General features: G+C 49.5%; 3 protein-coding genes and 1 long non-coding RNA gene across 13 annotated transcripts; 2 read left to right on the top strand and 2 right to left on the bottom strand.

Annotated features, from left to right (window-relative positions):
• The first annotated feature begins 38,093 nt into the window (after window positions 1-38,093).
• On the top strand, window positions 38,094-61,260 carry ALDH3A2 (aldehyde dehydrogenase 3 family member A2). Of its 5 annotated transcripts, none has more exons than XM_045487538.1 (12): window positions 38,094-38,206; window positions 38,333-38,494; window positions 40,843-41,074; window positions 42,610-42,695; window positions 44,546-44,754; window positions 46,349-46,466; window positions 48,302-48,443; window positions 50,431-50,597; window positions 52,289-52,388; window positions 55,973-56,208; window positions 57,334-57,408; window positions 59,425-61,260. In XM_045487538.1, the coding sequence occupies exons 2-12, from the start codon at window positions 38,342-38,344 to the stop codon at window positions 59,437-59,439; spliced, it is 1,533 nt and encodes a 510-aa protein (XP_045343494.1). In that variant the 5' UTR covers window positions 38,094-38,206; window positions 38,333-38,341; the 3' UTR covers window positions 59,440-61,260. The 5 variants fall into 5 exon arrangements, with proteins under 5 accessions (XP_045343494.1, XP_045343496.1, XP_045343498.1 ...); XM_045487540.1 differs by having other exon boundaries at window positions 57,285-57,408; XM_045487539.1 differs by having other exon boundaries at window positions 38,117-38,197.
• Window positions 61,261-61,374: 114 nt separating this feature from the next.
• Window positions 61,375-104,725, top strand: LOC123603086. Its single transcript, XR_006714734.1, has 6 exons — window positions 61,375-61,385; window positions 72,047-72,050; window positions 73,416-73,426; window positions 87,459-87,543; window positions 95,378-95,387; window positions 104,714-104,725. It is a non-coding gene; the product is annotated as an uncharacterized LOC123603086 (long non-coding RNA).
• LOC123603083 (multidrug and toxin extrusion protein 2-like) lies at window positions 62,468-83,617 on the bottom strand. Of its 6 annotated transcripts, none has more exons than XM_045487536.1 (18): window positions 83,496-83,617; window positions 83,199-83,311; window positions 80,811-80,912; window positions 80,480-80,548; window positions 79,570-79,718; window positions 78,592-78,634; window positions 75,379-75,423; window positions 75,033-75,130; window positions 74,504-74,601; window positions 73,405-73,536; window positions 72,609-72,676; window positions 71,251-71,359; window positions 70,274-70,349; window positions 69,772-69,841; window positions 64,900-65,032; window positions 64,733-64,827; window positions 63,975-64,077; window positions 62,468-63,004 (listed from the first exon to the last, which is right to left on the bottom strand). In XM_045487536.1, exons 3-18 carry the CDS (start codon window positions 80,886-80,888, stop codon window positions 62,784-62,786), a joined length of 1,587 nt encoding a protein of 528 aa, XP_045343492.1. In that variant the 5' UTR covers window positions 80,889-80,912; window positions 83,199-83,311; window positions 83,496-83,617; the 3' UTR covers window positions 62,468-62,783. The 6 variants fall into 6 exon arrangements, 4 of the variants coding, with proteins under 4 accessions (XP_045343492.1, XP_045343489.1, XP_045343490.1 ...); XR_006714733.1 differs by lacking the exons at window positions 83,199-83,311; window positions 83,496-83,617 and adding exons at window positions 63,748-63,847; window positions 82,105-82,761 and having other exon boundaries at window positions 62,899-63,004; XM_045487533.1 differs by lacking the exons at window positions 83,199-83,311; window positions 83,496-83,617 and adding an exon at window positions 82,105-82,756.
• On the bottom strand, window positions 104,334-113,232 carry ALDH3A1 (aldehyde dehydrogenase 3 family member A1). Its single transcript, XM_045487543.1, has 11 exons — window positions 113,118-113,232; window positions 110,624-110,790; window positions 108,974-109,205; window positions 108,364-108,449; window positions 107,936-108,144; window positions 107,236-107,353; window positions 106,384-106,525; window positions 105,613-105,779; window positions 105,219-105,318; window positions 104,651-104,781; window positions 104,334-104,548 (listed from the first exon to the last, which is right to left on the bottom strand). Exons 2-11 carry the CDS (start codon window positions 110,783-110,785, stop codon window positions 104,534-104,536), a joined length of 1,362 nt encoding a protein of 453 aa, XP_045343499.1. The 5' UTR covers window positions 110,786-110,790; window positions 113,118-113,232; the 3' UTR covers window positions 104,334-104,533.
• Between the last annotated feature and the right edge of the window lie 14,286 nt (window positions 113,233-127,518).

The following is a 127,518-nucleotide window of genomic DNA, read 5'->3' as shown; positions in this document are numbered from 1 at the left end:
TCATGACGTGAGCCCGAAATCAAAAGTCAGATGCTTAACCAACTGAGCCACCCAGGCAACGCCCCCGCCCCCACCTCCACCTTTGCCCGTTTTTATTTTTTTTTTTTAATTTTATTTTTTTTTTTTTCAACGTTTATTTATTCTTGGGACAGAGAGAGACAGAGCATGAACAGGGGAGGGGCAGAGAGAGAGGGAGACACAGAATCGGAAGCAGGCTCCAGGCTCTGAGCCATCAGCCCAGAGCCCGACGCGGGGCTCGAACTCACGGACCGCGAGATCGTGACCTGGCTGAAGTCGGACGCTTAACCGACTGAGCCACCCAGGCGCCCCACCTTTGCCCGTTTTTAAATTGAGTGGTCTTTCTAGTGTTGAGTTAAGAGTTTCACATATGTGCATTCTGGATACTAGACCCTTGTCAGATGTAAGATCCGTGAGTATTTTCTCCCATTCAGTAGGTTGTATTTTCACTTCCTTGACGGTGTCCTCTGTTTCACAGAAAAGTTTTCATTTTGATGAAGCCCAGTGTGTCCTTTTTTTTTTTTTTTTTGGTTGCTTTTATCATATCTAAGAGTCCATTGCCACATGATAGGAAAAAAATTTAAGTGTTCTTGGAATCTAAAAATATTCTAGCAGAAATCAAAACCTAAATAGAAGACTGTTTCCTTCTAGGTGACATGTAAGGAGTTTGGAGGTCATCACCCCTGTCCTCGACGAAGAACACTAGAACGTATTTCTGCTTTGTCACCTCTGACACCAAATGTGTGGGTTTTTCTATACCAACAACCCATTCTCCAAACCACCCAGCACCAACTGAGATGTCCGGTGATTCCATTTAATTCTGACACGAAGTACCCAGAGTCAGTGTCAGACCCCCTGGTTAAGGGCTCAGACCCACAAGACTGACCCAGACTTCAGAAGCCAACTGCAAGGCCGGGTCGACCAGACTCCTCCCGACCGACCAACCGTCAGTTGGAGGTTTTTATGACCCACTTCTTGGATTTGGTAATTTGCTAGAACAGCTCACAGGACTCAGGAGAATGCTTTACGTAGGACTCCTGGTTTGTTACAAAGGATACAACTCAGGAACAGATAAATGGCAAAGATGCATAGGGGAAGGTGCAGGGGTCATCGATGGTGCTCAGAGGTTTCAGGCCCTCTTGGCATGTCCCCTTCTCGGCACCTCGATGTGTTCAGCAGTCCCGAAGTTCTACAAATCCTGTTCAGGGGTTCTTACGAAGGTTCCATTACACACACACACACACACACACACACACACACACACACACGTGTGATTGATTAAATCACTGGCCATTGGTGATTGGACTCCTCTCCAGCCCCGCTCCCCTTTCTGTCTTATTGTAGATCTTTCTATTGTCCATTGCTCTGAAGCCATCAAGGGCCCCCCCCTCCCCAGCAGTAATTTTATTAGCATAAGCTCAGGTGGGGTTGAAAGAGGCTTATCACGAATAACAAAAGATGCTCCTCTCACCCCCGCCCCCATCACTTAGCAAATTCCAAGGAATTTAGAAGCTGTTGTATCAGAAACTGCGGACAGACGTGGCTATCCCAATATCAAAGAGAACGCCTGAACAGACTGAATATCCACCATTCTTGTTAGATCCGTCAAAGGATTGAGGTCACAAGGATAACTGCTGCCCCCCAAATTGAAAAGACCGGAAGAGACAGCTTCCCACAGCAGAGGCAGCTGGAGCCAGGAATGGGAAAACTTCAGCTATGATTGACAAATTGCTGGAGACTTCCGTGTGGACAAGCTTAAGAGTTAAAAATCTCCCGGGGATCTTGTCATCGGTGGGTCCCGCACTTCTGTGAATTTTATCTTCGGGGCCCCATTCAGTTCTCAGGGTGTAGATCAGAGAAGAATTCTTTGTTAATGTTTCTACAGGAGGTAAGAGAAATGGAACCATTTAAAAATAGGCCCAGAGCATTCTGTGCTGTTTAACCAAAGCCCACCCTCAAGGGAAACTTTTACCAGAGGCCAGCTACCTAAGGGTTTTATCAGAACCTAAAGTGGTCGAAGGAAATCCCAGACTCCAGTTCCACCAGCCTTCCACAAGGAGGCCGTGAAATACCCAACTCCACTCCCTCTACCATCCCAGGGGAAGGAGTGACACTGAGAAGCATTCAGTAAAGATACGAAGGGAATAGTCCAGAGACAGTCTCTTTAAAAGACTGAGACCATGGGGCTCCTGGGTGGCTCAGTTGGTTAAGCCTCCGACTTCGGCTCAGGTCATGATCTCATGGTTCACGGGTTCAAGTCTTGTGTTGGGCTCTGTGCTGACAGCTCAGAGCCTGGAAACTACTCCGATTCTGTGTCTCCATCTCTCTCTGCCCTTCCCCCACTTGTGCGCACGTGCGCGCTCTCTCTCTCAAAAATAAACATTAAAAAAATTTAAAAAAAAAAATTTTTTTTTTTCAACGTTTATTTATTTTTGGGACAGAGAGAGACAGAGCATGAACGGGGGAGGGGCAGAGAGAGAGGGAGACACAGAATTGGAAACAGGCTCCAGGCTCTGAGCCATCAGCCCAGAGCCTGACGCGGGGCTCGAACCCACGGACCGCGAGATCGTGACCTGGCTGAAGTCGGACGCTTAACCGACTGCGCCACCCAGGCACCCCTAAAAATTTTTTTTAAAGAGGAATTAGATTAGTTGTAAATGTATATTGCAAACTCCAGGGTAACCACTAAAAACGTTTAAAGAAAGAATATAATCGATATGCTGGGAGAGGAGAGAAAATAGAATCCTCTAAAATGATAGGTTAAAACCGTGGAAGGCAGAAAGAAAGTGAAAGAGAAAAAAAGAACAAGAACTGCAAGCAGAAAAAGTAACACAATAAATAATCCCACTATATCAGTATTTCCACTCTCCTTTAAAAAAAAACAAAACAAAACTGGGTGCCTGGGTGGCTCAGTCTGTTAAACATCCAACTCTTTCGATTTCGGCTCAGGTCATGATCTCATGGTTTGTAAGACTGAGCCTCGCGTGGGGCTCTGCGCTCACAGTACAGAGCCTGTTTGGGATTCTCTGTCTCCCTCTCTCTGCCCCTCCCTGGCCTTGCATGTGTGCTCTCTCTCTCTCTCTCTCTCTCAAAAATGAGACAAAACAAAACTAGGAGTAGAAAGGAGCACCCTCAATGTGATAAAAGCCATATATGAAAAATGTGCAACCAAACTCAAGAGTGGAAGAGAAAGCTTTTCCCTTAAAATCAAGGATAGGACAAGGATGCATACTTGTACTAATTCTACTCAGCATAGTACTGCAAGTACCCAGAGTGTTAGGCAAAGGAAAGAGAGAGAGGAAAGGGAAGGAAGGAAGGAAGGGAAGAGGAAGGAGGAAAGAAAAGAAAAAAAAAAAAAGAGAGGGAAGGAAGGAAAGGAACTAAAAGGCACCCAAACTGCAGAAGAAGTAAAATTACCTATATTCAGGGCGCCTGGGTGGCTCAGTCGGTTAAGCGTCCGACTTCAGCTCAGGTCACGATCTCGCGGTCCGTGAGTTCGAGCCCCGCGTCGGGCTCTGGGCTGATGGCTCAGAGCCTGGAGCCTGTTTCCGATTCTGTGTCTCCCTCTCTCTCTGCCCCTCCCCCGTTCATGCTCTGTCTCTCTCTGTCTCAAAAATAGATAAAAAACATTTAAAAAAATGAAAAAAAATAATAATTAAAATTACCTATATTCATAAATGGCATGATATTATATGTAGTAAACCTTAGAGATTCTGTGAAACCGTTAGGCCTAATGAACACGTTCAGCAAAGTTGCAGGATATAAATAAACGCACAAAATGAGTTGTATCTCTGTCTAGACACTAGCAATGAGCAATCCAAAAAGGAAAGTTGGAAAACAATCCCATTTTATGGTCGCATGAAAAGAATAAAATATCTAGGAGTAAATTGACCAAGGAGACAAAAAAATAAATAAAAATTCTATGCTGAAAACTATAAAACATGGCTGAAAGATTATTAAAGACAAATAGAAGAGACATCCTGTGTTCACGGATTAGAAAAGCTAATATTGTTAAGATAATAATATCACCCAAAGTGATCTACAGATACAAGGTAGTCCCTATCAAAATCCCAAAGACATGTTGCAGAAATAGAAAAACCCATTCTAAAATTCAAATGGAATCTCGGGGGACCCAAACAGCCAAAACTTCTTGAAAAAGAACAAAGTTGGAGGTCTCATACTTCCTGATTTCAAAACATATTACAAAGCTACATAACCAAACCATGTGGTATTGGCATAAGATGGACAGATAGACCAATGGACAGAATTGAGACCCCAAATAAACCTTTGCATATAGGGTCAAATGATTTTCAGCAAGACTGCCAAGACCAGTCAATGGGGAAAGGACAGTCTTTTCACTAAATGGTGCTGGAAAAATCAGTAATCTGCATGAAAAAGAATGAAGTTGGACTTTTACCTAACACCATACAGAAAATTAATTCAAAATGTGTAAAAAACCTAATTACAAGAGCTAAAACTGTAAAACACACACACACACACACACACACAGGGGGAAATCTTTAAGACACTGGATTTGGCAGTGATTTCTTGGATGTGATACCAAATGAATAAGCAAAAAAGAAAAGATAGATCGTTTGGGTTTCATCAAAATTAAAAAACTCCTGTGCATCAGAAGATACTTTTCAAGAGTGTGAAAAGGCAACACAATGAATGGATGGAAATATTTGCAAATCCTTTATATGAAGGGGATTGATGTCTAGTGTCTAGAATATGTAAAGAACTTCTACAGATCAATAACAAAAAAACAAACAGCCCAATTCAAAAATGGTCAAAGGACTTGAATAGACATTTCTCCATGAAAAATGAACAAATGGCCAGTCAACACAAGAAAACATTCTTTACGTACGTCACTCACTGGTCATTAGGAAGAGGCCAATTCATAACACCACGAGACTTCCCTTCACACCAATTCCAATGGCCATTATAACAAGATAATGGAAAATGACAAGTGTTGGCAAGGATGTAGACTGAATGGAAATTGTGCGTTGCTGATAGGAATGTAAAATGGTGTAGCCGCTGTGACAGTATGTGTGATGTTTATCAATTAAATGTAAATTACCATATGAGGCAACAATTCCACTTCTAGTTATATGCCCAAAGGAATTGAAAGCCGGGGAATCAAATACTTGTATGGCACTGTTCACAGCAGCATTTTTCACAATAGCCAAGGTGGAAGCAACCCAAAGGTCGAGCAACAGGTAAATGGATAAACAAAATATTGTATATACATACAGTGGAATATTATTCAGCCAATAAGGAATGAAATTTGGATACATGCTATAACTTGGGTGAATCTGGATACCATGATTCTAAGGGAAATAAGTCATATGTAAAAAGGACCATTTTCTTATACCATAGACAAAAATAAAGCCAAAATGTATTAAAGACCAAATGTGAGACCTGAAACCATAAAAATCCTAGAAGAAAACATAGGCAGTAATCTCCTTGACACTTAGCAATGTGTTTATGGATGTGTCTCTCTGCGCAATGGAAACAAAAGCGAAAATAAACTGTTGGGACTGCACCAAAATAAAAAGCTTTTGTACAGCAAAGGAAATGATCAACAACAGAAAAAGAGAGCCTACTGAATGGGAGAAGATATTTGCAAATGACATATCCAATAAGGGGTTAAAGTATATGAAGAACTTAATATAACACCACCAAAGCATCAAAAATGGGCAGAGGACCTGAATAGACATTTTTCCAAAGAAGACCTACAGATGGCCGACAGACACATGAAAAGATGCTCAACATCACTCATCATCAAGGAAATGCAAATCAAAACCACAGTGAGGGGCGCCCGGGTAGCTCATTTGGTTAAGCGTCTGACTTCAGCTCAGGTCATGATCTCGCAGTTCAGAGTTCGAGCCCTGACTCAGGCTCTGTGCTGACAGCTCAGATCCTGGAGCCTGCTTCAGATTCTGGATCCCTCTCTCTCTGCCCCTCCCCTGCCTTCTCTCTCTCTCTCTCTCTCTTAAAAATAAATAAACATTAAAAAAAAAAATTTTTTTTTAATTTGACCCCTTCCTTGCACTAAGAGAACATAGTAGAAGTCCATGAAATATTGAAGAACTTTTCAAGGCAGAAATTGTAATAGACAAAAGAAGAAAAGAAATTGTAACAGAAACACGAATTTAGGCAAACACAAAGATTATACCAAGGACCTCTATCTTCTGTTGATGCCCCAACAAAGGTTTCATTCACAGCTTGATGAAGATTCCCTGACCCTTTGAAAGCTAGTGTGGGGGCGCCTGGGTGGCGCAGTCGGTTAAGCGTCCGACTTCAGCCAGGTCACGATCTCACGGTCCGTGAGTTCGAGCCCCGCGTCGGGCTCTGGGCTGATGGCTCAGAGCCTGGAGCCTGTTTCCGATTCTGTGTCTCCCTCTCTCTCTGCCCCTCCCCCGTTCATGCTCTGTCTCTCTCTGTCCCAAAAATAAATAAACGTTGAAAAAAAAAAAAAAAATGAAAGCTAGTGTGTCACAGCGTGCTCCTAGGTCTTTCTCTTTAAGCGTATGTGACCGGGGTTCCCAAGCTTTTTTTGGCTCCTGGTACCCTTAGTATTTCAGTCCTTTTTTTCATGGCACCGCTAGTCCAAAAGAAATACCTAGTAGTTCTTACCAATTAGGTCTAAGCAGCTTCATAATCACTTACCTCCTAACAAGTTCGTAGCTATTTAAAGAAAATAATACAAATTGAAAAAAATTAGGATTTTTTTTGTTTCATTATTTAAAAAGGCACTGTTCCTTACTAATGGGATATTTGTACCTGCTGGGCACTGCACGACTTCCCAAACATTGAAGTCAGGCTAGATACTGTCACCCTCGTTATCTATTTCACACTGATTTCCAGCCAGGAACATTGCAACTGCTGAAAACCCAGTTTTGCAAGAATGTGACATTGTCGAGAAAGTATACAGTGCAATCTAATGCTGGAATTGTGAAGCGCCTTCAGCTAATAGCTTGCTTGGAGTCTGACAGATGTCAAACATCATTGTTTCCCCTGAAAATTGAAAGTCTCTTACCACACCTAGGAATTCACTGCCGCTTCCCCAGGCACCTTGGGGAATTTAAGAACCACGAGTACATACGGAGAAAAAAGTCTGGAAGAAGATACCACGTTAACAGTGGATGCTTCTAAGTGCTGGTATTACAGATAGTTTTTACTTCTCTATACTTTTCTGTATTTGCTGAAAAAAAATTACAGTGAATTTGCATTACTTTTATAGTCAGGAGAAGCGAACGATGAGGCAGATTCCCAAAAATTAAGAATTCAAGGAATAGCAAGTGTTGTCAAGGATTTGAAATAACAGGAACTCCTACACTACTGGTGAGAACGTTAACTTGTACAACCATTTTGGAAAACAGTTTGTGTTATCTAGTAAAATTGAAAGTAAAGAAAGAAAGTCTAGGGTGCCTGGGTGGCTCAGTCGGTTAAGCATCCAACTCTTGATCTCAGCTCACGTTTTGATCTCAGGGTCATGTATTCAAGGCCTGCGTTGGGCTCCATGCTGAGCATGAATCCTACTTAAAATTTTTTTTAAGTGATTATAATAAAACCTATGATTCACTATTTCCATTATTAGTTACAAACTCTAAGTAGTCCCCATATATGCCATGGTACCTGCACAAGAGTATTCACTGCAACATTGTAATAGCCCCAAATAGAAATAACCCAAATGCTTGCCTATGGAATAGATAATTGTGCATATTATGCATTCAATGAGCTACTCCTCGGATGAGAAAATAATTGGAATACGCATTCATTACTAATGTAAAGCTAAGCTAAAGAAAGGAACAAAAGAACGCGTAAGAATGCCTCCATTTAGAAGAGACTAGAGAACATGAGAAACCAAAATACAGAATAGTTTATGGAAACTAAGTAAAACAAAGCATGAGGTGGGTTGATTCAGGGAAGGAGAGGAAGTCAAGGAACGTGGGATCCATTCATCTTCAACTTTGCAAGGGAATGTGGTTGTGGGAATCTGGAAACTGCCAGCTTTCTCAGGGAAGTAGGAAGCGAGGTCCTAGCTGAGGGTAAGATGATGAAGGGGGGTTGGAGGAAGTTTGAGGTCAGAGGAGAAGGCGTGAAACTGTGGAGAAGAGGAGTAGGGGTGTTAATGGATTGGGAAATACAGTGTGATTACCAGGTGGCATTAAGGGCCATTTGAGGTTCGAAGTCATGAACTTTAAATGAAAACAGCAGAGTTCGGGGTTTTTCTCCTGGATGCAGACTGACTCATATAAACAGTCGCCACAGGGGCGCCTGGGTGGCGCAGTCGGTTGAGCGTCCGACTTCAGCCAGGTCACGATCTCGCGGTCCGTGAGTTCGAGCCCCGCGTCAGGCTCTGGGCTGATGGCTCAGAGCCTGGAGCCTGTTTCCGATTCTGTGTCTCCCTCTCTCTCTGCCCCTCCCCCGTTCATTCTCTGTCTCTCTCTGTCCCAAAAATAAATAAACGTTGAAAAAAAAAATTAAAAAAAAAAAAAAAAACAGTCGCCACAAAAAAAATAAGGTTTTAGGGCAATTCCACTACTAAGTGTTCACCCAAAGAATACATAAATCCTAATTTGAAGGGATACATGCACCCTGATGTTAATAGCAGCATTATCAACACTAGCCAAATTATGGAAACAGCCCAAGTGTCTATTGACTGATGAATGGATAAAGAAGATGTGGTATATACATACCACGGAATATCACTGAGCCATCAAAAAGAATGAAAGCGTGCCATTGGCAACGATGTGGAGGGAGCTAGTGTGTATTATGCCAACCAGAAGAGAAAAACACCATATGATTTCACTCGAGTGGAATTTCAGAAACAAAACAAATGGTCATATGGGTAAAAAAAAAAAAGAGAGGAAAACCAAGAAACAGACTCTTAGCTCTAGAGAACAGACTGATGGTTACCAGAGGGGAGGTGGGCGAGAGGACGGGTGAGAGAGGTGATGGGGATTAAGGAGGGTCCTTGGGGTGATGAGCACTGGGTGATGTGCAGAAGTGCTGAATCACTATATTGTACACCTGCAACCTGTAATACACTGTATGTCAACTAACTGCAATTTAAATAAAAACTTAAAAAAAAATAAGGTTTTATATTTTGTTTTGAGAAAAGCAAGCCTATACGAATAGCTGAACGTCGCTAAATCAGGCTTCCGCTCAGTCACCACATGGCATCCTTACCCCCGACCACACTTGCCCATAGGAAACCTTCACTAGTTTTCTCTGCGGCCTTCCAATTTTTTCTTCATGCAACAATAAGGAAATATGAATATATTTTTATCCCCACCATTTCTTACACAATTGGTAGCATACACCATGTATCATCTTGCTTTTTTTTTTTTTTTTTCACTTAATGGTATATTCTAGAGGTATTTCCATTTCTACTCTGAAAGCTTTCTTCTTTTCTTCTTTCCTTTTTTTTTAAATTTTAGAGTCACATGATATTCCACTGTGTGGCTGTTCTGTAGGGTTTATTTAACCAGCACCCTAGAGGTAAACCCTTAGATTATTTCTAGTCTTTTGCTGTTATAGACAGTGCTGACATTATATATGTGCTTATGTGTTTATCGTTTGTCTCATTAAAATTACCCTTCAGGGTGAGATCCTGGTCTTAGTCACTGTTAACAACTCTAAAGCCTAGAACAGCCTGACATACAGTAAGTGCATAATAACTATTTGCTGTGTGCATGCATAAGGGAATGAGCGGCACCCTCCTGTAGTCTACAGCCAGTATCCCTGTGTTACCTACTTTTCTGGTTTTCTCCACTGCTTGTGATTCGAGTCACGTTAGAAGTATTTATGGCACTATCCTTGATGAAGCAAAGAATAGGCAAGTCTTACAAATGTCTCTGTTTCTTATGTATAAACAGTGTCACACATTTCGTTTCCTGTGTGGTATTTCACATGTGGGCACCCATATCTTCAGGGATATAATTCTCATAACAAGACATGCTGGGTCAAATTGAATTGGTAATTTTCATAATATAACCCAAATACCCTTTTACACTCCATGAGCAGCATACAAGAATCACTATCTTCCCATAGCCTTGCCAACAGAGTATGTTGAGAAACTTCTGGATTTTAGCTGACTTTGATAGGAAGAGGCCACATCTCAGGGTGCTTTTAAGTTGCATGTGTCTTACTAGGAGTGACGTTGAGCCTCATTTTATACATTCAAGGGCCATTTGATTTTTTTTTCTAAAAACTGTTCATGTCCTTCGCCCATTTTTTTTCTATTAGGGTGTGGTCTTCCCCCCCCCCCCCCCTTAATTTTCAGAAGCTCTTAATCCGCTAATAAATATGGCTTCATCAGGGCCCTGGAATCCAGCCCGCTTCAGATGAACAATGATTCCTGTTGGTGAGGAGCTACATGAAAAGGTGGAAGAAGAGTGGGAGCTTTTGCTTCCTCTCATGTCTCAGATACGGTTCCAATAACATGTGCTGTGTTCAAGAAACAATCGAAGAAGAAAGGTTAAAACATCAGTGGCAGAGAAGGTTAGATTAAAGTGTAGACTAGGGGCACCTAGGTGGCTCAGTCGGTTAAGCATCCAACTTCGGCTCAGGTCATGATCTCACGGTTCGTGGGTTCGAGCCCCGCATCGGGCTCTCTGCTTTCAGTACAGAGCCCGCTTCAGATCCTCTGCCCGCCTCTGTCTCTGCCCCTCCCCTGCTTGTGCTCTCCTTATCTTTCTCAAGAATAAATAAACTTAAAAAAAAAATGAATGAATAAAAATGGAGACTAGAAACGTATATCACTCTTCTTCCTGCTCCAAATCCCATTGAAATGGTAGGTGTTTTTGTTTTAAGTAGCCTTCATGTCCAGCAAGGAGCCCAACGCAGGGTTTGAACTCAGGACCCTGAGATAAGACCTGAGCTGAGATCAAGAGTCAGACGCTTAACAACGGAGCGACCCAGACACCCCCTGAAACGGTAAAAATACCATTTCTAAACTAGACATCTGGGGGAACTCCTAGGTGATAAAAAACTGATGAGATCATGGGGCGCCTGGGTGGCGCAGTCGGTTAAGCGTCCGACTTCAGCCAGGTCACGATCTCGCGGTCCGTGAGTTCGAGCCCCACGTCGGGCGCTGGGCTGATGGCTCAGAGCCTGGAGCCTGTTTCCGATTCTGTGTCTCTCTCTCTCTGCCCCTCCCCCGTTCATGCTCTGTCTCTCTCTGTCCCAAAAATAAAAAATAAAACTTAAAAAAAAAAAAAAAAACTGATGAGATCAGATTGACAGAGAATTAGAGTAAGAGAAAATGTGGTCCAAATCATAAGTAGGAGAGTACTAGAATAGCAGTTTCCAACAAAATGCCAGAGAATCAACAAGCTTTGAGTTAAAAAAAAATTTTTTTTTTAAACGTTTATTTATTTTTGAGAGGAGAGAGACACAGCATGAACGGGGGAGGGGCAGAGAGAGAGGGAGACACAGAATCCGAAACAGCCTCCAGGCTCTGAGCTGTCAGCAGAGAGCCCGACGCGGGGCTTGAACTCACGGACTGTGAGATCGTGACCTGAGCCGAAGTCGGACGCTCAACCGACTGAGCCACCCAGGCGCCCCAACAAGCTTTGAGTTAAATGCAGAGAACAGCAGGGGGGCTCTGGGCATCATCAGGGTAATTCAAACAACTTTTTTAAAAAAAGATTATTTATGAGAGAGAGAGAGTGAGAGTGTGAGTAAGTGGGGGAGGGGCAAAGAGAGAATCCCAAGCGTGCTCCGTGTTTCAGCACAGAGCCCGATGTGGGGATCGAACTCACAGATTGTGAGATCACGACCTGAGCCAAAATCAAGAGTCAGATGCTTAATCACCTGAGCCACCCAGGCGCCCCAGGGTAACTCCACTATGCTCTCTGGAGAACTGGGGACAAACAGTCCCTCTCCCTCAATATGCTAAGTTGCTGGTGGCAGCCACATTTGCCCTGGGGCAAAGCCCTGAAAACTACTTCCTGGATAAACACTCCACCCAAGGAGAGCTCACAGAGTACGTGCTGGGACTGGAAATGGCAGCAGAGCAAAGCTCATGGTAACTGCAAATACAAGAAAGCCTGCTGGAACTCAAGCTCTTCAACCCAACCGGGGCAATAAGACAGGTACAACAGGTGAGATGCAAATGTGGAAAGAAATAGACAAAGAGTGCAGTTAATTGTATGGGATAAGATCACCCATCTAGAAAATACAAAAGAGCTGAAAAATTATTAGTCTTAGAAAACTTGTAAGATACGAGGTCAGCTTTCAAAAGCCAAAAGCTTTCCACATCATCAGTTATCAATTAGAAATTTTAATTAAGGGGCACCTGGGTGGCTCAGTCGATTAAGCGTCCAACTTCGGCTCAGGTCATGATCTCACAGCTCGTGAGTTCAAGACCAGTGTCAGGCTCTGTGCTGACAGCTCAGAGCCTGGAGCCTGCTCTGGATTCTGTGTCTCCCTCTATGCCCCTCCTCTGATCATCTTCTGTCTGTCTGTCTCAATAAACATTTAAGAAAAAAAAAGGTAAAAGATGATAAAAAGATAAATTATGTTCTCTCTGCTTAAGTAGCTTCTATTTACTGGTGCACATTTCATATGATTTATTTAATTTTTTGATATCTGCATTAATCTGTGCTTGAAGCATAGGATTAGCATGAATCCTGGGAAGGAACACACAGCATCTACGGTGAAACAGGGTAATCCTGGGGTAGAATGGGCAAAATGCACATTCACACTCCCCAGAGCTCAGTCAGGTATTTATGCAGATGAGTAACCTGAACTCTTCAGTTTTGCAAAAGAGTAAAGACGTTCCCAGACAATGGGAGACACATCTGTCAACCCTGTCAGTAGTCTGTGGCCTCACCCCATCCCATACCCACCTGCATTCCATTCCTAGGTGTTTACACGAGAGAGATGGGAGAATATGTCCACAAAACGGCCTCTGTGTGAATGTTCATGGAAGGTTTATTGGTAATAACCCCAAACTTAACAAGTCAGATGTGCATCAGCAATGGATAAACACATTGTGGTATGTCCATACAAAGCAATACTACTCAGCAATAAAAAAGGAAAGGACTATTGATGCATGCAACAACGTGAGTAAATGCCGAGTAAGCTGGGTGAAAATGACTATATATTGTATAATTCCATTTATATAAAATTCCAGAAGTGATCAACTAAATGATAGACATAGAAAGCAGCTCACTGGTTGCATTTGGGTGAGAACAGTGAGGGAAAAATTCTAAAGGAGGACACAGAAATATTTGGGGTAAATGTTCGTTACGATTGTGATGATGGTTTCATCAATGTGTACATAGGTCAAAACTTACCGAATTGTACCCTTACTCAATATATGTGCAGTTCTGTGACAAGAGGGCCTCAATAAAGCTGTAAAAAAAAAAGGTCCAAGAGGAGAAAATGACAAAATTGTGCCAATACAAAGGAAAATCAAAATGGGAAATCCTGGGCGTGTGGGTGGCTCAGTGTGCAAAGTGTCTGACTCTTGGTTTCAGCTGACTTTGAGAAAACAGAGTACTCTCCATAATGTGAGTACTCTCCAAAACTTCAACTCTTTCCTGGCTTTCCAGCCTGACAGTGCCTTAAATCTCTCTGTCTCTCTGTGTCCCTGAAAAGCCCTAATAAAGGCTAGAACTTCCGGCACGATGTTAAACAGAAGTAGCAAAAGCAGGCATCCATGTCTTATTTGTGACCTTCCGGTGAGAGCTTTCAGTCTTTCAACACCGAGAATGATGGTACCTTTAGGGTTAAATAGAAGCCCTTTACCAGGTTGAGGAAGCTCCCTTCTATTCCTAGTTTGTTGAGTGTTTGTATCATAACAGAGTATTGGGTTTTGCCAAATGCATTTTCTGCATCGGTTGAGATGGTCATGTGGTTTTTTTTTTCCCTTTGTTCAATTAGTGTGTATTTAAAAAAAATTTTTTTTAATGTTTATTTATTTTTGAGCGAGAGAGACAGAGCGTGAGCATGGGAAGGGCAGAGAGAGAAGCAGACACAGAATCTGAAGCAGGCTGCAGGCTCTGAGCTGTCAGCACAGAGCCCGACGAAGGGCTCGAACTCACAAACCATGAAATCATGACTTGAGCCAAAGTTGGACATTTAATTGACTGAGCTACCCAGGCACCCCCCCCTTTTTTTTTTTAAGTTTTTAATGTTTATTTATTTTTGAGAGTGTGGTGTATTGTTTTAATTGATTTTTTAATATTGCATTTCTGGGATAAATCTCACTTGGTAATGGTGTATATACGTCCCACATGCTACTGGATTTGGTTTGCTAGTATTTTGTTGAGAACTTTTGTGTCAATATTCATAAGGAATATTGGTCTGTAGTTTTCTTGTGATGTCTTTGGTTTTGATACTAGGGTAAGGCTGGCCTCAGAGAGTGAGTTAGGAAGGGTTCCATCCTCTTCTATTCCTTTGAATGACGTTGAGAAGGATTGATGCCAATTCTTTAAACGTTTGATAGAATTTGCCAGTGAAGCCATCTAGTCCTGCTTTTTTTCCCTCCAGATGCGAGGTTTGTTTCATTGCTGATTTCATCTCTTCAATTGTGATAGGTCTCTTAAGGTCTTCTATTCTTCTTGAGTCTGTTTTGGTACTCGCTCTGTTTCTAAAAATTTTTCTAATTCATCTAAGTGATAATTATTTGTTGGCATATGTTCATAGTATTCTCTTATATTTCTGTAAAGTCAGTAGTGATGTCTCCTTGTTTATATCTGATTTATTAATTTGTGTCTTTTCTCTTTTTTCCATTGTCAGTCGACCTAAAGGTTTGTCAGTTTCCTTGATCTTTTCAAAGAACCAACTTTGGGTTTTGTTGACTCTCTACCATTTTTTCTATTCTCTGTTTGTCTATCTTGGCTCCAGTCTTTATTATAATTTCCTTCCTGCTTCTGGCTTTGGGTTTAGTTTGATTTTCTTTTTCTGATTCCTTAAGGCGTAAAGTTAGGTTGTTGATTTGAGGTCTGGTTTTTTTTCTTATATAGATACTTAAGTTACAAGCTTCCCTCTCAGAACTGCTTCCACTGCATGTCAGAAGTTTGGGTATGTTGTTTAATCTGTCTCAAACTGTTTTCTGAGTTCCCTTGTGATTTACGTGTTTAAGATGGTTTTGTGTAATTTCCCCATCTTTGTGAATTTTCAAATTTTCCTTCTTCTTTAAAAAATGTTTATTTATTTTTGAGAGAGGAAAAGAGAGCATATGTACATGAGCGGATGGGGGAACAGCAGAGAGAGAGAGAATCCCAAGCACTGTCAGCGTGGAGCCCGAATCGGGGCTCAGTCCCACAAACCATGAGATCGTGACCTGTGCTGAAATCAAGAGCTGGACACTTAATCAACTGAGCCAACCAGGCACCCCCAGATTTTCCTTCTGTTATTGATTTCCTTCTGTTAATTTCATTGTGGTCAGAGAATATACTTTCTATGATTTCAAATTCATTTGCATTTATTAAGAATGGCTTTGTGGTCTATCTATGTAAACCTAAAGAGTGTATATTGTGCTACTCTTAGGTGGAGTGTTCAGTATACGTATGTGAGATTTATAGCAATGTTCAAAATCTCTATTTCCTTATTGATCTTTCATTTAGTTCTAATCATTACAGGAAGTGGAGTATTGCAGTCTCCAACTAGTATTGTGGAACTGTCTATTTCTGTCTGCAGTTGTATCTGTTTTGATTACTACATATTGGGTTTTTGTTGTTAGGTGAGTGTGTGTTCATAATCATTATATCTTCTTGATGGATTGACCGTTTTTTGATATGTAATGTCCTTCATTGACTCTTGTAACAATTTGACTATTTGTCTATTTTGTAGTATATTGTAATGTACTGATGTTAGCATAGCCACTCCAGTCTCTCTTGGTTACAATCTGTATGAAATATTCTGTCCTTTCACTTTCCATCTCTGTATATAAAGTGAGTTTCTAATAGGCTGTATATAATTGGATCATGTTTTCTTTATCCATTCTGCCAGTATTGGCTTTAAATTGGAGAATTTAACCCATTTACATTTAAAGTAGTTACTGATAATGAAGGACTTTTGCTATTTGTTTTCCCTGTTCAATATGTTTTTGTCTCTCAGTTCATCTATTACTGCCTTCTTTTGTATTGATTTTTTTTTTCTAGTAAAGTTTGATTCCCAATCCATTGCCTTTTTCTGCAGATTTTTTAGTTTTTTCTTAATGGTTACATTGGGGCTTATGATTAACATCTTAAACTTCCAGCAATATAGTTTGAATTAATAACAACTTAGCTTTAATAGTATACAAGAACTCTACTCCTAAATAGATCTGAGTCCCTCTTTATGATATTGTCACAAATTATACCTGTATTATTATTTTATTATTTTTTTTTTAATTTTTTTTTCAACGTTTATTTATGTTTGGGACAGAGGGAGACAGAGCATGAACGGGGGAGGGGCAGAGAGAGAGGGAGACACAGAATTGGAAACAGGCTCCAGGCTCTGAGCCATCAGGCCAGAGCCTGACGCGGGGCTCGAACTCACTGACCACGAGATCGTGACCTGGCTGAAGTCGGACGCTTAACCGACTGCGCCATCCAGGCGCCCCCTGTATTATTATTTTAAATGTTTATCTATTTTAAGAGAGAGAGAATCCCAGACAGACATAGTGCCAAACCCAAATGCAGGGCTTGATCTCATGAAACATGAGATCATGACCTGAGCCAAAATTAAGAGTTGGACACTTAACCGACTGAGCCACCCTGGTGCCCCACAAATTGCAACTTCATACACAGTGTACCCATTAACATACATTTATAAATGATAGTTGTATGCATTTGTCTTATAAATTATACAGGAAAAAAAGAGGCATTACAAACCAAAGATATAATAATATTGACTTGTATAATTAGCTACATAGTTACCTTTACCAGTGTTTTTCATTTTTTCGTATTGTTTTTGCATTTTTCTCTAGTGTCCTTTCATTTCAACCTAAAGATTCCTCTTAGCATTTCTTATAGGGCAGGTCTATTAGTAACACATTTTTTTCAGCTTTATCCGGAAATACTTTAGGCAAGAATATTCCTGCCATCTGGATAGGTCCTCTGAATATGGAATTCTTGGCTGCCAATTTTTTTCTTTCAGCACTTTAAATATGTCGTCTATCTTCTGTCCTCCATGGTGTCTGATGGGAAATCGGTTGTCAGTCTTATTGAGGATTCCCTTCTACATGATGAGTCATTTCTGTCTTGATACTTTCAAAATTCTTTTTGTCTTTGAACAGTATGATCATAATATGCCTCATTGTCTTTGAATTTCACTTGCTTTGGGTTCACCGAGGTTCTTGGATGTGTAAATGTATTTCATCAAGTTTGGGAAGTTTTTGACCTTTCTTCAAATATTACTTCTGTCCCTTTCATCTCCTTCTGGAACTCTCATTTGAATACATTGCTATGCTTGATGGTGTCTAATAGGTCCTAGGCTCTGCTTATTATTTTCTTCATCTTTTTTTTTCAATGTTAATTTTTGAGAGAGAGAGAGCACAAGCAGGGGAAGGGCAGAGAGAGGGAGACAGAATCTGAAGCAGGCTTCAGGCTCCAAGCTGTCAGTGCAGATCCCAACGCGGGGCTTGACCCCACAAACCACGAGATCGTGACCTGAGCTGAAGTTGGATGCTTAACTGATTGAGCCACCCAAGCACCACTTCAATCTTTTTTTTCCTTTCTGCTACTCATACTGGATAAGCTCAACTGACCTATTTTTATATAATAAAGAAGATATCTGGACTTTGTCCCCAGTTCCTGGCACAGAGCTTTAAAAACCTTTGGGATGTCTTGAGTGATAATAATGTCTGAACCATGGGGCCCCAGTTAGCTTCGAGATGGGGGCTGGTCACCAGGAAAACCAACCACATATTTAGAGGGTTGGAAATTTCAGCCTTGGCTAGAACTGAGTTCAAACATGTTGCCAAATGATGTGATCAACCATGCCTATGTAATGAAACCCAATATAAAAACGCTTGGGTATAAAACTCAGGGGAGCTTCCTGGTTGGTGAACACTGGATGTGCTGGGAGGGTAATGGGTCCAGATTCCAAAAGGAGAGAGCCCGGAAGCTCTGCATCATCTTTTGACCCCCCGTCTTTGCCTTATGTATCTGCTTCATCTGGTAATTCCTGAGTTGTATCCCTTATAAAAATTGTAAGATAAGTATAAAATTTTCAGTGAGCTCTGGGCCATGTTCTAGTAAATTATAAAATGGAAGCAAACTCCACACAGTTGTGGAAAACTCCAAATTTATAGTTGGCTGGGCAGGGATACGGGTATCCTGGGGATCCCACCTGTGGCTGGCGCCTGAAGAAAGTGCAGTCTGTCGAGGACCTTGTCCTTTGGCCTGTGGAATCGGATGCTAACTCCAGGTACTTGGTGTCAGAATTAGGTTGAATTGAATTGTACAACACGCAGCTGTTGTCAGATGATCGTTATCACAGTAGTCCTGTCTTCAGGTTCGTTGACTCTTTCTTCTGCATGCTCCAGTCTGCTGCTAAACCTTTCTGGTGAAATTTTCATTTGTTATCGTATTATTTGGCTCTAGGATTTCTATTTGGTTCCTGTGCTTTCTATTTCTTTATTGGTATTCTTTATTCGTTGAGGCGCCATGCTCTTGGTCTCCTTTAATTCTTTGTCAATGGTTTCTTTAGCACTTTGAGCATATTTAAGACCACCAATTTAAATTCTTTCCCAGATAGGTACATTACCTGGGCTTCTACAGAGACAGTATCTATTAATCTTTTCTTCCCATAAATGGGACTTACTTACATTCTTGATTCTTGCATGCCTAGTGATTTTGTATTGAAAATTAGGGGGTTTTATCATTATAATCTGGCAACTCTGGAAGTCAGATTCTTTGCATTCGTGCTGCTTGAGAAGGATTTTAGTGTGTTTTGTTACTTTCTTGAAATATTTTTGTTAAAAAATATTCTTAAAAAATTTTTTCTTAATGTTTATTTATTTTTGAGAGAAAGTGAGAGAGACAGAGTGTGAGCAGAGGAGGGACAGAGAGAGAGAGAGGGAGACACAAAATCCGAAGCAGGCTCCGAGCTGTCAGCACGGAGCCCGACGCGGGGCTCGAACTCAGGAACTGCAAGATCATGACTTGAGCCAAAGTCGGTTGCTTAACTGACTGAGCCACCCAAGTGCCCCAAAACAATCTTCTTTATTGTGTGTAGCCACTGAGTCCCAGTTCCATTACCTCGGCGGTCATCCAGTGATTAGACAGAGATTTCCTTAAACAGGTTTGGGCTAGTGAAGCTGGGGACATTCATGTAGAAGTTTCTGCGTGGGCATACATCTTCAATTCTCTTGGGTATATACCCAGGAATACAATTGCTGGGTCAAATGAAACTTTATATTCAACTGTCTGAGGAACTGCAAAATTGTGTTCCACAGGACTCCACCATTTCTCCACACCTACACCTACATCTGTGAGTTTCATTATTGCCACCTAGTACATGTCGTATCACCTGTGTTTTCGTTTGCATGAGTCTAACGTCTAAGATGTTGAGCGCCTTAGTGGGCTCATTGTCCACTTTTATATTATCTTTGGAGGAACGCTGATGCAGATAGATCCTTTGCCCATTTTAAAAATAGACTTTAGGGGCGCCTGGGTGGCGCAGTCGGTTAAGCGTCCGACTTCAGCCAGGTCACGATCTCGCGGTCCGTGAGTTCGAGCCCTGCGTCGGGCTCTGGGCTGATGGCTCAGAGCCTGGAGCCTATTTCCGATTCTGTGTCTCCCTCTCTCGCTGCCCCTCCCCCGTTCATGCTCTGTCTCTCTCTGTCCCAAAAATAAATAAACGTTGAAAAAAAAAATAAAAAATAAATAAATAAAAATAGACTTTATTTTTCAGAGCAGTTTTAGGTTTACAGAGAAGTTTCACAGAACGTATAGTGTTCCCATAAATGCTGCCACCCACCCATAGCCCTACGCAGTTACTCCCATTATTAACATTGTGCATTAGAGTAATAAATTTGTTATAATTGATGAATGAACATTGATACCTTATTATTAATGAAAGTCTGTAGTTTAGATTGGGGTTGACTCTTTGTATCATCCAGTTCTATGGGTTTTGGCAAATGTGCAATGTCATGTATCTACTCTATCTATCAGGCAGAGTAGCTTAACTGCCCTAAAAATGCCCTTTGCTCTATGTATTCATCTCTCCCACACCCAAACCCCTGGCAGCCACCGATCTTTATAAAGTCTCTATGGTTTTGCCTACTCCAGAATGTCCTATAACTGCAATCCTAGAATACGTAATTTTTGCACACTGGCTTCGTTCACTTAGTAATGCATACTTAAGGTTTCTGCATGTTTTTTCAGAGCTTGATAGCTCATTTCGTCTTACCACCGAATAAGACTCCATTGTATAGATTTGGTACGGTTTGCTTATCTACTCGCTGGTTGAAGGACATCTTGGTTTGGGCATCCAAGTTTGGGCAATTATGAATACAGCTGCCATTAACATTGTGCGCAAGTTATTTTGTGTGGACATAAGTTTTCGACTCATTTGGGTAGAGACATGCACCATGAGTATTCGATCACGTGGTAAGCCTGTGCTTCGCTTTGTAGGCAGCGGCCAAACTCTTTCAAAGTGGCTACACTGCTTTGGTTCCTCCCAATGATGTGTGAGAGTTCCTGTTGTTCCATATCCTCAACAGCATTTGGTGTTTTCATCATTCCGAATGTTGGCCGTTCTAACAGGTGCAGAGTGGTATCTCACTGTTGTGAACTGCAATTCAGTGATGACTTACCTGCTTATTTGTCATGTGTACATATTCTGTGGTGAGGTCTTTTTTAGAGCTTTCACTCATTTCTTTAATTGGATTGTTTTGCTGTTGTTGAATTTTAAGTGGTTTGTGTTTGGTTTGGTTGGTTTGGGTATATTTTGTTTGGGTTTAGTCCTTTTTCAGGATGTTCTTACAAAGGTTTTCTCCTAGTCCTTGGCTTTTCCTTTCATTTTATCAACAGGGTTCTTTGCAGAGCAAAAGAACTATCAATCTGGTGATGTCCTTATGGCCTACATACTCAGAAATAATCCCGATTCTTTTCATTTTTTTAATGTTTATTTTTTTGAGAAAGATAGAGTGCAAGTGGGGGAGGTGCAGAGAGAGAGGGAGACATAGAATCTGAAGCAGGCTTCAGGCTCCGAGCTGTCAGCGCAGAGCCCGACGTGGTGCTCGAACTCACGAATCACGAGATCATGACCTGAGCTGAAGTCGTACGCTTAACCGACTGAGCCACCCCGGCGTTAATGAATTGACCTATTCTCAAACTAATGTCAGGCTGACAGCACGGAGTCTGCGTGGGATTCTCTCTCTCCCTCTGCCTCTCTCTGTCTAAAAAATAAATAAACTTGGAAGGAAGGAAGGAAGGAAGGAAGGAAGGAAGGAAGAAAGAAATTAATTACAAGAATATTTTAGGGGCGCCTGGGTGGCGCAGTCGGTTAAGCGTCCGACTTCAGCCAGGTCACGATCTCGCGGTCCGTGAGTTCGAGCCCCGCGTCGGGCTCTGGGCTGATGGCTCGGAGCCTGGAGCCTGTTTCCGATTCTGTGTCTCCCTCTCTCTCTGCCCCTCCCCCGTTCATGCTCTGTCTCTCTCTGTCCCAAAAATAAATCAACGTTGAAAAAAAAAAATTAAAAAAAAAAAGAAGAATATTTTAATCTCTGGCTTTCATCCCAAAAAGAGGACATAAAAACTCACATGTGAAAAAAAAAAAAAAAAAACTCGCATTCGAAAGAAGCCCTCCCTATACCAGAGGAGAAGAAACATTCTTTGATGGGGAGTCAAAGCTGAGAGAATTCTATACAGACCTTGTCAATCCTTATCTTCCTTCAGCCTCTCCACACGGTTTACTTACTTTTTTTTTTTTTTTTTTTTAATTTTTGAGAGAGGGCACACATAAATGCACACGCAAGCAAGGGAGGGGCAGACCGAGGGAGTGAGGGAGTGTGAATCCCAAGCAGTCTCTGCACTCACAGCACAGAGCCCGATGTGGGGCTCGAGCCCACGAACCGTGAGATCATGACCTGAGCCGAAACCAAGAGGCAGACGCTCAACCGACTGAGCCCCCCAGGCGCCCCGGTGTAGTTACTTTCACACGATTGCCTGTCTTTGTTCAACCTTCTGTAACAGCATGTAGGTTTCGCTGCTTCTTTACATCTTCATTTCCTTATGAGAGCTCCTGAGTCCCATGAAATTTCTGCAGATTTGTATATTTTTCTCCTGTCCGTTGGTCTTCCTATCAGTTTAATTCTCAGGCCCAACTGAAAAACCTACCCTAAGAGGGTAGGGGTAAAATTTCGCCTCCCCAGATAGGACACCAAAAGCACGGGCAACAACAACAAAATAAATAAACTGGACTTCATCAAAAACAATTAAAAACTTTTGTGCCAATACTCAATAGCAAAAAACAATTAAAAATAGGCAGAGGGGCGCTTGCGTGGCTCAGTCGGTTGAGCGTCTGACTTCCGCTCAGGTCATGATCTCACGGCTCATGAGTTCGAACCCCACGCAAGGCTCTGTGCTGACAACCCAGAGCCTGGAGCCTGCTTTGGATTCTGTGTCTCCCTCTCTCTCTGCCCCTCCCCTGCGCACACTCTGTCTCTTTCTCTCAAAAATAATAAACATTTAAAAAAAAATAGGCAGAGGATCCGTATAGACATTTTCCCCAAAGACGTAGAGATGGCCAAAGGCACCTGAAAAGGTGCTCAAAATCGCTATAATCCGTAAGTGAGGGGATATAATATACAGCATGAGACCTATATTTGAAAACTAAGAGAGTAAATCTTGAAAGTTTTTGTCATAAGAAAAAAAATTTTTGCAACCATCCATGGTGATGTATGTTAACTAGACTACTTATGATGATCATTTTACAATATATACAAATATAAAATCATTATGTTGTGCGCCTGAAATGAAAGGTTTGGGCAACAGAGGACACTACAAGAAAGTGAAGGGACAGCCTACAGAATGGGAGAAAATATTTGTAAACTGTAATCTGATAAAGGTCAAGTATCCAGAAAATCAAAAACTCTTACAACTCAATAAAAAAAAAAAAAAAAAAAAGAGAAACAACTCAATTTTAAAAATGGACAAAGGACAAAAAAGCCATGTAAAAAGCCAACAAGGGGGCACCTACCTGGCTCAGTTGGAGGAGCATGTGACTCTTGATCTTGGGATCATGGGTTCAAGCCCCATGTGGGGTGTAGAAATTACTAAAAAATAAACTGGGGGTGCCTGGGTGGCCCAGTCAGTTGAGTGTCTGACTCTTTTGATTTTGGCTCAGGTCATGATCTCATGGTCGTGGGATCAAGCTCTGTGTCAGGCTCTGCACTTACATTGGAGTCTGCTTGGGATTCTATCCCTCCCTCTTCCTCTGCCCTTCCCCCACTCGTGCACGTGTGTGCACTCTCTCAAAAGAAATAAAGAAAAACTTTTAAAAAATCCCAACAAACCTATGAAAAGATGCTAGACATTAATTTGCATAATGCAAATTAAGGAGTACCTGCGTGGCTCAGTTGGTTAACTGTCCCACTCTTGATTTTGGCTCAGGTCATGATCTCATGGTCATGGGATCAAGTCCCGCCTTGGGCTCCGCGTGGAGCTCTCTTCCTCTCTCTCTGTCCCTCCACTGCTGGCATGTGCATGCTCTCTCTCAAAAATAAATAAAATAATAAAATATAAAATAAAATCCACAATGAAGAGCCACTTCACACCCACTAGAATGGCTATAATAAAACATAGTAAAATATTTATAGTAACATAAATTAAAATTATTAAATAAACATAATACAATAAAATAAAATTAATGAAACCAAAAGTTGGTTTTTTGAAACTGTCAACAAAATTGACAACCTTTTAAGCTAGGTGGACTAAGAAAAAATACAAAGACTCAAATAAATAAGAAATGCAAATGGGCAGTGTCTGGCTGGCTCAGCCAGAAGAGCATATGACTCGTGATCTTGTGGTCATGAGTTCAAGCCTCACGTTGCGTGTAGAGATTACAAAAATAAATAAACTTTAAAAAAAAAGAAATGAAAATAGGGACATTACTGCTTATTTTACAAAAAATAAAAAAGATCACGGGGCGCCTGGGTGGCTCAGTCGGTTCAGCGTCTGACTTCCGCTCAGGTCATGATCTCACAGTTGGTGGGTTCGAGCCCCGCACCGGGGCTCTGTGCTGACAGCTCAGAGCCTGGAGCCTGCTTCGGATTCTGTGTCTCCCTCTCTCTCTGCCCCTCCCCTGTTCACGCTCTGTCTCTGTCTCAAGAAAAAAAAAATTTTTTTAAATAAAAAAATAAGATCATAAAAGAATATTATAACAATTGTATGGTAATAAATTGGATAACCTGGGGCATCTGGTTGGCTTAGTCGGTTGGTTAAGCATCCAACCTCGGCTCAGGTCATGAGCTCACAGCTCATGGGTTTGAGCCCCACATCAAAAATAAATAACGTTAAAAAAAATTTTTTTTTAATAAATAAATTGGATAACCTAGACGAAATGGACAAATTCCTAAACACAAAACTCACAAGATTAAATCAAAGAAATATTCTGAGTAGACCTACAACTAGTTAGGTCTAGTTACTAGTTAATCAGTAACCAAAATCTCCTGACAAAAGGCACTCACTGACAAGATTTAACACATTAATGGGGAATACAAGCAAAACTAGGTCAGCAAGTAATTATTTTTATAGGAAAATGAACTGCTTCCATGGAAGAATATATTCAGTATAAGAAAGCTTAAGAAGGGGCGCCTGGGTGGCTCAGTTGGTGTTAAGCATCCAACTTTGGCTCAGGTCATGATCTCGTGGTTGGTGAGTTCGAGCCCCACATCGAGTTCTGTGCTGACAGCTCAGAGCCTGGAGCCTGCTTCAGATTCTGTGTCTCCTCTCTCTCTGCCCCTCCCCCACTCATGCTCTCTCTCTCTCTCTCTCTCTCTCTCTCTCTCTCAAAAAATGAATAAACATTAACAAAAAGAAAGCGTAAGAATTTTATAAAAAGGAAGATCAAATGTATACATGATAGTTCATGTTTGGGAGAAAATTTTACTTAAAATTGTAGCTCCCTTCTTGATCTCCAATAGGATAATCCAGATCCTCCGAAAAATTAAGAAAACATCACTGATACCCTGTGCACCCAGAGTTGAGAGAAAACCATGATAAGGTCAGTCTCCATGCTTCATATGTGGCACTTGATTAAAATTTCCAGTTTGTAGGCTGGTGATTATTCTTCTGTTTCGGTCATGGTCTTCGAAAACTCTACTTAGAATGTATGCTAGAAGAACAGGGAAAGCTCAGCGTTTCTATAACGAAAAGCTACCCGCTGCTCTAGTTGCAAATGTAACGTTTTTTGCACTGTGCACGTCAGTGTTCCTAAGCTGGATTCCTGATATGAGGAATAAAGGCTAAAGGCAAACGGTGCTATCACACAGAGGAGAGTTTATGGCCCAACTTAATACCCTGTACACTTGACTTCCTCCACGAATCACACTACGCTACGGAAGACATCATACATCACGATGAGGAGAGCCAAAGCCGTGAGAAACCTGGAGGGGGGACAAGAGGTAAGCAGTGACGCTTGGCGCACCTGAGCTCATCCTCCCGTCTCCTCATCGGTGACACCGCCCCTAAGCCGGCCCCCCATCCATCCCATCTCAAGCCTCGACAGAATAAACGGGGCTCACAGTTCAACACGGCGATGCCCAGTGACTCAAGAGCCTGTCCTCTCCATGCAGGGTATGGCTCGGCCCCACCTACTTCCCACCGATCACAGATGCTCTCAAGCATACGGAAAACACGGACCAAAAATGTCGGTAAAAAGAGGCCTAAAAACGCGTAACAACTCAGTGTAAGTAGGGGGAAAAGACGACTACTCTTCTAAGGACGGTTACACGAAAACAGCAAAATATTTCCTAAGCTAACTCCTTGCTGTTGTTGTCGAGCCCTAGTTAGCGGATCCTGCACTGGCCCTACACTCAGAGGAAAATGCGCTGAGATGTGATGTTCTTGGCCCCTGACTGTCACCTTAGACGCTTTGCACGGGTCAAAGGGAGTCACGCCGCCCGTGGCATTCTCGGCATTCTGACCCGCGAAGAGTCCTTCCGGTGCCGCACGACCGGGCAAGAGCCACGCTTCTCCAAGGACACGCTCTTACCTGCTCTGCAACTCTCTTCCAGTCTGTCCTCCAGACGAGCACCAGGTAGAAAAGGGCTTGAAAGAAGACACAGACTATCAATCCAGACCAGAGACCTAGGGATGGAGGGGGAGAGTCACGGCTCACGGGTCCTTCCGTTACGCTCCCGTCGTCATTAACGTGCTTCCCCACTTCTGGATCTACACGATAAGCTGTGGTTAAAATAACTCCCCTGAAACTGAGATAATTACGGGCCAGGATTAGACTCAAGCTCACCGTGGGTGGATCGGTGGCGAGCAACGGACCCACGAAGAGTGAAAACGGCCCGAGCCTGTCCGCCGCTTCATACGTTGACTGTTTAACAAACATTTACTGGCTTTGTTTGTGCCGGGCGCTGCCTGAAGTGCTGTGTCTAACACAGAACCGAACAGGCTGACGGGATCAGTGCCCTCGTGGAGCTTCTGTGCTGCTGGGGGAGACACAGGGCAAACAAGGGAGCAAACGTGACGGCTGGCAGGGTGGTGAGGGCCGTGGGAGACGCTGGGCAGAGCGCTGGAGGGGTGGCCTGCGGCCCAGAGGCAGGGAGACGGGCAGGTGGCCGCGAGGGGGAGGAGCCCGCTGTGACAGTGACAGGACAGGCCCTGCAGGCGGAGGGAAGAGCAGGCCTGGCCCAGGGGAAACCGGCCTGCAAGTCCCAGGAGCAGGAAGGCCAGTTGGGAAGGAGCAGGGGAGCCAGGGAGTGGAGGGGAGAAGGTCAGGGAAGCAGGACATGATGATGGGCGTCTGGGCCCGGAAAGATCGGGGTTTGATTCCAACTCTAATGGGAACCACTGAAGGGCTTAAGACTGGTGTGTGCATCTGTGGATGGGAGACCTGAGGTTTTCGGAAGCCCACTTTGTTTAATTTTTTTGATGTTTATTTATTTTTGAGAGAGACCGAACACGAGTGGGGGAGGGGCAGGTAGAGAGGGAGACACGGGCTCCAGGCTCTGAGCTGTCAGCACAGAGCCCAATGTGGGGCTCGAACTCGGGAATAGCGAGATCATGACCTAGGCTGAAGTCAAGACGCTTAACTGACTGAGCCACCCAGGTGCCCCATTTTGTTTTTGTTTTCAAGTGGGCTTCATGCCCAGCGTGGAGCCCAATGTGGGGTTTGAACCCATGACGTTGAGACCAAGACTTGAGCTGCGATCAAGAGTTGGATGCTTAACCGACTTAGCCACCCAGGTGCCCCTCAAAAGCCCACTTTTTTTTTTTTTAATTTTTTTTTTCAACGTTTATTTATTTTTTGGGACAGAGAGAGACAGAGCATGAATGGGGGAGGGGCAGAGAGAGAGGGAGACACAGAATCGGAAACAGGCTCCAGGCTCTGAGCCATCAGCCCAGAGCCCGACGCGGGGCTCGAACTCACGGACCGCGAGATCGTGACCTGGCTGAAGTCGGACGCCCAACCGACTGCGCCACCCGGGTGCCCCACAAAAGCCCACTTTAAAATGCTATCTCCGGGGCGCTGGGGCGGCTCAGTCGGTTGAGCGTCTGGCTTCGGCTCAGGTCATGATCTCACAGCTCGTGAGTTCGAACCCCACGTTGGGCTCTGTGCTGACAGCTCAGAGTCTGGAGTCTGCTTCAATTTCTGTGTCTCCCTCTCTCTCTGCCCCAACCCACTCACATTCTGTCTCTGTCTCTTTCAAAAATAAATAAACAACAAGAAACAGCTATCTCCAATGCCTTATTGAGGACATAAAGGATCCATTAAAAAATGACATAAACAATGCCTGTCTACTTACAAGAAGAAACTATTTAAACCACTTAAATAACATCATATATCAACAATTTCACTACAAAGCAGGCTGCTTTGATTACAGATGGAATATGGCATAAATTGAGAATTAGTCCATTAATTCATTCATGACAGGTCTGGGGCCTCACTGAGGCACACTGAGACTAGTCCTCTGTAGGCTCTTGCTGATTATACAAAACTGGAATTAAACAAGACTCCTGATAATTAAATCCAACTTCTCTTCCGTTGAGAAGTAGGTGGATGGACAGTTTACACACTTTGATTGAGTGATTCCATTCCTAGGAATTCCATTCCTAAGGAAAGAGTCAGGAATGTTAGTAAATCATTCAAGATGCTCATCACAATCTTATTTTCAAAGAGTAACAATTTGGGGCACTCAAGTGGCTCAGTCGGTTAAGTGTTCAACTCTTGATTTCGGCTCAGGTCATGATCTCACAGTTCATTGGGCTCTGATAGTGGGCAGAGAGCCTGCTTGGGACTCGCTCTCTCCCTCTCTCTCTCTCTGCTCTACCCACCCCCCTCAAAAAGAGAGAGAGAGAGAGAAGCAATTTAAATGTCCACTGTTAGGGAAGCATTAAAGAGACGATAATAAGGAAATATAGAGGTACTAAAAACCAGGTCTTTAACATGGGATAGGATTACATATTCAGTATAATCCTACATTTGTGAGTAAGTGGAAAAATACTGGATAAGACAGTTTTTAAATACTGAAATAGAAGACATTGAAATGCCTCAGTTTTTTTAAAAAAATATTTTTTTTAAGGTTTTTTTTATTTTTTTATTTTTTTATTTTTTTATTTTATTTTTTTTTTTTTTTTAATTTTTTTTTTTTCAACGTTTATTTATTTTTGGGACAGAGAGAGACAGAGCATGAACAGGGGAGGGGCAGAGAGAGAGGGAGACACAGAATCGGAAACAGGCTCCAGGCTCTGAGCCATCAGCCCAGAGCCCGACGCGGGGCTCGAACTCACGGACCGCGAGATCGTGACCTGGCTGAAGTCGGACGCTTAACCGACTGCGCCACCCAGGCGCCCCAAGGTTTTTTTTATTTTTGAGACAGGGAGAGACAGAGCATGAATAGGGGAGGGTCAGAGAGAGGGAGACACAGAATCTGAAACAGGCTCCAGGCTCTGAGCTGTCAGCACAGAGCCCGACGTGGGGCTCAAACTCACGGACTGTGAGATCATGACCTGAGCTGAAGTCGGCCGCTTAACCGACTGAGCCACCCAGGTGCCCCAAAATGCCTCAGTTTTTATATTTGAGGAGTAGGTAACTTAATTTTTCTTCTTTACATTTTGTTGCACTTTCACAAATATTCCATACTGTTAAAGTATAACTTTAATAATTTAAAAGGGCTATTTAAGAAATCTGAATACCTACTAAGTACGGTAGCAAGAAGTGCTTTTGTGGACAAAGAGAGAAATCTGACATGTCTTTATTCTAAAGAAGCTTAGAGCCTAACAGGAAGAGGTTTTATAGTGTTTGCTTTTTAATTTTTTTAAATCTTTTTAATGTTTGTTTATTTATTGAGAGAGGGAGAGAGAGAGAGAGAGACAGAGCCCAAGCAGGGGAGGGGCAGAGAGAGAGGGAGACACAGAATCCGAAGCAGGCTCCAGGCTCTGAGCCATCAGCACAGAGCCCAATGCAGGGCTCAAACTCACTCTAACTGCAGGATCATGTCCTGAGCCACAGTCGAATGCTTAACCAACTGAGTCACCCAAGTGCTCCCCGTTTTTGTTTTTTTAAAGTAAAGTCGAGGGGCGCCTGGGTGGCTCAGCTGGTTGGGCGTCCAACTTCGGCTCAGGTCATGATCTCACGGTCCGTGGGTTCGTGCCCCGCGTCGGGCTCTGTGCTGACAGCTTGGAGCCTGGAGCCTGTTTCGGATTCTGTGTCTCCCTCTCTCTGACCCTTCCCCGTTCATGCTCTGTCTGTCTCTGTCTCAAAAATAAATAAACGTTAAAAAAAAAAAAAAAAAAAAAAAAGTAAAGTCGAATTGTAAAACCCCAGCAGCTTATTAAAGGTAGGGCTCTTGCAATGTGGTTAAATGGCATTTCCCCGATGTTTAGGATGGTGCTTGGTAGAGATGAGATAGTAATAAATATTTGGCAGTTGTGTGTCCCAAATAGAGAACGAGAAAGTCCAGCTTGACATTAATCGAATGCTCCATCGGCCCCCCATTGTGTTCCAGTCTCTAAAAAGAGAGATGACGTCGAAGACAGTTACTCATTAAGCCACCAAGTAACATTTCCAAAAAAGATAAGAAACTAATCACCTGTTTGTGTGGACACAGGGGAGGCTCTTCTGACAGCAGCAAGATTAAAGTTTCAGAGAAATGGGGGCCGGTTCAAAATTTTTCTATGGTAAAAATGTACTGATTGGATACAGGAAAAAAGGAGCTATTTGAATGTATACTACATATTTGAATACATGTTTGGATACCTACTGTAGCATCCAGTCCATTGTTTCTAAAAATAATACAACCATTGTTACTGAAGGAAATATGTAGAGATTTGCAAGTGTGCATAAAACCACAATACATATATAACAATTTACCTCCAAAGCATGTGATAGATTATTTTGCACAATTCCATACATTTAGAATCTTGATTAAATGGGTAATTTTATTTAAAAATATATAATTTGCTAAAGTTGACCCAACAAAGGATAGAAAGTCTAAACACTGATTTTCTGAGCAGAAATCATGAAATCTGTAAGAATAAACTTCTCCAAAACACCAGGTCACAACAGTTTCATAAAAAAACTCCACGAAACCTTTATAAAACATCCCATTCTTATTCTGTGTAAATTGTTCCAGGGCATGCAAAAAGGAAAAAAAAAAACACATTAATTCTTCTTTTTTTGAATATTTGATAATTGATATTGATATCATAATATTGATAGCATTAATATCAAAACCTAAGAAAGATTACACACAAAACTAAAGACTAATCTTACTTATAAATATCGTTGAAAAATTCTTAAATAAAATATTAACAGAGTCTAGCAACTTAATAAACTCGCACATAGTAACCAGAATAGTTCAATATGAAGAAACCAATTAATATCACTTACCATCATAATAGATCTAAGGAGAAAATCTATAGGATTATTTATAAACACTATGAAGTCATTGGACAGAAAGCTCAATCATTCTTGTTGGAAACATTCAATAAAACAGACTCCCTGGATACCTCCTGTACATGATTTTAAAACACATGAACACACAAATTTATTTATGTGTGTGTGTGTGTGTGTGTGTGTGTGTGTTTGCATGTGTGTGCACGTCAGCCCAAAGCCAGCATACTATTAGCAGAGAAACATTGAGAATGTTATCTCTGAAGTCTTGAACATAGGAGAAGAAATCAGTGGTATCACTCTGGAAAGGAGAATATAAAATTAAGCTTATTAGCAGATGATAGGATTGTATCCTTGGAAAACCTGTGAGAATCAACTGAAAACTACCATAAATGGTAAGGGAAATTCAAATTTTTTTTTGTTTGTTTGTTTTTTCAACATTTATTTATTTTTGAGACAGAGACAAAGCATGAATGGGGGAGGGTCAGAGAGAGGGAGACACAGAATCCGAAACAGGCTCCAGGCTCTGAGCTGTCAGCACAGAGCCCGACGCGGGGCTCAAACTCACGGACCGCGAGATCATGACCTGGGCCGAAGTCGACCGCTTAACCGACTGAGCCACCCAGGCGCCCCAGGGAAATTCAAATTATTAACGAGACACAAAATTCACACATAGTAATTAACAACCTTCCTACATACCCACAATAGCCACTTGGATCATGTAACGAAAAGGAAGGCCTTACCTACAATGGCAACAGAAAGATAAAACGGCCAGAGGGAAATTTAACAAGAAATGTGTAAAAGCTCCACAAGGAAAAGGATAAAAGCATGCCCGAGCAGAAGCTAGCATTTCCAAAATGTTCATCAGGTACATGAACATAAAAGCTGAGAATGTCAGAGAAGTGCTCCTTTTATGAAAACACAGATGGCCTCCAGGTCTTGGACTGAGGTCATAACAAAGAAAAGCGTAGGGGCACCTGGCTGGCTCAGTCCGTAGAGCATGCAACTCTTGATCTTGGTTTTGTGAGTTTGAGCCCCACATTTGGTGTCGAGATTACTTAAAAATAAAAAAAAATCTTGGGGCGCCTGGGTGGCTCAGTCTGTTAAGTGTCCAACTCTTGGTTTGGGCTCAGGTCATGATCTCACAGTTCGTGAGTTGGAGCCCCGCATCAGGCTTTGTGCTGACAGTGCGGAGCCTGCTTGGGATTTTCTGTCTCTCCCTCTCTCTGCCCCTCCCCCACTCCCTCTCTCTCTCTCTCTCTCTCTCTCTCTCAAAATAAATAAACTTAAAAAAATTTTTTTAATCTTAATTTTTTTTTTAACGTTCATTCATTATTGAGAGACAGAGCACAGGCATGGGAGGGGCAGAGAGAGAGGGAGACACAGAATACAAAGCAGGCTCCAAGCTCTGAGCTCTCAGCACAGAGCCCAACACGGGGCTCGAACCCAGGAGCCGTGAGATCATGACCTGAGCTGAAGTCGGATGCCTAACCGACTGAGCCACACAGGTGCCCCTCTGTCTTTCGCTATTGAGTACGATGTTAGCTGTTAGCTTTTCCTTGATGACCTTTCTCATGTTGAAGAATCTTTTCTTGTTTTAATAACTTTTATATTTTCTCTCCCATTTTATTTTTTAAAAACTTTTTTTTTAAGTAGGCTCCACTCCCAATGTGGGGCTTGAACTCATGACCCTGAGATCAAGAGTTGCATGCTCTACTGACTGAGTTGGCCAGGTGCCCCTTGGTCAAATGTACATAACAGAGATTCACCGTTTTAACTCTTTTAAAGTGTATAATTCAGTGGCATTAAGGGCCTTCACCACCATCTATCTCGAGAACTTTTTCATTATTCCAGATGGAAACCATGTACCTATCAAAACTCTGCCACCAGCCTCCAGACCTTGGTAACACCATTCTGTTTCTGTCTCTGTGAGTTTGACTACTCTAGGTAACACCTATAACTGGAATCATGCAATATTTGTCTCCATTTCATCTTATGTAATTTTGTCACACTTCCCTTTTTATCTCTTGCTTATTCTGCTTTTTGTTCTTCCAATTGGCTTTCAGCTCTCTGAAAGCATTTCTTTTCCCTTCCATTTCTTTCCGGAGTTTTAATTACTGGTGTTCGCCTTCTCCTATTGTCCTACGTCTTTTTTTCTATGTAATCTATCGTTAATCTATTTCTTCTGGCTCTTTTTCTTTTCAAAGGTTGTATCTATTTCTCAAGAGATTGTGAGAACTACACATGTGGATACTTCTTTTGTATAAGGTTTTTATCTCTACTTCCTTAGAGGGGTGTGTGTGTGTGTGTGTGTGTGTGTGTGCGTGCAGGTGAGTGGTGTCTACGGATGGGTCCTATGTTCTTTCCTATGACTGATCTGTGGACACAAACAGCTATACCAGGCAAGTGTTTGCTGAAGAAGAGTGTGGTGTTAGGACAGGTCGGACAGTGAGGCTTCAGTTGAGATTTGTTGTCTTAAATGCCTCTCCGAAAATCTTCTTCACAATGAGATACCAACTACACATCCACCAGAATAGTTCATTTTTCTTTTTTTTTTTTTTTAAGTAATTTATTTATTTTGAGAGAGAGTGCACAAGCTGGGGAGGGACCAGAGAGAGAGTGGGAGAGAGAGAGAATCCCACGCTGTAAGTGCGGAGTCCGACGCAAGGCTTGATCTCACGAACCATGAGATCATGACCTGAGCCAAAATCAAGAGTCGGACCCTTCATTGATTGAGCCACCCAGGAGCCCCAGGGAGAGTTTTCATAAAGGCAGAAGTGAAATAGACACCCTTAATCTCTCAACCTCAGGGCGACTAAGGTTGTGAGTGTGTGTGCCCAGGACTTCTTCCTTCTGGCCCCAATTTGGATTCCTAGAAAGTTGGATGATTTGGTATACCTTATGCTCTCCTGCAAGGAGTACATTGACTGCTCACGTATATTTTCACACTTTTAAGATCTTTTAACTCCTTTTACCCCATAGTGGAATTAATCGGAGGATGTAGACAACAGAATTAAGTGTAGCAAGGGTTTCTATAAGGAGTCTCTTTTGGTAGCAAATGGCAAAAATTCAGTTCAGACTTCAGGTCTGTAACACGTGGAAATTTATCGGCTTATGAAACTGGGAAGATGAACTCCACAGATGTACTTTTCGCTTCAAGCCTTACTAGATACAAATAATCTTATCAAGACACGGTCAGTCTCCGAGGTCTGCCTTTCTCTGCATTAGCTGTCTTCTCAGCAAGTGGTTTCCCTCAGAGTGCCAACTGATTAGCCGGTGATCCCATGGGGAAAAGCATGTTCGAGGAGGGAGTGAGGGCCGCCTGGCTGGCCTAGTCGGTAGAGCATGTGACCCTTGATCTTGGGGTTGTGAGTTCGAACCCCACATTGGGTGTAGAGATTGGAAGGAAGGGAGGGAGGAAGGGAGGAAGGAAGGCAGGCAGGCAGGCAGGCACACAGGCAGGCATGTCTCCTAGTTCTAACAAAAGCTCCTGGGAGGGCTGAATGGTCAGGCATGAGTCACTTGGATGTTCCTGAATCAATCACAGTTCTTATGGCTAGGAGGGTTTGATACTCTGACTAGACAGGCACGGGTCATATGGAAACGTGAGGTGATAAAGAGGGGTTGTGGAGTGCATCACCCACAATAAAGAAACTTTCTTTTACAACAAAAAGAGGGGGGTCAGGAAAAGTATGGTGGGCAGGCAAACTAAAATTACCATAGTTGACTACATTTCCTGAGAGCAATAGCTTGTAAGTACTCATGTCCTAGTCTTGTGTCCTGCAGGGGTGATTGCACTGGCCCATAGCTCCTTGAATCAATGCACTTATCACATTTAAAAGCTGAAAGCGTTTATCACCTTGGGAGTGTGGTGAAAGAATTCCCAGTGTCTCTTTGGTTCCACACATATATCACCTTATTCTACGAAAGCATTTGGATGTGATTTTTAAGTGGGCCCAACAAAATGCCATCGATTTCTCCAGCTAATAAAGAAAGTGTTCAAGAGTTGGTAAAGGGTCAAGCTCTCGTGACTGTGCTGTTAGAATCATGAGAATAGATTCTTTTAAAGAAACCCTCACCTCTTATCCTCAGCAGAAGCAGCTCCGTACTTAGAGATGCATTTGCCTTAGATGCTACTGGTTCCTCTTCTATTTTCATGGTGGAATTATGTTCTTTATTTGCATTTTTTTGAACTGTGGCAAGATTTGCATTTCGGCTTACCTAGTCCCTTACGTAAAGATTACTAGCTGAGAGTTTAAAAATGAGAGTTTAGATATGATCAAAAAGATAGTCGGGTATACTCTGTGGTGAACTTTGAGCTAATTCAAACATTGCTCCACAATTCTAAATATTGACATTAGATGGTTGGCCTCCTATTCACAAGCAACTCTGTTAGCTATGGAGTTGGTTTAAAGACTTGGTGCGTGTTAAGAGACTATAGCTTTTCCCTGAACATAAGAAGCCTGCTCACCTGGGATCTCCCCTTTAACCATGGTATCTCTCCCTCCCCCTTTTTTTCCTTTCTTTTTTTTCTTTTGTTTTTGCCAAAACAAGGCAAGGGAGAAGTAGAGGAGAAGAGTTTGATGGTCATGTCAACTTTCTTCCTTCCCTACAAATCTCTATCAATAAGCTTCAATTTTTTTCAAGTTTATTGATTTTGAGGGAGAGGAGGGGAGTGGGCAGAGAGAGAGAGAGAGAGGGAGAGAGAGAATCACAAGCGGGCTCCACACAGTCAGCACAGAGCCCGATGCGGGGCTCGATCCCACGAACCCAGAGATCATGACCTGAGCAGAGATCAAGAGTCAGATACTTGACCGAGCTACCCAGGTGCCCCTAAATAAGCCCCAATTTTTACAAGCTGTTGAGAAAGTCGCAAATGTGGACATTGCCAAGACACAGAGACTAGAGTATTTCACAGTGTGTCTTTCATCCATTCAGTGAATGTTTATTGAATACCAACTCATGGCCATGCTCTACACTAGACGCTAATATTACCGCGAGCACGAAAGACAAAGTCCCTGACTTTTTAAGACATTCCAGGGGGGACAACAGACATAAACTATAACAGGATAAGGGACAGGGAAGTATAGCCTGCTATTTTAGACATGGCGGTCAGTGAAGGCTTCTTTAAGGAGGTAACTTTTAAGCAGAGATTAAATTAAGGGAGAAAGTTAGCTGAGCACTCCAGGCAAGGAAAACAGCAGGCCGGAAAAGCCCCGGGGTGGGGAAGTGCTTCGTGTTCCGTGGACAGTGAGGAATCCACTCCCATTAAATGAGAGAATCCTCCACAGCGAGGCTGGAGAAGAGGCCAGAAGCCAGAACATACAGGGATCGTAGAATGTAGCCGTGAGTTTGGATTTTACTCTAAATGTCACGGGAAGCCCTTAGAAAGTTTTGAGCAGGAAGTTAACACGGTCAAGATACCTTCTGAAAGGATCGTGAACCGCTCGGTGGAGAAAAGGCTGTATGTAGCCAAGTGTCTCAGTAAGGGTCTAGTCACGGAGAGGGAGAAACCACTCTACTTATTTTAGGCAGAGGGAATTTTCAGGGGAACAGATTTTCATACACTCTGGGCCCCTGCAGTGCAGTATAAATGGGCATATGTAGACACGAGAAATCACATCTATACCAAGAATCAAGAGTGGAAGCAGGGAACCCAGGAGGATGCTGGTGCTAAATACATGACGCAGGTGACATGACATGGCTTGGACTAGGGTAAAAGTGGTTGGAGTCAACATATTTTTGGCAGACAGGGTCAAAGAGGAGTCGAGAATGATTGCAAGGACTTTGGCCCCAGGAAACGGGCTAAAGGGTGTACCATTTATGAGACAGGGAACACTAGAGGGTGATGTGCACTGTATTTGTTTGGTGGATGAGGGTAAATGAAACGTTCTAATTAAAGTTGACTGAAGATGCCCTTTATACATTCATAGAGCCGAACAGGATGTAGCTGAACGCAGCCATTCGGGTCTGGAGGAAAGGGTGGGACCAGAGATGGAATGGAAGCCTCAGATGACCATCCATGGGCTTAGAGGAGGAAGTTGGAACTCTGGAAAGGGAAGAAATCCAAGGACTGGTTTAGCAAAAAACAAAACAAAACAACAACAAAACAAAACAAAAACCCAGAGGGCTCAGCCAGGAAGGTGAAAAGAAAACCAGCAGAGTGCAGGGAGACGGAAAACAAGCCAAGCCAGGGTCTCCAGAAGATGGCCATGCTCGGTTGTGCCAGCCGTCGCTGAGCGGAACGAGACGGGACCTGGGGATTACACATTGGATTTGGCACCCAGCCGGTGGGGAGGCACACTGGGTGGCGTGGGTTCCCTCTCTGGGGAGATGGGCCGCAGAGGGGAACAGAAAAACGGGAAGGTGGCTGGCGGCTGATAAGCAGCCGAGGGACATTGCTCTTAGGGGATGGGCGATGATGACGTTCGCACAGCGCCTGCGAACTGGACAGCTGCACGGCCAGCACCAGCTTGGATGAGGTCCTGGCTTCCTGCCCTCCGGGGACGTTCGTCGGAGGGCCTTCTGCCAACCCGTCTTCGCAGCTCGCAGTCGGGGCAGCGAACAGCGAGGGCCGAGGACGAGGGTGCTGCGCCACCTCCCCCGGCGGCGGCCTCGGGGCCCAGAGCGCTAAGGCGGTGCGCGGGGTGCTGGCGCCCGCTCTCCACGGACGCCGAGAGGCCGGGCCCGGCATTGCGCGGCGCCGGGCGCCCCCGCCTCGGTCCCCTCGGCCACCTCTGAGAGCCACAAAATGGAGGCGGGAGGGAAAAGCGATGGCGAAAGCGCCGGGGCCCCTGGGCCGCGTTCCGCCGGCTGTCTGGGAGCTTCCTGCCCCGCGCCGGGCTCTCTCGGGTGCCCAGCCCCTCGCCCTCCGCGTCTCGGCCCACTTCCCGGCCACTCCCCGTCCCCTCTCTGAAGCCACCTCGCCAGCACGCGCACCCCGACGCCCCGCCCCTCCTCCGGCCCCCGGCGGCCGCAGCCCCCACCCCCGGGCTAGATCCCCGGAGCGGCGTCCGGCCCGCCGAGGTCACGTGGGGCGCGTCGGCCAATCGGCGCGCGGCGGCGGGTCCAGCCCAGCCCCGCCCGGCCGCTGTTGGGCAGTGGGACGCGGCGGGTGCAGAGAACGCGGCGGAGCGAGCGAGCCGGCGGGCGGGTGAGCGAGGTAGGGCTCCGGGCCGTCGCAGAGGGTCGCCGGGTGGGCGGGGAGGGGGACGGCGCCCGCCCGCCGCTGCATCCCTCCGGCCCGCCACGCCCCCGCGGCGCTGCCCGACCTCCTCTTTCCCCTTAGGACAAGGCCATGGACAGCAAGATCCAGCGGGTTCGCGACGCGTTCGCGTCCGGCCGGTCGCGCCCCCTGAGGTTCCGGCTGCAGCAGCTTGAGGCCCTGCGCAGGATGGTGCAGGAGCGCGAGAAGGACATCCTGGAGGCCATCGCCGCCGACCTGTGCAAGGTACGCGCCCCGCGGGCGGAGCCAGGACAACTGCCTACCTCTGGGGAACCGCATTCCACCCGAGCTTTTGCTGCCCTTTTTTTTTTTTTTTTTTTAATTTATTTTTGATTATGCAAGCACTGTGGGAGTATTGTCTCCAGCAGTGGTGATAAGGCAAATTTCCATGGACTTTCCCGATCTTCTTACCTTGCAGATACAGAGAAATAAAGACACATGTGTCTTCTGGCCTCTGTTGCTCTTTTGTGAATTGCCTTTTATATTTTTGCCTGTTTTTCTGTTGCATTTATGGTTCTTTGCTTTATTGTTTGTACGAATCTTTTGTATAGTGTGGATTTTGGTCATTTGTCAGCTTAGTACATTGTTTGTTTTTCCTCGGGTCTACTTGTTTTTGTCTTTTTACGATTTCTTTCGTAGACAGAGGTTTTTTGGCTGTCGTTGTTGCACTGAAATTTTCCTCCTTGACTTTGTGTTAGGCCAGTGTTCCTCAAACTCCAGTGTCTTGATGAGTCACTTGGGGATCTTGTTAAGATGTAAGTTATGGTTCAGCAGGTCTTGGAGGGCACCTGAGAGTCTAACAAGCTCCCAGGTGATACCATGCTTCCTGTTTGGGAACTACCCTTTTTTAAAATTTTACGGTTTTTTAATTGCAGTTTAGTTGGCGTACAATAGTTTGGGGTACAACACAGGTGCACAGTACAGCTTATTTCATTTAGCATAATATTCTCTAGGTCCATCCATATTGTCACAAATGGCAAGATTTCATGTGTTTTTTTTTTTTTTTTTTTTTATGGCTGAGTAGCACTCCATAATAAATACATATGTGTGTGTGTATATGCCACATTTCCTTTATCCATTCATCTATCAGACACTTAGGTCACTTTCATGATGTGGCTGTTGTAACTAATGCTGTGAACACAGGGATGCGCGGATCTTTTTGAGTTCGTGTTTTCATTTTCTTCGGCTAAATACCCAGAAGTGGAATTCCTGGATTTTGTGGTATTTCTGTTTTTAATAGCATACACACCCTAAGATTAGTTCATAAATCTCTGTCATGTGTGGCCCAGGCGCTTTCCAGACTGCTACCTCTGTGCTGGGTCTCGGAGGGAGTGAGTTTGCATGCCGGCAGTATAAGAGCTGAGTCTCCTGTAGCCCTGCGGTTCTTAACTAACCCCATCCCAGTTAAGTCCCGCTGATCTTTAAAGCCCGAGGTATAGAGGCCCCTCTTGCTGGTGCAGGTTCCCAGGGCGAGGACACCTGATGTGCAGCTTGAAGCCCTCCCTTTTCAGGGAGGATCTTCATGCCTGTGATATCCTTGCTGTTTGTGGGGCCCTGTGCCAGGGTGTGGGTTCCGTCTGGACCGCATCTCTGCCCCTCCTACCCCTCTCCGTGTTGCTTTTTTCTTTAGGACTTTAGCTGTGGACGACGTGTCCTGTGGGTCCTTAGGTCATTCTCAGACAGTTACTGTATATGCACTTGTAGCCAGGGAGTGTCCATGGGAGGAGTTAGACCTCAGGATCCTCCTCTGCCATCTTCCACGAGAAGACCCGGAACCACTCTTTGAGGTGCAAGGTTTGGAGTAGCCTTTAGGGTGCAGATATATCAGTCTATGTTTTCTAATACTGTTTTCATTTTGTTTTTACGTGTGAACGAATTCTAGGGGCAGCCAGACCATGCTCTGGCTCTGTGGGTCTCTCTCACTTCCCCCAAAGATCTTTCCCCCCAAAGATTATTTTGAGGGGTAGTATCATCAGGAGTAGCAGTTAACAACAGTAACTATATAAAATTTCCTTTCTAGGACTTTTGACAGAGAGAGGAGGCTGTGATAGCAAATAAACAAGGTGACGTAATTAAGATTTCAAAAAGGATCAATCAGTCTTTCTGTAAGCATGAGTTGCGTGTGTATATATGTAGGACTACTGAAGACATATACAGAAGTTCCTTGCTCTTGAGGGATTTCAGTTTGGTAGACAGAACAAACGCAAATACAATGTGAGTACGGTTATAAATCAGTGTCTAAGGGTGTAATACCAAGATATACATCAGAAGCATAATTGGTTTATGAAGGTTGATCAAGGCAGGCTAATATTGATCATGGAAATGTTTCTGAATGAGACAGTGTTTAATCCTGACTTTAAAAGGCTTGGATCAGTAAAGCAGGATTTAGAGGGATTGAATATATTCGTGAGGGAGTTAGCAAATCCTCAGACCCTGAAGGTTACGAAAGGGATCTGAGTGGCAAACCAGCTAGTCTGATAATGCCGTTTGTCACAGCAGGTGTATCTGGCCTAGCTCTTCACGGCCGGGTGTGTCGTGCTCGGGCAAGATTAACTGTGATCCTCTTATAACAGAGTGAACTCAATGCATACAGTCAGGAGGTCATTACCGTTCTTGGCGAACTTGATCTCGTGCTGGAGAATCTTCCTGAATGGGTCGCTGCTAAGCCAGCTAAGAAGAATCTGTTCACCATGCTGGATGAGGCCTACATTCACTCCGAGCCCCTGGGAGTCGTACTGATTATCGGAGCCTGGAACTACCCTTTCGTTCTCACCATTCAGCCTCTGATAGGAGCCATTGCGGCAGGTCTGGCGTCAGTTTCTCTCTTCATGACCTTGGGGACGGGCTCATCCTCTCATGTGGGTTGTAAATTAAGGATAGTGTCCAATGGAATACACATGTTTGCTTTGGTGGTTTGCCTTTGTTTACACAAGCAGTGAACCGAGAATTAGAAAATAGATTTCTTAGCAAGTTCCAAACAGTTTTTTTTTTAAATTTTTTTTTTTAGCGTTTATTTATTTTTGAGACAGAGAGAGACAGAGCATGAATGGGGGAGGGTCAGAGAGAGGGAGACACAGAATCCGAAACAGGCTCCAGGCTCTGAGCTGTCAGCACAGAGCCCGACGTGGGGCTCAAACTCACGGACCGCGAGATCATGACCTGAGCCGAAGTTGGCCGCTTAACCGACTGAACCACCCAGGCGCCCCCCCAAACAGTTCCTTAAAGTGAAATTACAACTCTCAAGGTGGGAGAGCAGGCAGGTCCCGTGAGGTGGAACGAGCCCTGGGCTGTTTGGGATTGGGTATTATTGGGTCTCTCTCGGCTGAGATGAGCCATATTGTACAAAGGATTTTATTATTTTTAAGACTTAAAAAATAATTTTTTTTTTTAAATGTTTATTTACTTTTGAGAGAGAGAGACAGACACAGAGTGCGAGAGGTGGCGGGGCAGAGAGAGGGAGACAGAATCCGAAACAGGCTCCAGGCTCTGAACTGTCAGCACAGAGCCTGATGTGGGGTTTGAACTCACGAACCATGAGATCATGACCTGAGCCAAAGTCGACGCTTAACTGACTGAGCCACCCAGGTGCCCTGAAGGAATTTTTTTTTTTTTAAGTAATCTCTACACCCAACTTGGGGCTTAGGCTCAACAACCCCAAGATCAAGAGTCGCACACTCTATCGACTGAGCCAGCCAGGCACCCTTTTGTTATTATTTTTTAAATGGGCTCCAGAGATTTGCATGGTGACTGTTTTTTGTCTCGTTTTGTTTTGTTTCTTAATACCCGGAAAGTGAACCTGTGAGGTTCTAAAGTCGTGAGTTGACGGGCCCATGAGTTTGGAGTTAGCCATCCATATTCCAATGGTTTCAGTTGCCGGCCGTGGCCTCAGATGAACCATCGGATTCAGTCTGATCAGTTTCCTCATTCAGTTATGGGCCCCGGAAGTATTGCTGGCTTGAGTATACAGCGGATGCCAAGAGGTTGCTTTCTCACTTCAGCTGGATCCGGAGTGACAGCTTTAATTGATGAGGCCTGTTTGCCCAATAATTCCAAGGCAAACAGGAAAGTCTAGTCGTGAGAGGGGGAGGAAACCGAGAGAAGAGCTGGAGCAGTCAGGGAGGATGGTGGAGCCCGTCGTCAGTGACGTGAAGGGAATGAGAACCAAGGAGTTTGCATCTGAGGAAGTCAGACAGATACTCACTGAGGAACAGCAGATTTGGAGGCCAACTCAGCACCTAGCCTGGATCCCACTCCCCGCCTCCCACGGGCACCGTTTTCATAGGTATTAAGGTTACTCGGGTATTAAATGGCACTGTCCTGCTTTTTTTCGCCTTGTTTAGGAAATGCTGTCATTATCAAGCCTTCTGAACTATGTGAAAAAACAGCCACGGTCTTGGCCAAACTCCTGCCACAGTATTTAGACCAGGTAACGTTGTCTTGACCCACCTTCAGTGTGTCTGCTCACAGAGGCGGTGGGGGGGGTGGGGGGGGTTGCACATCGGATCTTCCTGCTGGCACGTGTCATGGATGCCTGTCGACGTGGAATCACTATGGAGAGGAGCCCTCGTCCAGCTTTCACGGAAAGGCAGCTTCAAAATGTCAGAGCTGCAGGGCCACCTGGGTGGCTCAGTCTGTTAAGCCTTTGACTCTTGATTTCTGCTCAGGTCGATTTCGAGGTTCGTGGGTTCGAGCTCTGCACCAAGCTCTGTGCTGGGTGTGGAGGCTGCTTGGGATTCTCTCTCTCCCCCTCTCCCTCTCTCAAAATAAATACATCTAAACATTAAAAAAATTTTTTTTGTTAAAAATTATTTATTTATTTATTTATTTAAGAAAAACATTTTTTAAAAAATGTTTATTCATTTTTGAGAGACAGGGACAGAGCACCAGCAGGGGAGGGGCAGAGAGAGAGAGAGGGAGACACAGAATCCGAAGCAGGCTTAGAACCTGACTCGGGGCTCAAACTCCAGGGCTGTGAGATCACGACCTGAGCTGGAGTCGGACGCTTAACCGACTGAGCCACCCAGGCGCCCCACCACCTTTAAAAGAAGAAAAGAATTACTTGTTTTGAGAGTAAGCCAGCCCAGGCAGGGGGAGGGGCAGAGAGAGAGAGGGAGAGAGAGAATCCCAAGCAGGCTGTGTGCTGCCACTGCAGAGCCTGATGCAGGGCTCAAACTCACAAACCGTGAGATCGTGACCTGAGCTGAAATCAAGAGTCAGACGCTTAACCAACTGAGCCCCCCAGGCGCCCCCACAAGCCACCTTTCGTTTTAGGGCCGTATCTCAGAATCTTTTGAGTATGTGCGTCTGCATTCCTTCCTTGCCATCCGTTCTCTGTCATTTCTCCCCCAGCTGCTGTTATGTCAGATACTCTCTTTCACAATAGCTCTTTTTTTTTTTTTTAATATATTTTTTTTTTTTCAACGTTTATTTTATTTTTGGGACAGAGAGAGACAGAGCATGAACGGGGGAGGGGCAGAGAGAGAGGGAGACACAGACTCGGAAACAGGCTCCAGGCTCTGAGCCATCAGCCCAGAGCCTGACGCGGGGCTCGAACTCACGGACCTCGAGATCGTGACCTGGCTGAAGTCGGACGCTTAACCGACTGCGCCACCCAGGCGCCCCTCACAATAGCTCTTAATAACAGCACAGTGCACGTAAGGGCTCGGTCCAAAGCTGTGGGACTTCTCCCCGGTAATAAGTGAGGAAACTGAGGCTCAGAGATGTTCAGCAGGTTGCCCAGGGTCACACGAGCTAGTGAGTGACGGAGCCCAGGTTCGGTCCAGATCTGACTTCAAAAGCGAGTGCTCTCACCCGCCGCTGCTTCGCACGCCCCTCATTCAGCAGACCTTTACTTGGTTCCTGCCACGGGCTAAGCCCTGCACTGTTGGTCGGGCGAGAACGTTCAGGTGAAGACATTCAGCCGGGACCTGTCCTGCGGTCTCTGACGGCAGACTCTTCACCAAAATCTTGAATTTGCACAGCCCGCATCTCATGCATTTCCCTGGTCGAATCCAACTGTTTGGATCCAACTGCTCTCTTTGGCGTCTACCGTGCTGAGCTCAGGTGGAAAACAGTGGACTCTCTGGTCAGTTCCACCGCAGGTTGATGGTTCTCAGATGCCATCGGACTGTGTTCTCCACTTGTCCTCTGTCCGTTCCCTCGTCTGTCCTCACAGGGGGCGGTCTCCGCAGGCGACAGGTTTATGCTGAAGAAATTGCTCGTCCGAGGATAGGGTTAACGTACCCACACAAGTGCTTGCGTTTCTCCTTCTTGAAGGACCTGTATGTCGTTATCAATGGTGGCGTGGAGGAAACCACAGAGCTGCTGAAGCAGCGATTTGACCACATTCTCTATACGGGAAGCACGGCGGTGGGAAAAATCGTCATGGAGGCCGCCGCCAAGCATCTGACCCCTGTGACTCTCGAACTAGGAGGGAAGAGTCCGTGTTACGTGGACAGAGACTGTGACCTGGATGTCGCCTGCAGGTGAGGCCGTCTGGTTCCCCGGGGGGTTCCCGACAACCTGACGGGTTGATGGATCCTCTTGGCACTGAGACCCTGGGCCCCCCAGCTCTGAGAGACATCATGAGCCTACGGTGGTTGACGTCCTCAAGGGCACTGGGACTTGTTCCCAAGCTGACTCTGGTGCCACTGCCAGAAGAGCAGCGTTTCTGGACGTCGCGTGGTTGTCCTTAGGAGTTAAGAAAAAAGTTTTGTCTGGCTGTGGCAGGAGATTTAACTGTTTTGCTGGCAGATGATCCAGGAAGTAGATGAAGTCTCGTGTGTACCTAATAAAATCCTTAAATTCCCAAAAGAAACGTCGTTGACCTCTTTAACAAGTCCCTTTGTTGACAAACTCAGGATTACTCAGGCTCCTGTTTTAACTGAGAGTAACATCTTGCAGGGGCGCCTGGGTGGCTCAGTCGGTTAAGCGTTTAACTCTGGAGTTTGCCTCAGGTCACGGTCTCACGGTCGTGGGATCGAGCCCCATGCAGGGCTCTGCGCTGACAGCATAGAGCCCTGCTTGGGATTCTTTCTCCCCCTCTTTCTCTGCCTTCTCTCCCACTTGGACGCGTTCTCTCTCTCTCTCTCTCTCTTTCAAATAGAGAAAAAAGGAATACCATCTTGCCAAGCTGGGAACCAGAAAACAAAAGGTTGCAGATTCTCTCTGCTAAATCAGGTTCATCTACCAGGAAGCACCCAGACCTACAACAGACTGCGTGTTTGGGGTGGTGTGGCTCTTTTCTCCCCTTCAGAGATGGGCAAGGACGGTTTGTAGGCAGTCAGGCCGCGCCCAGGTTGGCTTTGTAAATAGAAGTCTCCTTGCCAGAACATGAGGCCCCCAGTGAAGGTTTTGATCCATGTCTGGGCACAGCTTTCCAAAGTGGGGAGGGGGCTCCACAGAGATGCGGGTGTCTTGGAGGCTGGCTGTTGTCCTGCTTGTACCTGAACATCTTGCCACAGCATTTAGAGCCACAACCAGAAGTGGAGTCTGTGTGGAACTCCTGTCATCCCTGATGTCCCCTTGGCTGAAGTGGGAGAAAAGGAGGGTGTGGGGGGGCTTGCTTTTCTGGAAGCAGGCCGTGGCGTCACTGCTCGTAAAGTGCTGTTTCCCACGAGCTGGCACGAGAATTCCCTTCCTCCGTAGAATGTTCTGTGTCAGTTGGAAAATGCATTCTAAGTTCCAACCAACTGATTTAGAGATGAGTTTTACAACATTTTCATTCTCTAAATTTTTTTTTAATGTTAATTTATTATTGAGAGAGAGACAGAGTGAGAGCAGGGGAGGGGCAGAGAGAGAGAGGGAGACACAGAATCCGAAGCAGGCTCCAGGCTCTGAGCTGTCAGCACAGAGCCCGATGCGGGGCTTGAACTCACCCACCACAAGATCATGACCTGAGCCAAAGTCAGATGCTCAACTGACTGAGCCACCCAGGCGCCCCAGCATTTTGATTCTTTATAAAGAGTATTAAGTAAATCTGTGAGTGCATGCTAGTTGTAAAATAAACAATACAAAAGTGTGTCAAATGAATAGTAGGCTGGATTTTATGGATGTTCTGGTTTCCCCACCTCCCCCCAGGCGCATAGCATGGGGGAAGTACATGAATTGTGGTCAGACCTGCATTGCTCCTGACTACGTTCTCTGCGAACCATCCCTCCAGAATCAAATTGTGCAGAAGATTAAGGAAACCGTGAAGGTTTGTGTTTTAACACATCTGATCTCATTGGTTTTGTTAAGATAATGGAGTCAAATCAGCTCTTTGCAGGCAGCACCCCTGTTTCCCCTCCCCCCAGGAAAATTCCAGTAGCACATGTGGCTGCATTCATTTGTGGGCTTATTAAAAACGCCCCGTGCACCTTTCACAGAAGGGTCTGCTAGTAGCCAGGTTAAGTTGGCATTTAACCCACATCAACTGCCTAGTTTTGTTGACGAAACCACGGGTTAGCAGTGGCACATGCTTTGAAAAAAAGAGTAAATAACTGTGTTTCGTGGTTTTGAGAGAATGTTGCCAGTTCTTTGAAGTGCACCCAGAGGTCCTTCGGCATATTGGCCGTTGCTGATTAAGGTTATCCGTTCTTGTGTGTGAGGGGGCGTAGGAAGACCAGTAGTTTAGAGGGGATAGTTTATCCAGTACCTGTTGGCAGAATACTCTTGACTTGGTTATCAGTCTTTCGGGGTGTTGAAACTCAAGCTCTCTGTAGAGGGAATCAGGGAATGCTGCATGGTAGTGACCTGAGCTAAGCATCAAAGAAATGTAGGATTTGGATTGGAAGCAAGGCTTGGGGTGACTGAGCTCACCCGTCGGAAGGGGTCGTTAAACCTCCTGAGTGGAAGAAATTATTGGCACAGTCATTGTTCACTCAACAGATGCTAACTGAGCACTGGAAGGAAGGATCAGGAACACTGAAGGGTAACACACACGATCAGACAATGGAAAGCGTATATGCCAGGAAGTTTAGAAGAAGAATGGTGATCCAGACACGAGGGGTGGAAGGTGTTGATGGGGGAATTGGATGTGAGAGCTAGGACTGGAGATGGGGCCAGACAAGGAGAACATGGAATGTGGGGCGGCAGTGTGGGGTTCAGGATACCTATGGCACAGAAAGCCCTTGGAGATTGAAGACGTGCTTAGCTGAGGTTGGAAATGAACTCGGTTTCAGAGGCATAAGAAAGATCTCCCCTCTGCCTGCCTTGCGGGCTTTGTATTCTTAAGCGGTTCGTAACTGAGGTTCACCAGGGAGCCATTTAATTAACGAAAAGTTTCTGCTCCTCACCTTGCAAAGGCTGTGACTCAGTTGGTCTGGGGTCTCGACGTGACCCTCAGGTACAGCCAGCATTGACACCATCATTGGTGGCTCCGGAGTTGGGGCACAGGAACTCGCACCAGCAGGCTGTCACCCAGCCTTGAGGGCATTTGGTTGGAGGGTGGGTGAACGCTTGTTGTGATTGGAGAGCACATCGAGAGCGTTCACAAAGCCTCGAAGTGATGTGGCAATTCAGTAATTTTGTGTTTGTTTTACGTAATTGGTGCCGATCATATGATTTCGTTTTCCTGGCACCTGTGACTGCTGGCAGTACCAGTCCAGAGAAGATATAAAATAGTGCAGTAGCAGAAAGTTCAGCAAACTTTTTTCCGTAAGGGGCTAAATAGCAAATAGTTTAGGCTTTGCAGCAGGCCACGGGTTTCTGTTACAATAAGCAGGAGGAGGGTGGCCACAGTCGCATTGTAAACGAATGGGTGGCCCTGACTCAGAGCCAGACCTCCCCCTACACCCACATTCATCCCCCGGGACAGCCCCCCGGGGGTCTGCGAGGGATCACCATGAAGCCCCAAAACTATGGAGAGTCCTAGGTCTGTGCACGTGTCCTTGACCTGCCAGAAAGCTTAGACACTATTACTTGAGGGAGGAGGGTGAGGATATCAGATCAGGCCCCCCAGATCAGTTTTGGGGGCATGAGCGGGTTTTATAGTTATTAAGGAAATTAACACAGGGGTCTTTTGTGGCAATTAAATGCTGTTGTTTTCAATAGGAATTTTATGGAGAAAATATAAAAGAATCCCCTGATTATGAAAGGATCATCAATCTTCGCCATTTTAAGAGGATACAGAGTTTGCTTGAAGGACAAAAGATAGCCTTTGGTGGCGAGACCGACGAGGCCACACGCTACATAGGTAATGGAAATTCACCTTTTGCTGTGGGGACGTGCAGTTTGATGGTTTTTATTGACGCTCTTTACCCATACTAAATAAGCCCTTGGATACATAACGTTTAATCAAAGATTATAGACTGTGGTCTGGTATACTGCTTCCTAACCCATTTCAAGAGGGTTTTACGTCTCTGTAAATAACACCACCTGGTATGCACTGGCTTTTTGCCTGTACACGTTTCATCTGTTTTTTTGGTGGTTTGTTTTCCTCCTACAACCTGTAACCTAACAACCCTGAGAAGCAAAATAGAACTCCGTGTGATTATTTCTGGATTCTGGCTGGGAAAACAACAGCACAAAGAAGGAAATCACTTAACTGCAATTTTACAAGTAACCAGTCGCGGTTCTCTTCCAGAAATAATGTGTTGAATCGCTTTCTCAGCCTTTTGGCTAAGATCAAGTGCAGAAATAATGTGTTGATCTGTTGTGCTGGACCTTATTACTTGCATACTCTGTTTTTGTGTTCTTTTATTCTTTGCCATGAATATGTCTTGTTGTTGACTTTTATTTTTAATTGATTTTTAATGTTTATTTTTGAGAAATTCAGAGCACAAGTGGGGGAGGGGCAGAGACAGAGAGAGACACAGAATCCGAAGCAGGCTCCCGTCTCTGAGCTGTCAGCGCAGAGCCCGATGCAGGACTCGAACTCAAGAACTGCGAGATCGTGACCTGAGCTGAAGTCGGACGCTTAACCGACCGAGCCACCCAGGCACCCCATTGCTATTGAATTTTAAACATGTTGCTCTAAAATAACATAAGATGATGGGGATTACAGAGACACTTACTTGGCAAAAAAAAAAAAAAAAAAAGCTGCCCCAAATAGCTTTACTTACCCCTTCTTAGCAGGTCGGATGCTGCACGTTACCAGAAAACCCTAAAACCTTAAAGGACTTAATAAGGAAAAATACATTCTCTGGTCATGAGCCATCCCAAGGCGCTTCTGGCCTGTTCATTTGGTGGCTCAGTAATGGCCTCAAAACCCCCAATTCTTTCATTTTTCTGTTCTCCCATCAGCCTTGGCTTTTGCCCACTCCCAGGCCAATCAGTGGCAGGAGGAAAGGTCTATTGTGATTCGCTCAACCAGTTAGGAACCTCCCCCTGACCTGACGTCAGGGTCACCTTTCCTGAGCACATGGCTATGTGGAGAGTATAGCCACCCAAACCGAAACGGTTCTCTGAGCCCGGGCAGCGGCGGGCAGTGGGTTTGGGGTAGCCGCATAGGTCCCCCTGGAAGGTGCTGGCAACAGCCATCTTCTGCCGCATCACCAGGGTATCCTGGCAGGAAATTAGGGGGAAGTGAAGAGAGCAAGCCTGTCATTGTCGAGTGTCTTCCCTTTTCATTGGTGACCCAGCTTGTTTACAGCGTCTTTTGGAGCACTGCTCGTTGGGGACTGACCTGGTGCGGACGCCCGGACACTCTGCAAAGCTTCGTCAGCATCCATGTTGCCCTCCCTCCTTGCGTCCCTTCCCCACAGCGGATAGAACACTGAACTAAGGGAGCCTTGGCCATTTTAAATACATTCTCCTAACCTCTCTAACGGAGTTGAAATAAGGTCAACGAGATCATATGTGTGAAGCACTTGAATTAAGAAGTGGTGTTGATTTGATCCACAGAGGGGCTGTCTACACTCCCAAAAAGACCTGTCCACAGAAAGGTGGAAACATAACCTCCTGGTACATAGGAATATGGCTATGAACAGGGTTAAGTATGAATATACTCAGGTGTGTGGATCTTTCTCTCGGTTTGCATGGGGATCCCCTGATGCACACGCTCGGAGACACATGCACGGTTCATCCACATGCGTCCTCGGGACTCTTTTCTCAATAGCTAATACTTGGGCAGGAGTGGGAAGGGGACGGATATAGGTGACCCAGCGAAACAAACGGAGGATGAGAGTTCGGCATTCCTGTCTTCTACTTTAGGATTTCATTTTGCGTATTTCTTTTCTCAGCACCAACGATCCTTACCGACGTCGATCCCGAAACCAAGGTGATGCAGGAAGAAATTTTCGGACCAATTCTTCCAATAGTGCCTGTGCGGAATGCCGATGAAGCCATAAAGTTCATAAACAACCGTGAAAAGCCTCTGGCCTTCTACGTCTTTTCTCATAACGAGAAGGTAAGCTTTGCGGAGAACGGCTCCCTGGCAGAAGCCGCCACCGCAGACCGTGTCCTTTCTTTGCCACAAAGCAACGATGGTTTCCAGCAGAGTTCCACCAAGTGAGGCTGTAGTCGCAGCTTGCCATCTTGGGTAATGAGGCTCTGGGGTTGTTGCTGTAACCTTTCCTATACTCCCTGGGGTTCAGCAAGAGTCTTCAGGGTTGTGTCACAAGTTCTTTGACTCGCAAACATCTCCCCTGGAATTGGAAGACTTGCGTGTTCTGCCGTTAACCCACAGGGCTTTCCTGTGTAAGAGCTTTGTCTCTCACCCCGATGGCATTCGCAGCCACTGATGTGGGCCATGTGGCGCCACGATCTCTGGCGCGGCCGTGGAAATGGTTGCAAAACCTCACACTTCCGTCTTTCCAGCGGTATCCCTTTGTTGTTCGAGCGATGGAACCATACCAGCCCAGGGAGCGCGTCATACCGTAGCCAGGGCAAGGCACTGGGCAGCCGCTTTGCAGCGGGGCCTGTTCGTTTGCATCGGAAGGGGACTGGCTCTTGCAGAGGGACAGTGGCCTCAAGGTGGGCAAGTAGGTTCGAGCCCTCTGGAGAAGAGGGAAATCTAGAAAGGGGAAATGGGGATCGGTCAAGGTCTGAGGAGTTCACAGACCACACGTTTTCAGGAGAGCCTCTCATGGCAGCTTCTAGAGCCTGCTGTGCCGCGGAGATGAAGCTTCGTGAAGTGAGATCAGATGCATGGGGCTCAATACAAAATGGGTTATTGACGACGGTCATGACGTTTTAAAGGACCGTAGGTAACGTGGGTAGGAACCTTGAAGCAGAAAGTCTGCCGGTCAGGGTGCAGGTCAGTGAGGTGCTCTTCCCACAATGGGGTCACCTGTGGTGACCACAGGCCATTGTGACATTCATTCTAGAACTCTCAAGCGCTTGTTGGTGAGTTTCACCTAGGCAGCGAGGCGAAATTTCCCAGTCAGGTGTCATCATGCCTGTTCTGGTCTCAGGCCAACCATTTCTTCAAAACTAGAATGTCAGCTCTTTGCAATTCCCAAAACTAAAATGTCAGCTCTTTGCAATTCCCAAAAACTGAACGGCATCTATTAATTGTATGCCATGATTTAGAACAGACATAGGGAAATCTTACCAATGTTTAACAACCAGATATGTAGTCTGAACGGTCCTTTCTTTTTTTTCATTTTTTTTTTTTTTTTTTTTTAATTTATTTATCTTTGAAGGGAGGGGAGCGACAGGGAGAGGGAGACAGGATCCGAAGCAGGCTCCACGCTGTGAGCACAGAGCCCGACGCAGGGCCTGAACCCACGAACCGGGAGATCACGACCCAGGCCGAAATTAAGAGTCGGCTGCTTAACCAACTGAGCCACCCGGGCGTCCCCGGACTGTCCCTTCTAAACGAAGACTTTTGTGGCTACATTGGGTAGTCCTGCTCTGGGCAGTGATGGAGTGAGCAGGACTGGTTCAGTGCTGCCTCCCTCGAAGGACGAGACATGCATCTAAGAAGTTAAGATACTGATCACACGTTTGCTAAATTGAACAGCCCGTTAAGTTGTTTACATGTTATGGAACGTTTGGCACAGTGTCCCAAACCAGAGTAGTCGTGCCAGCGCGTGAAGTCAGCAAGTGCAGGTCCCCCAGACGCTGCTGACCCGGAGCCTTTGTTCTGTTCCACAGCTCATCAGACGGATGATTGACAGCACGTCCAGCGGTGGTGTCACGGCCAACGACGTTATCATGCACTTCACGCTCAGTTCTTTACCCTTTGGAGGAGTGGGTGAGTGTTCCTCTCTGCCCTCCATGGCGTAGACTGCAAATCGAATCATCTGCCCAGGCGGTCTGGGGTCCCCGCTCGATGGTGTTCTCCCGAGGGACGCCACCCTGCCAGGCCCCCTGCTGAGGGGTGACTGTGTGTCCTGTCACCCACTTTCCATCCTTAGCACTCACCACAGTCTGGAACTGTTCTGCTCCTTTTGTCGACTTACTTGTATGTTGGTTCTTACTGAGTTAGTGTCCTTTCCCTAGACTTAGGGGATTTTTTTTTGGCCGGAAGTCAGGTCTCAAATTAATTGATAAGGTTCCCCTGTCTTTTTTTTTTTTTTTTTAACGTTTATTTAAATTAAAAAAATTTTTTTAGTGTTTTTATTTATTTTTGAGAGAGAGAGACAGAGTGTGAATGGGGGAGGGGCAGAGGGAGAGGGAGACACAGAATCCGAAGCAGGCTCCGGGCTCCGAGCTGTCAGCACAGAGCCCGACGCGGGGCTCGAACTCCTGGATGGCGACATCATGACCTGAGCCAAAGTCGGACGCTTAACCGACTGAGCCACCCAGGCGCCCCTCCATCTGTCTTTTTCAAGATGAGGTCGTGAATGACAGGTTCAGAATGCCAAGGGCAGGCAGCATTCTGGGGTTTCTGATGTCCGTTTGCTGTCTGCTCAGGGTGGCATTAAGTAGTCCTCAGTCCCCACCTGCACTGCTCCCCAAGCCTCTGGTGTGGGGACTAGCCTCTCCTCAAATTGTCTCGTGATTTGAGAAGAGCACGAGATGTCGTGTGTTCTAGAGAAGACGGGCAGGAAGCGTTCCCAGTGAAGCTCCGTGGACACATGCCCTTTGGGCTGTGACCCGCCTGCCTCTTTGATGCCAGAGAGGACGGCTCAACTCTGTATCTTTCCTTCAGGAGCTAGGTGGTAGGCCTCTCTAACAGGTCATCGAAGAATCACAAATAACGAGCGCGTAGGAACTCTCGTAATAAAAAGCAGACAACAAAAGCTACCGTCTCGAAAGCTCTGCTGTGTTCTGTCCCTCTGTAAGAGCAGAAGTGAAGTCGTCCCTGGGAATGAAATGGCTCGTTTTAGCAGGACTACCCGTTCCCAGTCGAGGCCAGCTCCTCCCGTGGCCTGCTTCCACCGCAGGCCACGTGTCCCTTCCTAGGAGGCGAAGGAATCGGCAGCACCCAGCGCAGGGCCGGCATACACGAGGGGCGAGTGGGCAGAGGCCGGGTCAGGGGTCCGGGCTGGCACGAGTGGTGGCTTGGACTTGGGTGGTTGGGGAAAGGGGCCGAGTGGATCCGGGGAGTCGGGCAACAGGATTTGCCTGATGGATTGAGTATGTCGTAGGGGGAGGTGGTAAAGGAAAGGAAGGGTAGCCTGGAGGACCGGGGCTGCCGTGATTCTGGTTTTACCGCCCAGGTTCTTAGAAGATTCACTCAGACTCCAGTCCCCCGTTCCTCAGGGCCCCACGGGGTCCCGGTTCCCACCGAAGACTCTCATTGTTCCACCTGGAGTCACTGATGCCTCCCGAGTGCAAGTCGAGTGACGTCTGTTCAGTCCCAACTTGACTAGGTGGCATTCAGTGTCATTGATCATACTCTCTTCTTTACAACGGAACAAACCCTTCTTCCTGTTAAATACAAAAGGAATACAGGCTTCTCTCGTTTTTTTTTTTTTTTTTTTAATTTTTAAATTTTTAAATTTTTTTTAAGTTTATTTATTTATTTTTGAGAGAGAGACAGAGTGAGAGGAGGAGGGGGCAGAGAGAGAGGGAGGGAGAGAGAATCCCAAGGAGGCTCCACATTGTCAGCACGGAGCCCCTTGTGGGGCTTGAACTCACGAACCGCAAGATCATGTCCCGAGCCCCAGGAACATAGGCTTCTTAAGAAAAGAGAGAAGACCCCAAAGAATATTTAGATTTTCCATACCCCACTATTTAGAGATAACCTTTGGGGCGTCTGGGTGGCTCAGTTGGTTAAGCGTCCGACTCTTAGTTTCAGCTCAGGTCTTGATCTCAGTTTCATGAGTTCAAGTCCCACATCCAGCTCTGCACTTGCCTCACAGATCCTGCTTGGGATTCTCTCTCTCTCTCTCTCTGCCCCTCCCCCACTCGTACCCCCACAAGCGCGATCTCTCTCTCTCTCAAAATAAACTTAAAAAAAAAAATAGTGTTTATGCCTGTATGTTTATGCCCATTCAGTAGTGTTTTATTTGTTTTGGCCCTTTTCCCCTTAAAACCTGTATTACTTTTAGAATTGGGAGAAAAAAGCATTTCACTTTCTAAGCCTTTGTAACACAGCAGTTACACTCTTAGACCTCTTCCCTAAGGAAATAATGAGAAACTGCACAAAAATACATCAGAATCATCACACAAAAAGTGTGGAATCCTGAGACCCTAAGGCGGCATTCGTAGGCTGGAACAGCATGCAGTTACTAAACTCGTGACGCACAAGCATACCGATGTGAGAAAATGTCACACGGTGTTGTCACAAACCGAGAGATCATGACCTGAGCTGAAACTCAGTCAGATGCTGAACCGACTGAGCCCCCCAGGCGCCCCCTAGGCACAAACACTATTAACATATTGACAGTTTCGAGTTTTCCTTAAAAATGCATCTCGTTTGACGTATATTGCCAGAGTTCTCCGCAGCTTTGGTTGCCCCTAAATGACGTCCCAGCAGCCTGCAAAGTACCAGTAAAGTGCTTCGTGGCCCCGTTTGCCCGTGCCTTATACCCTCGTGGCATACGCATGTAGCTGCCACCCAGCACCCACGATAAGGACGTGAAAACTGTCACAGGGCCTGGCTTTTTAAGAAGGCAGAGGTTTACGCTTGCGTATTCTCTCTCACCCGGCAGCAGAACCCTGTCATCCTGCCTTTGTTACTTTGTCGCATCTTTGAGGACATTAGTGGGTGAATAAGAGCTGTGGGTACCTAGAGCCACATGGAACAGAAGGAAAGAGGACACAGTGCTGAACAGTCCAGCTGGCCTGGACTCAGCGTTCTGGCTTCGCATGCCCCACCTTGGGCAGGTTACCCGACCGGCCAAGCTCCCTTTCCCTGCCTGGAACTGGGGGCAATGGTGACTTTGAACAGTGGGGTTGTGGCGGGAACGAACACAGCGTGGTCTTTGGTATCAGGGAGAGCCACTGCCGGAGAGCAGCAGGTCCTGGCTCGACTCCTGGGAAGCGTCCTGTTTTGTCTTGTTGTTAATGTTTATTTTGTTTTGAGAGAGAGAGCATGAGCGGGGTCGGAACAGAGAGAGGGGGACAGAGAGAGAACCCCAAGTGGGCTCTGTCCCCTCAGCACAGAGCCCGACGCCGGGCTCGATCCCACGAACCGCGACATCATAACCTGAGCCGAAACCGAGTCGGACGCTCAACCGGCTGAGCCACCCAGGCGCCCCGGAAAGCGGCCTGTCTGACAGGGAGGTTCACCTTGCTGGGGGTCCTGGGGGCGCTGGGAGCAATTTCCCGCAAGAGCCACTCGCGCTGAGAAGCGAGAGGGGGGCATCCCCGGCGGCAGGAGCTTTGTGGCTTTCTCGTGGCTTGTGTCCCCTCCAGCGGAGCCTGTTTTGTCTTCCTCTCTTTCAGGTTCCAGTGGGATGGGCGCTTACCACGGCAAACATAGTTTTGACACTTTCTCGCATCAACGTCCCTGCTTACTGAAAACTTTAAAGAGGGAAGGTGCTAACAAGCTCAGGTACCCTCCCAACAGCCAATCAAAGGTGGATTGGGCCAAATTTTTCCTCCTGAAACGCTTCAACAAAGGAAAGCTCGGTCTCCTGTTACTTGCTTTCCTGGGCATCGTGGCGGCTGTGCTTGTCAAGGTAAGTCCCCGCCTCTCTGGTCCCACATGGCTGCCAGATGCATGTCTTCTGTCTCAGGAGTTCCTCTGATTGTAGAAATTAACCTTGAGTCTGGGACAGGGTCCGCGAACTCGCAGCCTGCCGGCCCGTCTTGCCAGGGGAACGGCCACAACCCCTCACTGACTCGTTGTAGCGAGAGTTGAGTCCTTGGGACAGGTGGCTGTGTGGCTCGCAGAACCTAAATGATTCCAGAAGTGTGCCGACCTCTGGTTTAAGAGTGTAAGGCCCCGTAGGGGCGCCTGGGTGGCTCAGTCGGTTGAGTGTCTGACTTCGGCTTGGGTCACGATCTCGCAGTTCGTGAGTTCGAGCCCCGCGTCAGGCTCTGTGCTGACAGCTGAGAGCCTGGAGCCTGTTTCTGACTCTGTCTCTCTGTCTCTGCCCCTCCCCTGCTCGTGCTCTGTCTCTCTCAAAGATAATAATAAAAAAAAAAAGAGTTTAAGGCCCCGTAGAACTTGTCACATTCTGAGCTGTTCAGCCCTCTGATCCTTCTGCCTCCCGTATGTCCGTGTCAGTCGTGTTCTCGAGTGTGCCTGGGGTTAGCAGGCCATGGAGACAAAGGAGAGAATTGCACGGCGGCCAGTAGCAGTGGTAGGACAACTCTGGCGAGCGAGGCGTGGAATGTGTTTCCTCCAAAGTTAACTCTGCCACATACATTCTGTCTTTGGCGATTAGTTATCGTAGACGCGGGCTCACCGCCCGGCCCTCCTGAGAGCTGGCGTCCCGAGGCGGTCCGCATATCCTTGGGCTGAGGGAACAGAGCCAGGATTTTGGAAGTTAAGGTGGAGTAGGGCAGGGCGACCGTGTCCCTGGAGCCCTCGGCCAGCCAGCTGACGAGATGCGTTGAAAATAGCGGCAACACTCGTGGTCAGCAGCCTCGGAAAAGAGGCGAGATTCGAGCACTGAATAGAAGATGGCTTGTTCACGTCTGTGTTTTTGTTTCAAGGTCAAAAAGGGGGTTGGCTCGTCTTAAACGAGTGTCACAGCTTTGGTGGAACTGGAAATACCAGTTGCATTTGAAATCGTTTGGGTTTTCTCAGAAATACCAAGCTGTGCTGAGGAGAAAGGCCCTGTTGATTTTTCTGGCAGTTCAGACTCTGTCATCCAGTAAGCAGTGATGAGAGCCGCAGAACTCAGGACTCAGCTCTGTCTGTTAAGAGTGAGGTAGGAACTGCTTGTTTTCTCTCTCTGTAAAGTGGGCCAGGTGGGGGTATGTTTTCTTCTAGTGGTTTCTGTATAGCTACAGGCTTAGGGGTTATCGAACCAGTGTTTCACCTCTCTGTCTCCAGACATTTTGGAGCCTGGCCCAGCATCTCAGGGCATCAAAACTTACCCATACCGTTGAAAGGGCGGGGGTGGTTTGCGGGGATCTTAAAAAACGTGCGGAGGTAACGTGGCCCTGCTAGGTCTAGACGAAGCATGCGTCATTTCTAGGAGTCACGTGAGCTCCTCCCCCCTCCTCCCCATCTACTCAGCTCTCCCAGAGGACGTGCCCACTGACCAGCTCACGGACACAGTGAACGCTCTGTTTTATAATTTGAGGCTTATCTTCTAAAACTCTCCGAGTCCCGTTTGGTTCTGCGTTGTTTCGGTGTTTTAACAAGAAGTTTGGCTTTAGAATTCATGGTGGCAGACTGAGCGAATCAAAACATTGTGTGCAGCTGGGAGGCTTTCTGTTCCTGCCTCCGCATCGTCCTGAGGTCTCAGGTGTGCTCGGCTCTCTGGCCCTTACCTGCCTGTCATCTCTGATCCCAGGACATCAGTCCCCAGCCTGACACACACCTTCTTCCTGGGGATGGAACTTGGTAGCGCCGTGGCAAATTCGGAGGCTGACTGTGCTCCCCCTCTAACCCAGGAAGGTTCCCACTGCCGCAGCGCGCTGGGCCAGGCCGGCGGGGCAGGCCGGGTAGCCCGTGTGAACTCCCAAAAGGGTTTGGCGGACAAGCCTCTCTCTGATAAGATCTAGAAAGGCAGCGGTGTGTAAAAACATGGAACCTGGTAACAAGAAAATGTGGCTTTAATTCCTGGTTCTGAGATCAACAGATTTCTGACTCTGAGCAAGGCCTTTTCTGAGCCCGCCTTGGGGCCTCGCTTGGCTTGCTCGTCTGCAGGACAAGGGCAGCCTACAGCGATCTCCCAGGGCGCTGCTCAGTTCCCATTACCATGAGCTGACGTGTTCGTGGTCCACACCGCTTTGGATTCAGTGTGAGACCGCTCAGGATCTGCCTTTCTTTCCCTCTTCGCTGCTTCTCTCTGAGCCTCTCTGTCCTCTTTCTCAAATCACCTCTTATTTTAAGTAAGTGATTCTAAGCTCAAATTGTGCTTTTGTTTGAGGAGTCTTTATTTATTGCAACTGCAGTCATTTTTTTCTGAAACGGCTTTTCTGCACTTCGTGATTCTGTTACATGCTTGGATGTGATTTCATTAACTCTCTTTACCACAGTGAGGATGACGGTCTTGGAACATTTTTAAATGGGAAATTGAAAGTAGTGATTATTAGTCTAAAGGGAACAGGTCAGTCTCAGAGTGGAAGGGAGTGTTCCGAAAACATTTAAAAGATGTGTGTGTGTGTGTGTGTGTGTGTGTGTCTACACGTCTACACAAAGTAAAGTTCCTGTAAAGCTTAAGCCACCAAAAGCCTTGCAGGAGGTATGGGTGTTAAAACGTTGAAAAGCATAGAAGGTTTAAAATGGATAGAGGTCATTAGGCCCTTGAAAATGAAATATGACAAACTCTTGAGACGGCTGCCAGAACTCCTTTGGGCTCAGTAGGTATGGATTCTATTCAATACTACTTTGGACTTTAGAAACAAAAGTGTTGATCCATTTTCAGACTTCACGTAGAGACTTCAGCTCCCCACGCACAACAGGAGGATAGTAGATGAGTATATTTTCCACTCCTGTGTCAACCCTGCTGTCGTCTCACTGATAACAGACAACACTGCCTCCGTCACCACCTTGTTACTGTCGCTTTGCAGGGAAGGCCCTAATCTTTTATCAGCCCAGACTGCACTTACCTTCTTAGGGACACAGGGACCTTTTGTATACAGCACATTCAAGCATCTCTTAAAATAGCAGGCATTTGATAGAGTCCCGATACTGAGTTCGTGTTCCAGGGCTGGTTGCGTGGGGGTTTTAAACCAGCAGCAGAGTAACCTGGCTTCCTTTCTCCTCTCTCTAGGCGGGATACTACTGAAGAAAGATCCTGTTCAACCTCCTAGTTGCCCGTACTGAATTATTCCTCTCTTAAATAGTTAACGAACCAGTCATTTTAAAATTCTGCCAAAAATAGGAAGGAAATATGCAAGTGCACCCTAATCAAGCCTGCAAGTCATTGCTACTCACCATTAATAAAACTTCCCGTTTCATCTGACCCCCCCCCAGCCTTCCCCCACTGTGGGGGTACACTCAGAGAACGTCTTTTTACGCTGTGTTCCTCAGCGTGCGGTGGGGGGCGGGGTGGGGGCGGAGAAGGTACTAGGCTGACTCCCAGGGAGATGTAAAAGGAGTCTCTGAACCTGTTGAGTGACTTGTTACTCCAGTTCATGGGACACAGGACCCCCCCACTCCCCCCCCCTCCCCCCCGCCTTCCGCCATCACTCTGTGAAGCTTCCAGGGGGCTCCTCCCTGCCCGGGGTTATCAACAGCCCTCTGTAGCCCGCAGAGGTGAGGAAAGATCTTCCCAGCCCTGCCTGAGGTTTGAGGCACCGGATCTGTGTGTTGGGGATGGGGGGAGGTCCCTGTCCCTCACCCACTGGGACTTGAGGACTTGACCTTCCGGAGCCAGCCCTCCTGTCAAATGTGCTGTCTGACCAGTGGTCTTCCTCCTTTCCCGTCCATTCTGCACCCTCTCTTGTATTTGGTTTGTGAGGCTTTTGTGGCCATCCGCAGATGCCTTCTGTAACTAACACCACGCAAGACACCCCGCAGATCCCAGGGCTTCTAGGGAAGACAGTTGCCAATTTCCATGCAAGTATCACCCGTCATTCTTACTGGGCAGGAGTTGTAGAATTCTGCATCTTATAAAACCTAACTGGCACTTTTATTATGCTGTAATAAAATTACTGACAGCAACACGTATTCTCAGGGGCGCCTGGGTGGCTCAGTCGGTTGGGCGTCTGACTGCAGCAGCACAGGTCATGATCTCACAGTTTGTGAGTTCGAGCCCCGTGTCGGGCCCTGTGCTGACAGCTCAGAGCCTGGAGCCTACTTTACATTCTGTGTCTCCCTCTCTGTCCCTCCCCAACTCATGCTCTCTCAAAAATAAATGTTGGGAAAAAAAAACCACTCTCAGGATCTTAAAAGTTTCAAGTCAGTGGATCTTCAAGGACAGATCTTTTAAGTTTCTTATTTCCGTAGCATAATGCAAATAAATTTCACTTGTTTAAACTTCAGAGAGATCCCTTTTTGAATAAATTCAGCCTTCTGGACTTAACATGGAAAGCCATTTCCTGTCATGGGCCAGAGGCCTTGGATATTCTGGACTGTGGAGCTTGAAGAGCCTCAGGGGGGCTGATGGTGGAACATTTGGAGAAGGACTGTGTAAGCCACGGCGTCCCGCTGGAAGAGAAGGGGACAGAGGACACAGGAAGGGGATCTCCTGAGCATGGCTGAGACCTGAGGGACTTCAGCCAGGGTGGGAAGGAGCCCTGTGGAATGCAGCCTCCCTGCCAAGCATTGGTGACTCCTGGCTACGGTGCCTCCACCCTCCCTGCCCCCCCCTCCCCCACACACGTGAGAGAATGTAATTCACTTTAGAGAACGTGTAATCAGCTGCCTTGAATGAATCTGTCCCAGGGAGGCTGTCTGAAGTTCACTGTCTTCATCACAGGATGCAGTGTCCATCACTAGGCTAGTTTAAGATGTCAGGATAATCGGTCATGAAATACCTTGGACAAAATTTCAATACGGAGCTTTCGTTTAGCACATTAAATTGTGCCCTGTGATTTCTAGTTACGCTAAACCACTGGCTTGTCTGCTACTATGTTCTGCTGCAAAATAAATACGTCATATTTGATAAAAGTGGCATGAATTTTAAGATTCCTAGTGGGGAACCTCTTATGTCCCGATAGAGACCATTCTTTGGCCGGAAATTTTGCCCCAACGATAAATCTATTTTTTGCCTTCATCTGTTCAGAGGTGGTATTCATCAACTTTCTTTAAGTCCTGCTTTCTCCCTGAAATTCTTAGCCAAGAAGATTTTCTCCAGCTCTGCTTTCTCTGTCCCTTACAGGTTTTTATTTTTTAAAGCACCTGTGGAGTTTAGGGTTTTTCCAGCTAAGCCCTCCTATCCCCATTTGCCAGTCTAAACCAAGGGTTTCTGTAAGAGTACTCCAGGAACACTAATTCCATAAGGTTTTACACAAAAACCGATCCCACCACCCATCCTGTGTGTCAGGATTTGTAAAGCACACTAGCATCTCAAAGGATCCGAGTCCTGTAGAACCTGTGTGGCGTTTAGTGGGGGTCGTTTCCCAAACTTCCTTGACCGTGGAACCCTTTTCTCGTGATCCTTTTTCAACCTTAGGGCACCTCTGGGGAAACGACAGCATTGCTTCTCTGTGCCCCGTCCTCATTTTGTTTGGTCGCCAGAAGCTAAGGTGTCTGTGTCACGGACAAGGGTATCAGCTTCTTCCTCCCTTTGAGCGGGAGGCTCGGACTGTCACCAGGTACCGAAAACAAAGTGAATTCATGTTGACTCTTCAAACAGGGATTACATCCTGTGTGTACTTTTTTTTGTTTTTTAATTGGCTTTGATCATTTTGTTTGTGAACGTGTGTAGAGCCACTGATGCCTAAGGGACTGTGGCAGCGGAGGCCAGACTGCCTCCACTTTGGATGACAGCGTGCAGCCTGAAAATACTCGGCAGTCCCAGGCCACAAAGAGAAGCAGCCTGGAATTTGGGTCGGCGTTGCATTCACCCCCAGGCTGCATGGCCAAGCGATTGATCTGGTTTTGCTACTCTTGCTTCTACCCCATCGCTGCTGTAAGAACAAGGGTTTCTCAAGGTCTGTGATCAGCACAATGCTGATGGAATGAAGGGTGTGTGGACAGCCACCTGCCCCTTCGGGGTTGCCAGTGCCTGGGTCTGCAGGGGCCCGTGGGGCACAGGGCACAAGGCGGGCATGGCGAACCGGGCTGCCCATGCAGGGCCTGTGGGCCCCCTTGTCCAAGCTTCTCAAAGGCTTTGTGAACAGACGGGGGGGGGGGGCGGCAGATTCACCTAGGAAATATGTAGCTTTTAATTGGGTAACTGGTTTTTTAAATTGTGTCTTGATTTGAAATCTCCCGATTTGAAGCAACCCCAGGATTGTCCCTCTCCGGTTGGCTGACGTCCTCTTAAAGAGCAGAGCAGAGAAGGCCAGGTCGACAGAACCGTCACATCACACGAGGTGCCGGCTGAAGGTTTTGTTTTTGAGGTGCGGTCCAAAGTGTACATCCACCCGCACTGGATCCCCAGGGTGCTGTTGTAGGGGCACCGGTGTGGAGGCCTGTGGGCGCGGCCACCCTTGGCCTCCTTTCCGTCTCCGAGCCGCTCGGCTAGTGTCTGGTGGTCAGGACCCGGACGACCAGCCCGGCCGTCAGCATGCCTGACGCCACCCCCAGGGTGGCCCCGCGGCGGATGGCCAGCTGTCTGGCTGACAGTCTGCTGGCTGGAGCTGGAAGGGCCTGGGCCGCCTCCGGAGTCCTGAAGAGGTCCAGGTGGCTCTCGGGCCTTGAATACATTGTCAGGGTGATGCCAGGAGAGGCACCCGTGGCCACTGCGGAGGCAAACGGGAGCAGTCAGCGGCGCCGGGGGCCTGGGAGACAGCTGTGGCCTTGGAACCAGGAAGCCTGGCTGCCTTTGTTACGCTGGGTGCAATGATGTGGGAAAACACCTTAACACGTGAGCGTGACGCAGAGAGAAAGCTGCTCGTAAGATCACGTGAGGCGCGTTCCTGTCTGAGCCTTGTGATGACACGCGATGGGGTGTCACTCCCACACGTGCCTTCGGAGCACATCTTAAACGCTCAGACGGTCGGACCTCACCTTCGTCTCTCGTGACGCTCTAGGCTCCCGGAGTGTTTGTCAACTAGCTCGCTGCTGCGCTGATGACGGCAGGGCCCCGGGGGGGATAAGGTCACCGGATAAGTGAGGGCTCTGGGCTGCGGATACCCAGACCTGGCGCCCCTCACCAGCCCGGGACGGGAGGGCCCCTGCGCCTCGGGCCGAGGCCATCGCTGCATCACAGACACGCTGGATATACACCAGAGGTGCCCGCCTGTCTGATGGGGTACAGAGAGGCAGGCAGGGGAAGTGCCCCCCCCACCAGCCAGTCCAGCCAGGCGGACCGGCCGAGACCCAGCTGCCGTAGGCCGGGATGTGGCTTTCTGGCCCGGGCTGGGCTTCCGTGGTGAGCACGTGCCCTTGAGTCTGACGGGCCCACACTGGGATCGTCTCACCTTTTCCAGTTGTGGGACCATCGTCGGGGGAGAGACCTAAGCTCTCAGCCTGGCTCCCTCACCCGAGGATGGGGCTACAGCTGGCTGCCTCACGAGGCTAAGGACGTGACGTGCTTCACGTGGGGCCTCTGAGTCACAGGGAGTGGTGTCGTCTTCCTGGCGCTTAGAACACCATGTTTGTGCCAAGAGGAGGACCGGCAGCTTGGACTTGGACTTGCCCGGGGCACACAAGGAAGAGGCTGCCACTGGCATTGGGGCCCACCTGGCTGAAGCACTGCGACAACGTTACCTGAAGAGGTGACGGCTTCTGCAGGCCCGGGTCGGGGGACCGTGGCCACCGTGGCCACCGTGCTGTCAGTGCTCTGCGGCAGCAGTCCGGCACGTTTCTGGGCCTAAAAGAGCAGATTCGGGGTCTTTGAGAGTGCATCCCCCCCTCCGTCTCTGCCTTCAGACCGAGCTGTCACCGTTACTGTGTCTGAGAAGCAGGCGCGGGCCTGCCCTGTTTAAAAAGTTCGGCCAAGGGGCGCCTGGGTGGCTCAGTCAATTAAGCGTCTGATTTCGGCTCAGGTCACGATCTCACGGTTCGTGGGTTCGAGCCCCGCGTCGGGCTCTGTGTTGACAGCTCAGAGCCTGGAGCCTGTTTTGGATTCCGTGTCTCCCTCTCTCTGCCCCTCCCCTGCTCGTGCTCTATCTCTCAAAAATAAACATTAAAAAGAAAAAAAAATGTTTGGCCAAGAGGATGTTGGACAGAGTGATGGTGTTCCCCCTTCCAAAATCGGGCACACACTCTTGGGGGCTCATCCGGGTTCAGACTAGTTTGAGCTCTTTGCTTTGGTTTCAAGCAGCTTGGGCTGGCCATGGAAGCTTTTTGGTGTGTGTGCCTCTCCTTGAAATTAGACCGTATCCTGGCACTGTCTGGGGTCCAGTTACGGTGCCCGGAGATGTTGAGGCTCAGGGGGCCCCTCCGTGACTCCCCGCCCTCCCAGCTCATCCCACAGGTCACTGCTGCTGAGGCCTGACGTGCTCTGAGCATCTCCGCACGCTCACCTCCTCTGCAGCTAGCTTCCAGTCCATCCGGGCGGTGTAGACAGCAAACGCAGCAGCTCCCAGGAGGCCGCAGGCCAGCATGCCCAGCCAGAGGCCTGGGGGAGACAAGTGACAAATGGGGACAGCGTCCTCCCAGGCCTCCCCCCACTTTCCCTCGCAGCACATACCCATGATTCCCATTCTGACCACAAAGGTCAGAACAATGCCAAGTGGGAGGCCGATGACATAATACATGATCATGTTCACGACGGCTCCAAAGGTCTGCTTGCCGCTTCCTCTCAGAACTCCGCTATAGACGCACTGGGAGGGGAGGCAGAAAGGGGCGAGAGGTGGGCGTGAGCCTGACAGCAGGGATCCTGCAGCGGGCTCTCTTCTAAGCCACTCATGTCGCACGGCCTGATTTCACTCTAAGCCCAACGATGGTGCTCTTGTCCCCATCCGTGGGGAGACCGAGTCGGAGCAAGTCACTTGCCCACGGCTGCACAAGAGTAGTTGTGTCTTGAACACAACTCCAGAGGCCCCGTCTTCCCCTCCACACTAGGACTGCCTCTCTAGAAAGTCAAGGTAAAATTGGAAACCGACCACCAGCTGGCCCTGGAGGCTAGACTGACGTCACACAGAGTTGTGTTGCCTTCGCAGTGCTGCTGTGGCAAATTACTGTAGATTAGTGGCTTGGAACAAGACACGTGCACTGGTTTCTGGTCCTGGAGGTTACGAGTCTGAAATAGGTCTCACCGCCCTCTAGTCAGGGCGGGTTCCTTCTGGAGGCCCCTGCGGAGAATTTGTGTGTCTTTGCCTTTTCTGGCCTCTACAGGCCGCCCTGCATTCCCGGCCCCCAGGCAGTGGTGGCATCGGTCCACCCTCTGCGGCTGTCGTGGTGTTTCCATCTCCTTCTGTCTCCCTCCCTCTCTCGCCTGTGAGAACCCCTGTGATTACTTTGGGTCATCTGGATAATCCACGATAATCTCCCCATCTCAAGATCTTTCACTTAATCACATCTACAAAGTCCCCTTTTGCCACCTGACATTCATAGGTCTGGGGATCAGGATGTGGAGATCTTTGGGGGGGCCATCATTCTGGATACCGCACGTGGCAAACAAAGGTGTCATCTTCTCCAGACGAGACACACAGTCCTTGCTTGGTCCTGTCCCCGTAATGCTCACGGACAAGAACGACTTTGGAGAAAGCACTATGCTTTATTTTCCTAGGGTCATCCTCCCAGCCTGATCTCAGAGCTGATGAACTAAAGAGCGACAGGCACAGCTCATGCTCGGTCAGTGCTACTGAGGAATAGCTATTTGGTTATTTTCATTTCGTTAAGATAAAGGATGTGGAGCAGGGCGCCTGGGGGGCCTCAAGTCAGTTGAGCATCCGGCTCTTGGTTTTGGCTCAGGTCATGATCTCGCGGTTAGTGGGTTCAAGTCCCACACCGGGATCCGTGCTGGCAGCACAGAGGGGGAGCCTCTCTCTCCCCCTCTCCCTGCCCCTTCCCTGCTCTCTCTCTCTCAAAATAAATAAGCTTAAAAAAAAAAAAAAAAAAGACGAAGGATGTGGAATATTTTGTGGTTTGCTTTCACACTTTTGAGCAAAGAGGTAATGCATTCGGGATAGGAGGTGTGTGCCTCTTGAACTCTGAATGTGGCATGTTTGTTTCCCATTGTCATATATTTTGACATAGAAGATATTTTTTGGTTAGAAGAAGACTTCTCCCAAATTATGATTGATGAGCTCTAAACAAGTATATCTCAACCCCGGGGGTGACTTTCGCCCTCCAGGGGACACTTGGCAAGTGTCGGGGGACGGTTTGGGTTGTCACAACTGAGGAGTGCTACCTGCATAGGGTTGAAGCCCTGAATGCTGTTAAACACCTTACAGGGCACAGGGCAGCCCCCTTACAACCAAGGATTCTCCATCCCGAAATGTCACAGTGCCAAGGTTGAGAAGCCCTTTAAAGCATTTTGAGTCACGGTGACAACGTCAGAGGCAAGCACCCAGGAAGGGCCAGTGGCCCCACCAGTCTGTGCGGTTGAGAAGGTTTGGGTCTGTTTGGGAGAGGCAGCGGACCGGTGCGCTAGGCAGGGATTTAACAGGGAGGCGAAACAACCGGGTGGCGGGGAGAGGGAGCTCGATACGTTCCGCACATATTCCAAGTTGACTGCAGGCTGTGTGTGCACATAGCAGGAGACCAGGGCAGGCCCCAGCCTCCCACACGTCGTGGACAATGGAGCCTGTGCACGTGGACGGAAGAGACGCGAGAACCCAGAAGGAAGTAAGAGCCGGGCAGACTCGAAAACAGCCCACATGCACATTCAGATCCTTCGGCAGAGAACGGAAGCCTCACGAGCTGTCAGGTGTTTGAACACAACCTCCGACCAACAACTGCCTCGACACCGAGCTGTGCGGACAAAACGGTGTGACCCCCTAGGAAGCTAAGCCTAAAATAAGCATAGAGAAAAACCCAGAAAACAAAACTGAGTAGAGATCGCAGCTCCAGGCTGTAGAGGAGGCGGGATTCACAAAAATAAATAGTCCAGGCAAATTCCTAAACACAACAAGAGGCCTCAGAGAAAGGGCACACACTTTGACGTTCTCTGGGCTGGGGCTGTGCGAGGCCACACAAGAGAATTCAATTAGAGACGCCGACAAGAAAGAAAAATGGGCATGCCCCCAATATTTGGTTAACACAAAGAATAAATAACAGGAGAAAGTTTTAAATATTTTGAACGAAGAATAAAACGACATATCAAATTTAGTAGATGCCACTACTACGGTGCTTAGAAACGCACAGCCGTAAATGCCTATATCCAAAAAGAAGAAAGGCCTCAAATCCATAGCCTAATACCCCACATTAAGAAACAAGGAAGTGGGGCGCCTGGGTGGCGCAGTCGGTTAAGCGTCCGACTTCAGCCAGGTCACGATCTCGCGGTCCGTGAGTTCGAGCCCCGCGTCAGGCTCTGGGCTGATGGCTCGGTGCCTGGAGCCTGTTTCCGATTCTGTGTCTCCCTCTCTCTCTGCCCCTCCCCCGTTCATGCTCTGTCTCTCTCTGTCCCAAAAATAAATAAAAACATTGAAAAAAAAATAAAAATAAATAAAAAAAAAAAAAAAAAAAAAAAGAAACAAGGAAGAGCAAACTCTACCTAAATAAAACAGAAGGATGGGGATAATGATGACAGGGGAAATTACGGAAATCGACGACAGAAAAAAACAACAGAAAATCAACGAAACCCAAAATTTTAGGTCTTTGATAGTGTCCACAAAAAGGATGAACATTTGCCAAGGATTTGACCTTGGTAAAATAAGACCAAGAAAATAAGAAAGCGAAGACCCAAATGACCAAAGTCAGGTGTGAAAGAAGGGACATGACTACTGACCATACAGAGAAAGATTATAAGAAAATACTATTAGCAACTTGGTGCCAGAGAATTAGACAAATTTAGTTGAAGTAAATAAGTTACTTGAAAGACACAGATTACTGAAAGTAACTCAAGAAATAGAAAGTGAAGAGACAAATAAATAAATGAATTAATTGAAAAATCTTCTGACAGAAACCCAGGCCCAGATGGCTTCACTGGTGAATTCTGTCCAATATTTAAAGGGGAGGGGCGCCTGGGTGGCTCATCAGTTAACCGTCCGACTTCTTCAGGTCATGATCTCACGGCTCGTGGGTTCAAGTCCTGAATTGGGCTCTGTGCTGGCAGCTCAGAGCCTGGAGCCTGAAGCCTGCTTCGGATTTTGTGTCTCCCTTTCTCTCTGCCCCTCCCCCACTCGTACTCTGTCTCTCTCAAAATAAACACACATAATTTTAAAAATTAAAAAAAATAAAAATAAAATGAGGATTCGGGGGCACCTGGGTGGCTCAGTCGGTTAAGCATCCGATTTCAGCTCAGGTCATGATCCTGAGGTTCGTGAGTTCGAGCCCCACATCAGTCTGCGTACTGACAATGCGGACCCCACTTGGGATTCTCTCCCCCTCGCTCTCTCTGCCCCTCCCCCACTTGTGCACATGCACATTCTTTCAAAATAATAAATGAATTAAAAAAATAATAAAAGGAGACTTCAGTGTTTTGTTTTATGTCATGCTCTTTAAAATTCACATCATCCATAGGGGCGCCTGTCGGTTGGGCGTCCGACTTCAGCCAGGTCACGATCTCGCGGTCCGTGAGTTCGAACCCCGCGTCGGGCTCTGGGCTGATGGCTCAGAGCCTGGAGCCTGTTTCTGATTCTGTGTCTCCCTCTCTCTCTGCCCCTCCCCCGTTCATGCTGTGTCTCTCTCTGTCCCAAAAATAAATGTTGAAAAAAAAAAAATTTAAAATTCCCATCATCCACATCTGCACTAAATGAGACCCTTTCCTCTGAAATGACCCATTTCAAAGGCACAGAAAACTCAGGCCCCTCTGTGTTCTGGGTTGATTCACAGAGCATGGTTGCTGTTGAGCGTCTGACCAATAGGGGCATGGCTCAAAGCCTGTGCCCTCAGCTCTTGAGGTGGCATGAGGAAGGGAAAAAGATTTGTGAGTTTATGTGGATGTAATTTTTCAGGTGTTTTTTTGTTTTGTTTTTGTTTTTTTGCAAATCTGCATGCGTCTTTTGGCTTGTTGGAACTGCAGAAGAGAAGGGGATTGTTTTGAATAATAATAGAATTAATCCAAGCAGATACATTGGGCACTTACTACAGAGTTAGCCCTTTACATGTTTTTTAACTTTTATTTATTTTTTAATGTTTATCTTTGAGAGAGAGAGAGAGAGAGAGAGAGACAGAGCATGAGCAGGGGAGAGGCAGAGAGAGAGGGAGACACAGAATCTGAAGCAGGCTCCAGGTTTTGAGCTGTCAGCACAGGGCTGGACTCGGGGCTCAAACCCTCTGTGAGATCATGACCTGAGCTGAAGTCGGACACTTAACCGACAGAGCCACCCAGGCGCCCCATCCCCCTTTATATGTTTGAATGAGTTAATCCTCGCAGCCCGACGAGGCCTCAGGGAGGGGCCGTGAGCATGGACTCCTACAGGGGAGTCAGGCTTCACATCAGGGCAGTACTCACACAGATGGCCTCAAAGAGCTGAAAGACGGTGTAAATCGGCAAGACCTTGTTCACCAGGGCAATGACTTGTCTGCGGGAGAAACCGGAAAGAACATTCACTTGGAACATTAAGACATCACTGCGTTCTTGAGCCCCACGCCCTCCCTGTTGTGCCTCCTCCTAAAAATGATTGGAACAGAGGTAGTTACCCCCCCTCCCCCCCCCCGCCACAAACCTGACACTCTCAGCCCTAAGTTTCTGCATGGAGGCCTAAGCTCTAGGAGAGCCCCACAATGTCGTACTGCCTGCCCTCGGCATCCTGTCTGCGGACTAGCAAGTGACAGAGGCTGTGGTCCGGGGGGAGAAGCATCAATGCTAGCTTCTTCCCAGCAAGAGCAAAGTCGAGGCTGGTCCTGCTTCCTCTGGACCTAGTGCTGAGCCAGCCAGGTGACGAATCTCTGAGGACCAGCTGCAAGCCACTCTGACATTTCCCAGAAGTCAGTGAAGAACACTGATTACCTACTCATCATTTGTAAAAATATGCCCCAGTTTATTTTTCAGGGTGCTCAGCACGATGCCCACAATCAGCGAGGTGCCGCCTGGAAGAGACCAAAGGAAGAGCATTTGCCCCCAACCCCTGGAGGAGCAGCTGAGGTCAGTGCAAGGCAGGAAGGCACAGGAAATGCCTTTCCCCCTGTGGTTCTCAAAGTGGGGTTCCGGGACCAGCAGCAACAGCATCACCTAGTAACTTGTTAGAAATGGAGGTTCTCAGGGGCGCCTGGGTGGCTCAGTCGGTTAAGCATCCGACTTTGGCTCCAGTCATGATCTCGCCATCTGTGAGTTCGAGCCCCGCGTTGGGCTCCGTGCTGACAGCTCGGAGCCTGGAGCCTGCTTCAGACTCTGTGTCTCCCCCTCTCTCTGCCCCTCCGCCACTCACGCTCTGTCTCTCTCAAAAATAAATAAACATTAAAAAAAAAGAGAAATGGAGGTTCTCAGACCCCATCTCAGACCTACTGAATCAGAAACTCCATGGGGGGGAGGCCTGCCAATCTGATTCTAATCTTTCCAGTTGATTCTGATAGTCTAAAACCTGAGAACCACTGGTGTCCACAGCTGATCTGAATCTGTCAGCCTCAGAAAGCAGAGCGTGGGAGGAGGACACAAGATCCGTTGGTCCCGAGGGGTGGGATGGGGCAGGTCCTGAGATCCTTGGGGATGCTGGGAAGGCAAATTTGCAGAAGGCCCCTGGGCATGGAGGGAGAAGTCTGGGGAGGAGGGGACTTCACAGGGTCACATGAAGGTAGAAACTGGTGACCTGTCCCTGGGAGAACAGCAGGAGGGAAAGAGTGCAGGACAAGAGAGGTTTGCTGGTGGGGGGGAGGGTAGGAGGGTGGCGTCAATTCAGCTGGGGCTCCTCCGGGCCAGGTATTGCAGATTTGTCCCCTGCCCCAGGCTCCAACTTCCCAAGCCCCACCCCCACCCCCAGAGGATTCCACCCACCTGTGCAAAGCATGCCTGACTTGGCCGACCGCTTGGCTTGCACTATATCTGCAGCTCCCAGGGCCATCCCCACTCGGACACAGAGGGCGTTGCTGAGCCCCAGGGGAATCTGCGATCAGAGATAAGGGGCCATCAGTAGAATCAATCTCCTGCCCCTGGAAGGGGCTGGATCCTGAGCCAGGAAGAGGCTTGTGCTGGGGGCGGCGGAGGGGGCCAGGGGGAACAGCCCTCTAACCCTCCATCAGGGGGCCAGCTGGAGGACAGCAGGAAGACAGGATAGATCCCAGGAAGGCAGCGTGAGGAGAGAGGGCATTCACAGCTGAGGTTGGGAGATGGGGTGGGGGCACCCTCAGCGAGCCCGTCAGTCCTGCCCCCACCGGCACCATCAGACATCACAGGCAGGGGCGCCTGGGTGGCTCAGTTGGTTGAGCGTCCGACTTCGGCTCAGGTCATGACCTCACGGCTCGTGAGTTCGAGCCCCGCGTCGGGCTCTGGGCTGACAGCTCGGAGCCTGGAGCCTGCTTCCGATTCTGTGTCTCCCTCTCTCTCTGCCCCTAACCCACTCACATTCTGTCTCTGTCTCTCTCAAAAATAAATAAACATTAAAAAAAAAAAAATTAAAAAACAAATCACAGGCAGACTGGCCCTGCAACCAGAATCAATGTGTTGCCAAAACCTCGTAAGTAAGTGCATTTTTAAGAGTTGAATGTGGTCTTAAGTATGCCAGAAAAGCTCCCTGTTAGAAAAACAAAATTCTGGGAAAACCCTGTGTAAAATTAAGCACCTTATACCTTAGTGCTGTAAGTGTAGACTTTTGTGAATCATTTCCTTAAACTCAGACTGCATGTCCCCAAGGGGTCGCAGTCTGCATGTCCCCAGGAAGCTGGCAGAGGCATACGCAGTAACATGGGACAACTCATGTCTCTGTAAGAAGAGGAGGGAGCTATGGGGCTGTGTGGGGGTGGGGAACAGCAGTGAACCCCCAGCCAGGGACGCGGTCACCGAGCTCTTGCTGACTCGGGTTTGCAGGAATGTGGGCCTGCTGCTAAACGGAATGTCCCGTTTTTCAAGAAAATGCAAAACTTCAGATTATGATGTGAAATATTCCCGTTTTTAAGTGGCACTGATTAATTTAAAAATTCTAACATCATGGGAGTTCGGTATTACTCTCGGTGGAGCAGCTGGGGGCCACCTGTGTGTGTCTGGCAGGGCCCGGACCTAATGGGCACAAGGAGGTCATCTGAGAGAGAGATGGCCTTTAGGGGGACAGCCTGCCCCTCTTCTGTGACCCCCCAGGCCGTCAGCGGGGCCGGGTCGGCATGGAGGGCGTGCAGAAGGTACCGCCATAAGATACTCACCATGTAGACTGCGGTGGCCAATTCGTAGATGATGGCCTGGCCGGAGAGGTCCAGTACGCTGAGCAGGCCTGCGGAAGAGACACACGGTGAGTTCACGGCCACGGAAGAGGACTCCCCTCTGCTTTGGAGGCCAAGGGGCAAATGACTTCCAAGGGCAGCTTTGCAACAGAAAATGTTCCCGTTTGGCCTTCAGTCTGGCAGGAAAATCCCACCCAGCTGTGGTGGAATTTCTTATGGGCTGTTCGTTCCCGGTATGGTTTGACTTTCAAGTTGAAAGTCCTTGGTGTACATGGCATATGGAGAGAAAAGAGACCTGGACCAAGATCAGGAGACCCAAGTTTGGGTCCCAGCGCTGCCACTGGGACTCCGGGCAGTCTCTTGTTCTTGGGGCTCAGTTTACCTATCTGTAAATGAGGGGCAAGGGTTGCACCAGGTGCTCTCTCAGGGCCATTCTCTCACAGGGCCTTGCGATTCCTGGGCTGCGTGGACTCTGCACGGGGTGCTCCGGGGAGCACAGGCGCGTCAGGTGAGAGCCCCCCACGCCTGCCTGGCCCCTGCACGCTCACACCCACGTTGGTTCCGTCCCTCACTTCCCCCACTGACTCCAACACCTGCCCAGGGCCAGGACCAGAGCCATGCTGGGTTCCTGACATGAAAAGCCCAGGCCTACCTTCTGGGAGCGCACAACCTGGAGAGAGCAACAGCCCCGACCTGGCCGAGGCCGCCAAACCACCCATCCGGAGAGGGGGCTTCCGGGCTGCCCACACGGTTCCCCGAGCCGCGCTCCTCTACATACCCATGAGGAAGCTCCCGATCTCGTAGGCCCACCACTCCATGCACATCATGAGCATGCTGGGAACAGCCAGAGAGAAGAAGGGGCCCCAGTCCTGCAGGCACTGGCCGGACCAGCCTAGGAACAGAAGCCCCGCTGGAGCGCGGCGCAGGGAGCCCATCGCGCATGCGCACCCACTGCCCGGAGCCCCTGCCAGCCCTTGGCTCCGCCCACTCCGGGGCTCAGCTCCGCACGCCCAGGCCTCCTGTGTTTTGCCCAAGGTGCACCACGGGGTGGCTCGGGATGGGAGCCTCAGGCGTGGGTGAGGGTCGCCCGCTGCACCCATAACACCACGAGATCTTGGGCAACTACCCTGCTCTTTCTGGCCTCCATTCCCTCCTCTGAAAATCTGAGTTCTTTGCCCAGACGCCCCAGAGGGGTTGCTGGGAGGATGGCATGAGGTCAAGGTCAAAGGATTGGATTCTCGGGGCAGATAGGGCCGTGCGGACAGGGAGAGCAGAGTGGCCATACAGGACTCCCTGCCCTGTGAATGAGGCCCCGTCCGGAGGGGCTGGTCCGCAAATGCCCGAAAGCGGACCCCACGGTCTACAGAGTTAGCTTTCAGGAGGCAGGAAAGCTCAGAACCGGGAGTACAGGGGCACGGGTTCGAGTCCAGCCCCACTGGGCGCCGCCTCTGGCATTTTGAGCAAATTGTTTACCCTCACTCCCTCTCCTCCAGGTAAGTAAAATGGGGATTATAAGGTGGTGTGGAGTAACTGGGGGTCGGAAATGTCGAGCACTTGGCCCACTGCTGACACCTAGGGTTTTACCTGCGATCAGGGAGCTGGCCAGAGAGCCCCCTGGGGGCTGTCCCCAGCAGGGCTCTGCGCCGTATCACATTGGATGGGGGGCACCTGGGCCTTTGGGGGTAGGGGTGCTGAGGGGTAGAGCAAAGGGGAAGGAGCCCCTGAAGGGAAGTGGAGGCAAGCCGGAGACAAGGCTCCTCCAAAGGGGCTCCCTCCGGGCCTTCCGTCCACCCGCCAAATGAACACCCCATGCCCGAGCCGGGGTCCTGCCTGCTGCTGGTCTGCTCAGCCCCCCAAAGGCAGGGTGGCCCCCACACCTGCCCACGTCTCCAGGTGTAGCTTCTTCAGCACAATGTAGAGAAAGAGGAAGATGGTCTGCAGGATGTGGGAGATAGTGTTGGCGTAAGCAGAACCCCTGGGAAAGGAGAGAGAGCTGAGCTGGGGCCAGGGGCCGACTCTGGCCCTGGGGGTAGGGGACTTCTCCCCTGAAGCCAGCATGGAAGGGAAGGGGGCCCAGGCATGGCGCAGCCAGCACCCCCATCCAGAGGTCAGCCACAACCAGGAACCTTAGTACAGTGTCCCTGAGTCCCCCTGCCAGGTCCCAACGCTCGGCCTCTCCTGGGGGGCTGGGGCAGGGATGAGGAGGGCTCCTCTCCTTGTCTCCTTGGTGGGGAGTCCCCCAGAACTTGAGGGACCATCAGGGCCCCCAATTCCTCATGACACCCCACTTCTGGATGGCAGGGGCAGCCTCTGCCCTTTTGGCAAGGCAGGGATGGCAACTGACCTGCCCCTGTCAGGGGTGGGGTGCTTGGTGGGCCCCTGCAGCCCAGTGGTCCCGGTGCTCACCTGACCCCCAGGCTCAGCACAGAAACCAGGATGTAGTTGCCCAAGCCATTGATGCAGTTGCCCACAATGCCACTGAGGACTTGGGGCCAGACGATTCCCTGAAATAAACAAACACTGGCCTTGCTGGGGGGGGGGGGGGGGCGGCCAGGGCCAGGGCCAGGGGGTGTGGACAAGCCTGGGGACGTCCAGGGGTTGGCAAGAGGCTGGGGACATGCGGCTCCTTACTGGGCCTTGGTCAGTAGGTTCACAGAGGGTGCCGAAAGGGGAAAAGCCCCAGGCACCCCTTCTCGCTGGAATGGGGCAGTGTGTTGGGGCAGGGGTCGCCCCTCTGGCCAGGGACCCGTACCTGATTTTGCAAATATTTTGCCAGCAGGCTGTAAAGAAAAAACGCCTGTGTAAAATAAAAACAAAAAACCAGACAGGCACATAAACAACGACTACCAAAAAAGCAAAACAAACAAGCACATGATGAACATCAGGAGGTATTTCCCTGGTACCTGAGTGAGGGGCAGTTATTTCATCCAAATAGGTCTGGGACCCCAAGAAGCCCACTTAGCATCTCAGGTGCGCTCTGGCCCTGCCTATGGGGAGAGGCCCCCTCAAGGCTCGGGCTCCACCGCAGACGAGATACGCAAGCAGCGTTGGCTCTCACAAGGCTTGTGTAAGAGGCCCAGCACCTAACAGGCCTCCTTGCTGCCGGCTCGGACCTTGCATCAGCTCAGGAAGGCCACCCGGGGCCCAGAAGGGCCCATCAGAGTCCAAATCCACGGGTTGTGACTGCCCTTGAGCCTGGCTCTGGCTGCTGGAACCAAGAATCTGGAGGGAGAGGCCTTGGGCTGGGCAGGGAGATGGGGACCCGGCAGTGTGGCCACCGGTAGGCCCTGCTGAGGGCGTTCAAGCCCTCGTGGGGTGGCAGGACCTTTCCTGTCCGTGGAGGACAGAGAGGGCCTGCGTGTCAGTGTGTGTGTGTTAGGGGTGCTGCCCCTGCCCTTTCTGTCCTCTGCCAAAGCCTGGCCCAGGGCCTGCGCCCTGCTACCCCACCCCTTCCCTTTGCTTCCCTTTCCCTTCTGCTTCTCCTCAGTATAGCACGGGGCTTAAGAGCATGAGCTGGAACAGACTGCCTGCGTTCAAGGGTTGGCTCTGCCTTTTACGAGCTGTGTGATCTTAGGCAAGTCACTTAACCTCTCTGTGCCTCAATTTCCTCATCTATAACGGGGATGATAATGTGTGTATGCTATGTATCCATATATATTTAAAGTTAATATCAGAAAATACCTATAAAACAGTATATGGCCCATTTAAGCGTTCCAAACGTTAGGTAAGCATTATGTAAATCCTGTTTGTCATTTTTATTATTACTTTACTGGTAAGTTTTACAGCAGCATTTTAAGGCAAGGACTTGCTTTAGTTGGTAAAGGCGTTGCCACAGTTTTGACGCTCTAGGTTTCTCCCCTGACCCAGCCCAGGTGGCCCTGTTTGGCAAGATACCATCACCTTGGTCTGAAGGGCTGAAGTGTGTGCTCTAGCAAACCCTTGGAGGAGACAGACTGGCCTTTGCAGGTGGTTTCCATAATGCAACGGAAATCTGGACCTGACCAGACCCCAGAGGGGTCATGGCACTGGCCTCTCAGGCAGGCAGGTGCGGCCAGGGTTCCTCCTGCCAGGACTTGGCATGCTTTAAAGCACCCCACCTTCACCCTTCCCTGATCGGTCCTCAACCACCCCACCCCCTGGTGTCATAGAGGGTAAAGGGGAGCTGTTGTTCCAAAGACACAACACTGCCAGCTAGTGACACGTGTCACTGAGTGACACGTGTCACTGATTCAATAAATCAAATAGAGTAGCAATGGATTCCAGAGCAGACGTACAGGCCACGGGGTCAGGTGAGAAATCTCAGAAACTGACCTGACTAGATGCATTGCTTAGCTGGGATTTAACGAATTAGTGGAGAAAGGGGAGAACAGGCAGTAATTAGTCTTAGTTATAAGTGTGTTAGGTAGATTAGAATCTTAAGTGTAAAAATAAAAGCCATGAGAGGGCTCAAAGAAAATATGGGCAAAATGTTTATATAATCTTGCAATGGGTTAAGTGGTTTTAAGTTCATCAAAGACTTCATAAAGAATGGGATTTATGGGTCTGTTACATATACATTAAAAATTCCTGAGGTCAAGGGGCGCCTGGGGGGCTCAGTCGGATAAACATCAGATTCTTGGTTTCCGCCTGGGGCATGATCTCACGGTTCATGGGTTCGAGCCCCACATGGGGCTCTGAGCCGACCATGTGGCACCTCCTCGGGATTCTGTCTCTGCCCCTGCCCTGCTTGCTCTGTCTCTCTCAAATAAACAAACTTAAAAAAAAAATTTTTTTTTAATTCTTTAGGTCAAAAATATCAAAAAAATTAGAAGGCAAGTGACCAACTTTAAAAAAAATTAACAGGCAAAGGGTTAAGATACTAGTTAACAAGAGTTATAATAATTAGGAAAAGATTAACCCACTAAAAAAGGGTCTGGACAGTTCTCAGAAGAAAAACAAAATGATGAAAAAATACATGAAAAAAAGGTTCATTAGCAATAACACGCATGTGAAAACTGTTTCTAGTTGGGAAAAAATTAAAAAAAATTTTTTTTTTTCCTAATGTTTATATTTGAGAGAGAGAGAAACAGAGCAAGGGAGGGAGGGGCAGGGAGAGGGAGACACAGAACCTGAAGCAGGCTCCAGGTTCCAAGCTGTCAGCAAAGAGCCCCACGTGGGGTTTGAATCCACGAATGTGAGATCACGACCTGAGCCAAAGTTGGACATTCAGCCAACTGAGCCACCCAAGCGCCCCGCGAAAAACATTTGAATAATAGTACACTGACAAGAGTGTTGCTAGTGGGGGTAAAATCGGTACAAATTGGTATCAGGAGCCATTGACAGAACAACACCAATTCCCATGATGCACCTGAAGGAAATCGTTACAGATACAAAGATTTTTCTACAAGAACGCTTAGCACAATCTTCTTTCCGATAGTGAATATTGGAAACAACCTGAATACCTGACAAATTAGGATTGGCTGATAAATCATGACACTGTAGGATAGTGCATAGCCTCTGAAATGGATACTGTGGGAGGCTATTTAATCGTATCAAGAGACTAATATCAGGGGAAAAGCAGGTAATAACACAATATTACGCACATTGACCCTCTTTCAAACCGTACACGTGTATGTGTGTTTGAACCCACGCGTCCACGCGCAGAAATAATCCTGGGAAGGGATCTGACCCTAGAGTCTCTCTGGGTGGCAGGATTAGAAGCGATTAAAATGTTTTCTTTCCCACGCTTCCCACAATTTCTCCAGTGAATGGTTTTCTCATCAAAAAACATGCCACGCTACGTCTTGAAAGTCCAATCTGCGTGGACGGAATGGGACTGCAATTCTGCTGTCCCTCGGCCAGCCTCAGCGGCACAGTGGAAAGTCGCTGCGGGCTCACGGGCTTCCCCAGCACGTGGTGCGGCAAAGAAAAAACCGGGGTTTAGGGGGGTGGAAGTCCTCCCAGCTCCGTGGACAGTGACACTTACCGGAAGTGCTGGGATGAAAATGAGCACGTACTCTTGAGTTAACCTGCGAAGGAAACAGAAGCTCCAGAACTGACCAGGCTGTGCCCGGGGCACCTGGGTGGCTCAGTTGGTTAAACGTCCAACTCTTGGTTTTAGCTCAGGTCATGATCTTACAGTTTGTGAGTTCGAGCCCCGTGTGGGGGGCTCCATGCTGCCAGTGTGGAGCCTGCTTGGGATTCTTTCTCTCTGCCCCCTCCTGTGCTCTCTCCTCTCTCTCTCTCTCTCTCTCTCTCAAAGTAAATCATAAATAGAAATAAACTTAAAAAAAATAAGGAAATGACTTGCCCATCCTATAAAATGAACACACTATTCCCACGAGGGGACATTTTTTTTTTTAATTTTTTTTTTTAAAGTTTATTTATTTTTGAGACAGAGAGAGACACAGCATGAACGGGGGAGGGGCAGAGAGAGAGGGAAACACAGAATCGGAAGCAGGCTCCAGGCTCTGAGCCATCAGCCCAGAGCCCAACGCGGGGCTCGAACTCGCGGACCGCGAGATCGTGACCTGAGCCGAAGTCGGACGCTTTAACCGACTGAGCCACCCAGGCGCCCCAAACATTTCTAAGATTACTAATAAACGGTGTGATTCATCTGAACTTGGTTCAGCCCTTCTGTCTCTTTTTTGGAAGACGGTGTAGTGCACACTTCAAGTCTCCAAAAGCATCTGGGAAGCCCCAGCTACCTGCTGGGACAGGCAAATCCCATCCATTTTTCTGCCTTTCCTCCTGAATTAAAACTGGCTCTGTATCCTCCCCCTGCTGGTCACAGCTGGAATCGCATGCCGGGCGGGAGAGTCCAAAAACCAAGAACCTTCCCCATAGGAGCTGCACTTGTGACGGCTTGTGACCCCGAGAAGCACGGGGGCCTAGGGCATGGCTTCTTTGGCAGCATGGTTGGGGGGGGTCCCTCCCCGGGTTCCCGGCAGAAGCCAAGCAGTACCTGGACACGGCTGGGTCCTGCCTGAAGAGAAGCAGGATGTTGTGGGTGTTGAGGAAGAGTGCCCAGCAGGGGAGGCAGCAGAGAAGCATCACCAGGGTGCTCCTTTGCAGGATGACCCCCACGTGCTTCTTGTTGGGGCTCCCGAAGCTCTGCAAAAGAGCCCATCCCTGGGTCAAGCTGCTCACACCTTCAGTACCTTCCGTCTGTCCCCTGGGTGAGCCCAGCCAGGGCATCAACCTCCTAGCCAGTGCTGGTGCCGTGGGGACGGACCCAAGACACGACAGGCACCCGTCAACGCCTCGGTAGCAGGCATTTGGCCCCCTTTGATCGCAGCATGGTTGGCGGGGGGGGGGGGGGGGGGCGGGCGGGGGGGGGGGCTTCCTCTGCAGGGGCTCAGCCCGCTCATAGAATCGTAATAGCGGTTATTTGCTGAGCACTAGCTCCACGCTAGGCACTGTGCCGGCCTCTGTCTACCCGTTGTCCCCGGTTCTTCAAAAGCACCTAAGTAGGAAGGCGTTATTCTCAGGGAAGCTCTGAGAGCATTATCAAGTCTCCGTGCTGATAAGTGGCAGCCAGGACCAAGCCCAGGTTCCCGGGCCCACTGTGAGTCCAGACCCCCCCCACCCCCCAGGCAAGCTGAGCCCCGCTGGGCTGTGGCACCCCCCCCCACCCCGGGGGCAGGAGGGGTCCACTCTGTGCACCCCCAGCATTTGACACGTGAGGTCAGGGAACTGCTTCTGCCCCATTCCCTCCATGGCTCTCTAGCCCGTCTGCTCAGACTCTTTCAAAATGAAGGGTCTAATTCCCTGATGGCACACAATCCTTGCAGGCAGGCCGGGACAAGCCGTGCCCCCCCCACCCCGCCTGTTTGATGGGCACCCCATCACCCGACTCCAAAAGGTACACCTACCTGGGACATCAAGGTGTCACAGGCTGAGGACAAGCCTATTCCTATGGAAATTCCACAGACATTGACAAACTGGAGCCACGCACAGGAGAAAACACAGGGCTTGTCAGGGCCCAAGGAGGGGACCCTGGGAGGGGACCCTCCATCTGGGGGAGGCCACCCACCAGCGGCTCTGACCTGCAGCTGAGTCAGAGACACTGCCCCCTCCTGGCCAGGCCCGGCCTGTGCGTGCTGTGTGCCGTTGGGCAAGGCCCCCCAGGTCCCAGCTCTGAATGCAGCTGTCAGCCCTCCTGCTGTCTTCTGGGGGCGAAACAGAGCAGGGAGCTATACTCACGGCCACCGAGAGGGTCACTGACGCCAGCTCCACCTTGCCCAGGTGCCCACAAAACACCGAGCTCACAATGTGGATCATGAAGGTCAGCACCTGGAACAAGAACTAGAGAAAAGCAGCCAGGCTCAAGGGCCCTGTACAGCCCGGCCCCACACAGAGGCTTCTCCAGGTCCTGTGGGGGGCCTCACACCAGAAACCCTGCAAACGAAACAAAACAAAACAAAAAACAGAAAACCACAGGGCCATGGGGCCAATCCCCCGCCCCTAGGAAGCTGGCGTTGTGGCTGAGCCAGACACAGCGATCGGGGCTGGAAGTCAGGTGACCCGAGTCTTGCTCCCGTCCTGGCGTCAGCAGCTGTGTTAACCTCTGTGGTTAACCTCCAGGCTCCGGTTTCCCTGCCTGAAAGTGCAGGAATGCACAAGAAGCACTCAGCAACACACAGAGCCTGGAGCCCAGAGAGCTTGATTCAAGCATCCAACACTCTACCGATGTTATCATCATTTGGTCAGGTCACATACACGCAAAAAGGTAGGCGTGGAATAAAATACACCCAAATCTTAGCAGTGGCTATGTCCTGGTTGGGGGAGTAGATGACTGACTTTCTTCTTTTTCTGAATCATTTCTTAAACGTTCGCTTATTTTTGAGAGACAGAGAGAGACAGAGTGCAAGCGGGGGAGGGGCAGAGAACGAGGGAGACACAGAATCCAAAGCAGCTTCCAGGCCCCGAGATGGTAGCACGGAGCCCGATGCGGGGCTTGAACTCCCGAACCGTGCGATCACAACCCGAGCCGAAGTCAGACGCTTGGCTGACTGAGCCACACAGGCGCCCCGCATTGTATCTGCAGCTTTTATGGGGTGCCCATATTGATTCGTCTTTGTGGTCAGAAAAAAAAAAAAAAGGGTAGCTAAAGCAATTTTCCCGTGGGACATAAAATGGTCAGAGGCTCCCTTCTTCCCCCTGTAGCAGAGGCCCCCGGACTCCTGGATGAATGGTCTCATTCGTCACCCTAGGGATTTTAGCCCAGCCTTCCCATTTGTTTCCTAAGGAGGATACACCTGTCCCTCCTTGAGTGGGGCTGCCGAGCGAGGTCAGGCCCCACTGCCACACCATGCACCTGTCCAGGGGCGGCTGTCCTGTAGTCACCTGCTGTGGGCGGTGACCTTGGGTGCAGTCTGGACATGGTCAATGTGGGCAGTTCCTGGGGACAGGTGTGAGCGGCTCCTGGAGTAGCCCTGTCACACCTGGACGGCAGCTGCCGCGGCCTTACTGCCTGCCCCTCACATCGTCTACTTACCAGGGGTCCGGAAAGGGCAAAGAGCGTCCACGCCTCGGCCCCAAAGCCGACAGGGACCAGCCTGCGGAGGGCAGGGCAACAGCCCCCTCGGTCTGGGGGGACCGTGTCCCGAACGCTGTCCAGTTCAAGACTGGGCTGCCGGCCACCCTGCATGCCTGAGCGCTCCTGCAGCCAGCCTTGCCCAGCCAAGCCCATGCTACTTTGCAGCGTGGCTAATGAGTAAGGGGCAGGAGGAGGGGCCGCTGCGGCAGCCTATCACACAAGCCCAGCGTCCCTGGGTTCTGCCACCAGAGGGGGACAGGATAGAGTCCTGGGCACCTGGGAGTCACCCAGGCTGGTGCCTGTGGGGGGCTTGTGTCCGCGGTCCCAGGGCGGTCCCAGGGCGGTCCCAGGGCGGTCAGCTGCAAAGCCCCGGGAGGAGGAGGTTTGGGGCAGTGTGGGGGTACATGGGGCCCGGATGGGCTGCGCTGAGGCACTGGGCATGCTACCCCTCAGCATGATGGTGCCCGTGACGACTCCCATTTCACAGATGAAACAGTGGAGACTCGGAAAGGCGGGCAGCAGAACCTGGATTCCGTCCAGGTGGGCAGCATCCAGAGCTCTGCCCCGGGAGTCGTATGGTGGGAGGGGGCAGCGGCCTGGAGCCAGGAGCTAGGATACCTGGGGAGGGACCCCCAGCCCTGCCTCTGCCCACCATCCCTTTGGGCAGCATCCCCGAGAGCCAGGGTGACCCCACTTGGGCAAACCGCTCACCCCTCTCGCCCTCCATTTTTCTCCAGGTTCCTCTCTGGCCCGACCAGTTCACCTTCTTTCTCTTCCACGCAGGGGTGGCCTACGACCTACCAAGGACAGGCAGGGCAGACCAGACCATGGGAGGCTCATAACTACCACCGTACTTGGCCTAGTCCTGGATCAGGCTTCGGGATGTGCGAGCTGCACAGAGGGAGGGAGGGAGGGAGGGAGGAGCAGAACCCCCCCCCCCCCGGCCCCCGCCAAAGGAGAGGAGTGAGGATGAAAACAAACCAAAGATGTGCCTTCCAACCCACATCTCACACACCCTGTGCACTCGCTGCTCCCCACATGCACGCACAGACCTGGTCTTCGCGCAGAATCCCAAATGCTCCCCTGGCTTGTGCACCTGCTGCGTGATAGATATTCCTTCCCTCATTCTTTCGAGCTCCTAGCGCAAATTTCTACAACCTGCACACTCAACAGTAAAGTTAGCTGCCACGGACAAAGGGGAAAGAGAAGACGTTTTATTACCATTGTAATTATTAGGATACGACCCCAAAAAGGCAGGGCAACGGGTAAAAGCCACAACGCCCTAGTAATAAGCTCATCACCAGTATTTATGATGTTGATCCTCCAGTGCCTTTTCTGGTTCTCCTCACCTTTGGCCCCTTCTTGGCTGGTTTGGCTTCCGCTTCTGAGAGGGCGGCCAAAAACCTTCCTTCAGGGCACCTGGGCCTCAGGAGTCTCTTCTGACACCTGCTGTCCCCAGACAGGGAGCCATGTGGCGGGAGCAGTGACCCCGCCAGCCTAAGTCCACTGCCTTACTCCTGCAGCCGCGAAGTGACTTCTGTGGTCAGAATCCATGTTTTGTGGGAGTCCCCAGCGGTGGGGGTGGGGGTGCCCTCCGTGAACCCCGTGGGTGTGGGGCAGGCAAGCAAATCTAAATCCAAAGTCTGGTTGAATGAAGGCAAACCCGCCCCCACAGGGATGGAAGGTATTTGGTGCAAATGGCCTGCGTCCAGCACCTTCCGACTGCTTCTGGTCAGGCTTTACCCGTGCAGACCAGTGGGGCACTAAGCCACAGCAGGTCAGGGCCAGCTCGTTCTCCAGAAGGCAGCTCCTTGGTTGGGCGTCCCCAAAGCATTTCGCACAATATTCCCCAGCATTTTTGCATAAGCTAATAATTCCTACATTTCCTTCTGGATAAAGCTATACTTTCTAACACTCTTTTCAGGCCCTGGGTGGGTGTCCAGGCCGGGGTGGGGGGCGGGTAGTTAGGAACAAGGCATTAGGGCCCCGGTGGCATTGCAGGGTCGCTGCCTCAGGCCCAGGGGCACGGTGGGAACTGCTTCCTCCAGGAAGAGTCCTCCAAATGCTCCCACGTGACTGTGCTTCCAGACTTTTTCAAGGAACACCCTACACCCCACTACTAACCACCCCCCCACCGCCTCCTACTTCCAAGTGACTATAAATTCTGCTGCGTGTCTGTTCAGCCACCTGCAGACTCAGCCTCCCAGTCTGGTTTTCTGGGACTCCAGCTGCGACAGCCAATGTGGAGTGCCGTCTCCCAGGGAGGTGAGAGCCCAGGGGTGTCGGGGCCCCCCCGCCAAGTTGTCCAGCACCACGGGGACCAGTGTGCCACCCTCCTGTCCCGCATCCCCTGCGGCCTCAGATGAGCAGACACCACATCGCTCAGCAGTTCAGTTCCCGGTATCAGGACCGTGAATCCCCGGTGACCTCGCGGAGCCTGTTACTTCCCTGGTGACCTTCCTCCCGGGGGCGTGGTGACCTACAATGTCCTCCCTCGCACCAATGTCAGTTTCGGGGTCACAGTTCTTTGGTGGAAACAGGAGGAGCTGACTTGAGATAATGCCCGAAGAGCGAGGAGGTGGGGGGGGGGGGGAGGGAGGGAATGCGCAGGGAATAACTATTGGCCGGTGATGATTGGCTGAAGAAAGCTGAGCAGCCAGCCGTGAAAACAAGAGAATCAGGGCAACTTTGGACCCAGGGCTTTTAAGACAAGCCCCTGAGATGACCCAACTCCAACACCTTCAGTCCCAGGGGCCAATTTCTGGGAAACAGGAGCAGGAGCCAGCCAGTGCTGGGAAGGGAAGAGGAGTGGGCGGGAAGGGGTGAGCTGTGCCCCCTGGATGGGGCAGGGGGTTCCCCCCAAAGACAGGATGCTGTACAGATAAATTACCCGCATGTCCTGCATAGTAAATGAGCCCCACACTTACCGTCTTAAGTCAGCCACCACTTGTATCATGAGTCAACTAGGCTGCTGGGATCAGCTGGCTCTTTTGGTTACAAGTTGGTAGGGCCGGCCCGGCCCAGCCTGGACAGTTCCAGAAGGGGGTGCCTGCTGTCAGTAGCCTGCTCTGCTGAGGCTGGCATACTGCCTACTTGCATCTTCCTTCACAGGGCCTCCCTGGGCAGCTTGGGCTTCTCACCACACGGGGTTGGCTTGAGGAGAGAACATTCCAGAAGTGCATGGAGGAAAGTACGCTCATGTCAAGACACAGCCTGGGAAGTTACACAGGTCACTTCTGCCTGTTGGCCAGAGCTAATCACAGGGCTTGCCCAGACCTAACGGCTTCTGCTCCCCGATGGGAAGAATGGCAGACCACCTGTCGCCTCTGTGACTCTCCAAAGGCACACTCGCTCTCCTCCCCCCTCCCGTCTCTGCTCTTCCTGTCTCCTCTCCCCTGTCCAGCCCATTCCCCCCGACCACCCCCCCACCCCACAAGTGTGGAGCAGATTAAAGTCTCCTGCACACAGTGGGGAGGGGGGCTCAGGCCTGCCCAGGACCCCCCACAGGGAGGAAGGACCTAAGCTCACAAAGTCCTGGGAACAGTAGGAGGCGGGAAACGGAAGAAGGGGAAGGGGGAGACATTGCAAGACCCCCTCAACACACCCCGAGGTTAAGGAGGCTTTCAACCAAGGAGGGGGAGACTGAAGTTGGTTTCCACTGTTCGCAAGGCACCTGGAGGGCTCACAAGGAGGGCTCAACTCACAGCCATGGGGTAAGGAGACACGTCTGAAACTGCACTAGAAGCCACTGGCCCGGACAACTCACATGGCCCAGAAAACTCAGGGTGGGGGGGCCTCAGGCCCCCGCACCTGCCACAGGCCAGCAGCAGCAAATGCCAGCACGAGTCCTGTTGGGGGTGGGCCCGGTCCCTGGATCTGCCGTCGGGTAACTGGCCGGGGGCGGGGAGTCCTGCCAGATACCATGGATGTTGGGGCCTCTGTTAACCTTTCTTCACTTGGTTACACTTTACCAGGCCTGAACCTGTTATTTGCCCTTTGGCTGCCGGGAGCCCCGCACCCCCCAGGCCGGGGAACCAGAGTTTCTCTCTCTGACCCCTTCTCACTGCCCTGTGACTGGAGGACTCCCAGTTACCCACTGGGAAGAGTGGGGACTCTGGCCTTCCGGTCCCTCAGCTCCACACATCTTCAGAACAAAGGACAGCTGGGAAGGATAAGGTCGGCCTCCTGCCTGTCCCCAGGCCTCCAGCTGAGCGGTGACCAACATCTGCCTGACCAAAATGCCTGAGGTCACCCCGGCACCCCCAAGGCAGCTGCCTCCTTCTCTCTCTGCCTCCACCCAGCACCTTTTCCCTCCAGGCCTCACCCCTTCCTTCTTTCCCCCCTCCCTCCTCCCACAAAGCTTCACAGGGCATCTTCCCCACAGAAACGCCTAGAGCCCAGTCCTGACAGGTAAGGGAGAGGGACAGAGCCAGCTGTCAAAGCCCCAGCAGGCACAGCGAGGCCCCCACCTAGGCCCTGCCAAGGGCAAGGCTCCAGGAGCCAAAGATGGTGGGGGCATTTCCAACTGGGAAAACGTTTGCAGGAATAAAAACGAACATTATTCGGCACTAGAAAGAAATGAGCTCTCGAGCCATGAAAGGACACCGAGCAACCTTAAATGCAGGTTGCTAGGTGAAAGAAGCCAATCTGGAAAAGCTGTCTACTGTAAGATTCCAACTATAGGACATTCCGGAAAAGGCAAAACTATGGCGACAGTAGAAGGATCTGTGGTTGCCAGGGTTTAGGGGAGAGGGAGGAATGAACGGCAGGGAAGGAGGACTTCTAGGGCAGTGAAACTATTCTGTATGATACTAGAATGGTGTTCTTGTATATTTGTCCAACCCCCCAGAACACACAACTTCGGGAGTGAACCCTAATGTAAGCTACAGACTTTGATTAATAGTATGTATTAACACTGGTTCCTCAGTTATAATAAATGTATTGTCCTCCTGCAAGGAATCAATAATAGGGAAAACTGGGGGAGACGGAGAGTGGAAATAAAACTCTACATGTTCTGTATAATTTTTATATACACATAAAAATGTTGTAAAAAGTAAAGTCTATTATGGCCGCCTGGGTGGCTCAGTCGGTTGAGCGACCGACTTCGGCTCAGGTCAGGATCTCATGGTTCGTGGGTTCGAGCCCCGAGCTGGGCTCTGTGCTGACAGCTCGGAGCCTGGAGCCTGCTTTGGATTCTGTGTCTCCCCCTCTCTCTCTGCCCCTTCCCTGCTCCCATTCTGTCTCTCTCAAAAAAAAAAAAAAAAAAAAAAAAAAAAAAACAAAAACAAAAAAAACGCCAGCGCCGCCTCTAGCTCGCCGAGCTCCAGCCGAAGGAGAAGGGGGCTAAGTGAGGAGGTCTCAGCGCCACGGCTCGTGCAAAGCAGACTGCCCGCAAATGTACCCGGGGGGTAAAGCACCGAGGAAGCAACTGGCTGCAAAAGCCGCTCGCAAGAGTGCGCCCTCTACCGGAGGGGTGAAGAAACCTCATCGTTACGGGCCCGGTACCGCGGCACTCCGCGAAATTAGACAAACTTCCGATCCGCAAACTTCCTTTCCAGCGTCTGGTGCGAGAAATTGCTCAGGACTTCAAAACAGACCTGCGCTTCCAGAGTGCGGCTATCAGTGCTTTGCAGGAGGCAAGAGAGGCCTACCCGGTGGGCCTCTTGGAAGACACCAGCCTGTGTGCCCATCCGTGCCAAACGTGTGACAGTTATGCCAAAAGACATCCAGCCAGCGCGCAGCATACGTGGAGAACGTGCTTAAGAATCCACTCCGATGGAAAACATTTCATTCTTTGAAAAACAAAAAATTTTTTTTTTCTCTTCTTCCCGTTGTTGGTAGTTCTGAACGTTAGATATTTTTTTCCCCCCCATGGGGTCAGAAGGTACCGAAGTATGTGATTGCAAATGGAAAAATCGGGGACAGAAATCAGGTATTGGCAGTTTTTCCATTTTCATTTGTCTGTGAATTTTTAATACAAATGCGGGGACATAAAGCATGAATGCAAGTCGGAATGCTTCAGTGAACACGTTTCAGCAGTTCAACTTTTTAACAATTGTAAATAAACCTGTTACATTTTTCTGGACAATGCCAGCATTTGGATTTTTTTTTTTTTTTTAATTTTTTTTTTCAACGTTTATTTATTTTTGGGACAGAGAGAGACAGAGCATGAACGGGGGAGGGGCAGAGAGAGAGGGAGACACAGAATCAGAAACAGGCTCCAGGCTCTGAGCCATCAGCCCAGAGCCCGACGCGGGGCTCGAACTCACGGACCGCGAGATCGTGACCTGGCTGAAGTCGGACGCTTAACCGACTGCGCCACCCAGGCGCCCCTGGATTTTTTTTTTTTAAACAAGTAAATTTCTTATTGACGGCACCTAAATGGTGTTTGTAGCATTTTTATCATACGGCAGATGCCATCCATTCACTATACCTTTCTGAGTTGTCCTACATGTAAGTCCATGTTTTTAATGTTGTCTGTCTTCTGTGCTGTTCCTGTAAGTTTGCTATTAAAATACATTAAGCCAGGGGCGCCTGGGTGGCGCAGTCGGTGAAGCGTCCGACTTCAGCCAGGTCACGATCTCGCGGTCTGTGAGTTCGAGCCCCGCGTGGGGCTCTGGGCTGACGGCTCAGAGCCTGGAGCCTGCTTCCGATTCTGTGTCTCCCTCTCTGTCTGCCCCTCCCCCGTTCATGCTCTGTCTCTCTCTGTCCCAAAAGTAAATAAATGTTTAAAAAATTTTTTGAAAAAAATGAAATAAAATACATTAAACTAAAAATAAATAAAATAAAACATCAAAAAAAAATTTTTTTTGAGTCTATGAAAAACAGTAGACAAGGGGTACCTGGGTGGCTCAGTCGGTTAAGCATCCCATTCTGGATTTTGGCTTAGGTCATGATCTTGTGCTCGTGGGATCAAGCCCCGTGTTGGGCTCTGTGAGTGTGGAACCTGCTTGGGATTCTCTCCCTCCCCCTCTGCCCCTCCCCCGCCCCCGCTTGGGCACTCTCTCTCTCTCTCAAAAAATAAGAAATAAAATAAGAAATAAAATAAATAAAATTTTTTTTTTAATTTTTTTTTTTCAACGTTTATTTATTTTTGGGACAGAGAGAGACAGAGCATGAACGGGGGAGGGGCAGAGAGAGAGGGAGACACAGAATCGGAAGCAGGCTCCAGGCTCTGAGCCATCAGCCCAGAGCCCGACGCGGGGCTCGAACTCCCGGACCGCGAGATCGTGACCTGGCTGAAGTCGGACGCTTAACTGACTGCGCCACCCAGGCGCCCCAAAATAAAATTTTTAAAAAGGTAATATTTGCTGAAATTTCTAAGGAAAATGCCCTCCCCCCTCCACGCACCTTTAGTTTAAGAACGCAGTGGTGGCACCCTTCACAGCCACCGAAAAGTGGAGACACTCGGGCGTGCATCGGCCGATAAAGGGAGGAACAAAGAGAGGTCCAGCCAACACTGGAATTTTATTCCGCCATAAAAACGCATGGAGTACAGACACCTGTTACATTGTGGATGAGCCTTGAAAACACGCAAAGTGAAAGAAGTCAGTCACAAAAGACCAAATAGTATGCCGTTCCACTTAGATGAAATATCCAGAAGAGGAAGCAATTTCCAGGGGCTGGGGGAGGGGAGGGGGGAAGGGGAAGTGACAGCTAAGGGGTCCAGGGCTTCTTTAGGGGGTGATGACAGCGTTCTCCAGTTGTGAATATACCGTGAATACACTCAAAGGTATTGAATTGTATACGCGAAAGGGGTGAGCTATAGCTCAATAAAGCTGTTTATTCTTTATTAGTTTTGTTCGATGTTTATTTAGTTTTGAGAGCCAGAGAGAGACAGAGTGAGGGTGGGGGAGGGGCAGAGAGAGAGGGAGACACAGAATCTGAAGCAGACTCCAGGCTCTCAGCACAGAGCCCAACACAAGACTCGAACCCACAAACCATGATCCACAGATGCACAAACCAGATCACGACCTGAGCCGAAATCAAGAGTCGGCTGCTTAATGGACTGACAACCCCAGGGGGGTTGACCCCATGCCTGGCGCGGGGCCAGAGGCTCTGACAGATTGTGTGAACCAGGCAACGTCCACACTGGGGCCGGGCTGAACCCGATTCAAACCCCAGGTCCGCCTGGTGCCACCAGGCCCAGCAGGTGCACTTGGAGGTCCTGAAGGACGGAGAGACAGCAGGTAGGGCCAGGCCAGGCCAGCTCACCAGGAGCCCAGGACCAGAAGGAGCAGAAGCGGGCACTCGGAGGGGGCAGAGGGAAGGAGGGGTGGCGAGCGGCCCCATTTGTGGGCGCAGGGAGGTGCTTCGCTGGCGGGAGACCCTCCAGAACATCAGCCCCAGACATCTGGACATTCCTGGTGCCACCGTAGGATCCCGAGCCAGGATACCAGAGTCCTCTGCCTGTCAGGATGAGCAACTCCTCGGAGGGAGAGAGTGGAGGGGTGAGACCAGTCCAGGGCTGTCACAAGGCTTCCAGAGGGCAGGGAAGAGAGAGGGAGGTGGAGAGAGGGCTATTCACGTCTCCCAGGCCAGGACCACCCTTTCCTTCCTCAATATTCCAGGCCCTTGGTGGCGGTGCTGGTGTGAATCAAGATTTCTCCTTTGCCCTTCACTCACCTGGGTCCTCCTTGTTTAGAAATTTCCACAATTTCCGAATCTAACCCTCAGGAGTTGTGCTTTTTAAAATTCCCATCTCGGGGAGACAAGCCCCGGGAGCTGTTCTGTGCAAAGGCACAGAGACACAGAACGTCCCAGAGGCACGTTCATTGACAAGCACGTTTTTTTTCCCCTTGAGTTCTTCTACATGTCAGGAACTGTTCTAACACCTGCCCTGGGTGAAGTCAAGGCCTCTTCCTGGTATGGGAAGAAAAGGGGTAGGAGGTCGAAAGGCCCACGCCCCCGCGTCTGGGAAGTGGCGTCAGACCTTCCGTACCCTGAGGCATCAGAAGGGACAGCTGGGGGGCTGCTTGTGGGTGAGGGGCCGGGCGCTGGAGCCCCTGGGCCTCCCCCTCACTCCCCACCACTTCCCTCTCCCCCAGGAGAGCCCCAGAGCCCTCCTCAACGTCGAACTTCAGGAATCACAGAAGCACCCACACCTTTGAAATGTGCCGAATCCCTGGAACAGGAGAGAGCGAGGGAGGGAGGGATCCCCCCGTTGGAGGATTTGGTGGGCTCAGAGATCTCAGCTCCCAGAAAGGCTTATCCTAGGGGGAACCTCATGGTCAGGAAGCGGCTGTTTGTGCTGTAGGAGCCCAGGGACTTCCTCGGCCTTGCCGGACGGGGCCTGTCTGGCCACCAGCAGGAGCCATCCAGGGAGCAGGGCCTGAAGGCTTGGGCACAGGGCTGCGGAGATCCCTCCCAAGGGCTGCCGGGGGACTAGGGACCACTGTTGTCCACAAGCAGGGAGTGACTGGGACTGGCCTCACGCAAGGGGCTCTCTGAGGTCAAAGCAAGGCCGAGCCAGTGCACCTGCCTCGGGCGCTAGAGCGTGACCCAGCCGGGAGCGCAAACAGGAAGCTGGGCCTTGGCTCCAGGGGGCTGAATGGCGGGAATCAACTTGCCTTTATTTAAAAACAAGCCGTAATTCAGCCCAGCCTGTGTGCAGATGGCCCGGATTACTGAGCCCGGGGGACACTGCCCGGTCACGCTGGTGGGCAGGGGCAGCTCGTGGACCTCGCCCAGAGAGAGGCCACCCAGGGGACACCCCGTGCAGACAGCGGGACACCAGGCCCCTACCCCCTCACAGTGCCCGGAAGGGGGTGGTCCTGTGTGCCACGTGATCACCTCCAGGCTGGGCCACTCAGATTCACTCTCCTGGGACTTTGCACTTGGGCCTGACAGAAGGTTCCTGGTGAAGAAGGTGGCCAGAGACCTGTAAGTTTGGAGAAGCTGGCACCTGCTAGGCCTGGGCACCGCTGTGTGAAATCCCAAGCTAAGAGGGTCACTGGAGCCCTAGGTGGCAGAGGCAGCCGATTTGGAAGGAGCAAAGAGAGGAGCAGACCCAATGAGAGGCAGAGACATGGGTCTTGCCCATGAAGGGCCAAGGAGGCTCCCCAACCACCTAGCAAGACCTTTCCTGACCCGTCAGGTCGCATGCCAGCCTGGGAGGGAAGAGTACATCCCTACTTTCCCCTCACTCCTGTCCCCCTTTCATGAGGTAGTTCGTTGAACCCCACCGTTTGCTCAGGGCAGCGTCACTTCAACGAAATGAGCACAATATTAGACTGAAGTCTAATGTCTTCGTAGCCCATTTAAGCAAACCAAACCCCAAGCCTATAAATGCTTCCAAGTTAAGAAATCAAAACCTAAGGACGGGGCTCTCCCCGGGGCTCCCGTCTGGAGTGTTCCTAAGCATTTCCGGTCTGGCCCTGCCTGATTCGAGTAGATTTCGACTCAACTACACTCTTCCCAGTTTTTAATCGGGCCTCATTTTGTCTTTCAACCGGAGACAGGGAAGTCTGTAAGGGCAGCTCAGTTACATTAGGCGGGTTAAATCCTGATTCTGCCACGTCCGCAGAATGTGGGCAAGGCACTGATTCTCGTCAGGTTTGTTCTTCCTGACAAGGCGTGACATAAACGGAATGACCCCACGGTCCAGCCATTCCACTTCTGGGTGTAGACCCGAACGAACTGAAAGCAGGGACTCAAACATGCTTGTACGGTCCTTGTTTACAGCAGCGTTACTCATCATGGCCCGAAGAGGAGACAACCCACGTGTCCGCTGAGGGGTAAAGGATCAAACAAAACGCCGTCTATACCTACAATGGGCAGTCATTCATCCTTAAAAAGGAAGGAAGTTCTGACACGGGCCACACGACACACGTGAACGTTACAAACGTTGAACACACACCGTGTTAGGTGAAGTAAGTCGGTCTCAAAAACATAAACGAGATACCTTGGGGCGCCTGGGTGGCTCAGTCGGTTGAGCGTCTGACTTCAGCTCAGGTTGTGATCTCACGGTTTGTGGGTTCAAGCCCCATGTCAGGGTCTGTGCCGACGGCTCAGAGCCTGGAGCCTGCTTCAGATTCTGTGTCTCCCTCTCTCTCTCTCTCTCTCTCTCTCTCTCTGTCCCTCCCCCGCACACACTCTATCTCTCTCTCAAAAATAAAAAAAATAAGCATTAAAAAAATTAAAAAAAAAATGATACACCTCTACGAGCTACCTAGCAGAGTCAAAGTCACACAAAGTAAAATGGTGGGGGCTGGGGGCAGGGGAGGATGGGGAGTCGTTTAGTGGGGATAGAGTTTCAGTTCGGCAAAGCTAAAAAAAAGGTTCTGGAGATCGGTTGCACAAAAATACGTAACATGTAACCCTACCGAACGAAACACTTTAAAATCTTGAAGATGACTAATTTTATGTTGTGTGTGTTTTTTTTGCCACAAATTAAAAATGAAAAAAATCTAAACCTCACAGAAGGTGTTGCTACAAGAAGTCAACGAGCTAACGTACACAGAAGTGCCTGGAACATAGTAGACATTTAATAGATATTAGAGACTTTTTTGTTTCTTTCTTTTTTAAAAAAAAATTTTTTTTTTCAACGTTTATTTATTTTTGGGACAGAGAGAGACAGAGCATGAACGGGGGAGGGGCAGAGAGAGAGGGAGACACAGAATCGGAAACAGGCTCCAGGCTCTGACGCGGGGCTCGAACTCACGGACTGCGAGATCGTGACCTGGCTGAAGTCGGACGCTTAACCGACTGCGCCACCCAGGCGCCCCTTTTTTGTTTCTTTCTTAAAATCTGGTCCTTGACTCGTAATATGGTAAAAAAAAAAAAAACAAAACATAGACTCTAGTGGGGCGCCTGGATGGCTCAGTCGGTTAAGCGTCTGATTTCGGCTCTCAGGTCATGATCTCACAATTCGTGAGTTCAAGCCCTGCCTTGGGTTCTGTGCTGACAGCCCAGAGCCCTTCTCGGATTTCTTAAGTAGGTTGCATAATCTGCATAACAAATGTTGTGATGGACGTTACACCCTTTTTGGAGAAGGAGAAGCAGGAGGAGGAGAGGAAGATCCGAGAGAAAACGTGAGCTGTGCTTGTGGCCTTTCATCCCTACAGATTTCATGCAGACTATGTTTGCGTGGAGTGTAGGAGTGTAGGTGTCGATGTCAGGGTGCGTGTAGAAACAGGCGTCCCTCCAACAAGCGCACACGGGCGAGCAGCACTGGACCCGTTATCGAATTTGATCTTCTACCGACCTTGCCAGGTAGATAGGCTTATTTCTGATTTACAGATAAGAACACGAAAGCCAAGTGCTTGCTCAAATAAAGTGGCAGGGCCGGAATGGGAGGCTGGATCTGTTTTATACTGAAGTCTATGTCTTTCTACTTCATCTGGGGTGACAGCTTTTCTCCGGCCTGCTCCCGGCTGTATGGAGAACCACAGACGGTTCAGCAGAAAACAGTGCTCCGATTAACTCGTGATGTCTGCCCTGGGCCTGGGATACAGGAGTCATGGTTTGTCTGTCCTGCGGTCACCTTCCAAACCTTGTCACACTGGGCACAGCTTTGGAGCAGAAAAGGGGAGAAAACTTTTTTCTGTTTAGCAGCTGTTTGGCCGGTTCTCTGAAAAAGAACTCAGTGTTGGAATGTTCCTCCAGCCAGGGCACAGCTGGAGTGGGTGCTGGACCTTCTGTGGTCTCACCCCTTCGCCCTCCCGACACAGAGAAGTTGTTATTCTAGTTTCTTCCAGTCCCCGGCCCTGTAAACTCCTACCAGGCAGACAAGCTTCAGGGGAACAGAGAGCTGTTGTCTTTCAAACGAAAGAGCCACCAGCACGAACATTTATTTACCAGAAGATCACATGAGGACTTGTGAGCTCATGTCTGGCCCTGACTCAAAGGGAAGATGTTCTGTGAACGTAGCACCCTGGGACCAGGCCTGGGCAGCATTCCCAGCATGGATGAGGCAGTTGTTCCGGAAGCTTGGCACCTGTGGGGCACCATTGTCATATGAGGGAACAGGGGTGTGATCTTTCTCCCCATCTTGCTATTTAAAAGCCTGGGTCAGGGGCGCCTGGGTGGCTCAGTCGGTTAAGCTTCGGCTCAGGTCATGATCTCGCGGCTCGTGAGTTCGAGCCTTGCGTCGGGCACTGTGCTGACAGCTCCGATTCTGTCTCCCTCTCTCTCTGCCCCTCGCCCACTCATGCTCTGTCTGTCTCTCTCTCCTTCTGCTTTGCTAAGAGGCTGAAGCCAGTCGGAAGAATGGACAGAGGCCTAGAGCAAGCTCCCAGATCGTTTGGCCTCTGGCAGAGGGGTAGAGAACTTGAGGGCCAGGCAGGAACCAGGGGCAGAGGGTCCTGTCCGATAGTGAGCATGGTTGGAAGATGTGCATGCCCCCAGGCACTCCGCATTCTGGATCTCGCAGAAGGGAGTGGCCGGCGAGAGACTGCCAGCGTCCGCCTGTCCTCCTGGCCCTGAGCCTGGCCAGCTGCTGCACACGTGGCTGCTTCGCCTGCCCAAACAACCCATATCGCCTCTAAGGAATTAAGCAGTGAAAGCCACACCCAACCGGTGTTTTCAAGATTTTGTATAAACAAAGTCAAAGATGCGGGTTATATCACACCCTGGCCTGAGAGACAACAGTTGCTGGCCTGGCGTGCGGCCAGGCTCCTGCTGGCCGGGAGGGCAGGGCATTGGGAGAGGCTAGTGGTGAACGAGGGCCTTGGTCGTCCAAGGCTACTGCTGGGCCACCCTCTCAGGGCCATTCCGTCTCTCCTCCCTGCAAACTCCAGTGACCTCCAGTGCCTATTCGTGAATAAAGGGACTGGCCCAGGCTCGGGGAACCCCAGGAGAAAGTAGCAAAAGTAATAACTAAAATTAATCAGCCCCTCACAAGGCAGCCGGCCCGGTGCTTTCCCTGCAATCACTCATCCTACCCTCACACTAATCCTACGAGTTAAGTGTTGATACCCCAAGAAACAGGCTGCAGGGGCTCAGTCATCTGCCCCAAGTTCACAGTGCTGCCCAAGGTCAGCTGGCTCTCAGCATCCATTTCTGCTTCCTGCTGGCAGCTTTCTTTCTTTCTTTTTTTTTAATGTTTATTTTTGAGAGAGAGAGAGAGAGAGAGAGAGAGAGAGAGAGAGAGAAGGGCAGGAGCAGAGAGAGAGAGGGAGACAGAGAATCCCAAGCAGGCTCTAGGCTCCGAGCTGTCAGCACAGAGCCCGGCGTGGGGCTCGAACTCACGAACCGCAAGATCATGACCTGAGCTGAAGTCAGACGCTTAACCGACCGAGCCACTCAGGCACCCCACAGGATACAGAGTTTGGGGGCAGCAGCCTAAGTGAGCGGCCAGTGGGCATGGGTGTTTAGAATCAGGAGGCTCAGCTGGCACCTGCTTGCAGGGCTAGGGAGGGGTGATGAGGGAGGGACAAATTGCTGGAAATTACAAGCAGGAGTCTCAGGTAGGGGAACAAGCCAGACCCGGTTGGAAGACACTGGAACAAGGAGTGGACAGAGAGCCAAGAGGAGAGAGATGGGCACCAGCTGAGGGGAGGGGAAGTGATTGGAGACTGTTGTGGGGAAAATGGTTGATTCCCTCCAAGCTTTCAAATGTCAATAAGTACAAATACTCTTCAAAAAAATTGTTTTAAGGACAATTTGCTATCACATATAACACAGACTCCAACAACAGGGTATCTAGAGTAGTCTAATGTCTTTGAAAAGCCAAGTTGTTCCCATCCTTCTGCCATATCCTTCTTGGTAGGTCTGCTTAGCCTTGGGGGATGAGGGGGTGGGGGAGGGGGCTGTCCTCCTGGTCACAAGATGGCTGCACTATTCCAAATGTCACATCCAGACACACCAACCTCTAAGAAGAGAAGTCATTCCTTCGTGTGCTTCTATTTTTATCAGGGAAGAAACTATTCCCAGAATCCCCCAGTAGACTTCCTCTCAGACCCTCTCGCCCACAACTGGATCCCATGTTCATCCTGAATCAGTCATCGGCTGGGAAAACACACTTCATTATTGGCTTACGTTGGGGCTCTCAACCCTGACGGTATATTAGAATCAGTTGGGGAACTTAAACAGAAAACCCCCCAAACATATTAATGCCCAGGCTGCACCCTGGAACGTGAATCAAAGCTCAGGATCCATGAAAATGGTATGCCTGTGCAGGTTCATCAGTCATAACAAATGCATATATTGATACAGGGGAGGCTGTGTATGGGTGGAGGCAGGGGGCTTATGGGAAATCTCTGTACTATATACTCCATGTGATGTGAACCTCACACTGCTTTTTTAGAAAGAAAGAAAGGGAGAAAGAAAGAAAGAAAGAAGGAAAGAAAGGAAAGAAAGAAAGAAAGAAAGAAAGAAAGAAAGAAAGAAAGAAAAAGAAAGGAAGGAAGAAAACGGGGCCCCTGGGTGGCTCAGTCGGTTGAGCATCCGACTCTTGATTTCGGCTCAGGTTGTGGTCTTATGGTTCATGGGATCGAGCCCCGTGTCAGGCTCTGTGCTGACAGTGCAGAGCCTGCTTGGGATTCTTCTCTCTCTCTCTCTGTGTCTCTCCCCCACTCTCTCTCTTTCTCAAAATAAATAAAATAAACAATAGCAAATATTGAAAAATAAAGAATGAGGGGGCACCTGGGTGGCTCAGCTGGTTGAGTGTCTGACTTCCACCCAAGTCGTGATTTCGAGGTTCATGCGCTTGAGCCCCCCATTGGGCTCTCTGCTGTCAGCTCAGAGTCCGATTTGGATCTTCTCTCTCCCTCCCTCTCTGCCCCTCCCCCGATCACTTGTCTCTCAAAAATAAAATAAACACTTAAAAAAAATAAATAAAAGGGGGGGCTGGGTGGCTCAGTCAGTTGAATGTCCAGCTTCTGCTCAGGTTGTGATCTCATGGTTTGTGGGTTCAAACCCTGCGTCAGGCTCTCTGCTGACAGCTTGGAGCCTGGAGCCTGCTTCGGATTCTGGGTCTCTCCCTCTCTCTCTGACCCTCCCCTGCTTGTGTACTCTCTCTCAAAAATAAATAAACTTGGGGAAAAAAAGGAAAAAAGAAAGAATTAAAAAAATTGTTTTTAAGTTCACGATCCCGGGCTTCACTATCTTTTCAGAAGTCCCGAAAATTATAGAATTTTAATATAATTTAATATATTTAATATAATTAATATATTTTAATATAATTATAGAATTATAATATTCTAGCATGCCACCAGAGTTGGAGAACTATTGGCTTAAACTATTTGGTATTTGTCCCTGAGTTGAGGACAAAGTCACCTGTCCCGGTGGGGGGGGGGCGGTGAACATCTGAATGAAATAGGGATTCTGTTACAAAGAGGGAGGGGTGGACTTTCCTCAGGCAACAGTGAGTCTGCTGGGGTCACCGCGGTCCGCACCGTCGGTCCAAACCAGTCACGGTGACTGCAGAGAAGCAGGGCACTCAGAGAAGGGGCTGGCCCAAGGGTGACGCTGGCCCCCAGAAATGGCAGGGCCCAGGGGACCTCAGAATCAGAGCTGGAGACGGGCGTCCACAACCGCCGTCTGCCGTCCTCCCAGACTCCCTGAGGGAAGTATGGTGGGTTTCCCCATTGCCTGACCTCAGACGTGGCAGGAGACCCAGAGGGGAGCCCTGGCCATGGCGTGCAGGGCTCTGGAGATGGTGTGGGGAGGGGGAAGGCCCAGGATGACACAGGGCCAACCTGGGGGTAGGGAGAGGGACAAGAACCACCGCAGGTCACGGTTAGGTCCCTGGGGTCCATGACAAGGGGTGTGTGATGCGCCCTTAACCGGTCACCTTTAAAAGGCCCAGAAGGTTCTCCATTATCTGCACAGCGCCGCCTTTTCCCAGGTGTTTTCCTTGTCTGTTGCTTCATGCATTTATTGCCCGTCCCCAGCCACGTGGCCGACCATTGGCTGCTCAACAAACAGAGATGACTCTTCACCCTGGCAGAACCGTGTGAGTGGTTCTGGCCAACAGCATGTGAGTGGAGGTGATCTGTCATGTGACCCTCTGGGTCTCCCGCCCCCCCAAGTCTCGCACGGACACGGGACCTCCATTAGCGGCGGTCTCTGGCTTCCTTTGTGGAGCGGAGCCCCTCCAACCTCCTGCTGTGTTAACCACAAATTCCGCAGTTAACTTGTTACCCCAGCATAACCCAGCCCACCCTGACCAAGACACTCCAATCAACCGTAAGGTCAAGAGCACAGACCTCATCTGTTTCTTTCACCACCCACCACCCACCACCCACCACCCAGAAACACCTGTTTCTTTCACCACCCAACACCGCCCGCTCAATGTTTGTTGAATGAATGAACGAACGCGTGAAGGAACTCTTCCCATTTTATAACAACAACACTTTATCATTTGGAAGAGGCTACGGCTAGAACAAAATGATTTTCTAATCTGAGACTCTAAACACTAGAAGCAGCCAAACAAGGGAACCAAAGGATCATTTTGCTAATGTGGCTACGGGGCCAGGAATTGGGAGGTGACAGGTGCCCATTGTGACCAGCAAGCTGGAAATGTCACCTCATTTTCCTTGGTAACACGTGCGTTGTGACGATTCTTGGCCATTTGTGTTCGGGACAATGGCAATTGTTTGGGAAGGTTGAATCGTAATTGTGCAAATATTGTTTTCCAGCTCATTTCTTCATCCAAGAAAACCGGTAGAAAGAACAACAATAGATTGAATCATCGTGTTGGGACAAGATCAGGTTTTTGTGGGTTTTTTTTTTTCCCAATTGTTTTTCTCTTGGGTTCAAATCTAGTTTGAAAATAGGATTCGACCAGTATGGGTTGGGTTTGGGACATTTGGAATAAGACAGGTTACATGGTCCGCGGTAAGCTTTGTAATGATAGCAAAAAAGAAGGGGAGAAGGAGAATGGAGAGAAAAGGAAGAGGAAGGAGAAAGAGAATCCGGATTTTTACCGGAAGCTGTAAAGCTTCCCTCTGGAATAACACGGATCAAGTCTTTGGAAGCCCCGAGGCTTCTTTTGTCTGAGTTGGGTATTTCCAGCTCTTTCCACAGCTCCTGCTGCAAGGGTTTTAGGGAGCCACTCAAAATGTCACTGCAGGTGACATTTCTGTAGTATCAGGAAAGAGCAGATGCCCTAGGGACGCGGTACCTGTGGCTGGGCACAGTGAAGTGAGACCAAGTGACAATGCTTCCTGAACCTTGGTTTCCTAACCTATAAACGGGCTCACAAGCCTTACTGCGTGGGGCTGCCGGTGGGTGCTGGTGAAGGAGAGAAGGAAGTGGGCTTCCTCCTTCCCCCCACCCCTGGCTCTGCTCTCTCACTTATCAGAGCGATGCCTCTGGGAAGACAAGGGACCCGAAGTCTTTGATCAGGTCTTTGATCGGTCTTTGATTATTTTTTTTAAGTTTATTTATTTATAGGGGCACCTGGGTGGCTCAGTCGGTTCAGCGTCTGACTTCAGCTCAGGTCATGATCTCCAAGTCCGTGGGTTCGAGCCCCGCGTCGGGCTCTGTGCCGACAGCTCAGAGCCTGGAGCCTGCTTCGGATTCTGTGTCTCCCTCTCTCTCTGTCCCTCCCCCGTTCATGCTCTGTCTCTCTCTGTCTCAAAAATAAATAAACATTAAAAAAAAGTTTATTTATTTATTTTGAAAGAGAGAGGATGAGCAGGGGAGGGGCAGAGAGAGAGAGGATTCCCAAGCAGGCTCCGCGCGGTCAGCACAGAGCCCGTCGCGGGGCTCGAATTCACAAGCCCTGAGATGGTGACCTGGGCCGAAATCAAGAATAAGTTGCTTAATGGACTGAGCCACCCAGGCGCCCCCAGGGTGTTGTCTTTACTGTTAAGATGTTTTCAGTTTCTGGCTGTTTTACTCTACAGTTGGCTCATGTGAGCTTACAGTCACCTAAAGGAAGGTAATTTCAGATGAGAAGATGGCAGGAAGAATGGGAATTTGGAGCAACCAAACCCCAATGACGTCATTTAAATTCATTCACGGAAATATTTGTTGAGCACCTACTATGAGCTAGTCACTGACTTAGCCTCTAGGGATATACGGTGAATACGACAGAGGTCAGTGCTCGCATTTAAAAAAAAAAAAAAAAAGGTTTTTTATTAGTTTTCTTTATTTTTGAGAGGCAAACTGACTCTTTGATTGACTCTTTGATTTCAACTCAGGTCACGATCTCACGTTTCGGGAGTTCAAGCCCTGCGCCGGGCTCTGTGCTGACAGTGCGGGGGCTGCTTGGGATTCTGTCTCTCTCCCTCGCTCTCTGCTCCTCCCCACCTTGTGCTGCCTCTGTCTCGCGCTCTCAAAATCAATAAAGTTAAAAAAAAAAATAAAGCAGAATGTGAGGCACCCCACAGGCAATCCGCTAGGACGTGGCCAAGACGGAAAGGAATCCCACCTCCTTACGCAGCCAGGCAGAACATTCCATCACACACGTTCTCAAGATGAAGGATGACTAGGCCTCCAATCAGTCCAATGCTGAGACTTCACAGCACCATTCGTCTCACAAGGGTCATCCTAACTTCGGCTGGTATTCGGGGACACTATCTGTGTTAACTAATGGGCTTCATCCAGAGGACAAACGTCTATCTTCACGACAGGAGGTAGTTCTGCGACTGGGAGCAAGGTGCTGGTAAAGTGCGGCTCCTACGTTGGGAGACAGGGGGCGCTGTTTCGCTGGCTGCTCCCCTTTCAAAAAGGTCGCTCCCAGGTCCTTGGGAAGGAAGAAGAGCGCCCGGCTTATGAGGCTGGCTAGAGGCTTTCTTAGCTTTTGAAAAGATTTACGCAGGTTTCAAAGAGGCAGAGAAAGAACATACCCTGACAAGTTTTCGGAAGTAAGCAAACGGAAGGGAGAAAAACCTGTTCCTTTATTTTTGTTTTGTTTTGTTTTTTTTTTTTTTTTTTTTTCAACGTTTATTTATTTTTGGGACAGAGAGAGACAGAGCATGAACGGGGGAGGGGCAGAAAGAGAGGGAGACACAGAATCAGAAACAGGCTCCAGGCTCTGGGCCATCAGCCCAGAGCCCGACGCGGGGCTCGAACTCACGGACCGCGAGATCGTGACCTGGCTGAAGTCGGACGCTTAACCGACTGCGCCACCCAGGCGCCCCGTGTTCCTTTATTTTTGACAGGAGGGGGTGAAGCCTCTTATTTTTAATTATCTGCCCTGGCAGTGGCATGGTCTGATTTTGGGTCTAGGAATCTCCTCTGGGTGCTCAGGGAAGAATGAACCGGAGGGGAGCAAGACCAAAACAAAGGACACCACTCGGGAGGCTCTCTGTAGTACCCAGACCAGGAGTGTGATGGTGAGGAGGCAGAGCGGGACTTACCTGGGCGCTACCTGGAGGCACCCTCCCCCCACCCCCACCCCCCGGGGGGCCTTGCTGAGGTCTTGGCCCTAAAGAAAAGCAGGGAGTCAGCATGCCTCCCAGGTTTAGGCTTGAGCCGTCCTCTGAGGGATGAGGCCACGTTGGCTTAGAGAGGAAAATCAAGAGCTCTGTCCTAGGCCTGCTAGCAATACGTTCGTGTTAAGAATCCAAGTTCAGGGGCACCTGGGTGGCTCAGCAGGTTAAGTGGCCGACCCTTGATTTCGGCTCGGGTCATGAGCTACCTGTTCCTGGAACGGAGCCCTGGGTTGGGCTGTGTGGTGACAGTGCGGAGCCTGCTCGGGATTCTCTCCTTCCCTCTCTCTCTGCCCTTCCCGCCTCTCAAAATAAATAAATAAACATGGGGGGGGAAAAAAAAAGACTCCAAGTTCGTATGTCAGGTAGGCAGCTGGATATATGGATTAGGAGCTCAGAGCCAGAACTGGAGACTTTCATTTGGAAAGAGGGTAGGAGGGGAGTCGAGGCATGGAGTCCCAGGACCCCGGAGGTGAGGGGTGTTGGAAGGAGGGGTGACCGGGCAGCGGGGCTGGGAAGGCTGGCTGGGCGGTGGGACGGTGAGTCTGCCCACTTGGGGGTTGGCGGTGCCCAGACAAGGGCAGTTTCGGCAGAGCGGAGGTGACAGAGGCTCACCTGGCTGGCTCTGTGGAAGCATTGGGCTGTCCGAGAGCAGATAACCCACTGTCCGGATGAGTCTCTTGGGCAGGAGAGTGGGGAAAGGAGGCACTAATTAGAGGGGCAGAGGTTCCGGGGACGATTTGGGCTGCATGAGTAAATTGTTTGGATATTTGCAAAATAAGGAAATGGTGCACCCAGAGAACGTCCAAGCAGTACAAAACTTCACGCTCTGCCTGGTCCCCCTCCGCTTCCCCTCAGTGGAGGGGATGAAGCCCAGGTAACAGCTTAAGGACTTTTATTTGAGGTTGTATTTGGGTTGGGGGGGGGGGAGGAGAAATAAGATGTGAGATATCAGAGGCTGGGAATGATCCAGCACAGAAGGGGGACCAGGGATGGAGGGGAGCTCCAAGGGGGATAACGATGAGAGTCAAGGTCAGGAGCAGGCAGGGTGGAGAGAGGCAGGTGGCCCTGGGACAAGTGGAGGGTTGGCCTTTGTTGGGAGCGAGGACGTTCTGGCACCGGAGGCGGGGGGTGGGGGGTGGGGGTGGTGTGGGGAGGACGGCCCGTCCTTTTACAGTCCAGGCTCCTGTGAGCACCACCACCTTCATCCCAGAGAGGGGCCAGCCCCAGTCATTGCGACCTGCCGCCAGGAGGGGGCGACAGCCTGCCATGAACCCGGTTCGCTTCAGCAGGTCTCTCCCCCACCTACCCCCGTCCACCTGCTGGCCAGGTTGGGCTGATTCTTGGCTCTTGCTTCAGACCATCCTCCCCGGACCCTGTCCCAGCTCTTCAGGCCTCCGAGGCCAGACCCCCGGGCCCAGGCGCTCCCTGACCAAGAACTGTCAGGCACTGTGGGTCCTGGGGGGGAGGGGAGGGGGCTTCCGCCCAGGAGCTGCGCTCGGAAATCACCCAAGGGTTTCGTGTTGACCCCTGCATGGTCTCACCGAGGGACCCCTGCCCTGGGTGCCAAACCCAATGTGAGAGGAGCACTTTGGCCTCCAGTTTCTGAGCCACTTGCCATCAAGACAGCCCCCTCGGTCACCCCTTCGCTGGATACACCAGAAACGGAGCTCACTCCCAAAGTCGAGATGCAGGATAAATGGCTCCAGGACACGAGTGGCTCCTGCCTCGGGGCTCTGGGGGCCAACGCGGGGCTTTGGGGAAGCCTTGAGTGCAAGTCGGGATGAGAACTGGCTGGGGCGGGGGCACGGGACCGGGGAGGATGCGGGGGCTGCAAAGGAAGCAGGCGCACACACTCCTTGGTCCGGCTGGGGAACTTTTATTGGTCTCTACGTGTCCAGCGAGGGGGCGGGGACTTGGGGAAGTGAGGCCCGGGGCCCAGATGGGAGTGGGGGCATGCAGTGATCCTCAGGGGAGCAAGAGGGGGGCTCCGGGAGCAATTCTCCCAGGGCTGGACAGAGGGGCAGGGGTGCGGCGCGGGGAGGCCAGCCAGGTACAGCACTTCAGTGACGGGTCATCTGCGAAGAGGACACAAGGGGGCGGTGAGGCCCGTGTCCTGCGCGGGCCCAGGGGCTCCCAGCAGCCGAGTCTCCCCGACGGCCTCCGCCCCCACCTCTCACCTTGGCCAGGCTTGGGGGGTATCTGGCTTTGAGGGACTCATCGTTCAGCAGAGGCCGCACCAGGCAAGAGCGTCGGTGGGAAAAGGTCTCAAAGCTCTTCTTGCCATGGTAGGACCCCATGCCGCTGTTCCCTGCGGGGAGGAGCTGGCTCAGCCCCCGGTGGCCCGACACCCCCAGACCCTGCCGACAAGCCTCACGTGCCCTTTCTCTGAGCCTCCCAGGGGTGGCCGATCCCTGGCGGATGCCCCAAGGGACACGTCCACGCTGGGGACAACAGAAGGTGCTCAGAAGAGTTGTTTCAGCTGTGGGATCTCCGGGCCATGTCCCCTCTCTCAGGGCCTCCCTGAAGCAGGACTGGTGTACCAGGTGACCCTTAGGACCCTCTAGGGTCTCAAGGTCGAACATGGCTGATGGATGTGCCGGCCGGAGCCAGAGGCCCACACAGGAGAGGTTAGTGGGGGTCTGAGGCCCAGGGCTGCTCTGGTCCCTCCTGAACTCCCAACCCAGGGCTGTGGAGGGGGGACACCTGGAGGGGGCAGGCAGGCAGTGAGCTCAGCCCCAGACTTACCCACACCCCCGTAAGGCAGGGAGTGCACAGAGTTGTGGACAACGACGTCGTTGGCCGTCACGCCACCGCTTGAGGTCTCCGAAATCATCTTCTTAATCACCTGCAACAACAGCCGGCCCCACCCCCGCCTCAGTCTCCTTCCCCGACCCCCCAGGCCCCTCCCCACTCTGTCTGGGCACATCCCAGAGCCTTGGGGGTCAAGTCGATGGATGGTTTCAGAGCGGAGTTCAAAGAGGCTCCGAAAAGTTAAGTGACTTGCCCAAGATCACACAGCGGTAAGCAGTGACGCTGGGATTTGAACCTGGGCCCGTGGACCCCTGGATCTTGTTCACGCGAGTGCTGTGTCGGGACCCCCCCGCCCCAGGACGCTGGGAGGAGGGCACCCCAGGCCTACCTTGTCATTTAGAGAGAACACATAGAGGGCCAGGGGCTTCTCCCGTTGGTTGATGAACTGGATGGCCTCCTCCAGGCTGCGCACACACACAATGGGCATCACGGGCCCAAAGATCTCCTCCTGCATCACCTGGGACTGGGGGTCCACGTCTGTGAGGATGGTGGGGGCTGGGGCGGGAAACAAGCGAGAGTCAGCGGGTGCAGAGGCCCCCACCCGCCCTGCAAGCCCAGGCACCTAGCTTCTTCCTTCAATCCCTGTACAGGATTCGGGTGGGGCGCGGGTGAGCCCCCCCCACCCCTGCCTGGGCTCCATCACAGCAGACCAAGGAGAGAACTGTGGATTAACCTACACGTGGGGGAAACCCAGGGTCCACATCTGGAGTGGGCGGGCACTGTGCCCCGCTGGCCACCTGAGCCCCTGCCAGAGCCCTTCAGTCTCCGACAAGCTGGGGGCCGAGCGGGGTCGCATCGGGTGACCTTCAAGCCTGGGCACCGGGGGCCCCTCCAGCTGGCCAGTCGTTACTCTTGGGGCCTTGCCGTTCAGACCCCCTGCGGATGCCGCCTGGGCCTGGTGGGCAGAGGGCTTCTGGGCTGGGGATAGGCTTCCCAGGAGTCGTGCCCAGTCCCTGCCTGCCGAGACCCCCGGAGCATCCCCCTGACCCCCTCCCCCGCCAGGCCCACTGGATCGCGTCTGCTCCTCAAGGATAGCTGTCCACCCGCGGGGACCCTGGCAGCGGGCACGCACACACACACCAAGGGCGAGCACACACACCGATGTATCGGGTGGCCGCGTCCCCAGTGCCTCCGTAGGCGACTTTCTGACCCTCCATCAGGCCCATCACCCTCTGGAAGTGCCGGGAGTTAATGATCCTTCCGTAGTCACGGGACTTCTTGGCATCCTCCCCGTAGAACTCCTGCGGACAAGAGGTGACAGGTTTCAGGTGAGGACGTGGACCCTCATCCTGGCCATTGGCTGAGGGGCGGCCTTGGCCTGGGAGCACCCAGGGGCACCATCTAGCCCAGGACTGCTGAGCTGTCATGACACCTGCAGTGCTCCAAACTTTCACGGCGTATGAACAGCTGCGAGACAGCATTATTTGAAAGAAATCTGTGCACAGTTGTGTGGACGTTGTCAGAAGATCGGATGTGTGTCTTCACGGAAAGGAAGAGTGTGGGACGTACGAGGAAGGCAGCAGTGATTGTCGAGGCGGTGGGTTTCTAGCTGGAGCTTTTGTTTCTTTACGTTTTATTCCTTTATAACCTTTTCTGAAAACTTTCTTTTAATGTTTCTTTTTCAGAGAGAGACACACAGAACGTGAGCGGGGGAGGGACAGACAGAGAGGGAGACACAGAATCCCAAGCAGGCTCCAGGCTCCGAGCTGTCAGCGCAGAGCCTGACGCGGGCCTCGAACCCACGAACCTCAAGATCGTGACCTGAGCCGAAGGTGGACGCTTAACCGACTGAGCCACCCAGGCACCCCCTTTTATAACCTTTCCCAAATTATTTACAGTGAGTGTGGATTATTTTGATGACCAGGGAAAAAAAAAATCCAGTGTGTTCTAAAGTCTAGACCCACCTCACTGCCTTGCAGCTTCTCACTCAGCCCCAGGGACCAACACTCACTTTCAGGGACTTTTTGAGCTTCTCCACAATTTGGTTCTGGATGGAGGGGTCACAGAGGATGTAGTCCGGGGCCACACAAGTCTGGCCACTGTTCATGAATTTCCCCCAGGCGATGCGTCTGTGAAAATTCCAGATTAGATTGCATCCCACGAGGCATGGGAGGCTCCCTCGGACAAACATCTTATTCCATTATCTCAGGGTCAAGGTAGGAGGGGCTGAGCACTGGGGGAGAGCTCTCAGGTACCCAGAAGCCAGAGGCTCCCTAACGTCCCACTGGTTTCTAGACACCGGACTGAGCAGACGCATGTCCCTGAACGTGTTTACAGAGGCCGATGGCATCACACGTGCTAACCTCATCAATGACTGGTGGGGGGTTTCTGGGAGACGTCTGGGGTGGGCAACCTTTGTGCCTCTCCGTCCATGCCCTTGAGCCCTGCATGGCCAGGTGTTATCTCTGCTCGGGGTCCCCACACCCTGGAAGGCCACGCACGTGGGATGTGAAAGGATTCTGGCTCGACCTCTTTCCTGCTGGAAGCCTTCCCAGACTGCCTTGCACCTCTTTTGTGGGTATGGTACCCCACCCCCACCCCCAGCTCCCACCCAAGACCGCGGACACCATGAGGGCAGGGACGATGTCTGTGTCCCTCACGGCAGAACTGTGGTCTGCGTGAGCTGGAGGGCAGCCAGAATGGCCACTCACCTGCAGGCGACATCCAGATCACAGTCCTTGTCCACATAGCAAGGGTTCTTGCCCCCTAGCTCCAGGGTGATGGGGGTCAGGTGCTTGGCTGCGGCCATCATGATGATCTTGCCCACAGCGGTGTTCCCGGTGTATAGGATGTGGTCAAATCTCTCCTTGAGGACCTCTGTGGTCTCAGAGATGCCCCCATTGATCACCGGGTACAGATCCTTCCGTGCAAGGAGAAGGCGGGGCTCAGAAAAGACCACAACACTTCCTTCTCGCCCTGCCCACCCGGCCATCACCAAACAGACCCCCCTCTCCTGACCCCGGGACTCCATTCACCTCAATGGGAGAGGCCGGCTGTCATTGGCCCCAACCCCAGGCTTAGCCCCTTGCTGCAAAAATTCACTATTTCTCAACCCCCAAAGACCTGGGGAGCACCTCACCCTGTCCAGGTACTGAGGGATGACGGTGGCCAGCAGGTTCGCCATATTCTCACTCAGCTCCGAGGGCTTGATGACCACCGCGTTCCCTGCAGAGCATGCAGAGTCAGGGCCCTGCCTTCCCAGTGACCACGCCGGGAGCCCCTCCGTTCTCTGCGTCCTTGGCGGAACGGACAGAAGAGCGGAGGGCAGGCGCCCACAGAAGCTGCACCACCGGCCCTCTGTGGTTGTTCAGATGCGGGAGAAGGGGGAAGAGAAGGGAGGGAAGGGCCTGGGCCCTGATGGGAGAGCAGAGCTGGTCCCAACTGGTGGGACTGGTGAGCCCAGATGCATCTAAGCTGAGAGCCACCCGGCCCCGCATACACGGCGGGCAGAAAGGGGTGGGCCGTGGTCACTTCTGAGCCAGGCCAGGCTTCGGGCACCAGGGGGGCCGGCTAAAGAGTTTGCTCCCTGAAGCCTCTGGGGAAATTCAGACCCATCAAACCACTCCCTGAGCCCCAGGGAGTGAGCCCTATCAAACCACTCCCTGAGCCCCAGCTCCACCCCATCTCTGGCTCCACTGGGCTGGGACAGTGATCCCTCCTGACGCCCTCCCGAGACAGAGCCCGAGTACCTGCAGCGATGGCGCCCACCATGGGCTGGACCGTGACAGTGAAGGGATAGTTCCAGGTGCCGATGATGAGGACCACGCCCAGGGGCTCCGAGTGGATGTAACACTCATCCTGCTGGGTCTGCGGAGTCTTCTCCACGGGCTCGTCCGCAGCCCACTCGGGGAGCTTCTTGATCACGTGTTCGATCTCTTCCAGGACATACACCACCTCCTCGTAGTAGGCGTTCCACTCGTTCTGCGGTGGCGAGGGCGGGGGGGGGGGGGGGGGCTCCGTGTGAGCTCCCTGGTCAGAGATCCAGAGCCATGCAGCCAGGCCTCTGTTCAGGGAGTCACCGGGGCTGCCTGTGGTCCTGGCTCACTGGGCCCTAGACGTGTGACCCTGAACGAGCTGCCCACCCTGTCCTAACCTCAGTCTCCAGATCTCGAAAATGGGAGCATTTTTAGTACTTCACATGCTGGGTGGGCACGTTGGACACAGCCTGGCATGTTCAGCTGCCAGGGTGATGGGGGCTGTTCACTGTGCGTTCCCCAGGCCAGGGGTCCGGGCCACCGAAGGCACAGTGGGGCTGCGGGCAGAGCTGAGGATTTGCCACTGGGGTGGTGGGTCTGCGAGGGCCCCTTTCTGACAGTGTGGAGGGCCCGGGCAGTTTGCACATGCCAAATTCATGGTGCCTAAAAGGACCTCAGACCTGGGTGATTTGAAGGTCATTAATGGGGGGGGGGGGGGGGAGCGAGCTGAGGAGGGTCCAGGAATGCCTATAGATTAAAATGAGACTTGAACTCAGGACGAGCCCTAAGAAGGCCACCTTGAAGAAATGGGTATAGGTTAAAGGCTGCCAAAGAGAGGAAAAAATCCAGGAGAACCTCTCAGCAGGGGAGGGAGGGAGCAGGCCAAGCCTTCAAGGGATCCTCCTGGAGTGGGTGGGGAGGAAGCCATGCTGCAGGGGTGAGGGGAAAGGAGGAGCAGACAGCAGGAAAATACAACACTTCCATGAACTTTGGCTGTGAGAAGCAACGCAGAAGTCGTGAAGCTTTTCTTTTTAGATGAGGAACCAGAGATTTAAAAAATACAACAGCGGGGCACCCGGGTGGCTCAGTCCCTAAAGCCTGGGACTCTTGATTTCAGCTCAAGTCACGATCTCAGGGTTTGTGAGTTCGAGCCCCGCATCCGGCTCTCTGCTGTCACCACAAAGCCCGCTTCGGATCTTCTGTCCCTTTCTCTCTCTGCCCCTCCCCTGCTTGCTCTCTCTGTCTCTCTCAAAATAAATAAATAAATAAACTTAAAGAAAAAGAAGTTAAAAAAAAAATACAGCAGCAAAGGACTCTGAAACAGGAGGGGCATGAGCTCGAGAGTCGCTCTGCTCGCCTCCAAGGCAAAAATGGAACGGGTGGAGGCAGGGCCAGGCGACTTGGGGGCAGCAAGGCGAAGGGGTTGAGAATTTGGAGGTGTCTGATTTCGCTCAGGGTGAGGGATGGACGGGGAGGGAGGGCCCTCTGGGACGCCAAGCTGGGATGCTCTCTGGTTAGGGGAATCCAGGTGGCCCTGCGTGGGGCTGAGGGCTGGGAGAATGAGGAGACCCTACGTTCGGGGTGTCGTGTCCCCAGGACAGGGCTACAAACGCGGGGGGGGGGGGGTCTCACGCTCTGGCGCACCCTGTGGAGGTCCGCTGTCAGCGCGCCCGCGATGTCCTTCTCGTGCTCCTTGATCATGCGCCGCAGCGCCTCCAGCTGCTGGATCCGGAACTGCAGCGGGCGCGTCTTGCCCAAGTTGAAGGCGGCCCTGGCCCGCTGCACGACTTCGCCGATTTTGCTCATGGTGCCTGGGGACAGAGAGCATCTTGGAGCCGGGGAGGAGGACGGCCGCATCCCTCATCACCAGGACCTGGGGGCTGCAGAGGCAGCATCCTCATTGCTCCTCCGCCGCGTTTCTTTTGTAAGAAGAGAACGATCCCCCAGGAGAGCTGGGGAAACGGCATTCTTTTGCCTTCTCAGCTCCCTAGCCCAGCTGTCTGGCCCCCCCTGGGCCCCTGAACTGATCGCAAAGCATCTGCGCGGAGGGCCAGGAAGCAATGGCATGCGACCCTAACTGCTCACGGTGAGATCCTGGCAGTGTGCGGAGGGAGGGGAGTGCAGAGGTGGGGGAGGCCCTTCCTAGCATCTTTCAAGCCCCGCCCCCACCGCTACCCGCTTGCAGAGCCGGAGACACTCCCCCCGCAAACACTCCAAGAGCTCCGCACACCCAGCCACGCCACATTCCGGATTAGATTGGTTGGCCGGGGTTGGGATTCCACACCCGAGCTGATTAAAGAAAGCCCAGCATCAGCATACCAGCACCACCTTCCTGGCTCTGCGATTGTTCGCAAAAGCATTAGCTGCCTTGCGGGGGGAACCAGCTTTGGCCTTTAAACCAGTGCGTGCCCGCAACACCTGTGAGACACAGGGCACACGCCAGCAGAAGTCTCCCGTCTCCCAGGGCCTCCGAGTTGCACACGGACGTGTGGAGGGGATCCCTGCTACCAGGGCAAGAAACCGTCCTGGCACACTGGGCTGGTTCTTCTGGGGGCCGTTCGGCCGCATCTAAGCAAAAGCCTTTAAAACGTATTTCCCTTTGAGAGTGTAGGTCCACATTCAGGAGCCTATGGAAATGACAGCGTTCCTAAACATGAATGAGAAAGGTCATCAAGTCTTTATGTAACGGAGAAATACTGGAAACATCCGAAAGGTCCATCAGCGACTGAAATGAGCCATACAGCACCTGGGTGATGGCCCCTTGTGCAGGATTTAGGAGGGAGGCAAAACAGATGTTTCTGCACCTTCATAAGGGCACTGGCTGTCTGTGCCGGATGTGTCCCAGGCACGAGGCATAAGAAAGAAAACCGGGAGCAGGGCAGCAGGAACACTAGGTACGCACGTGTGCGTGTGTGTGCGTGTGTGTGTGTGTGTGTGTGCTCTTGAACATGCAAGAAAAGACTAGAAGGGTGGCTCCCAACATGGTGACCATAGACGGGGGTGACATCAGCGGTGACCTTCGCTTCCATCTTCCGCTGTGTTTGACTTCTTTTGCAATGAGCTCGCATTTTTTTAAAAATGCTTTGTAACTTTTTGACTAGGTAACACATGCTCGTGGTGGAAGAAATAAAAGATAACAAAAGGGGCACAGAGAAAAGCCTCCCTTCTCCCTGCTCCCTCAGCAATTCCTTTCCGTCTTCCCGGAGACACCCCACCTCTTTCAGACACTGCATAACTGCTAATAACAGGGAGAGAACCACGATAAGACTATTTCTACTTTGCAAAAAAAAAATATATATATATATATGCCATATATATTATATATGCATATGTTTGACATATATATATGTATGTAAATATATGCATATATGGTATATGTAGTGTATATGGTATATATAATTTTTTTTTTGGCAAAGTGGAAATAGCTCTGTGTGTGTGCGTGTAATCCTGCTTGAATTCCAGCAGGTGGTTTCTGGGATCTCCCACTGCCTCCCCCCTCCACGGTGCTGAGCCCCACCCCAGGCCTCTGCACAGAGAGGAGGGGCCCCTGCTGGCCTCCAGGGCGCTCCTGCTGACCACGACCCCAGCCACACAGCCTCGCAGGAAGGTCCTGCTTCCCTCCCCAGCCTCAGGTGGTCAAACCAGAGCATCAGCCTCTGGCCAGCGGCCCCCAAGGCCGGGCGGTCCAGGGCGGAGTGGGTGAGTGAGACGGGGTGGGCACTTGGTCCAGCACTCAGAAGCATGTGGTCTCTGGGAAGGAGCCCCCTCTGCACCGCGTTAATGGCGCTGCCTCTCAGTTATTAGCGATTCACGGAGCTGGAGGGCGTCTAACATTGCACCTGGCACACCCGGGAGCAGCTGGAGCTCCTTTCCCGGGACCAGCTGCCTTCGCACATCTCCGCATGCCACCTTCTCACCTGTGCTGACTTTGCCCCCAGACGTCCCCGAGGATGGCTCCCCCTCAATCCTCCCCTTTAATCCTCACAAAAACTCCACAGCAGCGCCCCGGGGAAGAAGGAACTGTTAGGAGTCCATTTAACAGCTGAGCAAAGTGAGGCCGAAAGACACTAGGTGTTCTCACCTAGGGAAAAAAAAAAAAAAAAGAACGGGGTGGGAGGAAAGGAGGGGAGAAGATTACCTTTGACACAGCCTTTCCCAGCGCCTTGAGCTTCTGGAATGAGCAGCCTAGAGGGGACACTTTTAAGGACCCTTCTTCCAGCCCACGTGGCCTGGGAGTCCCTGCCCAGGAAGTTTGTGTAACAAGAACAAAACAGTATTCAAATAGGGGCTGTAGCTAACGGACCTCTCCTTCCTATGAGCCCCAGCTTTGGGGATTAGGCCTTGGGTTGTTTATTTTTTTTTCTGTTCTGAAATGCAAGAATGCGTCTGTGAAGGCTTGGGTGGGGCGCACATCCAAGCTTCAAAAGGAGCCTCTGTGTTTGCCCTGGGCAAGGGGGCCCTGATTGATTCAGCCTGGCATGCACCTCTTCCAGATTTCCGAAATTCAATTGCCAGAGGCTATTGTCCCAATTGCCCTGTTATGTAAGGTCAGCGGAGGGTGAGCTACGAGTCATGGTGAGTGTGCGTGCACGCAGCAACCCCCACACGCACCAGTGCATGGGCCCGTTCTTGTCCTCCTCACCTCTCCGCCCATGCGCACAGGTGTCAGGGCCCCTTCGAGGTAGAGGTGTCCCACCCGAGGAACCGCAGGCTGGGGACTTTCTCCGTGAGGCCCCACTGATGCGCGGATCCGCCCACCTGTTGAAGAGCAGAGCTGATGCCAAGAACCCATCATGACCGTGTGGTCGCCCAGGAAACCAGAGACGCTTGCGAAGGAAGGAATCTAGAAACCCCTCCCTTGGCCATTTGCCAGATGCTTGCTGGGCATGTCCTCTGTGCCACCTAAAGGGGCACCTTTATCAGGTGGATGTCACCTACTGTCACGTCTCTTCCCTCTCCCGCTGCTGCAGACTCTTGGTCCCTCCCTACCACACTTCCTGCCAAACTTCCCCACCTGCAGGCCCCTCTCCAGCCAGCATTCGGGTGCCCCGGCTTCCTCTTTCGCTCAGAGGAAAACACGAGGTCTCCATGGGGGCCTGAGGGTGTCCTGCTCCTCTCCCGTCCCTCTCTAGGAGGCCCTTCCCTTGACATCCACACACAGCTCCGCTCAAGTGTCATGGAAAACGGTAACCAGCCCAGCCTATCACTTTCTGACTTCTTCCTCCATTTCATTTTTCTCCCGGGCGTTTATTGCCCACGGACATGCTATTCATTTGTCGCTTATTTCATTTGCTACCTGCCGCCCTCCGGCTGGAATTTGGTGTGCTCCCTGCCGTCATCCTCGCACCTTAGAATGATGTCTGGCACCCAGTAGGTGGTCAAGAGATACCTGCCGAATGATGGGGCAAAACAGGAAATTTCAAAACTGTATGGCAACAGTAGCAACTGGATGCACAAGACATTGACCGTGACTCAGACGAAGCTGCCGCAGGAGGGAAATGGCATCTGTGTTGGATGAGGGCTATTCAAGCAAGGAACAGCAAAAGGGCGTGGGACAGCCAAAGCGAAGGCACAGAGGCAGTCAACAAGGTCATGCATCCCCTGCAGCTAATAATAAGCAGTGGTGATGTGTATGGTGCTGCCCCAGGAGGTGAGGGGATGGACGGGGCTCCAGGGGCAGGGGACTCGTGGAGGCCTGTGGGCTGTGGGAAGGCTGTGGGTTCGGTGGGCACGAAGGAGCTCATCACAGCTTATCAAAATCAGACCTTGTTTTCCGAGAATCCGTCTGGATAGGGCACAGTCTTGATGAGGTCTGGACCAAAGGCCGCGGTGTGCGGGAGGGTCGCAGGCAAGGAATTCCAAGACCCCGAACTAGACTGACAGAATGGGAACCCTTCCAGAATGGCAGGAGGAAACACCAGTCGGATCAGGTGCCTGGGGAGCCTGCATTGGGCAGTGGGCAGAAGTTGGGCGTGCTCCGAGATGGGGAGGGCCAGGGGGGCACACCAGGCCTCTTGTGCCGACCCGGAACCCTCCCCTTGCTTTTCCAGCGGTGACGCCAGATCATCTTTACAGATGACACCTTCGCCCTCTGCTGCAGCCTCGCCAGGGGGAGCGTGGGTCCCCCCAGCCTCTCCCGGGACCTGGATACTGAGTGGAGGGCAGGCTTCGAGGCCCAAGGCTGCTGGAGCTGATTCATCAAGACAGCAGCTCCCCGGAGGGACAGCCCGCTTGTCCACTCGCCAGTTCCCTGACTGCCCTGGCCCCCACCCTGGCGAGCTCTGCTTTTCAGCTCCACTGTTCACCGGATTGCTGACCACCAGGGGCATGTCCTTAGACAAGTGATTCAATGTCTCTGGGCCTCAGTTTCCTCATCTGCAAACCGGTGCGGGGAAAAGAAATGGAGACACCAGCACCCTCCCACCCCCGGGTCGCCCCCTTCCTGGACCTTGGCTCCACCCGCCTTCCGTGAGGCTCTTCTGCGGCTTTCGTTGCCCCTAAGCCGCCTTCATCCGTCTCATTTCCTCCTTCATCTTTTAGCATGAAATTGACCTCCCCGAGGAGAGTCATGGAAGCGACTGGAAAAAGCGAGTGCAGACAACAATGACCGTGTGGCACGACGGGAACGGGGCCTGGCACACGGAAAGTGTCGTGTAAATGCTGGAAGCTGTTGCTTTTGTCGGAAGTAGCAGCTCTTGGGGCGCCTGGGTGGCTCAGACTCTGGATTTCGGCTCAGGTCCTGATCTCACGGTTCATGAGTTCCAGCCCCGCGTCTGGCTCTGTGCTGACAGTGTGGAGCCTGCTTGGGATTCTCTCTCCCTCTCTCTCTGCCCCTCCCTGCTCGTGCTCTCTTTCTCTCTCTCTTTAAATAAATAAGATATAGATAGATAGATAGATAGATATAAAGCAGCCCTCGTCCTGGAGCCTTGAAACTTGTTTAAATCCATGGAAGACAAAATCTCTAGATTTTTGTTAGTGAAGAGTTTCAGTTCCGGCATAAGCTTGGGTTGTCACAATGTTGCGGATGCATGGTTTTTAGTTTTTAAGGGTTAAAGGTTTTAATCTTTGCCCTGATGGTCCATCTCAATGCCTCATACTTGCCCAGATTGTCACACACACACACACACACACACTCTCTCTCTCTCTCTCTGGAGCCACTGCCACCTGTTTGTTTTCCTGAGTCCCTGATCACCTCTCTGTGGTCCCTTCTCCAAATATCGACAAAAGGGCCCTTGGGCAATGAAGACTTGAGCATATTTTCCCCCCATTGACATCCTTCAGTGGCTTTCTACTACTCTTAGGGAAAAAAAAACCTTCCCTGGCCTTTGAGACCTGCACAGTCTGACTCCTGGATGCCTCACCAGCCTCATTTTGTACCGGTTTCCAACATTTTCACTGAATTCCAGTCCATGGGCAGTTCCTGAATGGGCCACGCAATTTCCTGCCTCAGGGCCTTTGCACATGATAGCCTCTCTCCCTGGAACACTCCCCCTTCCACTCTGCACCAGGGTAACTCTTGTTCCTGTTCAGACCTCAGCTTCTCTGACCCACCCCTACCCCCCAATAATACCTTCCTTACTCCCAGGAACCTGCAATCATATATTTGCAATCAACTTTGCAATCATATATTTGTTCCTGTGATTATTTGCAGATTATTTTTCTTTGTTCCTTGTCCCCCTACAGACTCAAATTTCCATGAAAGCAGCGGTTTCAACTTTTTTTCAATATCATATCCACAGTGAATGGCATATAGGAAGACCTAGAAAATAATGGAAACAGGTCAATGTACCAAACCATCCCAAATCAGCAGGTGGGGCTGGGCAGGATCTAAGCAAAGATTGAGAGAAATTATCACTCCTTTAGCAAGGTGATTTTCAACAAACACTCCTAAAGCTGGCAAAACATTTTTGGATGAATGAGAAAACCAGCTTAAAAGTTACATTGCTTAACTTTCAAGGAGCAATTAGGTTAGAATAGCTTTTGGGAGGGAAAACCCACTTTCTTTTTAAGAACAGGTGGGAAGGGGTGCCTGGGTGGCTCATTCGGTTGAGCATCTGACTTTGGCTCAGGTCATGACCCCGCTGTTCCCAAGTTCAAGCCCTGTGTCAGGCTCTGTGCTGACAGCTCAGAGCCTGAAGCCTGCTTCGGATTCTGTGTCTCCCTCTCTCTCTGCCTCTCCCCTGCTCACGCTCTATCAAAAGTAAACATTAACAAAAAAAAATTTTTTTTTAATTTTTTTTTCAACGTTTATTTATTTTTGGGACAGAGAGAGACAGAGCATGAACGGGGGAGGGGCAGAGAGAGAGGGAGACACAGAATCGGAAACAGGCTCCAGGCTCTGAGCCATCAGCCCAGAGCCCGACGCGGGGCTCGAACCCACAGACCGCAAGATCGTGACCTGGCTGAAGTCGGACGCTCAACCGACTGTGCCACCCAGGCGCCCCTAACAAAAAATTTTTAAGAAAATCATATCTTACTGCTTAACATCTGTTACATAAGTATATTTATTTGTACGTATATATATTTGCAAAATTATATTTCATAATTAAGTAAAACTGGCAATGATGTGAATGTAAGAGATCTTGTATAGGTTCATGACACAGGATTCGGTTTACATTTTTCAAGTGGCCAAGGAGTGAGGGTGACAGCCTAAAAACCTTGGGGTGACACCTGGGTGGCTCAGTTGGTTAAGCATCTGACTCTTGATTTTGGCTCAGGTCATGATCTCATGGCTGATGAGTTCAAGCATCAGGCTCAGTGCTGACAGCGTAGAACCTGCTTGGGATTCTCTCTCCCTCTCTCTCTGCCCCTCCCCCTCCTCTTTCTCTCTCACAATAAATAAATAAACTAAAAAAAAGGGAAATTGTTCTAAGGGGCAAATAAACTGTTTCAGTGGTAAACATGAAATTATTAGACAATGGCCAGTGTCATGTCAGCCCTGAGGCTGCTTATGATCACCATGGCCACCATTTATTGAGCGCTTAGTGTATGCCATGGACCGAGCTTATGATACCTTTAATCATAATTCTACAAGAAAGGTGTTATTATCCACATTTTATAGAAGGGGGAACAAAGGCTCATAAGAACTCTCCTCCAGGGACACCTGGGTGGCTCAGTGGGTTGAGCTTCTAACTTCAGTTCAGGTCATGATCTCGCATTTGTGGGTTCGAGACCCGCGTCAGGCTCTGTGCTGACAGCTCAGAGCCCGGAGCCTGCTTCCGATTCTGTGTCTCCCTCTCTCTCTGGCCCTCCCCTGCTCATACTCTGTCTCTCAAAAAATAAAATAAAGTGTTAGAAAAAAAAAAAAAAAGCCAAAAACCTTGTCCAGGCTGTCACAGCTCATAGGGGGCAGAACCAGGGCTTGAACTCATGCTTGGCAGGTACCAAAGTGCATAGACATGTACATCTATGGAATAGAACCAGGAGTCCAGAAATAAACCCTTACAGTTGTGGTCAATTGCTTTTTGACGAGGGTGCCAAGACAATTTGATGAGAAAGAAGGGTCTTTCTAACAAATGGGGCTGGGATGACTGGACATCCCCATGCGAAAGAATGAAATTGAACCCTTACCTCACATCATATACAAAAATGAACTCTGAATGGTTCATTGACCTAAACGTGAGGCATAAAAATATAAAACTTCTACAAGAAAATATAGGAGCAAAGCTTCACATTCTTGGGTTAGGCCATGATTTCTTAGATACATCACCAAAAGCACAAATGACCAAAGAAAAAATAAATAACCAGATCACATCAAAATTAAAAACTTCTGTGTTATAAGGTATACCATCAAAAAAACTGAAGAGAAAACCCACAGAATAAGAGAATATAATTGAAAATTATATCTGGTAAAGGGATTTATGTCAGAATATATAAAGAACTATTATAACTCAACAATAAAAAGACAAACCAATTAAAAAAATTTTTTTTTCTTAATGTTTTTATTTATTTTTGTGACAGAGAGAGACAGAGCATGAGCAGGGAAGGGGCAGAGAGAGAGGGAGACACAGAATCGGAAGCAGGCTCCAGGCTCTGAGCCATCAGCACAGAGCCCGATGCGGGGCTTGAACTCACAGACTGTGAGATCATGACCTGAGCCGAAGTCGGACGCTCAACCGACTGAGCCACCCAGGCGCCCCAAACCAATTTTAAAATGGGCAAAGGAGGGGCACCTGGGTGGCTCATTTGGTTAAGCATCCAACTCTTGGTTTTGGCTCAGGTCGTGATTTCACGGTTTCGTAAGTTTGAGCCCCGCATTGGGCTCTGTGCTGACAGTGTGGAGCCTGCTGGGGATTCTCTCCCTCCCTCTCTCTCTCTGTCCCTCTCCTACTTACGCTGTCTCTCTCAAAATAAACAAATAAACTCAAAAAAATATGGGCAAAAGATTTGAACAGACATTTCTCCAAAAACAGTATACGAAGAACGAGTTAATACACAAAAAGATGCTTGTCATTATTAGTCATTAAGGAGATGCAAATAAAACTACAATGAAATACCACTTTAGACCCGCTAGGATGGCTATTTTTTTTTTTTTTTCTCAAAGACAGAAAATAACAAAGTGATGCAGGGCCACTTGGGAAAACAGTATGGAAATTCCTCGAAAAGTTAAAACTCGAACTACCCTACAACCCAGCAGTTCCACTACTAGGTATTTACCCAAAGGATACAAAAATACTATTTCAAAGGGATACATGCACCCTGATATTTATAGCAGCATTATCCACAGCTGCCAAACTATGGATGTAGCCCAGGTGTCCGTCGGCTGATGAATGGATAAAGATGTGGTGTATATACACGATGGAATATTACCCAACCATCAAAAAGAATACAATCTTGCCATTTGCAACAACGTGGATGGAGCTAGAGTGCATTAGGCTAAGTGAAATAAGTCAGTCAGAGAAAGACCAACACCATGATTTCACTTGTATATGGAATTTAAGAAACAACACAAATGAGCAAAGGGAGGACAAAGAGAGAGAGAGAGAAGTAAACCAAGAAACAGACTCTTAACTATAAAAAACCGACGGTCACCAGAGGGGAGCTGAGCGGGGTGGGGGGCAGGGATGGGTGAAACAGAAGATGGGAATTAAGGCGCGCACTTGGGATGAGCACTGGGTGTTGTATGGAAGTGTTGACTCACTACCGTCTACACCCTCAACAAAGACAGTAACAAATGTCGATGGGAATACGGAGAAATAGGAACGCTCCTACCTTGCTGGTGGGACTGGAAAGGAGCGTAGCCGCTTGGAAAACGGTCTGGAAGTTCCTCAAAGAGGAAAGCATAGAATTTCCATAGGATCTCGCAATTCTACTCCCAGGTGTATACCCAAGAGAAATGAAAACACACGTCCACAGGAGAACTTCTACGAGAATGTTTACAGCGGCATTATTCATAAGAGCCAAAAAATAGAAACAACCCAAATGCCCATCAGTGATCAATGATAAACAGACGTGGTCTATCTGTACAATGGAATAATGTTCAGCCATAAGAAGCAATGAAGTTCTGATACACCTTACAATCGTGGATGTGTCTTGTAAACGATATGCCAAGTGAAAAAAAGCCAGTCCCACGAGACTACATACTATAAGATTCCATTCATATGACACATCCAGGAAAGACAAATTTATAGCCAAAAAAGTAGACCAGGGGCAGCCTAGGGCTGAGGAAGGGGATTGGAGCAGGGGGCGGGGGATGAGAATTTTTTTCAAGGGAACCAAAAATGTTTATGATTAGATAATGATGATGGGTGCACAAAAAAACTAAAAAACACTGAATGGTAGGTACAGTTAAATGGGTGAAAAATATGATGTTGAATTACGTCTCAATAAAGCTATTCAAGTATTTGTATTACATTCAGTATCTTCACTCTAAGAAATAGGAAGATGAATTGAAAATCTACTCTGGAAAACAGTGTGGAGGTTCCTCAAAAAATTAAAAATAGATCTACCCTATGACCCAGCAACAGCACTGCTAGGAATTTACCCAAGGGATACAGGAATGCTGATGCATAGGGGCACTTGTACCCCAATGTTTACAGCAGCACTCTCAACAATAGCCAAATTATGGAAAGAGCCTAAATGTCCATCAACTGATGAATGGATAAAGAAATTGTGGTTTATATACACAATGGAGTACTATGTGGCAATGAGAAAGAATGAAATATGGCCCTTTGTAGCAACGTGGATGGAACTGGAGAGTGTTATGTTAAGTGAAATAAGTCATACAGAGAAAGACAGATACCATATGTTTTCACTCTTATGTGGATCCTGAGAAGCTTAACAGAAGACCATGGGGGAGGGGAAGGAAAAAAAAAAGTTAGAGGGGGAGGGAGCCAAACCATAAGAGACTCTTAAAAACTGAGAACAAACTGAGGGTTGATGGGGGTGGGAGGGAGAGGAGGGTGGGTGATGGGCATTGAGGAGGGCATCTGTTGGGATGAGCACTGGGTGTTGTATGGAAACCAATTTGACAATAAATTTCATATTAAAATAAATAAATAAATAAATAAACAAACAAACATAAAAATAAATAAATAAAATAAAGGGCAAAAAAAGAAAAAAGAAAGAAAACCCTTTTGGAATCTCCTTTATAGTAGTATTCAAAATAATGTATATAGGTAATGCCCTCTGAAGCAGGTGGTACATAATCCCCTTTCCCTAAGTGTAGGACGTGTAGTGACTTCCTTCCAAAGAGGACAATGTGGGCAGGTCAGGAGAGTTGGCTCTACATGGAGAAACCCAATGAACACCACCTCACCAGGGGGTCAAGGTCAACATCATCAGCGATGAGTCATGATGGCAGCATGTTGCCTGGATATGGCGTGAGGAAAAAGAGCACTTCTTGGGGCACCTGGATGGCTCAGCCAGTTGAGCATCCGACTTCGGTCAGGTCATGATCTCGCAGTTTGTGAGTTTCAGCCCCACATCAGGCTCTCGGCTGTCAGCCTGTCAGTGCAGGGCCCACTTCGGGTCCTCTGTCCCTGTCTCTCTGCCTCTCCCATGCTTGTGTTCTCCCAAAAATAAATAAATATTAAAAAGAAAGAAAGAATGAATGAAAGAAAGAAAGAAGGAAGGAAGGAAGAAGGAAGGAAGGAAGAAGGAAGGAAGGAAGAAAGAAAGAAGGAGGAAGGAAGGAAGGAAGGAAGGAAGGAGAAAGAAAGAAAGAAAGAAAGGAGGAAGGAAGGAAGGAAGGAAGAAGGAAGGAAGGAAGGAAGGAAGGAAGGAAGGAAAGAGAAAGAAAGAAAGAAAGAAAGAAAGAAAGAAAGAAAGAAAGAAAGAAAGAAAAGAGAAAGAAAGAGAAAGAAAGAGAAAGAAAGAAAGAAAATGGCCCCTTCACCTCTGTGGTCTTCCCCAAAGAAATCCAAATCAAGCATGGAGTTCAGTTAATAGGAATGCACCAACATTGGCTCATTACTTGTGACAAAAGAATCCACTAGTGAAACATTAACAACAGGGGGTCCGAGTGCAGACTATACGGGAACTCTCTAGAACGATCATCTTCTGTAAATTGAAAACTCATGGGGCACCTGTGTAGCTCTGTCGGTTAAGCGTCTCTTAATTTCAGCTCAGGTCGTGATCTCACAGTTCCTGAGGTCAAGCCCCACATCGGGCTCTGTGCTGAAGTTCAGAGCCCACTCGGGATTCTCTGTCTCGCTCTCTCTCTCTGCCCCTTCCCTGCTCGCATAACCTCTCAAAAATAAATAAATAAACATTAAAAAAATTACAGTACTGTGAATGATTTTTTCTTCCTTATGATTTTCTTAATAAATTTTCTTTTCTCTGGCTTGCTTTATCATAAGAATACAATATGTATTATATATAACATACAATATATGTATTAACTGACCGTATAGGTTATCGGTAAGGCTTCGGGGCAACAGCAGGCTGTTAGGTATTTGTGGAGTCATAAGTTATACAGGGATTTTCCACTGCAGGGGTTGGGGGCGGATGGTGCCCCTAACCACCAACCACCCACACCTTCCACCGCCGATGTCCAAGGATCAACTGTATATCACTAGGTCTTTGCCTCTGGGAACCTTAGTATAGACCCTTCAGCCTCAGGGCGGAATCCGTTCCTCTGCCTTGCCACCCATACACAAGCCTTCCCTCTCAATTCCTGCAGTGAGCTCTCCCCACTGCCCTGTGGATACCCTCCTGGCATCCATGAAGGTCACCCCCCTGCCCCCCCGCACTGAGATCCAGCTGTAGCACCCCTCCAGCTGGCAGGGCAGGAGGGTAAACTTGAGGATGAGGCACCAAGAGCGACACTTGCTGACCTAGAGGGCTGACTGCCGGGGCTTGGCTGGAGCCAGGATGATGAGGGGTGGGGTGGGCCAGGCTTCCCCCCAGCTGCACATCATTTCTAACCTAGGGGTCCCCTTTCCTGGCTCCCCTCCAATCTCTGCACTCGCCAGGCCCCCTGTTTCTGGCCAACCAGTCTTAAATGCCCGATGGTGAGCCACAAGAGGACACTGGTTTTTCTCAGGCAGCTACTGTTTACAGACTCTCCCCTTTGGGGGGAATGAGAGAAGTGCCCAGCCCGGCGCTCCCCCCAGCTGCAGGTGCACCTCCTGGGAATATGTAGGGAAGGTCTCCGGGTCCCTCTTCATTTCTCTATCTGCCGCTCATCGCGGTGCCTTGGGTGGGAGAAGCTGCCGGTTTGCAGGGAGTCGGTGGGAGCAAGAAGGAACCCACGCAGGTGCCGTAGGGCCCCCCTCCTGTCACCCTGATCCTCGCCTTCCGGCTGTGAGGGCTCTCAGGGAGCACCCAGGGAGCACCCAGGAAGCCTGGCCGAGCCAGGGCCGCCGAGCAGCCCGGGTGGTGCAGCAGGCAGGGGGCGTGCTGCTGGAAGGGGCGGCTCCCACGGGACCCCCAAGTGCAAAAGTGCCAAGTCATGGAGACCTGTGCACAGCCCGCCTCGGAGCCACCGCCCTCCTCCTGGAAGGGAGACACCGGCACACGCGGGGTGGGGGTGGGGGGCTCTCCAGGGCGCTGGGGCCTCAGAGCTCCTGCCCCTCCAGGCTGGGGAGCCACACCCCGTAATTAGCAAACAGACCGAGTGCATCCCCATCACACACGAAGTGCAATGTTCCCTGGAAAACTGTCAAGAAACTTTCCCTTTTATTTCTGCCCAGGAATCGCACACGGTAATTCCACAAACACGCATAAAGGAGATGAGACTATATTTTTTAGGGTAGTCTTTTTCTTTCACACCTCCAGGGCTTGCGTCCCCCTCGATATCAGCACCCCGTGACCAGCCCTGTGCTTTTCTCAACGCTTATGTAACACAGGATGTCCATGTAAATGGGCATGACTCACGGGGAGTCGCTATTGCTTCAAAAAAAAAAAAGGGGGGGGGTTCTGATCAAACACACATTTCCACATCTTCTGTTGCCACTCAGTAGTTTGTGGACACATCCCTCCATGGCAGCTGGGACCTCGGGACCCCATTCTGTCCATTCCTGTGGCTGGTTGATAGTCATTTTCATAACGCTTAATATGCATGTGGCCACAATGTTCCCTGTGGATGGGAAACCACTTTGCTTCCAGGTTGTGGGCACTGGTGTTTTCGTTTCTTTGTAATAGATGCCCAGGAATATTTGCATTTTTCAAGTCCATAGGTGTTGCCAGATGGCCTCTCACAAAGGCAGCCCCGTTCCGGGCCAGCAAAGCTGTCAGAGCGGGTCAGCCTGATGGGTGCAAAGTGCTTTCTCTGTGCTCCCCGGGTCCGTGTTTCCTGCCTGTAGGTGAGCTGGGGCGGTTCCCACACATGCACTGGCAATCCGTGCTCACGCCCTGGGTCCTGCCCTCCCTTGGCCCATTTCTTCTGCCCTGTTTTGTGTTTTTCCTGTCAGGGTTTAAGCGCTCTGTGTATCATAGCCATCTGAGTTACCAGTATTTCCCTCAATCTGTCATTTGTCTGTGGACTGCAGTCAGGGTACCTTTTGCTATCCAAAAGTTTTTATATGGCCAACTAGAACATTTCCGTGTTAGCCTGGGTGAGGAGGCTCCTCTCCAATCCTAGGTTGTTCATCTAACTCCCTAGATGTTCTTGTAAGAGTTTGATTATTTTATTATCTCCTCCGAGCCCATCAAGGATTTATTCTACATTTGAAGATGGAAACCCACGTTTATTTTCTTTCAGCTGGAGAGCCTTGTGTGCCGTCACCATTTAACAAAAACACCACCAGCGGTAACAACAGCACTTACGGAGTCCTTAGCAGATGCACTTTCCATGTATTAGCCCATTAATCCTCCCAGCCACCTAAGAAGTAGGAACTATTATAAGGTCCCACAGCTAGTAAGTGACAGATCTAGGTGTCACCCAGGGCATCTGACTTCAGTGCCCCACCCCCACCAAGGTTCATACCCTTCTTCTTTTTTTTTTTTAATGTTTTATTTATTTTTGAGAGAGAGCAAGAGGGGAAGCTGCAGAGAGGGAGGGGACAGAGTGTTCGAGAGGGCGGGCATCGAACTCACAAACTGTGAGATCATGACCCGAGCTGAAGTCTGACGCTCAACCGCTCAACCGACTGAGCCACCCAGGCACCCCAAGGGGTTCATACCTTTCTGCACCATCCACTTCCTCCAGGTTTTCAAACCTGTTGCCATCGTGTTGAATATGTTTCCTTAAAATTCTTTTACTCTCTTCTGAATCTGTGCTTATGTCTCCTTTCTTATGCTTAACCTTGTACATTTCTATTTCATTTTTCCTTCACCAAGGAAAGTGCAAGTCATGGTGAGCTTGGCTTTTTCTGTGCATTGGGGCTTGCAAAAACCAATTAACACATGCTTATTCTCCCTAATAGAAATATGAATGTCAGTACAGATCTGCTGTTCTAATTCATTAATTTGTCTTTGTGTCTTTACCAATTCCAACTTCCTGATTTCTTTTGGTACTTAGACCGAGCAAGTAGGTCCTTATTTTTGTCTTCCTGTTTTAAGACTAAAGACATTTAAGTTTGATTTTCCACTGAATGTGGTTTTGCTGTGTCCCAGAGGTTTGGGAATGAAGCATCCTTATTTCCAATGCTTTCCACTAGTTTTTAATTCAATTTCCTTCTTGATGTCCTCTTTAAGTATCATCTAGAAGTGTGTTTCCTCATATCAAAGTAGTTAATAGTGTAGTCATCACCTCTTTACTCTTTACTGATCTGATTTCATCAGATTAGGATAAAAATGTGGCCTTTTTCTTGGCTTTTCTGCACTGGTTCAGGTTTTCTTTGTGGTCAAATAGATCATTTCTGCAGCAGTTACAGGGACACACGAATAGGAAGTATGTTTTCTCTTCATAGAGGTAAGAATCCTCACCTATTAAAGCAGATTTATTGACCACTCCTGCATATCATTCCTTTTTTTATTTACTGAGCCTAATTCTGAGAGATGTGTATTGAAATCTCTCACTGTAAACGCACTGCTGTTCAAGGACTGGTATTTATTCTGGTACTTTTGCTTTGTGTGTTTAAACACATGTTGCTTAGTTCCTATGGGTTTGTGACACTTTGGTCTTTATAACTTTTGCTTTTCATCTTCATAGGTCTTCACCTTAATGTCCACCTTATCTGATGTTAATATTACTGGTCCGGGCTTACTTTTATTTGTGCCTCTCTGCACCTCATTATTTCCAGCCTTTCTTTATCCTGCTGTTTTGTGTGCATTTCTTGTAAATAACGTCTAGCTAGGGTTTGTTTTAGGTACCATTCTGACGTAGTGTAATGACCAAAATCCTTGATATTATTCTTTCCACTTCCTTTACGTTTACTATTTACGTTGTTCTCTCCTCTCAGATGGTTACTATTCCTTCCCTTTCTCCTTGTTAACTTATAAGCTTCCCCCAGCACTGACGGTCCCCTTCCTTCTTCCCTGCTCTCCTAACAGATGCATATTTTTCTACCGTTATTTGAAAGCAAAATTCCAAGTGTTCTCCCCTCTAAGCCGCTCTGTCCCTCTCCTGTCCCAAGACAGAATCTCTAGATCCTTTCCCTTCCTACCCCCTCTCCCTGGACCCCCAGGCCTTGGTTGTGACATTTAGGTTGATCTTACTTTCTGCCTCCCCAACATCTGTACCCTTTGGAGAGTTTTGTACTTTTAATTTTAGACTAGTGTTTGGACCAAGTGAGACAGGAATACAAAATGGTTTTTTGAATTTGTTTTCAATCAGTGCCTCCGACTGTGCTCTGTCAGATCTTTATTATACATCCCTTCAAACATTCCAAGCAGCTCCCTTCGCTTCCTGGTTAATTTCCGGTAGCAGAAGCTCAGTCCAGACTAATTTAACACTTTGATTCCCCGTGAATACTCTCCCTCCTGGCTCAGGTCTGGCCCCGAGGAAGGAGTGGGGGTCTCGCTCTCCCTCCCAACCCATGTCTCCTGAGTCCGTTTGCCCCTGGGAGCTGGGGCTGGCAGGGGAAAAATGGACTCGGAGCGAAGTCTTTCTACTCAGCTGGTGCTCCTGACGCCCTCCCTCCGTGGGCAGATAATCCACACTGACTCGCGAGAGCCCCTGTGGCACTTGCCCACTGCATAGTTCCCAGGAAAGG

The sequence above is a fragment of the Leopardus geoffroyi genome, chromosome E1 (genome assembly GCF_018350155.1).
Source record: "Leopardus geoffroyi isolate Oge1 chromosome E1, O.geoffroyi_Oge1_pat1.0, whole genome shotgun sequence".
In the NCBI taxonomy this organism is placed as follows: domain Eukaryota; kingdom Metazoa; phylum Chordata; class Mammalia; order Carnivora; family Felidae; genus Leopardus; species Leopardus geoffroyi.
Note: the sequence above shows the minus strand (reverse complement) of the source record. Positions and strands in the feature narration are given on the sequence as shown.

What these genes read in the sequence shown, in the direction of transcription:
- ALDH3A2 (XM_045487538.1), top strand. Translation starts at nt 38,342, where the DNA reads ATGGACAGCAAGATCCAGCGGGTTCGCGACGCGTTCGCGTCCGGCCGG. An exon ending in CGAGGCCACACGCTACATAG is followed by an intron (nt 48,444 to 50,430) that starts GTAATGGAAATT and finishes TTCTTTTCTCAG; the next exon opens with CACCAACGATCCTTACCGAC. An exon ending in TCTTTTCTCATAACGAGAAG is followed by an intron (nt 50,598 to 52,288) that starts GTAAGCTTTGCG and finishes TCTGTTCCACAG; the next exon opens with CTCATCAGACGGATGATTGA.
- LOC123603083 (XM_045487533.1), bottom strand. Translation starts at nt 82,299, where the DNA reads ATGGGCTTGGCTGGGCAAGGCTGGCTGCAGGAGCGCTCAGGCATGCAG. An exon ending in GATCGGGAGCTTCCTCATGG is followed by an intron (nt 72,677 to 73,404) that starts GTATGTAGAGGA and finishes TCTCTTCCGCAG; the next exon opens with GCCTGCTCAGCGTACTGGAC. An exon ending in GGTCAGAATGGGAATCATGG is followed by an intron (nt 64,828 to 64,899) that starts GTATGTGCTGCG and finishes TGTCTCCCCCAG; the next exon opens with GCCTCTGGCTGGGCATGCTG.
- ALDH3A1 (XM_045487543.1), bottom strand. Translation starts at nt 110,785, where the DNA reads ATGAGCAAAATCGGCGAAGTCGTGCAGCGGGCCAGGGCCGCCTTCAAC. An exon ending in TCCCTCAGTACCTGGACAGG is followed by an intron (nt 108,145 to 108,363) that starts GTGAGGTGCTCC and finishes CTTGCACGGAAG; the next exon opens with GATCTGTACCCGGTGATCAA. An exon ending in TGTTCTCTCTAAATGACAAG is followed by an intron (nt 105,319 to 105,612) that starts GTAGGCCTGGGG and finishes CTGTTGTTGCAG; the next exon opens with GTGATTAAGAAGATGATTTC.